General features: G+C 33.7%; 2 protein-coding genes across 30 annotated transcripts; one reads left to right on the top strand and one right to left on the bottom strand.

Annotated features, from left to right (window-relative positions):
• The first annotated feature begins 17,511 nt into the window (after positions 1-17,511).
• On the top strand, positions 17,512-23,063 carry LOC143249568 (dnaJ protein homolog 1-like). Of its 3 annotated transcripts, none has more exons than XM_076499667.1 (4): positions 17,519-17,902; positions 18,871-18,973; positions 19,170-20,033; positions 21,837-23,063. In XM_076499667.1, the coding sequence occupies exons 3-4, from the start codon at positions 19,194-19,196 to the stop codon at positions 22,062-22,064; spliced, it is 1,068 nt and encodes a 355-aa protein (XP_076355782.1). In that variant the 5' UTR covers positions 17,519-17,902; positions 18,871-18,973; positions 19,170-19,193; the 3' UTR covers positions 22,065-23,063. The 3 variants fall into 3 exon arrangements, with proteins under 3 accessions (XP_076355781.1, XP_076355782.1, XP_076355783.1); XM_076499668.1 differs by lacking the exon at positions 18,871-18,973 and adding an exon at positions 18,674-18,739; XM_076499666.1 differs by lacking the exon at positions 18,871-18,973 and having other exon boundaries at positions 17,512-17,902.
• A 27,108-nt stretch (positions 23,064-50,171) lies between these two features.
• On the bottom strand, positions 50,172-118,531 carry LOC143249567 (nuclear factor 1 X-type-like). Of its 27 annotated transcripts, XM_076499640.1 has the most exons (16): positions 118,310-118,530; positions 115,064-115,146; positions 107,785-107,882; positions 99,040-99,195; positions 93,685-93,876; positions 92,925-93,108; positions 89,588-89,644; positions 87,243-87,311; positions 78,300-78,647; positions 75,199-75,405; positions 72,429-72,628; positions 62,121-62,238; positions 61,200-61,343; positions 59,461-59,579; positions 58,206-58,437; positions 50,172-56,701 (listed from the first exon to the last, which is right to left on the bottom strand). In XM_076499640.1, the coding sequence occupies exons 3-16, from the start codon at positions 107,791-107,793 to the stop codon at positions 56,604-56,606; spliced, it is 2,133 nt and encodes a 710-aa protein (XP_076355755.1). In that variant the 5' UTR covers positions 107,794-107,882; positions 115,064-115,146; positions 118,310-118,530; the 3' UTR covers positions 50,172-56,603. The 27 variants fall into 27 exon arrangements, with proteins under 27 accessions (XP_076355755.1, XP_076355754.1, XP_076355760.1 ...); XM_076499639.1 differs by lacking the exon at positions 115,064-115,146 and having other exon boundaries at positions 118,310-118,529; XM_076499645.1 differs by lacking the exon at positions 115,064-115,146 and having other exon boundaries at positions 72,429-72,607; positions 75,214-75,405; positions 107,395-107,882; positions 118,310-118,528.
• Positions 118,532-119,016: the final 485 nt, after the last annotated feature.

Raw genomic sequence — 119,016 nt, 5'->3', positions numbered from 1 at the left:
TGAGAGAGGTATTAGGTATCAATGGGATAAAAGTTAACAATTTGTATTAAGCAGAAGATGTAACATTGCTAGACATTTGCAATCAGAATCTCCAAAACCTGGCTGAAAGAGTGAGGAAGGAGGGCTATATTTAAAAGTAAAGAAGACAAAAATCATAGGAAGTAGAAATAATCAAGATCAAACATTATGTTAATTTTGTAAATGAATGGAGGGACTCAACTTTTTTTAATCTTTTAACCATACAATGGTGGTAGGAGTGGAAAAAGACTGGGAAAAGCAAAGTTAGTATTTGGGTCACTTATCACCACATGGAATGTTCATGGCATCTGAAACTGAATGAAGATACGTTTAGTGAACTTTAGTGTCACCAATAATACTGCATGGATGTGAGACATGGCTAATAAACCCAACAGACAAAATTGTTAATGCAGTTGAGTTGTGGGACCGAAAAATAACCAATGAATACATGCTGTAGCAAATGAGAAACCTAAGTAACTTATGGAGCATACAAAATGCAGTTCAGAGATTAATTCAGTCGTAGGCCTGGCATGGTTAGGTGGTTAAGGCACTTGACTCGTAATCTGAGGGTCGCGGATTCGAATCTCTGTCACACCAAACATGTTCGCCTTTTCAGCCTTTCAGAGTTGGCGGTAGACAGTGATGACTAGCTACCTTCCCTATAGTCTTACACTGGAGATAACCTAGTAAAGGTGGTGATTGATGCAAAGAAGAATTGACAGGAAGCAAACCAGAGGACTTTATGGAACTAGTTAGATTGGCAGTATAAAGTCATTAATTGAAAAAACAAAAAGATTTAGGAATGTGCAATCATGAGAACTGTTTAAAAAACTCAAATAAGCCACTAAAGATTGGTAGTATTTTGAAGATGAGAAAGAATGTACTGTTCGTTAAGGTTTAAAATTATGAAAGGCAGTTACATAAAATTCTCTAATTTTTCTTTGCTTCATATGGGACAAATACACTCAGTGGCCACTATTACGTATACCCATCTAGTACTGAGTAGAATCGCTTTTGCCTCCATAACAGCCTGAATTTTTTGTGGCACGGGTTCAACAAGATGCTGGAAAAATTCCATAGGGATTTTAGTCCATGCTGACTCAATAGCACTGCACAGTTCCTGCATGTTTGTTGGCCACACATGCTGTGCACCTCCCAAAAATTCTCTATTGAATTGCGATCTTGGAACTGTACAGGCCATTGGAGTACACTGAAGTAACTCTCATGTTTGTGGAACCAGTTTGAGTTTATGCATGCATTTTAACGTGGTGCGTTATCCTGCTGGAAGTAGCCATTGAAATATGGGTAGACTGTAGCCATAAAGGTATGCACATAGTCAGCAAAAATGCTCAGGTACACTGTGACATTCAAATGATGCTCAGTTGGTATTAAGGAGCCTAACGTATGCCGAGAACACATCACCCATATCATTACACCACCACCAGTAACTTGTACCATTGACACAAGGAAAGATGGATTCATGCTGTTTATGCCAAATTCTGACCCTACCATCTGCATGTCACAGCAGAAATCGACATTCGTCAGACCAGGCGACGATTTTCCAATCTTTAATTATCCAATTTTGGTGATCCCATAACATACTGTAGCCTCATCTTCCTGTTCTTATCTGACAGAAATGAAACCCGGCACAGTCTTCTGCTGCTGCAAGCCATCCACTTCAAGGTTCGACATATTGTGCATTTTGAAATGCCCTTCTGCACACCAGTGTTGTAAAGAGTAGTTATTTGAGTATTTGTGGCATTCATGTCAGCCTGACAAGTCTGGTCACTTTCCTATGACCTTTTTATTAACAAGGTGTTTTTGCCCACGTAACTGCCGATAACTGGATGTTTATCGCACCATTCTCTGTAAACTCTAGAGACTGTAGTGCATGAAAATCCCAGAAAGTCAGCAGTGTTTGAGATGCTGGAACTACCAAGCCTGGCGCAAACAATCAGTCCACGGTCAAAGTCGCTTAGATCACGCGTCTTTTCCTTTCTAATATTTGGTCGAACAACAACTGAGCTTCTTGACCATGTCTGCATGCTTTACATATTGAGTTGCTGCCACATAATTCGCTGTTTGGCTATTTGCTTTGAACAGCAGGTGTAGCTAATAAAGTGGTCTCTGAGTGTAAATTAAGATGTAAAAACTTAGTTTTTTAAGTAACAAAATTAATTGAAGATATAAACCAAGACAGAATTTTACACAAAAATGGGTCATTTTATTATTAGAATTTGAATTGTGTATATTTTGTTTTTGACAAAGTGAATCTTATGCCTTACAGACTGGGGAATGTTGCAGTGTCCACTGGTGGACATATCTGATGAACAAATATACCAGAAAAATATGTTTAACCTTCTTGGCAGGATTTGGCAGTTCCAAAAATTTTAGCATTGCTTCTAATAAAAACGTTTCTCGAATTCTCATTGGTAATGAACTTTGAAGTTTTTAAGAATAAATTAATTGTGTCTGTGCATCTAACGTGTATTTGTACATTAAATGCAGTCTTTAGACAGTTAACCCTCAGGTTCTGTGATATTCATGTAGCAAATTGTTGGTTTCCTCAATTTCTCTTATACTATTTCCTTCTTTTTAAATATCTAATGGCTCTAAGGAAGTTCTCCGCAGTGTGGGATCTAATAATCATACCACCACCATTTTGTAATATTTCATCTATCTCCAAAGTTCTTTGCAACATGGAATCCATTTAACTGCACCACCTCATTTCCATACGTTATGAAACGTTTACTTCCCTTTTTTTTTTAACAGATTGTCAATAAGGCAATGCATAAGAACATTTTTATGTTTAACTTCTAGTACACTGTGTGTATAATTTAAATTAGTTACTTTTCTGTATCTTTTTTTCTTTTTCATCATCTTCTGTCTGTCTCAGTTCCAGCATCTTTCAACTCATTTAAATTTCTGCAACCTCGATCAGTTTTTAGACATCTTTTCATAAACTGTCAGTCCACTTGAATGATAGATAATATACAGTCTATTCCTAACCTCATATTGTCGTTTCTTAGTATTATTTTGAAAAATAACTAATTCTCTTTCACTTAGGTTGTTGAGTTGTTAATTGGATGTGCCTGATTGCCAGCTTATACACTTTGTAACTTTTGTTTCGGTAATATTTTTGTAAATAAAAATAAAATGCTGGTTTCATGTTATCTTTAGATGTCTGTGTAGATCTGAAAAAATAAAGAAAACATTATATAATGTTTAGTAGCATCTAAAACTAATCCTCTCCTAAATTGTGTGTTCAATACCTATTTCATCAGCAGTTTATCATATGTATTGAATGCTGGTTGGCCCTGTAGTAAAGCTCTGTGTTTCAAAACAGTCGAGCCGTACTTTAAACTATGGGTGCGATATGAGTGACAGTCAATACCTTAGCGTGCATGGTGGGTGCTGCTGACTCGTCGCTCTCCTTTTGGTCGACAGTTCAAAATTAAATTAATAAACGACCGTTTATCGCATGTTGAAATTATTTAGCTATTAGTTTTTAGGCCTACAGTCTTTCGAGCGCGTTTCTTTCTAAATATTTTGTCAAAGCCAGTGGTGCACAAAGTCCGGCCCGCGACGAGTCCCCTAGTGGCCCACGATGTCCAACGGGAAAGTCAAAGATAGAGAGTTCGCTCCTGCGCCAAGATTAAGTGCTATAGAAGAATATGTATTAGATTAGATACTGGATGGTTCCATATTTGTGTCGAGCAATAAAGAAAATTTAATAAGCAAATCTCGTCAATGCAATAAGCGCATTGACGTAATATTTCCGTAATTACAAAATCTCACGCGTTCCAATTGTTCTTCGAGATTTATTTACGAGCCCTATTTTGATATTATTTCGTAACAAAAATGGCAGCTAATCGTAAAAGAAAAGTTGACGACGAAAACCGGCAGTTTCATAATGATTGGACTGCGCAATACTGTTTTGTTCAACAACAGAAGAACGTGATTTGTCTGCTGTGTCATTCCACAGTACCAGTGGCAAAGGTATCCAATATAAAGCGTCATTATGAGTCGAAACATAAAGATTTCCACAACGTTGTCGGTGATGAATGAACAGCTGGAATTGAATCTCTGCGGCAGTCGCTGAAACACCACCAGAACGTTTTCTCAAAGCAGTCAGCAGATTTAGGTGCAGCATGTAAGGTCAGTTACGATATTTTGTTGATGATAGCGAAATCTGGCCGACCGTTCACTGATGGTGATTTTGTCAAACAATATATGATTACTACATCGGAAACGTTGTGTCCGGAAGCAGTTTGCAAGCTACAGAAGGAGGCTTTGAATCATATGACAGTTCAACGAAGAATTTCACACCTCTCAGCAGACGTGACAAGGCAGCTTACAAATAAAGCAGCCAACTTTGTCTACTTCTCTTTGGCAGCAGACGAGTCGACTGACATCAGTTCAACAGCACAGCTACTAGTTTTTGTTCATGGTGTGTCGTCATCGTTTGATATCAGAGGAACTAATCGGCATGGGTTCCATGAAGGGTCAGACAACTGGGTCTGCTCTATTCGAGGAGAGAGTACGACTGCGTAGTAGTGTTTCATTGCTTTTCACGAAACTGGTAAGTGTGACAACTGATGGAGCTCCAGCCATGACCGGAAAAAGTAGCAGGCTGGTAGCACTGTTGATGAAGCATCGAGGAAAGCAGAACAGACAGTTGGTGAAGTTGCATTGGTATTATTCACCAACAGAACCTGTGCAGTAAAGAACTTGGTTTTCAGGCACTGATGGCATTAGTGACGAAAACCATTAATTTCATCAAATCACGAGGGTTCAATCACCGTCAGTTTCGAGTATTCTTGAAGAAATTGATTCAGACTATGGTGACCTTGTGTATCACTGTGAAGTACGCTGGCTGAGTCGAGAGAAGATGCTCAGAAGATTCTGGGAGTTGATTGATGAGGTGATAGAATTCCTCAGAAGCAAGAACAAAGACACAGAAGTGAGTTCCATGACTGATCCAGCATGGCAAGCTGATTTGACCTTTCTGGTCGACATGACACAACACTTGAATGATCTGAATTTGAAGTTGCAAGGCAAAAAATCAGCTTGTCTATCAGCTTTCAGGACAAAGTTGCAGTTGTTCCGGCAGCAAGCAGCATCAGGCAACTTCGTGCACTTTCCCACTTTTTAGTCATAGCTACAGAAGAATCAGGACATTGACACACAAGTTTATGTTGGGAAGCTTGATACCTTGATTCAATCCTTCAACTCACGATTTCATAACTTTGACCAATGCAGATTGTTCATGAAACTTTTTGCTGATCCGTTCAGTGTGTCAGTGGATGACTTGTCAGCATAATATCAGCTCGAACTTACTGATCTCCAGGCATCTGATGAACTGCGAACCATTTACCGAGAAAACAGTCTGCTTGACTTCTACAAAACGTTGCCTGATTCATTTGCTAATCTGAAAGAGAACGCACTTGTCCACACCAGCATGTTTGGCAGCACGTACTGCTGCGAACAGGCTTTCTCGCATATGAAACTGAACAAAAACAACACTCGCAATCAGCTGACTGATGATCATCTGGAAATAGTCTTGCGTCTTTTAACGTCAAACATCAAGCCGGACATTTTTAAGCTCGTAGATGATATGCAGCACCTTCCATTGCACTGACTTTGTGACAGTTGATGTGTCATAATATTTATTAGAATAATGTGCAAACTCTTTGATGTAATCCTTATTTGTGTGTCTTAAATGTGATGTCCGTCTTGTGTGAAACAACTGTGGAACGATTTTAATCTTCACTTTTTTTTGTGGCCCCCAACGGTTACGAGAAGTCTGTTTGTGGCCTCTGACTCAAAATGTTTGTGCACATCTGGTCTAAACAATCTATCAAAGGAAGTAAGTGAATAGTTCATTAATGAATAAGCGAAGTACTACGTATTGAATGTTCAGACTTGTATAACGTACTGTATAGTTTTGGAATAAAGCAGTAGAACTTTGTAAGGTGGCACAAGTACATATAGATATATTTAAATAATCAAATCTTGCGTATTTGTACAATGTACAATCGTGATGAAACATTCAGTTTGTAACGCAAACATATTTAAATTACGTCACACTTTCTGTAAACCATAACTAAAATAGTCATTGTTCTTTCATAACGTGTTTAAGTAAGAGAGGATTCGTTTCAGTTTACTTATGGATAATAAGAGTGTTTTACAAATTACAGTAAGAAAGGATATTTTACACAAAATTCAACATATATACAATTTCTAGTTGCAAATAATTACCCAATAGTTTTTAATTTTAAAATCATACGAGCTCCCTTATAAAAAGGCAGCGGAAGTTGCACAAACTGGTTTTCTTATCCGTCAGAAATTAGATATTTTAAAAACCTCCTAAATTTAGAATACGCTACAGAAAAACGCGAAGTTACTCACTTAAATCGATACTTATTAGGCTAATGCAGTTCCCAATCACAGTACTTATACAAACTAACAATGAATTAAAAAAAAAAAACGCGTGAAATGTTTGTTTGTTTTGAATTTCGCACAAAGCTACTCGAGGGCTAGCCGTCCCTAATTTAGCAGTGTAAGACCGGAGGGAAGGCAGCTAGTCATCACCACTCACCGCCAACTCTTGGGCTACTCTTTTACCAACGAATAGTGGGACTGACCGTTACATTATAACGCCCCCAAGGCTGAAAGGGCGAGCACGTTTGGCGCGACGGAGATGCGAACCCGCGACCCTTAGATTACGACTCGCACGGCTTAACACGCTTGGCCATACCGGGCCCAATTTTAGGCAGGATTAGAGAAGTTTGGCAGAGCCAGGTGGTTAGGACGCTTGACTTGCAATTTGCGAGTGGTGTGTTCGAATCCCCGTTCCATTAATCAAACTCGCCCTTTCAGGCATGGAGACGTTATAATGTAATGGTCAGTCACATTATTCGTTGGTAAGAGTATCCCAAGTTTTGGCAAATGGATAGTGATGACTAGTTGTCTTTCTTCTAATCTTTCTCTGCTAAGTTAGGGATGGCTAACACAAATTACCGTCGTGTAGGTTTGCGTGAAACTTAAAAACAAATAAAAATGAATAGGAGCAAATTAATCGATAAGAACTTAGGTGTCGACAAACGCATCAATCGAAAGGGTATGACCTTCTGAGTCTAAAATTGGTTGTTTGTTTTTTGAATTCCGCGTAAAGCTACACCAAGGCTATCTGCGCTAGTCGTCCCTAATTTAGTAGTCTAAGACTAGAGGGATGCAGCTTGTCATCACCATCCACAGCCAACTCTTGGACTACTGTTTTACCAACGAATAGTAGGATTGACCGTCACATTGTAACGCCCCACGGCTGAAATGGCGAGCATGTTTGGTGTCACGGGGATTCAAACCCGCAACTATCGGATTACGAGTTGAGGACCTTAACCACCTTACCATCCCAAGCCACGAGTCCAGAACTGTAATTAAATCTCAAATCGGTCAATCTAGTTCTGATACCCATGGATACAACACAGCTTATTGGTTAACACTATTCTTCTTTATCTTCATGTAGGTATTTTATTTATCTTGTAATGTGAATACTCAAAGTTCACATACAATGTTTCATACCTTTCGTATATGTGGGCTGAAAAAAAATGAAAATTGCTCAAGGAATACACCTAAGTTCTTTCGTGCCCGAGTTAACTGCTGTTTTGGACCACGCCCTCATCGTATTCTCGTGAGAAAGAATGTTGTAAAGTAGAATTCGCTACCTAAAGGTAGCCATTAATCTTTTCCACCGTTATTTTTGTATCGGGTAATACGGTGACACTTGGGCCTTGAAGTAATACATTTTAGAAGTGTTTATAAAATTCTGTTTTCTTTATCTTGAGCAACTTTTACAAACACTTGTAGATATTACTGAAAATCTCGAACATCTAATAAAAGCAGTGACTTTTGTTTGCCCTACATACTTGTTATTTTGTTTACTGCAATTATAATAATGTGTTTAGTCTCTTTCTAACAGTTCACTTACAGTAAAAATAATTCAGCATTTTCTTCCGAAATTATTATTACTCTACAGAACTTTCCCGATTACTTACAATTGAAATCAGTGCATCTGAAAATAGCAGAGCTAAGTATAGAGTCTTAATTATGCCATTCTTAGACACAGTATAGTTGAGTTAGGTATTGCATTACTATGGGGTAAGGTTTGATGACGTCATTCACCGCTTATTTGTTATCGTGGTGTTTTTTGTTTTTTTTTAGGTCTGGTATTGCTTCAATGACGCTATTCTTTATTACTACATAGTCTGATATGATAAGCGTTATGTTTAAAGGTTGTTTGGGATGAGCACGAAACCTTGTATTAAATGTAATTAGCCAGTGTAAAAACATATACAAAAAATCATCCAAAATAACAAACAATAGGTGCCTTAGCCTATACTTATAATAATGTAAACTAAGAATGATGTAATCTAACAGTTTAAATAACTGTTAATGTCACTCTTCTATAACTACTATAAACTTTATATCTGTTGTAAGATGTAATAAAATCATTGTTCTCGTATAAGTGCACTGCATGAAATTAATGACATCTTTATTCACCAGGTGTTAAAAGATCGTAAGCGTGCCCAATCGTTTTCCTTTTATATCGAATGGTTATGGTGTTTTGTTTTGCTTAAAGCTATATAAGCTGTAATCCAACCATTGTGGAGAATCAAACTCTGAATTTTAGTGTTGTAAGTCCTTAAGTGTGTTTTTTTTCATATCTCAAAGGGCAAAATGTTACTACAGTGACTATTTCAGTTTTATGCCGAAGATGGAACATACTTATTTCGAATTTAAAATGCAAATGTAAATAAACATTAGCCATTTGTAAATAAACATGTAATATATGTAGTTATTCCACCTCAGTTGAGAAATTACGCGATAAAATTTCTGAAAGAATACCATATCCTGCAACATTCTTTATATTAAAACACAAATAAAGGAAAAAATGCAAATGTTAGATGTTCGAGGTTCAACTTTATATATACTGTCAAAATTCTTAAGTTTACCAGATAACACTGTAATGAAAATAATTTTAGTTCGACTCTGCCGCTGGCATGGCGCAGATAGTAACTTTGCTCTAACATACAAAATTATTCCATGATCTAGTAGTTTGATAAAATTATTTAATTGCGTTAGTAAATCACTGTTTCTTTAAACACTTGTTTAGGTTTAATTTTGGCTTCAAGCACTAAATTGGAGAAAACATTTTCCACATGATGACGTATTTATCTTGAGTTAAAAGTTATATACAAGGTATTCCAAAAGTCACTTTTGTTGTCCTAACACTGCGTTAGGAACCAGTGTGCGGACCACTTTGATCATGCCAACGACAAAATATACGTTGTAGTGACTTGTACAAAACGGTTTAATTATTATTTCAGATAATGTATTTTATACTCAAAGTTAGCAAGTAGTGCCTCATAAAACAAAAGGCAACGTCCGTTGTTTTTCGCAAGGGCAAATTTGTCTATGCAGTGTGTGTCACCAGATTCTGTCTTCTAATTTCTTAAACAGATGGAAGAAGTTTTGGAAAAACAAGATAAATATAAGCTAACCAGCTAAGTTAATCCAACATTAACTACTTTTCACTATACAAATTACTCAAATTTCAAAATGTTAAACGTTTTATTTAACTGTTACAAACTTAACCTCTTGTTAGCAGTCCTCAGGTGCAAACTGTATGAAACGTAGTTTACCTCATTCCTTCCAAACCACACTTTATACTTCTTAAAATTTAATATGAAAAATAAGAAAATAATAAGTAAATTTAATAAAAAAACCGCAAAGAGATATTCTTATATTTTCACAGTAAGTCCGCAGCAAAACTCGGCTTTTAAAACGATTTCTTTTTTAAATAGAAAGTAAAAAGTTTGCACCTAATACAATACAATATGAAAATATAAATGGTTTTATGCTTTAGGTTTGTAGTCTTGTGGTAAACTCACAATCAAATTTGAGAGTAGCTGTCTGTGCTGTTGATAGTTACAATCCTTTTAGCTTAAACTTTTCCTTCTTTTAAAAAACTCGGCTTAAGCTAAATTTTACCAAAAATCTGTCTGCTAAAAGAAGTTAAATTACAGGGAAGAAACTGTTTTATATACTAGAAAATAAATAATAACAGAGACAGATTGTGCATGGCTACATTTCAATTACAGAGAAGGAAAGCCCCACGTTATTACACTGAAAGTGAAGATTAACCTTCTACTCTGAGACGTTATAAGCTATCCTTCATGCAAAGAAGTGTGATTAATTGCCAGTTAGTGAGTCCAGGTTCTGGCAGAACGAGAATCAGGAAAAGATAAATGTATTTACTCGAGCCAAAAGTGAATTTAAAGTAAACAAATTTCACAACAGTTTACATGATGACTAATGGAGGAGTATTTGTGTGTTTTCTTGTAGCAACACCACATCGGGCTATCTGCTAAGCCCATCGAGGGGAATCAAACCCTGATTTTAGCATTGTAAATCCAGAGACTTACCGCTGTACTAGCGGGGGGCTAAGGGAGGAGGAAACACATTACTGTCCTGTACAATTTAATGATGGACTAACCTAATAAGGAAAGTAAGGAAATTGGATTTAGCCAATTTAAACCATACGTTTTAAATTCTGTGTGTGCGTCTCTGTCTCTCTACCTCTCCATTTGTCTGTGTTGATCCTCCCACTAGTACAGCGGTAAGTCTACGGATTTACAAAGCTAAAATCAGGGGTTCGATTCCTCTCGGTAAGCTCAGCAAATAGCCCGATGTGGCTTCGCTATAAGAAAAGTAAACAATTATTTGTGTTGAATAAATTTAAACTATACATATTTGTTGTAATTTTAACTGGTGTACGTGTATTTCAGGTAATCTTAAAAATAATACTATACAGATTATATAAGTTTAGAACTGCATAACTTTCACTCTTATTTCTTATCTAAAATCTAACACCCATTGTTTTATGATTAGGGTTGTGTTTCGCCAGCAAAAAACGTTCCCACTATAACAGTGTTATGTCATCTAAACTGACTAGCCTTTTTCATATCATTTTGCTCTTGGTGCTGCACAACAAGAAACAAGAGTAAGAATAGTGAAGAGACGAAAGCAAGGAAATACTTGAAGTGAAACAAAGAAAGTCGCCTGTCCCACAAGTCCATAGGTTAAAGACTTCAACAAGTGGTCTGTATTCAAACTTGAGTCAACACGTGTACAAGTTTTTGTATTCTACACGTAAGCTGTTAATAGTTACTTTTTTACTTACCACAGTTTCAAAGAGAGATATTTCCGTTGTTTGCTACGATTTATTGAAACCAAAAGTGTGAAAACAGAACAGTCATCAAAGCATAGTACCGGTTCTATTACACGTTTTCCACTCCTTTTAGCTTAAAGTTAAGTTCCCTAAATATTGTTCTTAATTTCAAAGAATGGAAAGTGGCATTGGTTAAGCAAATTTCTAGCCTCAACTTTCCTCGGGAGTTTAATTGATTAAAGTGGAGAATGGACACTTTTTGTTTGATTTTGTTTAAAGAATAACAACATTATTTTTAATTAGCATGCGAAGACATGATTGTCAGCAAATGTAGCAATCGTTACACCTGGACTCGTCCATGGTCTTTACTGCACATTGATTTAACAGGTAACAGTTACTGTCATATTGTGTCAGGGAATTCGAGGTTTGTTGTCATATTTAAAACGTTTTGTGGTCACATATTTATTTGTGAACATTCTCTTTTACAGGATTGCCGAACTTACGAGGGCAGAGAGAACATGCTTTACCAAAAGGATGCTGTTAATATTCTTCGTTGTTCTTTTAAGTCTCGCACCGAAAAGAGTAACAAATACTAATACACATGGCCTGTATGATGGTGCCTTCTTGCTTACATTGTAAACTAGGATTTAAATTAAATATTTATTTCCTATGTAAACGTATGTCCTATTTTATTCCATGTGGCTCAACTGCTCGACCAATAGGACACACTCACATATCAGTAAATCTCTTGTTTTTGTACGTCCAAACTTCTCTGCTTAGCCAGAAATCGTTAAGATACCAGAAGAGGTATGCCTTGCAGCTGTTACACTGGACTAAGCATGGCATAGCTAGGTTGTACATCGGTGAGTAAAACATAGCTAAAAATTCCAACATATAGTATATATACAGTTCATCACTACGAGAAATCTACTCTCGTTTGTGATGTTTCTTTGTCTTGGATTATTCATGAGGGTGAAATTGCTCGAGTTATGCTGTGGAGAGGTAAAGCTGGGAACTGGACAAATAGAACGAGTTTACCTGAAGTGTGATCGCGTTTTCTCTTGTTATACTAGACAATTGGAAAGAAATACTCATTTTCTGTAACATCATAAGGTAAAGCTGGGAACTGGACAAATAGAACGAGTTTACCTGAAGTGTGATCGCGTTTTCTCTTGTTATACTAGACAATTAGAGAAAAATACTCATTTTCTGTAAGAAAATGTTTTTAGTTTTTTAAAGTAGTCGATCTTATGGAAGAGAAAGCTAAGAGGATAAAGACTATCCCAGTAGGATCAACTGTTTGTGCGGGTAAGCTTGCTGTTATTATTATTTTTAATGATTATGAACAAAAGTAAAAAAGATAACGATATTTATTACCCAATTTTAGAATAATTCAGCATTATCTACATAATTTTATCCCATTATTTCTTGTCTGAGTCTGCGTTTTTTTGCGGAACACACCCTATCTGACACCTGTAGGGAAATCCCGAGAGTCTACCAAATCTAAAAGGTCCATTATATTCTGATGTTTTGATAAAACTTGACTTTCATATAAGTTGCTATGTGCTACGAAATACCATCCTACACTCTGTGGCGCTGGATAAGCTGTGATACTGGAGAATCAATATACGTAACCACTGAAAGTGATTTAATTTTATGACAGTAATTTTTTGCAAAAACATAATTTTTAAAACATCGTACATTTTTTAAACGCTTATGTATAGTAATAATGACACAACTTACTGGTTAAAATTTACCCCACATTTAACTGAGATATACCGGATACATTTTTGGCATTTGGAATCATGAAATAGGCTTTTTATATAATTTATGAAGTTCCTAAACATTCTTTATTCTAATAGCGAATTTATTTTCAATATTTCTACAGAAAATGAACAAATTTATTTCTTCATGTTACTTGAACTAATTAAGTTTTATATTTCAAAATTAGATGAAAAAAAGGGTATTCACACTATTCTAACTACCATGAAATTACAAAATCTTAAATGTGAAGGTAAATGAGCTGATAGAAAGTGGAGTGTAATAAATTATTCACACTATTAGAAAAGCACGTAGGTTTAATAAGTCACGATACAAAACGGTAAAACTCTATAACCCGAGTGCTTTCAAAAGATGGACCTTTCTTCTTAAAGGTTTGGTTTGGTTTGGTTTGTTTTGAAGTTCGCGCAAAGCTACACGAGGGCTATCTGCGCTAGCCGTCCCTAATTTAGCAGTGTAAGACTAGAGGGAAGGCAGCTAGTCATCATCACCCACCACCAACTCTCGGGCTACTCTTTTACCAACGAATAATGGGATTGACCGTGACATTATAACGCCTCCACGACTCAAAGGGCGAGCATGTTTGGTGTGACGGTGATTTGAACCCGCGACCCTCAGATTCTTCTTCAGGGGCAAAGTAGAAATGACGGCGTTTTCAGTAGCTTTCAATATATTGTTTGTCACTGACATAAAAAAGTATAGGGTTTTTATCATTTTGAAATAAATTCAAAAATTAAAACTCTATTAACTCTATCACTACTACATTCAGATGAAGATTATATAGTCAGGTATATTAATAAAAATACTTGAACGTCAAGTTATCTTAAATTATGACACTAATTAAGAAATTGTTAGATAAATATCCTTCAACTCTCTAGATTGATCACTTAAGACACCAGTCCTTCACACCAAAATTATGCAGCGTCCTAAAGCCTGCAAGCAAATCGTGTTTCTACGTTCATCAAATATAACAGCATATCCAGCAAAAGTACATATTATGTATATGTCCTGTGGTAATGTGGTCCTGTGGCACACTAATAATTTTATTTTAACATGAGGTAGAACATTTCTAATTCTGGAGGAACTGACCACTCTCTCGCGCATACACTGGAGAATAGTTATGTTATTCAAATTAAAACTGGAAAAGAACACTGTTGTAGAGCGTTATTTAATTAAACATACTTGATACTTTTAGGCCTAGCAACTATTTCCATATTTGATTTTAAATATTTAATGAGCTAAAAACACCATAGACGAAAATGATAATCTTCTTTACTCAAATATCACGTTCTAAATGTCAAAAATGTTAAAGTTTAGCATTTACTTTATGTATCTGTTTGTTTGTAGTTCGCTTGATCATATACGACATCTTATGCATGTAATGAGCTAAACGACAGGGTAAGAGACTTCAAAATTCAGGTATAATCATATCTAATCTTGATCAGTGTAATAGAGAGAGTGTGATATTTAGGTATAGCGATATCTAACAAATAGACAAAAGTCACGGCAACACAGGAGAAAAGACTAAACTGAGAACCGACAGCATAGGAAAACAAATATACAAGTGAACAATTAAAACAATATTTATTTTCAGGAATTTTTTGTTTATATATTTCACGTTGCGACTTCGCTAGTTGCTGGGACAGGAGAGGTTTTTCTAAATACGTCCTGTCAGGGTAAGAACGGTAGGACAAGAATATGGAAAATAGTGATATATCGCATTTTTAAGTCTGATAAAAGGGCCCTACTATAGCATCTTATAATCCATAGCTTATCTGCATCAAAGGACAAGTGTGGCCTAGTATTTAGTATACTGGACTGTAGATTCGTGTTACGACAAAAAAAAATAAAGTTCCGCCCTTTGAGGTCGTTAGTGCCAGTCAAATCCCACTATTTAATTAGAATAGCTTATGAACTGCAGATACATGATGTTTACTAGCTGTATTTCCTCTTGTTTATCACCTAAAATTAGGGATGACTAGCGCAGATAGCTCTCGAGTGGCTTAGTTTGTCTCTTTGTTTTTGAATTTCACGCAAAGCTACACGAGGACTATCTCTGCTAGCTGTCCCTAATTTAGCAGTGTAAAACTAGAGGAAAGGCAGCTAGTCATCACTACCCACCGCCAACTCTTGGGCTACTCTTTTACCAACGAATAGTGGGATTGACAGTAGCATTATAATGTTAACCACCTGGCTATGCTGGGCCGAGTAGCTTAGTGAAAAAGCAAACAAAAAATAAAAAGCAATAAAAATTTCGTCAACGACGATTTCAAATTACACATTCAAGTGAAAGAACTCTAAATTTGTATTAACTTTTATAACTAATTATGTCACCCCTTTAAATTAACATACTCTGCCCCAGACTGTGGACACTAGCACAGGGCTAAATTGGTATAAATTTTATAAAATAGCTGGTTCTGTTTGTAACTTCTACCTAAACAAAAAAAAATTAACAGATTATTTCGACCTTTCGAAATTCGACTTACAAACATGTTATAACTAAACACACACAAACAAAACACCAAAATGAAAATTCAATAAACTGTTTGAATATTTCATATTATAGGTATATTCTACAAAGGTTATAAAAGGGCACATTTACCAGTTGTTTAAACTGTGATAAAAAGATAACAAATTGATACTTAGACATAATTTTAAGTGTGGAAGATAATAATAATTTACTTTAGTCCATATTGCTTCGAAGCTTAGAAACCTTCAATAAAAATAATCAAAGTTATAATTTTGATATATTAGCACAATAAGGGCTCTAAATGTAAAATGATTGTATTAATATATTCTTCATATATACTTATATAAATAAAACTTTTATACAATCTACAAAATACAACAACACAGAAACGTAGTTTATACATTTATTTAACTTTTATGTTTAAATTTTCGTGTACAGTTTATCTGTATGTGTTGAATACTAAGTTATTCATTTAATGTAAATCCTTATAAGTAGTATAGATTTATAAGAATAATCTGTGGAATTTTAAATTAAGATTATTATTTCACCATTCTGCGTTTTATTTCTTAGTTCAGCAATGTACACAATATTGTATATGTTATTATGTTATTATATATTTGAATATAAGTATCTAGGAGTGCTTGTAGATAAAATAAGAACGTAGAGAAATGTATTCTACTTTATTTCTACGCTATTCTGACAATATTTGTGGCAACCATAGAAATATATATATATATCAAATACTTCCTGAAGTTAGGAGGTCACTAAAGTTTTCTTTTAGTCATTGCATTATTCCAGATATGGATATTTATATTAAATACTTTTTTTATTATTCGAGTAACTTCTTTGGTCTAGTAGGTATTATTGTTTAAGGTGCTGAACTGTGGATGTGCAAGTCCAGCATTCGGACCACATTATACCCAAAAACATAAAAAATCGTACTACAAACATTGGAGCTAGGACTTTATTACAAGGCTGAGAGCCAAATCCTACTATTCTGCTAGACAAAATGTTATATTCTCAGAAAAACTTATTTCTGTGCAAGCATTAGATAGGCCCACTTGATAATGGAAGAATTAAACAGAAATTTACAGAGCACTTTAAATTTGAAAACCTGATTAACTTTTAAGCTATGCGAAAATTAAGAAAATTGTGCACGTGTGATGTTAAATGAAACTATCTTTGTTGCAACATATTAAAAAACAAAAGTAGAAACATTTCTGCAAAGAAACGGGAAAATTGTCTTACTACTGAAGTTGTGAATGCATTGACAGCTTTCTTCCTTAATCACCATGATGACCAAATAGAACTTTGAAAGTACAGAGGTTCTGATTTTGCAAAAAACCTCGTATCCTTTCACTGCAATAATTTCATCATGTGACTGGTCATTTTTTTACAGCATATTTTGGCTGTAAAACACAGATATCAGCCACTTGGTCAGCGAAAGACAATGCATTTGTTTACCCTTTCAACACGGATGTGCAAAGTTGCTGGGACATCCCTTTGGCAGCTAGAACAAAGCAATGTTTAACAGTTTTCAGAACCAAATAGAAATAAACGAAGCGAAAACTTGAAACAAATCCTGAAGTAAAGACGGCTGAAATGTATTATTTGTTCACATATCACAAAGAGTAACCCAATAGTTGTGAGTATGCTTTCTTTCTTCTAATCTATAAGTTCAAAATTAGGGATTGATAGCACAGACAGCTCTTGAGTAGCTTTTTCTCGACTATAAGAAAACAAACACATTTGGTTAAATATTTGAAATATACAATATTTTTAAATATCAGATTTCAATATGTTTCCTAATCGATTTTTCTAAATATTCAAATAGATTATTTAATTTTAATTCTGATATTACTTATTTTACTAAAGTTAAGTCGTATTTTACATTGAAATGATTTTGTGGTCCTTAACTCTTTAAAACCAAATTCAATATTTGTGTTCCGTAAATGGTACAATGTTAGGTTTTACTTAATACTATAAATTGACAATGATTCCTTTCGACAAGTTTGTCTTACGTTGTTGCAACGTAAGCTGTCTGAACATTTACACAGTGTGTGGTTGTAACGATCTCCCTGTGAGATTATAAAGTTAATGTAACTCGGCTACTGTATTTATTTAACTTGTAGGAAAGAATAGACGAAGGATCACTGAATGCTGAATAGCTTATTTGTATATTTTATATTAAACATATTATGCATATTTTTCAGTGTTAGCGATATAATCAAGGTTTTGAATCATACACAAGGTTGTGACTCGTGTGAGAGTCATAAGTTTTTTAAACCTTATGCAAAGAACAACCGTGTTGTGTGGGCAGCACCGCAGCTAGGCCTACACTGGTACCACTACTATTAGTGTTGCGCTACAGCATTAGTATTACAGCTTGGTTTTGTCAAACTGTAAGTTATTTTACATTAATTATTACCCATGTGTGTATATATAGTTAATGCCATTTTGTAGTGGACTTAAGTCTGACATAGTGATGTCTTTCAAATTATTTTGTAGATTAAATTCATAAGCCATTAACTTGAGGCAGTATAAGTTATAATTTAAAGTAGATGAAGGCGGCATATTCTTTTCTTACAGTATAGGTTAATTTTGAATTAGACTAAATATAGTAAAATAATTACAATGTTAAACTAAAAATTTAAAATTTGGAACGTTTAGTGGAGAGTTATACGTGAAGATAAATTTTGATCAGCTACTTGTCATTAGTTACCATACTTCCATGGTAAAACTGGGACTTGTATATTGCCATAAAGAGTGATACTGTAATAGATCTGAAACAGTTTCATAAACTTTAAATAACATATTTTTAACCACTTGCTAAATGAGTAGATGTTTATTGCATTGTGCTTTAAAACTACAGATATGATTTTTTGAAAACCATATTTAAAGCATAATAAAAATGCATCTAATTTGTCTTGAATCAACTGAAAAGAAAACTTTTCATTTATTTTATTATGGTTAGGCAGGTGTTCAAATTTCAATTTCTACAACAGAAAAGGTTAGGTTAAGGAAACATAGCAAAGAGGGAGGAAACAGTATTATGTGACCTGTTTTTCTCTTGGTAAAATTAAAAGAAGTTGCATGTAGTGACAAACTGTATATATCAAACTCGCACTGAGATAGAGAGAAACTGTGACAATTGAATACTTTAACTGTTTTAGAAGGACACAAAATAAGGCTAAAACCTGGAAAGTCTGGTAACTACTTATCATTGGAATCTTACCAAAGTAAGTTATCTAAGTAATAGAATATAACATGAAACAAACAAAAACAGTAATTTTTTCATTTAATGCTGAATTGAAACACTGACTAAAGTGTTTCTTTGAAGTTAATACATAACATAGATTGTTTTGGACAGTTTTAGATTGTCACAGTTACAGATGTTTTAAAAACTTGAAGTGGTTATTCCAAGAGGTTACAAGTTGAATTGAAAAAACAAGTTCCTTTGCATATTCTTTCTGGTAAGGCCAAATTTGGGAAATGTTTTTTTTAAGTAAGATAGTAGCATATAACACTATCATATTAAATCACTTAAATTATATAAAATCAATAGTGTGTATGTGTAAAAAATGTAAAATTAAAGCTTTATTATTTGACTGTCCATGTGTGTTTTAAGATTTAAAGTTATATTTAATTTGAAAATTGTTTTTATTACAGATTTAGATTTTTTGGTTGAACACAATGGGGAAGGACTACTATAAAATTTTAGGTTTGAAAAGAAATGCTAGTGATGATGAGATAAAAAAAGCTTATCGTAAGTTAGCTTTAAAGTTCCATCCTGATAAGAATAAGAGTCCTGAAGCTGAAGAAAAATTCAAAGAAGTAGCAGAAGCTTATGAAGTACTGAGTGATAAGAAGAAGAAAGAAATATATGATCAGTATGGTGAAGAAGGGCTGAAAGGAAGTTGTGGAGGAGGAAGTGGTGGTGGTGGCTCAGGGCCTCAGTTCACCTACACCTTTCATGGAGACCCTAGAGCCACATTTACCCAGTTCTTTGGAACTGACAACCCATTTGAAAACTTTTTCACCATGGGTGGTCTTGGTGGACATGGAGGAGGGCCAAATCTCTTCTTTATGGATGATGATATGGATGTTGAATCAGATTTATTCACTTCATCTTTTGGCAGTAGTAGCCGTAATAATCCCTTCCGGTCACAGAGTTTTACTGCAGGGAGCCCACACATGGGAACATCAAAGCCACACAAACAGGATCCACCAATTGAGTATGACCTTTACCTCTCCTTAGAAGAAGCCTTTAAAGGCTGTACTAAGAAAATGAAGATCAGTAGGAAAGTGTTGAATCCAGATGGTCGTTCAACTCGTCGGGAAGAAAAGGTATTGACAATTAACATTAAACCTGGCTGGAAAGCTGGAACCAAGATTACTTTTCAAAGAGAGGGAGACCAAGGAGTTGGCACCATTCCTGCAGATATTGTATTTGTGGTTAAGGACAAACCTCATTCATTGTTCAAACGAGAAGGCAGTGATATTAAGTATGTGGCTAAAATCTCTTTAAAAGAAGTAAGTTCTTTGTTTTTCTGGAAGTTAGTTTTCATGATTAAAAAATTAACTAATTACAGGAAATGTTTAGAAGTGAAAGTAAGAAAAATAATAGGAGAGAACTAATGGTTATAAAACTCTGGTTACATTAAAATTCAACTGGTTGGTGAAAGGGAGTAACTTAAGAACATGAGAAAGTGACAGATGGCCATTAAGCTCATCATGGTCATCAGAAAAACAAACCAACACAACATAATTGTAAATACTTAAATCCACAAAAGTATCCAACAAAATCTTAAGAGTTTAAACTACCTGTGCACCCCACATTCTACAAGTGAGCAACTTTTAACACACACACACACACACACACACACACACACACAAAGCACCCAACAACCAGACTATACCTAGTCTTTCATATATTACTCTTATTTCTGCTTATGTTTAGGATTATAATTCTAACTTTATCCTTTCACCATTCCAAAGAACTTCACATGAGCATTTCCCCAAGTCTTTAGCAATTTTAAGCAACTGAATCAGGTCACACCTAGTTGCTTCTATGCTCCTGACAAAGCAAATCGGGGAGTCTTTTCATAACTTAAATTTTTCTTACCAGAAACCATTTTTAGAAGCTTACTCTTAACACTTTTAAGTAAATCAGTTTTTGTATTGTAGTTAGGAGAAACAAAACTAAACATATACCATTCATGAAGTTTCACTAAACTTCTATACAATTCATTGATAACTTCTCTACTTCTAAACTCAACATATGAGATCTAGAACCCTGTTTGCTCTTTACATCACTTTCAAACATTCGGTTGAAATCAGTCGTCACAACAAAATTCTTTTTTGCTTTCAACAACTAATTTCTCTCAGGCAGAAAAAAAGTTTCCAAACTTTTAAGTGCATCACTTTACACTTTCATTGTTGAAGTTAATTTCATACAGATTAGTCCTGTCAGAAAGACTACCCAACTCTTGCATTTAAAGAATTTATTCTAAAGAATTGGCCTTTCCTATCAGTTTAATATCACCAGCAAATCTTGCTGCTTATATGATAATCCATATCAATGGTATAGAAGATAAACAACAATCCCAAAATACTCTTCTAGTCACATTTTCACAATGAGAATGGTATTACAGTCCCGTTTTGTTTCTACTTTCAAACCAATTTTTATTCTACTTAAATGTTTCCCAAGTTCCTTAAGAATCTAATATAGCAGTGTATTACAAGGAACTTTACTAACCATAAGTAATTCTCACAACAAGGAATAAAGGTCAATAAATGTTTAATATATGAAAAACTATTATAGTTAGCATCTTATATAAAGGTACATTAAGCCTGAAAATACAACACTCATAAGTCATTTCATTGCAAAAATGCATTTTTAGTGTATTATCTTCATCTTTCATGGAACCTCGACAGAGTTCATGCACTATATTAAACAACTGTTCAAGCATTTTTTTTTATAGGTAGAATTGTTTTTGTTTTTCACTACAAAGTGTTTTATTAATAATCTTCACTTTATTAACATTTTCGTGGATAAACTGACAATTTATTAAAGGGAATGGTTTTATAAATTATATGCCTGAAATGGTAACCATTTTAGGCCCAGTAATGTTTTCTCTAAGCTTATTTCCCTATTCTGCTCTTGAACATTGTCTTTTCAGTGGAATTTTTAAAACAAATAGCAGTTGAAATTTGTTTTATAAACCCTGTTTCTAGTTTTGTAGAATATCATGTTTAAGGATATAAATAGTTTTTTACTTGGTTAATCTTACTACTGTACTTATAAGAATTTCTTAGAGTAAATTTTGTTTACAGGCATTGTGTGGAACTAATGTCGATATACCAACCTTGAGTGGAGAAAAACTGACTCTTCAGATCAAAGATATAATTAAGCCAAATGTGATACGTCGTATTGCAGGACAAGGTCTTCCCTATCCTAAGGAGCCAAATCGAAGAGGTGACCTAAATGTGGTTTTTGATATTAAGTTTCCAGACACCTTAAATGAAACTACAAAACAAATATTATGGGATTGTTTACCTTAAATTCCATAGTCTTAGGTACATATCCTACAAGGATGTTTGTTTGGGTCAGAAAATTGTATCATATAAAATAGATATGTGACATTTTGAAATGTTTGCTGCTAAAATTATAAAGTGTATACAAGAACTTTGAACCAATATGTAATGGTTTTTAATGAGCAGTACAAAAAAAAAGGTGCTAAACCCAAATTGGTAATGTTTGATACATTAGCCTGTTATGTGTTAAATTACTTGGTATTTTTTCATATTAGAGTAAATGATATTAGCTTTAAAGAAGATAACTAATATTGCTTCATGAAGGCTGTATATGTATATAGATAACATTTTCATAATGTTTTTACTGAATGTGCTATAAATTTTGAAATGTCAATATTTGACAGCAGAATGTAAGAGACTCGAAAAACATTTTAAATGATTCTCAAATTTCCGAGAACTTTTAAGGAATTTCTGTAGGAATTGCTTTATAAACACTAAATGGTTATTGTATTTCTTGAGGATTGGCTACATTCATAAAAAATCTTTAAATACTCTTGATGTATATCTGATCAAACATTTTTTTAACCTAGTGAAGGATATCACTGATGTGCTAGGTTCCTTGAATGATGTTTCAAGCTGTAGTAAATATCAGGTTACCATTGGTTCTTTGTGCATATGATAAGATTGGGTCTTATCTCAGTGTACTTAAAACAGGTTGTTTTTCGTGATACTGTGGTGCTTATATACAGTATATTTTATACCATACAGCCTCAAATATAAAGATGTCATTGTTTTAATAGTATAATTTCTTAATATAGTTACAAATATTTGTTAATTCATAACATATTAACTCAGTGTTTGTGTAGAAGTGGTAATCTTGTTCCTAGCACATTCTGTTTATATACGTGTTTAAAACATTTTAGAAGTGTAAATAAAGAAACAGATTTTATTTGTTGTAAATAGTCACTGTTAATAATTTCTAGTAAACTGAAAGATAAAAGGAAATTACGCAATTACAGTAAGAAAGAGTAAGTCTGATTATTTTGAAAAGTCTTGGTGATTTAGGTTTAATATACAAAACGTTAAAAATTGGAAACTTCAAATGCAGTTCAACATCATTAACAGATCGTCAGATATGCACAGTATGAAAGTCATTTATTCTTAATGCAGGGTTACATGGCATGGCCATGATGCAATAGTTGAATTAGTGTGTCCCATAAAAGCCTGGATATAAAGGAGTAACTGTAGATATTATGATTCTTGTATAGGGCGTGTGGTGCCCTTGTGTGTAACCCGTAATTTTATTGCATTTTAGTGGTTAATTCCTTTGAAATATCTAAGAAAACTCGCTTCTACAAAGTTCAAACGTTAGTGCTTCTTTATGGACTAACAAAAAATTTAGAAGTATTTTTTGTATACTATAAAAAGAACAATAACGGCTACGATTATTTAGACCAATCGCAGTAGATATTGAGAGTTGGAATAACTTAACATAAACTTGATGACAATTTGTTATCGGTGTGATTTGTTTAAACATAAATGCAAATTATTTAAATATTTCATATAGATGTAAAATTATTTTTAAAAAAACGATACAATTTCAAATTGGTATATATAGGTGTTAGATATTCTATCTTTGTCGTGTTGGGAACTAATCACCCATGTAGTCTCACTGTAGAAATGAGTCATACAGCTCCAGAATGAGAACAAACAATTCCCATGGGCCCCGGATGTCTAGGCTAAGCAGTGAAAGTTTGGTCACGGGACCACTGCGTAACGATCACGACCAGAATAGGCAGGCCCTACTTTGCAGCCGGCTTTCTCTTCTGTTGTGTGGTCTAGCACTTTTTTTCTTTTCTTTTGATATTTACTTTCACTTCTACTGTACCCTCACCTCTACCACACGTACTTTGTTCTTATTTCGCGTTGTAGTTGGATTTGATAGCCCACGTAAGCAAATATCTCGGATCATCGCTTTAAACTCGTGGGTGAAGTGGAAACAATTATCTTTTAAAGATTTAGGGAATTGTACATCTGAATAATTGGTTATTAACTTCATATTTGCAGTTCTTTGTATTCGTTTTTGTCACTGTTCGATAGCAATAAAATCGTGTTTATTATTCTTGTATTCAATACTTGTGAAAACTCATCAGCTGAAGCTCGCTTTAACTTCCAGTTAAACATTATGCTGAATGCACATTTCTTCCACTAGTTCTTGATGTTTGTTTTATTATTTATCAGATGTTGTCCATATTGGTGAAGTTTGTTAGCTATTCAAATAAACTATTAACTGGGTATCGAGTAATTTTAGTATCTATTGACATTTGTGTTGATTTTTTTTTTTTACATAAAAATGTCCAGTATAGTTTCTACATCGTTTGAAGTGAGCATGTCAGAGTTTAAAGTGCCCGAACTGTAAATATGAAGGTTTAAGATTTTCAACCAGTTGTCTGGTATCGTGGGTATGCTATTAACGCTCTCAAGTCTCAACATTCAGTCAAACAAGAGTAGAGTTAGGTACTGTTGACTAGCTGCATTTACAATTGAAGATGGTTGGGGACCTGGCCTTCCAAGTGTTTGCAGCTAGGTTTAACTTTTGTTTACTGTTGTTGCTGTTCCCTTCCCCCGTTTTTATCTCGGATAAATATGAAACATTTTCTTATATTAATAACAAATCTCGAATTATGACAAACAGGATATTGAAATTTCAAACTTTTATAATGCCAATGAGAGATGATAATGGTGAGAAATAGCTTAGAAATCTAATTATCACCAACCTCTGACTAAAACAAGCCATTAGAACTAAAAGTTAACCCACTAACATGATGTGCCGTTTTTGCTCATAATTATTAGAGCATATTAACACATATTTTGGATACACTTTCCGTTAACAGTATCTTTCTGCTTTATTTACATATTTGTATCAGATCTGTATTAGCATGAGCAAATATATTTCGAATTTCCAAGTTCTCTGTATTTTGGTGTAATAAGATTTATTTTCCAGCATAAGACGAATCTGTAATGTCTCTTTTAGCTCATTCAAACTAAATTATCTATTTATTTATGGCAATGAAAATACGTCATTATGTTGTAGTTCGCAGCTTTGATCTTTTAATGGTATGAGTAGACTTATTCTCTGGAATTACCAATTTAATGAAGATGTAAAACGTCCAGTTATGACGTCACCTGTTCATCACTGTTGTAGGGCTGATTTGGAGGTGGTTAGATAACAGACTATATTGGTAAATAGTTATTCACAAAAAGTAATATATATATATTTAAAAAATCAATAATTTTATTTCATAATGTCAAAAGTGCAGTGAATGACAAAACACCATGAGTATTAATGGTATAAATCTAGAAACAAACAGTGTTTATTGATTGAAGAATGCACTTGAGAGTGTTTTTGAATAAACTTCCTGTTCGCTTAGACGCCTTCGTCAGATAAATCGTGAGAATGTATTTACTATCGGGTCGTGCTGTGAAATATCTTAAATGGTTACATGGGTGCCAAGGCGGAAGGACCTTTAAGAATAGCCTTGCTTTACTTATATCATGAATTACCCAATTAACAAAACTTGTACACGAAAACGGATCACTAAGCTTGAAATTCACACCGCACTTTACTATTTCTATCATAAGTACGAAATTAACATATCCAAATGAAAGGTTAGCACAGTTATAACCTTCACCACTTTTCACGTTATGTTGACAAATATCCACATATCGTTAAAAAATAACCGAACTTCAAGTAGAACTATATTTGAAGATAAACAAAGTGCTTCTTTATTGTATTCCAAATCTGTGAGTGAGAAGTGCTGAACATAAAAATATGGTAACACAAATCATGACATTATTTATACAATATATTCGAGTTGTCGAGCAGATTGAACCTAAACAAGAATTTTGTTCAATTTGGATAAATAAGTTAAAAAAAAAATAAATTGCCGAAAGTTGCGCAATCAAAATCCTACCTAAATTTCAAGACCTCCCAAGGTCACTTAAGCTAAATAACTTTTGGAATCACGTAGGCGTCGTTGACCAACTTCTGTCAAGAAGATAACGAGTAACTGGCAAGGACGCACGAATGTGGTAAAACTAGTTTCTCCTATGTCGGGACTTCCGATCGTTTGTTTTGCATGATGTTCTTCACCAACCACGCTACTATTCAAATCAGACGACCACGGTTCGACTTTACAACGCGAGTTTGTGGACTTTGTGGTGATAAAAGAAATGAGAGATCAGTGTATTGGCATACTAGTGAACATAACGTGGAATTTGTTGGTGATTGAGCCCCCACATCAAGTATATTTTAAGACATTTGCCCCCTTGTCTTGCACAGTCGTAGGTCTTAAAGGCTGTTGTAATTTTAAGCACTTGTTAATTTACATGTGTTTATTTAAACACGACGGTAGGGAGTGTATTCTTCAAAACGTATGTCTTGTTACGTAACAGAAACAAAGTTTTACGTTTAAAATTTATGATTTATTACTGACCGTTGCATCAATTTTGGACATTTTTAAAAGTACACTTGAATATGTATTTATGTTTTTCCACCAGATATTTGTCGTATTTGTGTATAATATACATTTTAAACGTGAATATGTGTTATAACTGCACGTGGTAGTACAAAAGATAATTAGATATATTGAGTTTTTGATCTCATGGTTCCTTGGAACATTTGTTGGAGTAAGCAATCCTGTGTGTGGGTACGTGAGCGAACTTATTAGGCTGAAACCTGCTTTGGTCGCCTACAAACTGTCAAGTTATTAACCTGCAGAACTGTGACGTCATGGACATGAGTCAGTGAGTAGTTAGATGTTTCGTAAGAGAGCTATGATTACACAAACTCCAGTAATGGCATAACGAACGTCACAGTCTAACGGTACGTAAAACCACGCTACAAATAATAATATAAAAACACGTACAAACCGCTTTTTCATTATTCAGAAGTTGGAATGCGTACAAAATTCAGGTTTATATATAACTCCCATATCCTGCCACTTGCATGTCGTCACATACCAAACTGTGGAAGAAAGGCTGGCTCACAGTTGTCACTGTAATCCCTAACACTTCCAGATGAATTTCCTTCTATCTGGCTAATAGGTTTTTTTGCAAGTCAAATAAGTTACATAAATATTGCACAAAATTTCCATCGGTCTGGATATAGCCTAGTGTTTAGGGTGTCTAGAATTATGGATCTGATGATTCATTTCGCAGCCCATTGCCACAAATTGTTCTCCGCAGTTGCGGCCTGTAAGTGTGCTGTAAGAATCAAAACCACTTTTAACTCAGCCAAAGGTTGGTGATAAGTGCTGTTGACCAGTTGCCTTCCCTCTAGTACACCATTTCAAAGTTAGGGATGGCTATACCCACGTAGCTCTTGTGTAAAAAAATAAAATAGAGTCGTAGTTTTTTCAATCTTAATTAATAACGGAAATCAGATGGCGAATATAACGATAACTTTTTAAGTGGAATTATTGCAAAACTTCGTGTTTTTTGCTTGCATTTTAAATATTCACATTCTCCAAAATATCACTACAGTGAGTTACGTTTCAATGAAGGTAGTTGTACAATGGTTTTGTTTCTTGTGCATGCGCCTTTTAAATGACGCGTGAATTCTATCTCAATATTGGACTCTAGTTTTACCATTAGGCTTATAACTATTCAGAACTATTGATACCAGAAGGGTTTAGGCCAGAGTTGTTGAAAATTTGTTCTCTCCTAGTTTCTCTTAATTTTTAAAATTTTTCCTTAATATTTGAATATCACCCTGTTCAAATATTTATAATTTCTTTCCTTACCTTGATTTTAGATACTAGCTAGAGGGCGCATGAAGTTAAGAGTTAATTTGTTTTGAATTTGCCAAGGCTACAGGAGGGTTATCTGCGCTTGCCTTCCCTAAGTACATTAGTTAGAAGTACAAATAAATACAGTTAGATAGTATCGGAATGGAAATTAGTCAGTCAAATATTCGTTTCAACGGTCAGTGAAAATTTAGAGAACTGAGTGATCGCGCATATTTAGGGTTTGTACTTCATTAAGTTTATCAGTTAGTTAACAAAAAATATTAAAATGAAAACTGTATTTCTTAATATAGGCTTGCAGCTGGGTACAAGTACGAATAACTTGTAGCAAACCTTCGTAAAGAAATAAATTCGTTTTTTATCGTTACGTGAACTGGACTTCCAATTCTGTTTGCCAAATAAGTTAAAATAACTAAAGAAAAAACGTTACAATAATTTGTGTGAGAAGTTGATTATTTTTGTTGAAAATAAAACAGAACATTAACTAAACAGTTTCTGAAATTTTTTATGAGGTAATATCGGTAATTTATTGCAGTTAAAGAGCAATTGAAATAAGAAAAAAATACTTTAAGAGAAGGGTCAAAAGAAAGGGACTTACGATTTAAATAATAACTAAAATCAAAAATAAATATGATTGATAAAGTTATTAAGATAGTCCAGAAAAATTGCAAAAACAAGATTGAAGGAACACAAAAGGACATCATCAAAGTTAAAAGTAAAATACATAAAGATTATAACAACATAATCAATAAAGTAAAAAATATATCAGTAACAAGATAAAACATTTGGGAAATCAAAATGGTAAATGCAAAGATTAAACAAGCCATACCTTTCTTTAAGGCTACCCAACGATTCCAACCTAAAATAACACTTACTGTAAAATTTGGAATAGGATAATTTATTTGGTCTACTTTTGTGTAAACAGGATATTCCTGGATTAGTACACTAATAAATTAATTCCAAAATGTAACTGGCCAGTCCAAAATCATTGGCCAATTGGAACACCAATGACTTACGATGGAAGATACAAATGGAGACATACGAGTTTCGGTTTCAAATAATTTCCAGAGAGAATAGGTGGATTAGTAATGAACGTGATATTTATCTTATTACCAATTTAAAAGGAGCAGCTTTAAGTAACTTTCCACCTGAGATCCATAATAACTTAGAAGCATTAAAAGTCACCTTGTCTGATAGGATTGGGTGGCTCTCGAAAGGAAGTATCCAGAGCAAAATTCTGGAAACAGGTATGGAGGAGGAAAGAGTCATTAACCAAAGTTTATGAAAACTAGGAAAGGCTTTCCCAGTTATCTTACCTAAAAGCTCCACGTGAAATGATGGATTCATTAGCCCATGACTAATTTATAGATGCCTTATAAAATTCTGAAAATTAGGTTTATTGGTGGGGAATTTTGCAGTATGTTCATTAACAATGATTCTACTACTACAATAGCTGGACTCAATTTGTAATGAAAGGTGGGAAACTGTCTTCAGTAATGGGGAAAGAAGATGGAAAGGTGCAAACAGCAAGTGGACAAGGTTCCAGCAAAGAAAAGTTGGTAACTACATTTACTGTATGAATCTTCACTTCATGATGTGTGGGTAATTGAAATTGAGAAAAAGTGAATTTTGAATACTGACTTAATGCAAAAACATGGATACAAGATTTGACTAGTTTCACAGTATATGACCAAGAAATACAGGGACAGTAGTCATTGTACCACCAAGAAGTGAAATACTAATGCCAGGATTTATTAGGAATAAACCTACATCTTGTAACTGAGGCATTGTAGTACTAAATACTCCGACATGTTTTAAGGGACTGATGATTGGAAGAACTCTTGTGGATCTGAATAATAAAATTGTCGTACATAACTTTATCCAGGAAAGTTAGGCAGTCCACATCAAGGATCATTCCACACGATTTTTAAAAATATTATAGTGAGAAAACAGCTGACTGAGTAACTTTAGAGAAGAATTTGTCAAGAAAGGTCAACCTACTGAATAGGCTGGGTTCATTTTGAAACTACTTTCAGAGGATCGTCAAAGATAGAACCACAAACTGATTTGCTACACTACCTACCTAACAACTCCCTCAGTGAATGGACTGAAAGTGGCAACAAAAGGCTTTTTGTTTTATAACATCGGAAAAAAAAATCGTTAAAAACTTTACAAATGGGCATTCTAGTGTATTGTTGTTGTTTTGTTTCCTGTATCAGTATTTTTAAAGAACCTCGTAATCTAGGAAGGGGAAGTGTTGTAAGCTATATTTACAATATTTTAATTTATCATAGATGTATGCTAGAGGGTGCATAAGGCTAAGGCCTAATAAATTCGAATAAGATCTAGAGTAGTACTTTAGTTATAAATACGAGAAAGCAGTGTGTGTCAGATTGACAATCAATCAGTGAAGCATTTATCTGAGTAAGTACCGAACGATAATTCAGAGTAATTGGTTGTATTTCATATCTATAGTCTATTAAGCTAGCCATTCGGTTAACAAAGAAATTGTGTTAAAAGTGAAAATATTATTTGTGAATCTAGACCTTCAACTGTGTACAGTGAACGTAGTTTGTAACAAAGGAAGAAATAATCTGTTACTGTTATGTGAACTAAATTTTGCGTTAGTCCCACCAAGTAATCTAAAATAATCCTTCAAACAAATCACTGCCATACTTGGGTATTTATAGTCAGCTAAATAAAAATCCAAAGACAGTGGTGGATAGAGTCTTTAAGTTACAGAAGAGTTGTTTTATATTTAGAAGCTATGCTTTTAATAGTTAAACACTTTTATCGAGCTGTTATAATAGCAAGCTTTTAACTTTATTAAGATGGATGAGGTTTAAACAAACATTATATGACTATTATTCTCTAAGTATCGTGACATCTTCTAGAAGTTAAAGTAAGGATTACCTCAGACTTGATTTCAACCACGCTGTTTGTAATTTTTAACTTCACGTTCCCAACCCCACGATTTCAACCATATTTTATTACATTTATACTGATTTTAGTTCTGTAATTTTATATTCTTCGAACATAAATTTTCTCTCAATTCCATTATGTTACATGTGAATATTTTGATTGATATTCTTAACTTTTTAAATAGGGTTAGATGGATATTTATGATGATAATTTTGACCTTTTGCAATATTCCATCATAGCAATTTGCAATAATATCAGTACAATATCTCTTTGGTTAGTACCTAGCAAGCGGTTTCCTACAAAACCAGTGGATTTAGTTGTCAGTTTATTTATAATTTTGAATAGTCATATATTATTTTCAACATTAAATTGAGGATCCACATATCATGAAAAGAAGCACTTATATTGAAATTCTTTTTACTTTATTTACTTACATTCGTCTTTCATTCCAAAAAAAGGCGTATAATATTAAGCTAGCATGAGAAAATGAACACAGTTTTCAGTCTTTAATGGGTTTTTAAGTAATTTTAAATTACCAATAAAGTAACAAATTTACAAATAAAATTTATAAATCACGGTTTTAATAGGCTAAACTGTATTTCTTTGATTTGCCATCCCAAGCCCGTGCTGATGAGCCTTTAATAGGCAAAACTACAGTCGACAGCGGTGGGTATGGCCTTTGTTTGTTTTTGTATTTCGCTATCTGCGCTAGCCGTTCCTAATTTTGCAGTGTAAGACTAGAGCAGGGGTCACCAAATTTTTTTCACAGGGGGCCAGATAACTTGGGAAATGAGAAGTGCGGGCCGCATGATCATTATGTTCAATGCTCATAAGCTAGAACGAAAGCTCTCTGTGAAAAACTTAACACTAAGTTTAGGATGCCACATTAGCCATGTGGGAGTAACATGCAATACACACATGTAATAAAAAACAAACAGAATTACAAGCAACAATTTTATTTACCAAAAGGTTATCAAAGAAGGTGACATTAGCAAAAACAATTGCCACATCACACATAGTGAGTACATATCTGACTTTCACTGAGCTGCAAAAAAGTTAGTGAGATTTATGAAATTGGCGTTTGGCTTTAAAAATATCTTCAATGTTCGGTTTTGAATTGCTGCATCCAATCATTAGAATTGCTTTTAACTGTTCATTAGTCAACCTTGATCGATGTACCAACTGCACATACTTTATTTTTAAAAATGCTTGTTCACAAACATAAGTTGTTTCGAACACTGATGTCATACCAGATGCGAACTGCTTCAGCTTTGGAAAATCATCTTCAGGTATGCAGCTGTAAAATTCAGTAAGTCGCCCCTCTCTGTGTTTTGCTCGCAACAAGTCATTTCCTTGCAAGTCGATAACATCCAGCTGAAGTTCCACTGACACGTCATCAATGACACAATCAAAAGGATTCTGAAAAAGAAGAATGTCACTTTCGATTCTGTCGAGATCCGAAAATCTCTATAAAAATGCTTATTTAAATCACCAATAATCTTTTTCTGAAACTCCAGATTGACATCTTCTGTGATTTAAGTATGAAACTCATTGAAACACTGAAAATTAGAGAGGTTTCCTCCTTCCAAATGTGCTTCAAACAATAGCAGCTTTCTCCGAAATCCTTTAATGATTCTATAGAGATCACAGACAAGGTTATTCTTCCTCTGAAGTTTCAAGTTCAATTCATTCATGTGGGATGTGATGTCAACCAAAAATGACAACTTTGACAACCAGGTTGGATCCGACAGAAGTGGATCGGCTCTATATTTCTCGATAAAAAATATGTCTATTTCTCTTCTTAGCTCATAAAAACGAGACAAGACTTTACCGCAGCTGAGCCACCTCACCGCCGTGTGGTAAGGCAAGTCACAGAAATCCGAATCAATTTCTTCAAGAAACGTCTTGAACTGGCGATGATTAAGTGCATGACCCCGAATGAAGTACGCAAGAAATATCTAAGTCTTTTCCACAGAGTGCTTGCTGATGTATGATGCAGTGTGTGAACAGAGCCTTCTTTACTCCAGCCATGTTTTTTCACCCAACAACTGTTACACCTCCGCTGATTCCACTGAAGGTTATAGTCTTGCAAAGTTTTATGCACTTCCATGAAAATGTCTTCTCCAGTTGTTCTTCCGTGCATGCTGCAAACTGATGCCAACTCTTCCGTGATCTGAAAGTCCAAATTAACTCCACGAATGAACACGAGAAGTTGTGACGTACTCGAGAGATCAGTAGACTCATCCAGTGCCAGAGAATACCATAGGAAGTTTCTAGCATTTTGGCGTATCTGTAATGCGATGTTCTATCCAAGTTCTTCTGCTCTCCGTACAACTGAAGTTGCTGAAAGGCTGATACTTTCAAATAAATTGGGTTTTTCAGGACACAGCTCATTTGCTGTGTCATACACTCTTTGATGAAGTTGCCGTCAGTAAAAAGGTTTTCCTCGCTCTGCTATCCGATGCACTATTTTGTAACTTGTACGAGTGACAGATTCATTTTCAGCAAACTTTCTCGTGAGCAGATTCTTTTGAGATTCAAAAACACGTTTCATGGATTCAAATTTCTCAGAACGGAACTTTCCTGAAAATTTCAAATACGTTGATAGATGTTTTGTTTCTTAGTGACGCTGAAGATTGTACTGTTTCAAAATGTCCACTTTTCTTCTTTTAAAAGCAGCCATAACGATGGGTGAAAAAAGACATGATCTGAAAATGAAAATCACAGAACGCTGAGAGCAAAGTATTGTACTGGTCCAAGAACGCACAAACAAAATATATTGAAACGTACGTTTGCCACAACACTTATCTAGGAACTAGTTACGAAAAGCGACTACTAAGAGTAATGAACTTGCTGAAGCGGTAACCCTAGGCCGCTGAATTTACAAGACGAGGGTTAAGTCTGTACTTGATTTCGAAATCCTAATGGTTTCATAGATACGTGCCTCAATGTGAATAAACGGGCAGCTAGGACGAAAGAAGAATTTTCCTATTGCTTAAAAATGCGCGTGACAGCCTTGTTTCTTTTTATCATAACGTCTTGTGTTTGCTAGCTTAAAGCGGCAATTGGTGTGATTTATTTTGTTATGACAGTCGGACATTTGATGAAATGTCACTTTTTATTTCCAAGCGGCTAGCTACTGGCGGGCCGGACAAAATGACCTCGAGGGCCGTAGTTTGGTGCGCCTGGACTAGAGGGAAGGCAGCTAGGGCCTGGGTATGGCCTATCAAGGAAAATTATTAGGCCTTACGTCATAGATTTTCCTTTAAATTTCACCAAAACTAAAAATTGCAATCAAAATCTGTAACATGTATCAGTAAACATCAAATACTTTTCCAGTCTTTATTGTGAAAAAAACGAAGTTAAATGTGTCAGTCATCTTATTTTTCAAGTTTTTTTGGGTCTGTGATAACAGATTTCTAAAAATAAAATATGTCACACTTCACGTAAAAATTAGTGTACGTGTTTCAATTTGTCACCAGCTATGATTAACCAAAGGCTTTATTGATTTACAAAGCCAAAAAATTAGCAGGCGTTAATGACACGTTTGGTAAAAGTAACATCTGTAAAAATTCATCATAATTTTCGTTGCTGTTTAGACAAGGTCTTGTCAACAAATTATATATCTGTACGCAATGGAACGCATAATTTGGAAAATTACTTTATATAGTAAAGTATATCTAAATTTAATAATTGCTTGTGTGACATCTTGTATGTTCATATATAATTAACATGTATGTTACTACATAAACAAAGTGCAGTAGCATATAATATTAATAAAAACCTCGTTTATAATAAAATTCAAGAATCGTGAAACTCATTAACACTTAGTCTTATGAAAATAAAATTCTAATACATCTGAATATGGCTTGAGAACAATATATAGAATATCTACAGTATTGTGCAAAAGTGTTAGAAAAAGACAATATTTTGTCATTCTTTCCATTTTATCACGCTAATTCATTCATGTCATTACAGAATGTAAATCTCAACATTATGGTAATGGTTCCCTGATTCTTGTTAATAACTGGATGAGCCAGGGTGAGAATAGTTATTCTCTAGAATTCCTACGAACTTGTACCAAGAGCATGTCATAAGGATTTTGCTTGAATTAACATACTGATCAAATTTAGGGTCCAAAATAACTATCGTGGTACTCCATGCATTGTCTTAACCATACAGAAAGATGACGACAAGGAGCCAGTATATGATACCAGTACACTGATGGCCATGATCTTAAGGCCAATGAACATAAAGAAAAAAATATGCATTTTGCGTTGTTAGACTCAACCACTTATTTTAGTAAAGCTTCGAAAGATGAAAATAAGAAAATGGAAAACAAAAATGGAAAAATTTTTTAGCATTTAATAGGGAAAATGTGAACACCATGAAATTAGCCTAAATACTAGCTGGTCAAAAGTTGAAGACCATACTGAAACGAAGCGTTAATCGGTAAACACGTAACAAAAGTTAGTCATTTGTGTTCAAGCATTAGCGTTGTCAACATCTCCCACTGACGGCCGTGCAACTCAGTAGTACTACTGAGACCTCTTATTTGGTATTTCATACCCTGTTTAGGACTTCTTTTTGGTGTGGTCGTAAACTTTTGACCAGCTGGTATTTAGGCTAATTTCATAGTGTTCACATTTTTCCTATTAAATGCTAACAAAGTTTTTTATTTTTATTTTCTCTTTTATTATTTTTATCTTTGGAAGTTCAACTCAAATAAGTGGTTGAGTCCAATACCGCAAAATGCATATTTTTTCTTTATGTTCATTGCCCTTAAGATTTTGGCCAGCAGTGTTTTTACTAGAAAAAAATCAATTTAATAGCACTCCACAAATAAACCTTGATAAAAATATTGTGTAACATTATGTATTACATTAAATTTTGTGTTATGTCACAGCCCAAAAAGTGTAGAGAATTGTCAGGAGCAGAAAGTTCGCGTAAAAGTTTTACGCGATGCTGGTTGGACTCTTCAACAAATTGTTTCAGAGTTTAAATGCTTCCCAAACACTGTAAAGTACACCCAAAAGATCATGAAACTGAAACAGACAAATTTGAAAACAGGAAAGGAAGAGTCAAAACACCTAAACTCAATGATGCTGCTGTTATGTATTTTCGTTTATGTGGCCTTCGGGGCAGAAGAACGACTGCCACTGATCTCAAGCATGAGATAAACAGCCGTGTACCAAATGACAGAAAAGTGTACAGATCTACTGTATCAAGAAGACTCACCAAAGATGAAACGTGGTTGTGTAGCAATTTAAAAACATTTACTTCGATCTCTAAAATATTGTCAAAAAGACTAAAATTTGCTAAAAGTACAAAAACTGAACAGTTGATAGTTGAAAAAGGGTGTTGTTGATAGATGATTTCAAGTTTGAAATATTTGGTTCAAAGCGTAGGCTGTACGTCCGGCGGAAGAAAAGTGGAAGATACTTACCTCAATGCATAGCACCAACCATAAAACACGGGGAGAATGTAGTGCTTTGGGGGTATTTTTCTGCTGAGGGGCAGGAGATATTTGCAAAATAGATGGAAAAATGGAACAGCACAAGTACTATCAGTTACTTTGTGGTTTGAGTATTATTGGTAAATAATTCTACTACCAAGAAGACAATGGCCCTAAGTACTTATCCAACCTATTCAGAAAATATTTAACTCAGAAGGAAACTGTTATTCAAATGATGCAATGGCTCCCACATAGTCCCGATCTCAACCCAATTAAGCAGATCTGGAATTTGATAGATTAAAAACTTGACAAATCAAAACTTACTTGCAAAGAAATTTTATTGGAGTGTATTAGAGACATTGGAGTAAAATACCAAAGGACACTTTGCTTAAATATGTTACAACAATTCCTGAAAGACTGTCTGCAGTTATTAAAGAAAAAGAAAGACACACAAAATATATAACTGTTTGTTGAACTCAAGTACTTTCACAGAGTTTCTGTTTCGTAACAATGTTACGATCATTAATTAAACACTGTCGTTTCTCCTGTGATTTACCTTTCTTTGTTTTTTAAAAAGCCCATAATCTAATTTTTGATTTTGTCCAAACACTTTATGCACAAAGAAAAATTTCCTACCTTAATGTGTACTTCAAATTGTATTTGTTTTATTAATTCTACACTGCACTTATGTCTATTTTATATTGGCATCTGCAAGTCTGATTTCAGTGGACTATGCACGATAGTTGAATGCCAAGGCTGCTGTATATTCCCTTCTCGTGCTTCTATAAGCATTTCATATGGCTAAAAAAAATTTAAGACTGTAGGTGTCTGGCGCCACAAATTTCGTGTTTGAAATTAATGCAAAACACATAATATTATTTCTCCTTAAAGAATAATTTAGTCAGAGATCACGTTGGGTAATGTGCATAACAGTTTACAATACTCTGTCTTGTCTAAGATGTGAAACATAATTGTAATAGCATTGTTAACCTTAGACAATATGTAAATCAAATCTATTTTTTGGCCAGGTGATTAAGGCACTCGACTTGTAATCCGAGGGTCGCGGGTTCGAATTCCCGTCACACCAAACATGCTCGCCCTTTCAGCTGTGGGGGCGTTATAATGTTACGGTCAGTCCCATTCGTTGGTAAAAGAGTAACCCAAGAGTTGGCGGTGATGACTGCCTGCCTTCCCTCCAGTCTTACACTGCTAAATTAGGGACGGCTAGCACAGGTATCCTTCGAGTAGCTTTGTGCGAAATTCAAAACAAACAAACAAAATATATTTTTAAAACTCCGAAATTAATATAGTATGATTAAGAGATATGTCTTCTATTCTACCTTACATGGCAAACAGTTCAAAGTTTTCACGTGGACTAAATTCATTAAAATCTATGCCATAGTATCCTATTTTATTATACAGGGTAGACGCATCAGAGTTTGAATTTGAGTTCAGTGTCACATTAACCTGCTTTACTATATAAATAGATACAGCAAAAAATTATTTGGTCTATACTAGATAGGATAAAAAAATACGAGTGAATTGGGTTCATGGCGTGTTGTGCGTGTGCTTTTCTTATAATAAAACCACATCGGGCCACCTGCTGAGTCCACAGAGGGAAATAGAACCCCTGATTTTAGCGTTGTAAATCCATAGACTTACCGCTGTACTAGCGAAGGGAGGAACATTGGTTTTTAGTAACATTTCGTCTACTGCAGTAATCAAAGTAGTCATTTATTATTTCATGGTGACACATTATGTTGGTTTACCCTAGATTAGAGCAGGTTGGGTTTGGAACAGTTTTATCTTACCGGATGAGTTGTATTCATGTTTAGATCGATTACATAATGTTTATGAAACAACAAAAGTCTTAGTGGATGAAAAGCTTTGTTACTTAGTTAAACTTCTACACATGTACCTTGGTGAAGAATCGTTTCACAAATCCATGAAATACTGACTGAACATATAGAACGCAATGCGAGTTATTTTTGGACGACAAACTCACTGTGAAAACATCCACAACGTGAAGTTGAAGATAAAAGTTTTTTTTTAATTCTTTTTTTCGATATGTTACGCAAATAAAATGCCAGTAAAAAAAATATATATGCTATAAACAACGAATGTTTTGAGATTATTACTACCATACATAAAACAAATGTTTTAGTTGATGTTGTATTCTATAAGAAGAATACTTTATTGATTATATTAACCAGTAATTATAAATATTTCAAACATAAAACACTACTAATATATTACCGAAAATCAATAACACTATGTAACACAAATTTTATTCCTGGATAGTATGTTATTTCTTAATTGCTTATGTTGTAAAAGTACAGAAAATGGCCATTATTCCCTTAAAACTTTGCTTTTGTGACCCGGATAATGAAATTTAGAAATTGACCTATTTTCTTTGTAAAAACGGGCAAATTTGCATATTTTCATCTACATAAGGTCTGAATAAAACAGCATGTGAATCAAGTTTTACATGTATTTATACTAAAGTTATACAAAAATGTTTAGAAGTGAGTAGTTTTTTGAGATTTGCGACTGAATGTAAATCACTTTCACATATCAGCCCCCAAATATAGTTCCCCATCATGTTTTCGTTATACGCTCCTTGGTAGCAGAGTTCAAAGTCCAGTATATCTTAGTGGAAGCGCTCGTCTTGCTCCTCTGAGTATGCTCCCATGTTCTCCTTGAATTTCTCAAGATTAGCGTCAAGAATATGAACTTTCAGGGACATCCTGCAGCCCATTTTGCCGTAGTTCTTCACCAGAGCCTCAAAAAGTTCCACATAATTTTCGGCCTTGTGATTGCCCAAGAAGCCCCGAACCACTGCGACAAAGCTGCCCCAAGCTTTTTTCCCTTCCTACTGAGCTTTTCGGGGATTTCTGTGCACTCCAGGATCTTCTTTATTTGTGGTCCAATGAAGACACCAGCTTTGACCTATGCCTCAGACAGCTCAGGGAAGATGTCTCGAAGGTACTTGAAGGCTGCAGACTCCTTATCAAGAGCTGTGACTCGGTCCGTTGTGGCCAGTGCTTCCTGTTGTAGTGCGATGCGGTTTTCCTGCTGCCCCAAAGGTAAATATAACAGGGAAACTTGGTAAAGCCTCCTTGGAGACCCATCAGGAATGCCACCATTTTGAAGTCTCCGATAATCTCCCAGCCATTCTCATCGCACTTCAAGACTTCTAGTAAGGTCTTGACGCCGTTGTATTTCTCTTTGAGGTGCACCGAAAGATATTTAAATTTTAAAGGGTCTAAAATTTGTATAATATAAAATCTTACTATTCAAGCAAGAAGAATTGTTCGTCTTACGTTCTAGAGTGTTTTTTTTTTGCAGTGCTCGCAGGTAAAATGAGGTGCCCAGGGTTTGTCTTGATCCCCGACAGGCATGCCAAAATATCCTTTGTAGGTTTCACATATCTTAGCAGATGCTGTCACAGAGAACCTTTTTGCTCTTGTCTTGATAACTTGGCCACGTACATAGCAGAATGCGTCTAGAGAATGCTTGCAGCTTCTTGATGCTGTGATAAAATCAGATAGATCTATGTGCTCACTTAGGCAGCTAGAACTAAATTGAAGTGGTGAGCCCTGTATATATATTACTATGGAAAATTCTAAAGGTTCTTGTAAGTTTGAAAATATTCTCTAAAAGCTACTCAGCAATGAATCTACCCGTAATGTTCTGGAAAATAGGTAAATTTGAAAATTTCATTACCCAGGTCACAAAAGCAAAGTTTGAAGGGAAAAACAGGTTTTTTTACATTTACTTTAAGCATAAGCAGTTGGGAAATAACACTTTTTGCTCAGAAATAAGAAAACGTAAACATTTTATTACATAGTGTAATCAACACATAATTGTATTAGTCAGGCTTGTTTACTTAACGAGTTAGATTAAAGGCTGCATTTGTATGTTTTCGTTCAAAAATAATAGATAAATAAGAAAGTCAAAAACGATTGATAGAGAAGGCATAATTTTTAAAGAAAATACTTAAATACATACACACAGTGACTCTTCTAAGATTTCTTATCTGCGGGTGAGGAACGTAAGGTGGCAAAGAGTGAATTTTATCAATTTTTCATTCCGTCAAGAATTTAAATGTTTTAAAAGAAAGTGTCTCAGATATGGGAAAGCAAAGCTCTCTAGTGGAGATTTTCTGCCCCTTTCCTAAACAAAAGTGGACACGACCCCACATACACACAATTAAGACAATGAGACAGTTGTTAAAAAACTACGATACAACTGAAACGCTTTTTGGTTAGATTTAGTGGTATATAAGTACGCTACGAATTTTTACTTTCTTGCGTAAATATATTATTAGGAGAACTCGGGCTTGGCATATTTAACATTTTTGGGATATTTTGTATTTGATTGCACAAAGGCAGTGGTAAGTACTTAAAAGTAATTAAAACAGCTACGTATGACGTTAGGTACACAGTTATAAATGAAACTGAAGACAGTGCGGGACGTCTCAAAAACTGAGTTTAAATCTATTCCACAGCACGCGATACCTATCAAACACCTTTAATATAAAATATACCTGGAGCCGAATAATCTGATCAAAAATGGCAAACTGATTTACATAATCTTGTAAGACACCAGATCTAGGCGACGCTTTCAAAACCTAGATATCAGAGGCAAGTATTGAACTCGGCAGGAGAATAGCACAAATAGTCTTAATGTCCACAAACAAGTGAAGAAATTCACACACAAAACCTTAACAGAAGCATTGTTTTTTGATATGGGATTCTGATGGATGACAGATACATTCCCCAATTACCTTTCCCTTTTTAGTGCATAGTCTTATCTGCATCCACCCATTCTTCACGCATATAGTGATATCATACGTACTTCCCTATTTCTATTTCATTTTTGAGGTAGTTTAATAAATGAAACTTAAAAAGCTTTCCACGTACGTACATACGCTGCTCTTTTAATTATATAGGATATTCTAAACTTTAATTATTTGGATACGCATTTTTACACTATAGGATGAGCTTGTGATTAGGGCACTCGACTCGTAATCTGTGGGTTGCGAGTTCGAATCCACGTCACTGAAAATGCTTGCTTTTTCAGCTGTAGGGACGTTAATGTAACGATCAATTACTATTCATTAATAAAATAGAAACTCACAAGTTGGTGGTATGTAGTGTTTACGTTTTACTTGTATGTATGATAAAAAAACTGTATTAACTGGATATTTTAGGTTGAGTTCAATCTCTCAGAATCGGACAATTCAGAATTAGTTCGTAATAAATATTTTGTCGAACTTCTGTTATTCTTGCTTTTTTTATGTAAATTAGTTTTAGCTCACATCACCACAATTTTATACATTTACTTGAAACAGGTTTAGGGTTACCGTTTTGAATAGCCAGCAATACTCATATTATTTACAATGGTATTTAAAATAAAACAGACTAGAATGTAACAGCTAAATAACACTACTCAATTACTGCACAAACAAGTTTATTTTTACAATTACGCACTTTTTAAACTACTTGTATAGCTCTAGCGAAACGTCAATAAAAAGGAATTTTTAAGATTGTTAAATTTTTGTAGCTTAACAAATAATATGTGTTTATTCAATAAGGTTCTGAAACATTCACGTCACAAAACTTGTACATTACATCAATAGTTTAGTTAGGTCCTTGACCATTTTTCTTTACTTCGCATACGTAAATTGTATAAAGTATTTTGACCACTTTATATTTTGCGAGAAAAGCATTGAGATGTTTATTTATACTTTTATGGCACAACTGGGTAGCGAAATCTTAGATTAACTCTGTTATAAATCTCGTTTCAGATAAATACAGGTTTACGTAATATCTGAATATACAAATAACTAAGTATTACTTAACCTTTGATTTATCCATGGAGGATATAATGACAATGTCAGCTTTTCAAACGTTTTCCTTACATTATGCATCGAACTATTCGCGAGTCAATTTGAGGCTGTTCGTCATACGGTCATTAATGAGTCAGTCTCTCTCTCTCTCTCTCTCTCACACACACACACACACACACACACACAAAGAACTGTCAATATTTCAATTAATTTCACTAATCGATGCATATTATATATTGCGTAGAAAATAAACCATTTCATTCTTCAAACTGACTGTTTTAACATACGCAACACGATACAACAGGTGAAGCCCACGGATAGTAAATAGCATACCAAGTCAGTAATTTAAGTCAAATGTCACCAACAGCTAAAAGTTCGTAAACTGTGCTAGTTATAAAACAGGTTACTGTAATGATACGTGCTAAAAACTTACCCATTCTGAAGTCTTATTAAAGGTTAATCAACATTAAACGTTCTTATACACCGATATAAATTAGTATGGACGTGAAAAGTAATAACAACAGAGTGATCAGGAAGATGGCCGTCGTTTTTGTGTTTATCGAAGAGATTTAAATCCCGCATATTTGTGTTTAAGTCTTAAAACGTACCGCTATCCCACTGGGAGACCCAACAGGAAATCGTTAACAATTTACCTTGATTTGTCTAAAACGTTTTGCTTCCAACTCGCAACGTGTTTTGTTTATTTATAGTTAACCATAAAGCTATGCAAGGGGTTACCTGTGCTCTACCCATCACGGGTATAGAAACTGGCACAGCGATATATCTGTGCCACTGAGAAGTAATGGTGTTTTTCTTCATTTTGACTAACAATTTGCAAGTATCTGTTTTCTTACCTAATGTTTTCTTAAATTTACCTCCACACCATTATATGTTCATTCTAATTATTCCAGCACAATCTCTGCCTTTTCCTTATCAATTTTTGTTTTACAATGCAAACACGTTTACTGTCCAGAACAACAGAATACCTTTGGGGTATTCTAACTTACATTTGGCAACAAGTAAGCTAATTAAAACTGTAACAACAGAAATTTCTACAGATACTAAACAAATGGAAAGTCTGACTTTACTACTTGTGAATGAAGATAACACTATTATTTCACAACAGAATAACTCTTTCTTGATATGGCACATAGGCCTTTAGGTTACCAAAGGTTTATACCTTAACAAAGATTGTCTGAACAGTTCCGATAGGTTTGAAATTAAACAGTTTTACGGGAAGTTAATATCTGCTAGTTTGTTCTCATGAACATTTGATGAAATTTCCCTGATTGTCATATTATCCAACTAAAGTAATACCATTAAGAAAAAGGGAAACCAGGGCTTTACAAATACACCATTGGCCAATTGTATTAATAGTTCTCCGAGTTCTCATCAAGACTAAGTACAGTCTTTGATCTGTAACTTCCAGTTTATGATAATTGTGTAATTTGCTTCCAGATGTGCTGCAGGTGGAGTAACACTGGCAATAAAGCTAACATCAACCAATTCTTGCTCAATCACCAGGACAACCTTTCCAGCTAAAAGTTGAATAGCCACTTGTCCAATAATTACAGACCAGAACAAATACAAAGCTGTTACCAGAGAGAGAAATGTAAATCAAATTAAATTTGTTTTATGAATAGTAAACATTGTTTCATGTATCATTTTTACCATTGCAGCATATGATGGCAACATACCATACTGAGTTTGAAGTACATCTCAAAAACATTTGTATATTTGGAAGAATTCTGACTTGTCAGTTGTTCTACTCTTGTGGTTCATCATCAATGCATGCTTACAGGTGGGTGAGCTTGGATGTTGAACTCACGTGTATAATAGGTTTTGCTGTTTTATTACTTCTGTAGCAGGTTCATCCCTGAGATATCAAAGCTCAAACGAGGATTACAGACATTAATTTTTATTCTACAAGAAATCATATTAATGACAAAGCAGTCTTACTTCTCAGTTTCTTTTAGTTGGAATAAAATTGGTATTAATGAGTAGTGGTTGTACTTAAAAGCATCTGAAACACTGTAAAGCCCAAATAAGTTATGGAATTTCAAGTGTATCCACCAAAAACTCAACTTCATATTCAGAAATTTAACAGCCAGCTATAGCCAGTCTTAGATGAATGCAAACTGCTATCACATCTTTAGTCCTCTGTAATCCCCCCCCAAATTACAGTTTATTCCTATATGTACTTTTCTACATATTACTAGGTGATTGTTTTTTTTTGTCATTACGATGTAAAATGACAGTCAATCCCTCGTATTTGGTTGCAGAAGTAAGACAAAGCCATTGTAGTAGAAAGTACTGCTGATTGGGTATCCAGTGGTTAAAAATTAGGAACAGCTATGTTCGAGTCCTAGTGATTTCTTTTCAAACCATTTAGCCCATATGTGCACTAGCTGTTAACAGTACCAAATACCATAACATCACAAATCTTTAATCACTAATAATTATTTAATTGCATGATATTTAAGCTCTCTTTACATCTAAGAAATATATTTTAAAATTAAATTACCAATTTCAGTTCATATTATTTATTACAATAGTTTTCTTTTAACAAACAAATTTCAAGTTAGTGTGTTTTTATTCATAATAAAGAAGCTTTGTTTGAAAACTTTGGTAAAGTTAACTGAAGAAAATCTTTTCCTGCTGCCCCAAAGGTAAAGATAACAGGGAAACTTGGTAAAGCCTCCTTGGAGACCCATCAGGAATGCCACCATTTTGAAGTCTCCGATAATCTCCCAGCCATTCTCATCGCACTTCAAGACTTCTAGTAAGGTCTTGACGCCGTTGTATTTCTCTTTGAGGTGCACCGAAAGATATTTAAATTTTAAAGGGTCTAAAATTTGTATAATATAAAATCTTACTATTCAAGCAAGAAGAATTGTTCGTCTTACGTTCTAGAGTGTTTTTTTTTTTGCAGTGCTCGCAGGTAAAATGAGGTGCCCAGGGTTTGTCTTGATCCCCGACAGGCATGCCAAAATATCCTTTGTAGGTTTCACATATCTTAGCAGATGCTGTCACAGAGAACCTTTTTGCTCTTGTCTTGATAACTTGGCCACGTACATAGCAGAATGCGTCTAGAGAATGCTTGCAGCTTCTTGATGCTGTGATAAAATCAGATAGATCTATGTGCTCACTCAGGCAGCTAGAACTAAATTGAAGTGGTGAGCCCCTGTATATATATTACTATGGAAAATTCTAAAAGGTTCTTGTAAGTTTGAAAATATTCTCTAAAAGCTACTCAGCAATGAATCTACCCGTAATGTTCTGGAAAATAGGTAAATTTGAAAATTTCATTACCCAGGTCACAAAAGCAAAGTTTGAAGGGAAAAACAGGTTTTTTTTACATTTACTTTAAGCATAAGCAGTTGGGAAATAACACTTTTTGCTCAGAAATAAGAAAACGTAAACATTTTATTACATAGTGTAATCAACACATAATTGTATTAGTCAGGCTTGTTTACTTAACGAGTTAGATTAAAGGCTGCATTTGTATGTTTTCGTTCAAAAATAATAGATAAATAAGAAAGTCAAAAACGATTGATAGAGAAGGCATAATTTTTAAAGAAAATACTTAAATACATACACACAGTGACTCTTCTAAGATTTCTTATCTGCGGGTGAGGAACGTAAGGTGGGCAAAGAGTGAATTTTATCAATTTTTCATTCCGTCAAGAATTTAAATGTTTTAAAAGAAAGTGTCTCAGATATGGGAAAGCAAAGCTCTCTAGTGGAGATTTTCTGCCCCTTTCCTAAACAAAAGTGGACACGACCCCACATACACACAATTAAGACAATGAGACAGTTGTTAAAAAACTACGATACAACTGAAACGCTTTTTTGGTTAGATTTAGTGGTATATAAGTACGCTACGAATTTTTACTTTCTTGCGTAGATATATTATTAGGAGAACTCGGGCTTGGCATATTTAACATTTTTGGGATATTTTGTATTTGATTGCACAAAGGCAGTGCTAAGTACTTAAAAGTAATTAAAACAGCTACGTATGACGTTAGGTACACAGTTATAAATGAAACTGAAGACAGTGCGGGACGTCTCAAAAAACTGAGTTTAAATCTATTCCACAGCACGTGATACCTATCAAACACCTTTAATATAAAATATACCTGGAGCCGAATAATCTGATCAAAAATGGCAAACTGATTTACTTAATCTTGTAAGACACCAGATCTAGGCGACGCTTTCAAAACCTAGATATCAGAGGCAAGTATTGAACTCGGCAGGAGAATAGCACAAATAGTCTTAATGTCCACAAACAAGTGAAGAAATTCACACACAAAACCTTAACAGAAGCATTGTTTTTTGATATGGGATTCTGATGGATGACAGATACATTCCCCAATTACCTTTCCCTTTTTAGTGCATAGTCTTATCTGCATCCACCCATTCTTCACGCATATAGTGATATCATACGTACTTCCCTATTTCTATTTCATTTTTGAGGTAGTTTAATAAATGAAACTTAAAAAGCTTTCCACGTACGTACATACGCTGCTCTTTTAATTATATAGGATATTCTAAACTTTAATTATTTGGATACGCATTTTTACACTATAGGATGAGCTTGTGATTAGGGTACTCGACTCGTAATCTGTGGGTTGCGAGTTCGAATCCACGTCACTGAAAATGCTTGCTTTTTCAGCTGTAGGGACGTTAATGTAACGATCAATTACTATTCATTAATAAAATAGAAACTCACAAGTTGGTGGTATGTAGTGTTTACGTTTTACTTGTATGTATGATAAAAAAACTGTATTAACTGGATATTTTAGGTTGAGTTCAATCTCTCAGAATCGGACAATTCAGAATTAGTTCGTAATAAATATTTTGTCGAACTTCTGTTATTCTTGCTTTTTTTATGTAAATTAGTTTTAGCTCACATCACCACAATTTTATACATTTACTTGAAACAGGTTTAGGGTTACCGTTTTGAATAGCCAGCAATACTCATATTATTTACAATGGTATTTAAAATAAAACAGACTAGAATGTAACAGCTAAATAACACTACTCAATTACTGCACAAACAAGTTTATTTTTACAATTACGCACTTTTTAAACTACTTGTATAGCTCTAGCGAAACGTCAATAAAAAGGAATTTTTAAGATTGTTAAATTTTTGTAGCTTAACAAAAAATGTGTTTATTCAATAAGGTTCTGAAACATTCACGTCACAAAACTTGTACATTACATCAATAGTTTAGTTAGGTCCTTGACCATTTTTCTTTACTTCGCATACGTAAATTGTATAAAGTATTTTGACCACTTTATATTTTGCGAGAAAAGCATTGAGATGTTTATTTATACTTTTATGGCACAACTGGGTAGCGAAATCTTAGATTAACTCTGTTATAAATCTCGTTTCAGATAAATACAGGTTTACGTAATATCTGAATATACAAATAACTAAGTATTACTTAACCTTTGATTTATCCATGGAGGATATAATGACAATGTCAGCTTTTCAAACGTTTTCCTTACATTATGCATCGAACTATTCGCGAGTCAATTTGAGGCTGTTCGTCATACGGTCATTAATGAGTCAGTCTCTCTCTCTCTCTCTCTCTCACACACACACACACACAAAAGAACTGTCAATATTTCAATTAATTTCACTAATCGATGCATATTATATATTGCGTAGAAAATAAACCATTTCATTCTTCAAACTGACTGTTTTAACATACGCAACACGATACAACAGGTGAAGCCCACGGATAGTAAATAGCATACCAAGTCAGTAATTTAAGTCAAATGTCACCAACAGCTAAAAGTTCGTAAACTGTGCTAGTTATAAAACAGGTTACTGCTAAAAACTTACCCATTCTAAAGTCTTATTAAAGGTTAATCAACATTAAACGTTCTTATACACCGATATAAATTAGTATGGACGTGAAAAGTAATAACAACAGAGTGATCAGGAAGATGGCCGTCGTTTTTGTGTTTATCGAAGAGATTTAAATCCCGCATATTTGTGTTTAAGTCTTAAAACGTACCGCTATCCCACTGGGAGACCCAACAGGAAATCGTTAACAATTTACCTTGATTTGTCTAAAACGTTTTGCTTCCAACTCGCAACGTGTTTTGTTTATTTATAGTTAACCATAAAGCTATGCAAGGGGTTACCTGTGCTCTACCCATCACGGGTATAGAAACTGGCACAGCGATATATCTGTGCCACTGAGAAGTAATGGTGTTTTTCTTCATTTTGACTAACAATTTGCAAGTATCTGTTTTCTTACCTAATGTTTTCTTAAATTTACCTCCACACCATTATATGTTCATTCTAATTATTCCAGCACAATCTCTGCCTTTTCCTTATCCAATTTTTGTTTTACAATGCAAACCCGTTTACTGTCCAGAACAACAGAATACCTTTGGGGTATTCTAACTTACACATTTGGCAACAAGTAAGCTAATTAAAACTGTAACAACAGAAATTTCTACAGATACTAAACAAATGGAAAGTCTGACTTTACTACTTGTGAATGAAGATAACACTATTATTTCACAACAGAATAACTCTTTCTTGATATGGCACATAGGCCTTTAGGTTACCAAAGGTTTATACCTTAACAAAGATTGTCTGAACAGTTCCGATAGGTTTGAAATTAAACAGTTTTACGGGAAGTTAATATCTGCTAGTTTGTTCTCATGAACATTTGATGAAATTTCCCTGATTGTCATATTATCCAACTAAAGTAATACCATTAAGAAAAAGGGAAACCAGGGCTTTACAAATACACCATTGGCCAATTGTATTAATAGTTCTCCGAGTTCTCATCAAGACTAAGTACAGTCTTTGATCTGTAACTTCCAGTTTATGATAATTGTGTAATTTGCTTCCAGATGTGCTGCAGGTGGAGTAACACTAGCAATAAAGCTAACATCAATCAATTCTTGCTCAATCACCAGGACAACCTTTCCAGCTAAAAGTTGAATAGCCACTTGTCCAATAATTACAGACCAGAACAAATACAAAGCTGTTACCAGAGAGAGAAATGTAAATCAAATTAAATTTGTTTTATGAATAGTAAACATTGTTTCATGTATCATTTTTACCATTGCAGCATATGATGGCAACATACCATACTGAGTTTGAAGTACATCTCAAAAACATTTGTATATTTGGAAGAATTCTGACTTGTCAGTTGTTCTACTCTTGTGGTTCATCATCAATGCATGCTTACAGGTGGGTGAGCTTGGATGTTGAACTCACGTGTATAATAGGTTTTGCTGTTTTATTACTTCTGCAGCAGGTTCATCCCTGAGATATCAAAGCTCAAACGAGGATTACAGACATTAATTTTTATTCTACAAGAAATCATATTAATGACAAAGCAGTCTTACTTCTCAGTTTCTTTTAGTTGGAATAAAATTGGTATTAATGAGTAGTGGTTGTACTTAAAAGCATCTGAAACACTGTAAAGCCCAAATAAGTTATGGAATTTCAAGTGTATCCACCAAAAACTCAACTTCATATTCAGAAATTTAACAGCCAGCTATAGCCAGTCTTAGATGAATGCAAACTGCTATCACATCTTTAGTCCTCTGTAATCCCCCAAATTACAGTTTATTCCTATATGTACTTTTCTACATATTACTAGGTGATTGTTTTTTTTTGTCATTACGATGTAAAATGACAGTCAATCCCTCGTATTTGGTTGCAGAAGTAAGACAAAGCCATTGTAGTAGAAAGTACTGCTGATTGGGTATCCAGTGGTTAAAAATTAGGAACAGCTATGTTCGAGTCCTAGTGATTTCTTTTCAAACCATTTAGCCCATATGTGCACTAGCTGTTAACAGTACCAAATACCATAACATCACAAATCTTTAATCACTAATAATTATTTAATTGCATGATATTTAAGCTCTCTTTACATCTAAGAAATATATTTTAAAATTAAATTACCAATTTCAGTTCATATTATTTATTACAATAGTTTTCTTTTAACAAACAAATTTCAAGTTAGTGTGTTTTTATTCATAATAAAGAAGCTTTGTTTGAAAACTTTGGTAAAGTTAACTGAAGAAAATCTTGACTTACACAAACAGAGTGAAAATAATATTATTAAATGTCTTTATTTCTTTTGTACAATTAAAACAATCACTGTCTGCTCAGATATCACAAAACTAAGTTTTGATGACTGGAAATAACTGCTTGTTCACACAACAGAAATTAAAAGTGATATTTCTAATATCCTTTTAGAGTTGTTAGTAGCTATGAAAAATAAATTGATAATTATTAAATGTACACTGCTTAACAGAAGAAAAAATGCATTAAGATGATTCAAACATTGGCAAGTATCTAATTTAAGTCATCATTCAGATTAACTACTAACTAAAATGACATCTACAAGGGCTTAAAACAAACATTTCATATGACTAATATTTAATTCAATGTGTGATAATGGCAAACTACACCACCGAAAGTGCTCTTTTAAAAAGATTATTACACTTTATTTGATAATTTAAAATTATCATTCCACCAATTAAACATGACATACCTTATTAATATCAGAATTAGTCCATGATGCTACAAGCTTGTTACTATAATGAGATTTAATGTTACAAATAGAAAATGGGCTTAGAAGAAGAATCTACTTAAGAGTTTGTTCCAGGAAGAAGTCTAAATATCACTCCATTTTTGTGTTTCCAGTATTTTGTGGATACACTTTATGCAACACATTGTGTAATTCTGTTCAATATTTTACCACTGTTTCCAGTATTCTTTGGATACAATAATACTTTCTGCAACAAACTTCCTGTCATTCTGTCACTCTGTTTAACATTTTACCATTGTTTCCAGTGCTTAAAACTTTCTGCAAATGTTGTTGTTTTCTTAACAAAAAGCTATACAACAGGCTATCCGTACTCCATCTGATGCAAGGAACTGAACCCTTAATTTTAACATTGCAAATCTGTAAACATACCACTAACTCACTAGTAAGACTATTTGTTTCCCTTTTGTTGTGGTTCAAACTTGTCACTATGTTCAATATCCTGTTGCTGTTTCAAGTATTTTTGGTAACATTTACCAATCTAAGCAATAAATAAATAAAATTTGTTTAAATTCATATCTTGGTTACCCTTATTACTTTATGTATTATTCTACATTTCAGTCACAAATTTTTAGAGATTACACCTATCATTCTATATTTAGTTTAATTTTGCAGTTGTACACACCAATCTATTTTAATGTTTCAAATATTGCAATTAGACAATAACACTCCAGCCACAAAATAAAAATAAAGCAAAAAAATCATAATTTAGAAATAAATTAAAAAGATATGTTCAACCAATTAAAGGGAGTGTAGTAAAAACAAACATGTGAATAAAAATACAATTTTGAATTTGACCACATGAGCTGAAGCTATCCATACCAACTAGTCTATAAACCTATCTGCAGATATAATTACCACTACATATGCTTTCAGGTGAATATTTAAGCATGTACGTATTGAAAGGTTTTTAAAATAATCACATTTTCAAACATAATAGACAGTTAGAATACAAAACATGGAAGTCACCTTACCAAAATGAAGTGTAACAAATAGTAAAAAAATAAGTGCAAGAAAAATACCTCCAAATTTTTTGTGTATATGGAAATTGTATCTTGGCAAGTCATTTTAATAAGGTTTAACTGAACTCACATAAACCTATGAAAAATGTTAGACTCCACAATGTGGAAGAGGGTTTTTTTTCTTACTTTTTTAACATTTTAGGGAAAAATATTATTGAAGATTTTCACTTACTTCGTTAAGATTAAGGGGACAAAATACTGATATTCTTTCACTTCCTTCAATATGACCTTGCAAAAAAATGTTTTCTTTCTTTCTTTGTTACCATCACAAAAACTTTGAACATCTTTCAATTTTGATCTAACATGATAACATGAAAGAAGTTTCTCCTCTTTTGTTACAGCCAGCAAAAATAATGTCATAAATCTTTCAATTCTTAAATTAAAAAAAACAAGCCTGTCAAATAATATAAAACTACAGTGGAACTCCTCTAAAGCAGCCATCTTCGAAACTGACACAAACTGGCCTGATTAGAGAGGTTCCACTGTATGTAATTAGGAATTATGTAAACAAAAAAAGGGACTGTGATTGATTGACTGCTTTCAAGGGGTGGCAAAATCTGTGGGGTGGCCGCTTAGAGGGTTTCCACTGTAATTTGTTTGTTTTTCCATTTTTGAATTTTGCAAAGCTATCCGAGGGCTATCTGTGCTAACCGTCCCTAATTTAGCAGTGTAAGACTAGAGGAAAGGCAGTTATTCATCACCACCAACTCTTGGGCTACTCTTTTATCAATGAATTGTGGGATTGACCACAACTTATAAGGCCCCCACAGCTGAAAGGGCAAGCATGTTTGGTGCGACAGGAAAACTAATTCAACTCTTTCATTAAGATAAAATGGAATAGTGAAGTGGTCTCAACTTCTTCAATCATCTTAGTAAAACTTCTGACAGTTAATTTTTAATGATGTTAAGTGTGCTTCAGTATATATCATTACAATGTGAGAGTTAGTGGCAGAAAAAACATACAAAGATATACAATTAAAATGGGTGTGACAATGATATCACAATGGGCTATTTTTAACAAGTTTCAGTTTACCTCCTATATATCTGCAAAAAATCTCAACCTGATGTAAATTTCTGAATACCTTCTCAGATCAAAACATGCTTAGGCATCATTTATTCCTTTTTACTGGTATGTTCTGCAAGAAGCAATCATTCACAAAATTCAGTTGTAACCAGATACAGCACGTAAGAATGAAACACCAATGAATACACTATGATAAATGTTTATTTCTAAACAAATGTTTCAAATGATACTTTATCATACTCTTTATTCTTATAGATATCAGTAAACAACAACCACTTGATCTACTTATAAGTTTTCAATAGCAAAACTAACTGGAAGTTCTGGTTTTTAACATAACAATTTTATAGTTGTGTGTGTTAGGTTAACTAAAGAACTTTGTAATACCTCAGCTTGACTGCAGACATTTGGTGTGAAATTTTGAAAGTAAAAGACATATATATATATATATATATATATCTAATGAAATAATCTTAACATATAATGAAGTCAATCTAACTATGTACATGTTAATATGCTTACAATTCATAAAATAAACTTGCTAGTTGCATATTAAATCATTACAAGATAAGATTTGTTGCTAAAGTGGAACCTCTTCAAAAAAACAACAACAGTACTCCAATTTATTTGTACTCTGACTTTTCTTTCTCATAGGTAAACTAAATGGAGTTTTCTGATAAGTACAAACATTTTCTAAGAAATTACATTCCAGTCAAAATATCATCTTTTAAAAAGAACAGACTTTATTTCACAGACTGACATAGAAAAAAAAGCCTAACCAAAGATGTCTGATTTCTGTTAGCACTAAATCACACTATGTTTAATTCAATATAGAGCACGAGTGTGTGTGTTTGTGTGTGTAGCAGTTTCAGTCTTTGTGTCTAATGGATTACAAGTTACAACACCACTTAGCAACAAAACTACTAACTGACATTGTAGTTAGGCCAACTTTAGGCTTAATAACAAAACAGAGTATTTTAGGATCTCATATCACATAGTGATAAGTTAAAGAAGATTTTATTTATATTTGTTCAGTTTAATGAATATCTAACTTTTTTAACACCGAGTTGTAAACAAAAGCAAAATAAAAATTACCAAAGATTTCAATGAAGTAGTGTTTGAGCTAAGCCTTACAGTATGTTTATGTACTAGGCCTTATGTTTAAATTATAGTGCAAATAAACCTACTACTACTAATGTTACTCAGATAACATTTAGTTACATGTGCATAACTGTGAGTGCACAGTATTTCAAAAATGCAGTTAGAGAAAAATGTATGGTAAAAAATTATGATTCACAGTTCTAAAAGAAATTTGAAAATACTGATGATATTTTCACTGTTAATGTTGTGTATATAAGAAATATTATGAAACAAAATGTGAATAATGTTGTTAGTTAATTCATAGCAATCTTTAAAGTTTTCTTAACACCTGTTTTTGGCATGCTATACACTAGCATCATACCTAATTGTTAAATTCTATAACTCATCATAAAACATATTGCATAAAACTGAAGCTAAAATATATACTGTGATACAGCTTAGTTTAGTAACTTAATTTCAAATTTCACAAGTTTACTGTTTTCGTTACACATCATCTACCTTTGTTTATTATTTGTAATGTCAATTTTTTCTGGAGAAGTAATCATGTAAAATAAAAAAGTAATAACTATCAAGTTAAAAAAATAAAATTACTTCAGTAGCTATTATTCAAGCAAGAATTATAAAGTTTAATCATTCTGATTATTCAATACCTACAATGTTAAGGCACTGCAACATAGTCAAACTTCAAATAAAGAGTTCAAAGTAAATAACAGTTTTTCTTACCCTGTTTTCAAGCAACTAAAGGAACAAGTTTCTTGAAAATTTTCAGTTTGATCTTAAGATATTTGAGTTTGCACTATGCATTCATGAACTTGCAGTTCCCTGTATACCAACAAAGTAGAATTGTAGAATTATAAATCTACACTGTAGCACTGAAATTATTCTTGACTTGCTGCAGACATAAGCCTAATTCCTAGCAGAGCTTTAACAACTTTATGAAGAAATCCACTTTAGCACAAAATCTAATTACTATGACAAGAAAATCCCTTGAAGGAGCTTAAGATTACATCCAATCTTTTAATGTATATATATATATATATATATATATTAAAATTATTTGTTTTTGTAAAGCTGTACAAAGCACGTTATATACAAAGACAACTCCTTAAATAAACACACAAAACTGTCTCATAGTTGTTCTCTGTACGAGGAAGACTGCCAATTTTCTAATTAACTCTTCCACACAAATCCAAGGTGAAGAGAAAAGGATAATAACTTCTACACAAATCTGTTGAAAATTTTTTCTCTACATTTATCAACTTGCATAGCTTTGTATAGTCTGTGAATGAGATGAGTTCTAATATTAACTAATGAATAATGGTTATAGAACTATAAAATGTAGTATATTATGAACCTCTGTCACTAGGCAAAATTTCTAGGTTATTTGATTTTCTGTCTCTCTCTCTATAAATATGTATATTACAGTGGTGATAATATAAAGTAACATCATCACAATAAGATACCTAGACTCTTGTATTTTCTGTCATGTTTCTTCCTCATTGTTTGGCAGGTCATAGTTCCAGCACTGTACTCTTCACTGACATTGTGACTAGCACTACAACTGTGATTTTTCAACATATAATACAAAAAAACAAACACTCCAACAGGTGTCTAAAGGTCAGACACATTGTTTCTCTATCCAATATTAATCCACAAAGACAAAAAAAAAATCTAGTCCTATAAAAGAATGAAACCTTGGGTCTATATTATAAAATATTATAGCTTCATTCAATATCCTAAAGTTACTGACCATTATATTCAAAGCAATTCATAATCACTTCAGAATTCTTCAGTTGTACAACTTTCTCTGTCAAGAGCACATTTCAGTAGCTTCTGTTACTGTATCAATATTACTTATTTTATTAAAACAACAACAACAACAACAAAATAATAATCAAGTATATAGTCTCAGTAAATATTCATTATCACCAATCATTATTCCCTACTCTTTTGGAGTCTTGCTCTTCTGGACTGTTTGTTTTTCATTCTTCAGTATTTGTTGGACAAAACCATTTCACAAACATTACTTGATTTACTAATAACAAACAGCACTCTTCTTTAAAATGTCAGATGTGAAGTATTCAAAAATAGAAAGTAATAACCTTTAACTTTCCTCCTTCAACATAACTACTCAATCAAGTAAAAACTATTAAAATTGAATGTGCAAGTCATACACATAACTAAAAACACATTCTTAGCCTTGTAACAAACAGCATAGATAAACCTATGAAACAAAAGAAAAGTAGGATTGAAGTTAAAAAGGAAATGAAATGGTTCAACAGGAGAAGATGATGTACAGAATAATTATGTTCATATTCGCTCAATATATTTTACATAAATCATCATATTAGTCATGTTAAAAATTCTGATAAGAAACCTATTCACTATATATAAAAGTAACAAAAAGAAACTACTGGCTACAAATTATACACCCAACTATCTATTCAGACATGTCTGAGCAAGTAGTTACTGGAAATAAATGCTATAGTTAGAGTATCAATCTTGCAAAAGTGTAGTTGGGTTATGTTTTCTCAGAGGTAGTTAAACTAGTCCATATTTTCACCTTTTCCAACATTTCAAGGCCCCCAGCATACTTACAAAACCTTTCACATATTCTGCTGTGCATCACAACCAAAAATACTCTAGTTGTTTTGCCAGCAGTAGTATCTTTGGCCTTCTGAAAAATTTGCCTATTATTGCTGTTGGTACTGATGTTCCTACACAGAAGCACCAATGAGGTTCTTATTTTGTCATTATCAAGAACTTTTCTTGAGCAAGTAGTGTACATTCCTAAGAAGGCTGATTCTTGGTGGGAGTAGATGAGGCACTAGCCGTCTGACTGCTTGCATCCACTGCGTCACTACTGTGAACTTCAGGGAAAAACCGCTCTAGAATACATAATAACCAGTCAAGTTCTACTGAATAAAAATGGAGAAAGCAAGTTGTGTTATACTGCAATAAGTCAGCCTACTTTTAAGAATTCTACTGCTAGAATATATTTTTAAAATATTCTTTCAAAATGTATAAAAAAGAAAATGTTCATAGATCCTTCATACCACTGCATAACAAAAACTATTGTTTCTCCTATATTCAAAAATTGAAGTACATGTTCAGAAGAAATACTTGGTCCTACATTTTTAGGGAAAATTTTGAATTTAAAATTATCTATCTAAAAACATATTTTAGCCTAAGGTTTATTGAATATGAAAAGAATGCCAAATGAAATTTTTTTTATACTACTAATATTGAAAACAATTGCAAAATGTATTTTCATAACCTAATAACATTGATTAATATTATTTTTTTTGTTTTCAGAATAAGTAATAAAGAGTTCAGTTCTATAAAACAGTAGATCTGTACTTTGATACATAATACATTTTAAAACTGAATAAAAAAAATAATGAGCAAGTTAAGCAATCTTAAAATATGTTACATCAGGAATAAAATCAAATTTATTTCAGAGGTTAGTCTTAGCTACATCAAATGTGAATACTACTATGAAGTCAAACATATCACTTCTCATTTGGGTAAAAACAGAGAGTAAGTTTGAGTCCACAAAATCTAGGAAGTGAATATAAGAACTAGTCAAAACTATATTAGAAGAGAAAAAGATCTCACATAGAAAGTAATTCACAAGAAACTTTTGTTACAAAAGTAAATACAATGTAAATGCAAATACAACTCAAAACATTTTAGAATTTGATTCCTTCAAGATTCAAATGGCAACATTACTCAGTTTATATAAAAAAAGCCATTACAATACATACAAGATGCAAGTTGGCTCAAGTATTCATATCATTTAAAAGATTGTTGATTTCCCATGTAATTTGTTTCTACAAGAAACAATGAGCTTAAAGAATGAAAACCAGACAAACATTAGTTGCATTTCATCCATTACTTCGGTGCATAACAAATTTAAATGTGCTTAAAAAGAGAGCAATCTCAATGACAAGGATAAACTGTATCACCAAACTCAAGATTAATGTTTAATCAAATCATCAAAACACAATACACGAAAATGATATACATACGTGCTTTATATACCATCATATTTGAGCCAAAAATAATTTATTATTCATTGCTAATAGTGGAAATAGCCCTACTACAGTAAAACTGCCAAACCTTCACTGACAGTTTCAATATACAATTTTCAATATCTAGATTACATAAGCAACTTCATCATTAATTACACAAAGCTATTCACAGAAGATTAAATAGTTTTGACATTTGTCTATCTGCTTTGTGTTTAAATATTATAAAGCACAGTGATATTACATATGACAGGTTAATCCTAGAATGATCAATTCCCAAGTTCCCTTTCAACAAATAAGATACACGTGTAGCATAATGTGTGTATGTGTTAATGTTTCACTGACAGCACAACCAACCTACCTTCAGCACCAATAATATGTGGAGGATCAGCCTCAGGATTTGTTCCAGGCATCAAACCTGTGATCATGTTGTAATCCATATTATCGTCTAAAGCTATAAATGAATTATTCCATCGAGGTACTGGAGTGGTCCGTGGAGTGCTACGAGGTGTGGTCACTGGCGATGTAAACATAATGAAATTTGTGGGACTGATAACCCCACTAACTGGACTAATGCTTGGGTAAGAGAACAGCTGAAAAGTAAATAAAATCATTTAAATAAAACTTCACCACATTTTTGCCTTTTTCATTCTGTCATTTACTGTGTAAATTTCATGGTTGAGAGACTTAACTGTTTGGATTTATTGTTGACAGGAAAAATACAATTAGCTTATGGTGGATATAAATTGCACAGGGTTTATATAATCACATATTTAGATAATGATAGTATAACACAGAATATTATATTGATAGAGAAAGTTAACATTACACACAGAGTTTATAATTTTGTTCATGAATAATCTTTCTAATAAACTTGGTTGATGATCCAAACTATCACTTCATTTTAATGTTGGTGACTGAACTGTTTGATACTTTTGACTCATGTCATAAATGATTACTAAACTTCAATGTTAATGATTATAAGTTACAATAAACTAACTAGCATTTCCCAAAGTGTGATGTGTGCCTCCCCCCTGAGGAAGCAAATATTACTTCTTTGGGGGGGATGGAGATGGAGTCAATAGTATAATAATAAGAATTAACCATCTTTAAAGTGTATCTGTGTATTACATCCTATCACCTAAATCAGTTTTTCACTAATTACAAAAAAAGAGAGAGTATACAAGATACCACATTGATTAATGAGCGGAGAAGATGACAGAAGTTTGGAAAATACTGGACTAATTCACGATAACCTAAACATTTAGTGTCAGATGTTGAAGGTTTTTCCAAATAATAAGGATAGCAAAAACAGTACTCACAGTACCAAACAAACTGTACATTAGCTCTACAGCATGTTTAGTAAATACATAAAACTGGTACTTTATTGTCAGATGCTTCTGCTACATAAACCATAAACACACTCCCTTTTCACATTGTTACTTAACATCTGCAGATAAGTGAGTCGTGAAGTCTTTTTTCATGGCACTTTCATTTCACCTTTGTACAATAAAGAAATCTTATAACACAACTGAGAAAAAAAAAAAAAAGAGTCAAGAGCTCTTCATATGTTATTTTTCTTTACACTACAACCTTGTAAATGAATTTTTACATACCTGAGGCTGAGGATGTATATGAGCAAAGCTATGCTCTGGTCTTGCTAACGTAGTAAAAGGGCTGCTCATTACAGATCGGTTCACAGGAGATGAATCTTCAGAATTAGAGGACAGTTCTACTGTTTACAGTTGAAGAAAATAAAATCTCATATTCAATATTCTACAAAAGAACTATTACACAATTGTAACATACAAAAACTGAAGAAATATTAACACTTCTACGAAAAGTGGGGCCTAATAGGCCCCAGAGCAACTGGAAAGGTTATTAATATTAGGCTAATAATTTTGTTTAATTTCATTTCATTAAATGAAATGGCAATTTCATTTAAATACAAAATTATTAGCCTAATATTAATAACCTTTCAAGTTGCTCTGGGGCCTATTAGGCCCCACTTTTCGTAGGAGTGTTAAGTTATGAAGCATACTTACAGAGTTCTTTATAGTTTTTCAAATTTCCTATATAATTGAATTAAGTTTAATTCATACCATGAATAAAAATATTAGAAACTCAAGAGAAATGAACACATGCACACACAAAATCACATGAACAAAAACCACCCCAGAGCAAAACAAAAATCATATTATCAAATATCCTACACAAATCAAGGGGATCCCCAGGTTATAGACATACACTATCCCCCCCTCTCTCTGTCTAAATATATTAATACTTTTAACCTGTAATATTTTGCACATTCGTCTAAATTATTTTTGTGATTTACTAAAAATTATCTCCACACCTTATAAAATTTCAATTTTCTTACGTGAAAATGGTTTGCATTAATTTCAAGCTAGAGATACAAATGTTATGGGATGTTGTCACAATCCAATGTGTAAATCAATATTTTCAGCTTCACAGAGATAGCAAACTTGGGTTTAAGAAGTTAATCAATCATGAGAGCAGCATATACATATGATGAAAGATACATAATACACAATTTTATACTTTTATCTATCAAACATTTACGAAAATACTCAAGTTTCTGACAGCCTTGTTTACAGACAAATAACTCTTCTATTGCCAGATTTAACTTAAGATATAAACATAAAAAATAAATGCAGTTTAATAACATGTTGCTTATCTGAAATTTGAAACAGCTAAATGCCATGAAGTTTGAACAAGTATACTCTTTCTTCATGGTATTACATAATTCAAAACTTCCATGGCAGTGCTTACAAAGGGGGACATACATATATATCCCAATGGCAATGAAATAATTAGTTTATAGTACCAAAAAAAGCACAGGAAATGTTTTACTTAATATCCTTGTGAATTTTATTATTAACCTTATATTAATGTTACTACTTCAAGTAATTTCCTAAGCCAGACAAACTATTTTATTCCCTTTTTGGGCAAGTGAGCACTTTTCATTTAGTGTGTACATCACAGGTTTACAAAGGTAAAAGTAACAATGTTTGAAAAGTCAGGTCCTAGTTGTGTTTTTTTTATGACTTACTGCTGCAAGACAAAAGAAAAGTGTTTTTGTTTCATCAGTGTGTCTCAGAAAAATGTTTTTTTGATGTTTCACAACTTAAAAAATATAGAAACACTAAATCAATATGTACAATATCTTAAAATAAGATTTAAATAATAGTGAATAGTTTATTGAATTTTGTTAAGCATTCCCACATGTTAAGAAAAATAAATCAAGAGATATAAGTAACACCATACTGTCTGAACAATTTTATTTGTTTAGATCTTGTACATAGTTTAGAGCACAAGTATAATTAAAGAAACTTACCCACTGATGTCGTAGGTGGTGGAGACATCTGGTCTCTATTGTCTCTATCTTCTGTACTACTGGGTCCTGGAGCTTCTGGATCTGGTGTAACACAACTTCTACTAGCAGATGTAGCAGGTGGGCTTGGAGTGGTTGAACCCAAATCTTTGATGACAATATTAATAATAATAAATAAATAAAAACTTCATAAATCTATTACACAATGTAGAGGTTTGTTTAATGTAAAACTAACTTATTACACCTTTATGAAAAATCCGTACAAAAGGATTTAATTAAAAAGAACATGGTGTAGGTATGTATATCATGATTCGTACTGAATTGTTCAGATCACTTTCAAAGGACTTTCTAAGTACTCTCAGAATGTTCTTCACGCACTTTTTGAATGTTAAGAATCTACATCAAAATCAATCAGATTTCACACATTTTTATAAAATTTCTATTCATTTTTTCCATATATGAAAGCAGACTAAAAATAAAAGAAATAATATTTATTGTGCTCAAATCTGCAACATGCATTAAAATTAGATGTAAATATATTTTGTCATTACAATATTTTCAATTACTTTTACAAAAAGTCCTCTTTTCAAGCACTTTCAAGCTTTTGAAATTCCATTCTAAATTTCAAAGACATTGAAGGATGCATATGCACCTGGTATATATATATAACATACTGAGAAGAAAGTCCTGAAGAACACATGTAGTCATTTTTTTAATACAATAACTGGGCATAGAGGTTTCCCAGGTGGGAACTTTACACTTATATGTGTGTGTTGTATTTTATGGAAGATACAGATATATTGTGTTTGATTATAGATGATTCTTTTTAGATTCCTTCAATAACTTTAATCTGTAAGGAGTAACACTGAGCTTTCATTTACACACAAATATCATAATGGTACTTTTAAAACAGAGATGTTTTACCTGTACATCTAATGATGGCAACTGGTCTAGCCATTGGGGCTGGGGGTGGAGGAGGTAACATAGCACTGGTATAGAAGTGAAGCTTGGAGGGGCTTCTGCTCTCATGGTCAGCTGTGGACTGGTATAACAAATGACAAATACCATTATCAAATATATATATTAAAAACACAAATGTATATTAATGTGAATGAATTATTGATCAGATTTAACCTCCATTTTGACCATTTATCAGGAATTTTTTCCTCTTTCTTAAAAACTACACTTCATTCTTATTAAACATATAAAAACATAACAGCTCAATTAAGACACTTGTTACAACAGTTTGGTAACAATGATTTTCTTCACTGGAAGGAAATGTGTAATCTCTGTTATTTCTCGGTGGTTGATTGATTGATTGATTGATTTAGTGTTTTATGGCACAAAGCAGCTAGGCTATCTACGCCAAACATCTGGTAAAAAGGTAAAAATAAACTAAATGTAGTAAAATACAGAAAAGAAAATGAAGGTAAAACAAAACATCATTGAAAAACAGAAAAAGCATAAAACCAATTTTGACACCTAGTTTACAATGGTAAGAGAGAAAGCAGAGTAAAAGAAGTTGTAAAGTACTTACTCTAGCAAAACAGTAATGATCATAACCCACCAGGAAGACTAACAGGTAAGTTCAAGAACCACCGTCGGTCACCTGAAGTTGGCCTTTCCAGTCCTGGTTCCGGGTTATGTGTCATAGCAGCCATTATCAAAATGTAAAATAATAGAAGTTTTAAAAGACATATAGCAAAATCGTAATAATGAGTAGCCAAATGTCCAGTAAAAAGGTAAAATAAAGTAAATGTAGTAAAATTTGTAAAAGTAAACAAAGGTAAAAACAAAACAGCAATTAAAAACAGAAAATTGCATAAAACTGATGTTGACATCCAGTCTATAAAGTTGTAAAGGACCTCCTGTAGCAGAATGGTAATGATCATAACCCGCCAGGAAAACTAACAGGCAAGTACCAGAACCACCGTCAGTCACCTGAAGTTGGTCTTTCCAGTCCTGGTTCTGGGTTATATGTCATTATGGCCAGTACCAAAGGGTAAAGTAATAAAAGTTTAAAAGACATTCAGCAAAATTGGAATAACAACTCACCAGGACGACTAACAGGTAGTTCAAACAGATAGTTCAAACAGCAGTGTTAGTCACCTGAAGTTGGCCTTTCCAGTCCTAGTGGCGAGTTATTTAATGTTCTGGCCATTTTTCAATGTCAAATTGAACTAGAGAGAATGAAATTGTGAAAAGGGAACCACAATTAAAAAGGTGTAATGAATAAATATCTAACACTTAAATGAGATTAAAAGATTAATGGCCATTAAAAAACTAAAAACCTTATCAAGGTGGACAGAGTCACCATCACCAATAACACTGTCCAATGTTACAGATAAACCCTGGGAAAAAACATGCTTAAAATAGTGCCGTCGTTGAGAGTCGTAACAATGGCAAGAAAGTAAAATGTGGCTTACAGTGACTTGAGTGTTACACAAACTACACACTGGTGCATCAGTTCCAGATAAAAGAAAATGATGAGTTAAAAAACTGTGACCAATGCGTGGTCCAGTGAGAACAACTTCCTCCTTCCGAACTTTACAAAAGCTAGATGGCCAAAGTCCAATATAGGGTTTATTTGAAAAAGCTTGTTGTCAAGTTGCTCACTCCAAGTGAACTGCCAGCTGGCACGGAGCCGAGCCTTGAATACAAGACCATAGTCCATGTACGGAATAGGCACAGTGGTGATAGTGCCCGGAGCAGATAGATTTAGCTGCCGTGTCTGCAAGCTCGTTCCCGCGAATACCAACATGGCCTGGTATCCAGAAAAACTGGATAGAAGTAGCTGTTAATGAGAAATGGGCCAGTCGGTTTTGAATATCAGCGAGAACAGGGTGTGAGCCAACGTGAAGTGATTCCAGGGCCAGTCTAGAACTAAGCGAGTCAGTATAAATAGTGCAGTTGGAGTACTGCTCAGCTTCAATATGATCCAGGGCAAGAGATATAACATACAGTTCAGCGGTGAACACAGAAGCTGTAGAGGGGATTCTGCGTGCAACCACCAAACTGCAACAAAACATAGCAGAGCCCACTGAATTACCTGATTTGGAACCATCTGCATAAATGGGAACGGAATGATTGTTTGAAAGATGTTCATTAAATAAATGATGGTACTTCCAATCTGGAGTATCTGCCTTTTCCAGATGACTGAAAGAAAGGTCACATTTGGGGGCTGTAATAAGCCATGGTGGGATGGGCTGACCTGTGGAATCTGCAATGTTATCCAAGGACAGACCCAAGTCATCCAATTGCACCTGGATGCGAAGGCCAAACGGAGCAATGGCAGATTGTCTGTTCTGAAAAAAGTACAGCCCACTGAGGAAGGAAAACACATCCCCAGGTGGGATGCTTTGTTAAGGAACGAAGTTTTGAAGAATATAGTAAAGATAGTTGCAAACGGCGAAGGTGCAGAGAAGGTTCATGAGATTCAACGTATAAGCTTTGAACTGGAGAGGTGCGGAAAGCCCCAGTGCAGAGTCGAAGTCCTTGGTGATGAATGGGGTCTAGCATCTTTAAGGCCCGAGGGTCTGGCAGAGCCATAGACCATTAATCCATAGTCGAGTTTTGATCAAATAAGAGCACAATATACCTTTAACATAGAACATCAATCTGCTCCCCAACTGGTAGTAGAGAGGACATGAAGGATGTTCAGTGCTCTTGTGCATTTGACCCGTAGCTGCTTTAGCTGTGGTATAAAGGTCAGCTTATGGTCAAAGATAAGCCCCAAGAACTTGGTCTCAGGGACCACTGGCAGCAAAATTTCACCAATATGAAGTTCAGGATCAGGGTGAATACCCCGTTGGCCTCAAAAGTGCATGCAAACGGTTTTAGAGAGAGAGAAATTAAAACCGTTCACCATAGTCCACTTCAGTACACGATTGAGGGCAGTTTGTAGTTGCCGCTCAATATATCTCATGTTCGACAACTGACATGAGATGTGAAAGTCGTCGACATACCGCCCATTCACAATAGTGAGAGGGAGTTGTTTAGTGATGGCATTTATCTTTATACTGAAAAGTGCGACACTCAAAACACAGCCCTGAGGGACTCCAAGTTCCTGTACAAAAGAACGAGAAAGTGTCAAACCCACACGAATTTGGAATCTCCTGTCCATTAAAAAATGTTTAATAAACATGGGTAAATGACCACGTAACCCATATGTATGGAGGTCTCGCAAAACGCCATACCTCCATGTTATATCATAAGCCTTCTCAATGTCAAAGAATATTGATACAAGATGTTGGCGTTTGAGAAAGGCTTCTCTGATTGACGTTTCAAGTCGAATTAGGTGGTCTGTGGTGGAGTGCTGTCGACGGAACCCACACTGGGTGGGCGAGAGGAGGTTGTTTGATTCAAGGAACCAAACAAGATGAGCATTAACCATCCTTTCTAAGGTCTTACAGAGACAGCAATTGGACGGTAGTTTGAAGGAATCTTGGGATCTTTCCCTGGCTTAGAGAAAGGTAAAATAATAGCCTGGCACCAGGCATCAGGAAAAACATTCTCCTGGCAGATCTGGTTGAAGACAATCAGAAGGACATCAAGAGAAGCAGGAGATAGATGGTGCACCATGTCATAATGAGTATCATCAGGTCCAACAGACGTACTGGCAGACCGATAAAGGGCCATTTTCAGTTCCACCAGTGTAAAGGGATAATTATAGTCAAAGAGACAGTCAGTTCGAAAGGAAAGAGGTGATTGCTCTGAATGAGTCTTGATGGCCAGGAGGGTAAAGGAACAAGCAGAAGTGCTAGATACCCGGCAAAAGCTTTCACCTAGAGTGTCAGCGATGGTCCGGACACCAGTTACCTCCTGACCATCAGAGTCAGAGACGGGGACAGAATTGTAGTGCCCACTGACCTTTCGATTCCCATATGACCTTGGAACTGGTGGTATAAGATATGCTAGTTGTGAACTTAATCCAAGATTCCTTCTGGCTTTGACGTCTTACCCACCTAGCATGTGCACGGGCCCGTTGAAAGGCGACATGGTTCGAAAGTGTGGGATATCTACTAAAAGTATCCCAGGCCGGTTTTTGAGCCTTCCGTGCTAAGTGGCAAGCAGGATTCCACCACGGACGAGGATATCATGGAAGACGTGTCGAGGTTTTAGGAATAAACTGAGCAGCTGCTTGTATAATACAGCCAGTTACCGCTGCCACAGAGTCGTCTATTGATGGTTGATTCACAATGGCAGGATCAAGTTCTGCGAGAGCAGTGAAAGTGGACCAATCTGCCTGATCCAGCTTCCACCGGGGCACGCGGGTAGGGTGGCATCGACCACGGCCAATCTCTCTCAAAAGTATAGGAAAATGATCACTGCCTAGCGGATAATTGTCAACCCTCCATGAAAACTGGGAGAATAATGAAGGGGAGCAAACTGAGAGATCAATAGAGGTAAAGGACTGACTAGGTGCATGAAAATAAGTTGAAGAACCAGCATTGAAAAGAGAAAGATTGTGATCAGAGAGCATATGCTCTACAGATCAAACCCTCCAATCAATAACAGCACTTCCCCAGAGGGGATGATGTCCATTAAAGTCCCCCAGGAGTAGAAAGGGAGACGGCAACTGTTCAATGAGAGCAGCAAGGTCTGATTGATCATATGCCTCTCCCAGGGGATAGGTAGAGAGAACAAATAGTGATGGTATGACCCAAGGAAACACAGATGGCTACAACCTCCAAAGGTGTGTTGAGTGACAAAGACAGGGTGGGCACATGCTGATCAACCAATAGTGCCACCCCTCTATGTTCTCGTCCATCACACAGCCTGTCATTTCTGTACAGAGAAAACTGCCGAATGGTGACTGTATCAGTAGGTTTTAGAAAGGTTTCTTGTAAGGAAAGACACATGGGATGGTAAGAAGCAATCAGTGTTTTGACATCATCCAGATTAGAACGTAAACCTCAACAGTTCTATTGTATCAAGGTGGCCATTTTTAATGACGGGTAGGCGAAGTAGGTGGAGAGCCCTTCTGTGTACGACCACGTCTTTTTTCCTTACTGTCCTTAGTCGGAGGAGGTCTATCAACCTCCATGGATCCTGCCCTGGGTCGATTGGGCAGGTCTTTGTTATTGGAAGGAGATTCCAGTCACTGAGGACGTGAACGAATGATAGTTTTGCCTCTTGGGCTGAGAGAAAAAGATGTATCAGAAGAAATGCCTGTATTTGAAAATGAAGGATGTGGATCTTGAGGTTTGTTGAAATGTATGGGAGGAACAGAGATGGGTGTGGAAGTCGATTCATCAACCTTTTTAACCATGGAGGTCAAAAGGCTTTTCATTTGTTTTGAAAACGATTCTCTTGGAGGCACAGAGAGATCTGTCTGAACTCCCACTGTAGTTGTGGAATGAAGTGCAGCAGCATATGTCCGAGATGGAGTGGCGGGCAGCAATTTCCGAGCCTCAGGATAACTGATGTATGAGTCGTTTTCAAACGCTGCACCTCTTTTTCCTCCAACCATTATGAGCAAGAACGAAAGTAGGAAGGGTGAGAACCAATGCAGTTGACGCAATGTGGGTCCATGTCACATTCATAGGCATTGTGGTCCTTGCCACCTCAACGAGCACATGTCAGGTAACCACGACATGATGTCTTTGAGTGGCCAAACCTCTGACATTGGAAACATCGGAGAGGGTTTGGAATGTATGGCCATACCCTGCAAATTAGATAACCTGCCTTGATGGTGGCAGGTGCACGTGATGATGTAAATGTCAAAACGAGGGTATTTGTTGGCAGTGTAACTCCACCTTTGCGAGTGGAAATGCGCCTCACTGCAGAAACTCCTTGAGTGGAGAGACCAGCGAGAATATCTGACTTGGGGACATTCTTCAAATCCCTCTCAACAATAACTCCTCGTGATGAATTCAAGGTAGCATGAGGAGTAACCTCAATAGGTATATCCCCAATTGCCATTGAATTCAAGAGGAGTTCACTGTGGTGGGTTGTGTATGTTTCAACTAATATGTCTCCAGATTGAAGTTTTTTTACTGACTTTGGAGAGCCAGCAAGACCCTCTAGTCCAGTGGTTCCCAAACTGGGGGTAATGGAGGGTTGACAGAAAAAAAATTTAAATTCTGAAAATCAAGAAAACATTGAGGTAGCTGGTATTAGGATTAATGTTAACTTAGTCTTAGTATGTAAAGTTGTAAATTAAACCTATTTTAAGTATGTAATAAAGTTAAACCAAATAACAATAAACATGAAAAACTAATATACAGTAGTAGAAAAGAAAAAATATGTATCTAAGTGTGTGGTAACCTAAAAGTATTTTGACAAGTATGCTTCAGAACACAAGTCACTCAGTAACCCTGATGACTCATCGACATGTCCAGTATGCGTCACTCACTGCCTGAGGTTGCCTCTATTTCACACTGTCAGTTTCTATGTGAGCATCAGCCGAGGTAGACAAAACCTGGTATGTATGTGTACTGCCCTGTGCAGTATAGTTAGTATTTACCTACTATTACATCATTCCTATACTGAATAAGCTCTTTTAATGCTATCTAGAATGCCATGAAAAAATAAACAAGTTCACATTGTTCACACATTTTTATGGAGTTTTTCTTTTCCTTTTTCTGCAGATTAAACAATAAAATGTCTAAAAAGCACACCTACTCTGACGCCTCTCTTCGCTATGGCTTTGTGAATTTACCTTCTGGTGGAGAGGATCGGCCACAATGTGTAGTATGTCACAAAGTGTTGACAAATGAAAGCCTCAAGCCATCAAAACTCTCAGCTCACCTCCAGAAGTGCCATCCAAATCTTCAAAATGAGGATCAGGCTTATTTTCAGCACCGTGCTGTAGCACTGAAGAATATCCCGTTCGGTTCATCTGGAATTCAAGCCCAAAAGCTTCAAGCTGCGGTCGAAGCATCTTACTTTGTTGCATATAAAGTTGCCGAACAACAAAAATGCCACACCATTGCAGAGAATCTGATTATGCCTTGTGCATACGAGATGGTAAGCAAGGTATGTGGGGAGGATCAAGCGAAGAAACCGAGTGTCATATCTCTATCAAACAACACAATCCGCCGACGAGTCGATGACATGACATCAGATATTCTGTCCCAAGTTACAACAGAGATCAAGGAAAGCTCATATAGTAAATTCTCCTCGCAATTTGATGAATCGTGTGACATAGCCAGTTGTGCTGTTCTCCTTGGGTTCGTTCGTTACGTCCACCAGGACAAGATCAAAGAAGAGTTCCTATTATGCGAAGATCTGCTGACAACCACAAAGGGAGAAGATATCTTCAATATCATCAACAGTTTCTTTACCACGAATGGATTGGATTGGAACAGCATTCAACAGGTAGGAAGAGATGTTTATATAAAGTCTAGATTAGTATAAATACAATGAATTACATGGCATATAGTCATATAGTTTTATTTATTGTACAAGTAGCTGTAGTGTAGCTAATATTTTATACATAATTCACAAAAAAGTATAGTGCCTGTCGTACTGAAATACTAAAGTACCAAAATAAATTAAATTAAAACCATATAATTATAGCATAAAGATAAGTAAGAATGACTAACTGGCGCAATCTATAATAGTTTTTCTTTTTTAATCTAGGTCTCCGTCGATGGAGCACCGTCGATGATGGGTCATAATCGTGGATTACGGGGCCTCATACAAGCTGTGAATCCAGAAATTTCTGTAGATCATTGCATCATTCATCGGTACTCTCTTGGATCAAAAAGCCTGCCTGGTAATCTGAAATTAGTGTTTGAAGATGTGTTGAAAATCGTCAATTTCATCAAGTCTAGGGATGTGAATTCGCACATATTCAGGGAGCTGTGCAAGGAAATGGGAGAGCAGTATCAAGTTCTGCTCTACCACACCGATGTTCGCTGGTTGTCACGAGGCAAGGTTGTACGTCGAGTCATTGAGCTCCGAATGGCTCTTCAGGAAGTTCTGAAACAAGAAGAATCTCCTTTTGCTACCAAGTTCACTGATAAGGAGTGGCTTGCTCGACTTTGTTACTTGGCTGACATATTTGCAGAGCTGAACAGTGATAATCTGCAACTCCAGGGCCAAAACACGACTGTCATTGATGCCCATCACACTGTGACTGCATTTCTGGGAAAACTGAGACTCTGGATTCGACGCTTGGAGAAAGGAGTGATCGCTCAGTTTCCCATCCTAGACCAGTTTGTTGAGGATAATAGTTATGATACTGGATCACTTTTACAGACCATCAACAAAGAGATGAGCAACCATTTGAAGGGGCTTGAAACAAGCATGCAGCACTACTTTCCAGAGAGTGACCTAAAAACAGCCAGTCTTCAGTGGATCATTCATCCCTTTTCTGTACCTGATTAGGCCATTCATGATGATGATTTCCCTGCAAAGGAGGAGTGGATCACAATGCGAGCAAATGAAGCCTTGAAAGTCAAATTCCAAAACCAAAATGCAGATTCCTTTTGGATTTCACAACTAGCTGACTCGCCAACTCTGTCCAAGAGAGCCTTGAAGTTGTTGGTATCATTCTCAACAACGTATCTGTGCGAGAAGGGGTTCTCAAACGTGCTGGGGATGAAAACAAAAAAGAGGACTTGCTTGAATGTTGCAAACAGTGCCAGGCTAGCACTTTCAACCACAAAGCCAAGAATTCCTAAACTAGCTTCAAGTATGCAACTCCATCCATCCCACTGATGTTCTTGACATCTTTGGCAATATTCATTAGAAATGCACAATGATCAAATACAATAATTAAAAGTGTAATTCAGTGTAAGTAAATTATATAAATAAATTGTAAGTAAATAAAGTGTAATAAATAAAGTGCAACATATCTCTAGTTTAATTTAGCCATATATATCAATGTTGAAAACATTTTGTGAAAGGGGTAGCATGCTTAATGTGGCATGTTAAATTGGGTAACAAGCTGAAAAAGTTTGGGAACCACTGCTCTAGTCCCTTTTGAATAAAAAAGGGGGATAATTGCCCTAAAGGTTTTTCTGAAAGAGAATGTAATATAAAAAAATGAGGTACATGTGTTACAGATGTCGAAGATTGCTGCTCAGAGTCTTGAAGACATGGTCACTTACTTATTGACTGTTTGTTCACTATTTTATTTAATTTTTTTAAAGGAGGATCCATAGGAAAAAAAGAAAAATTTCAGTACTCACTGACCCCACCCACCATGGAGCCCTACGAGTGGACGCACTACAATGTCATGCAAGGACAATGCAGCAACGCCAGGGTTTCGTGAGCACTATACCCAAACACCAGCATCAGGCACAATGTCCACAACACCCGTTGAAAACTTCCAACACTGGTACTTGGTTGACTCTAGCCCAAGTGGACCAGCCGATTGACCCAAGGGGGCCCACCCAAAGGCTGCCCATCTACAGGAATTCAAGGCCAAAGTGGTGTGTTAGGGTTGGACCCCTCAACCACCAGGATCCTCTCCTCCCCTTCAGGTAAATTCTGAAAAAGGAGAAACTACTTTTAGGAACCCTTTATGGTAGCCATCATGTCCACCTCCTATACAGTACATCCTTGACATTAAGGGCACCTTTCTAAATGTATCCAGATGTCCTTTATAGCAAGGTGCTCTTAATATAAAAAATGAGCCACATAAAGTTGGATTCCATAGTGACCATACTAAGTTTCTTAATTTTAAACCCTCCCCCCATTTTGGTTGGTGCATGCAGGACACCAGAGTTTATGAGTTAGATGTTGCCATGACAATGAGTGTTGCCAACAGGAGGTCTCAAGGGGTAAATCAGCTGTGCCATTTTCTCTCTATTATTGGGCACAAAGTTTCAAAGTGGTTCTCTCCATAGTTTGAACCACTAAACATTTCACTTTTTTTTTCCATATTTATTTTACTGTTAATGACTAAAGTAAAAAATATACTGTAAATAAAGCAACAAATCACAGCTTGTACTATCAGACTGTTCACATGTCACCATAACACAATACTCTCGAGAGTAACAAAATATGCACATAGAAATAAGCCAACCTGCCTTAATTAGGTTGGATATTCTGATGTTTGACCTATCATAAACACAGTGCTTTAAAAAATATGAAAATAACATTATTCAGATTTATCCCACATATTCTCCTTGTTGGTTAGCAGCTGTGATCGCAGATGAACTACTGTTACTCTGGCTTTCCTTCCACAGATATATAATGGGTAAGTATATATATCCTCAGGGATAAGTTACTACTGTTTTGGATTTTTATATACATTGTTTGAGCATGCATACTTACTTGTGGAGATGGCCCACTGCTGCTCTGGGTTTCCTGACACACTAAATTCACAAAGTCTGATAGAGTATCCCCATTCTCTTGATATTTCTGGCCCATGAAATAAGCTGAAGATGGTGCCAGTCCTCCAAGGTTGTGAGTTGGAGATGCAAGATGTAATGTGCTATGGTGGGGAGCCAGAGCTAATGAAATGAAAAAAAGACCTACAAATCTCTCAGCATACTAAATAATGTAAATATTATGTATGTATATATAAAACAAGTAATAATACTCCTGTGTCAATAGCCATGAATAAAATGTAATTTCCAACCTAAAAACATTACTTTTGGTTGGATCGTGTATTAACCCTATTGAAAGAGGCTTGTGTGTTTTATATGACCTTGTAACCACCATGTAATCATAGTGATATACATACTACAACTCTGAAAGTATTTAATATATCTTCACAAAATTTAGCAGACGTAGTAAACATTAAGTTGTTTGTACAAAGAAAAATCAACAATTTTAATCGTGTTTTTACTAAAACTTTGTCCATAATTATATGGTGATAGTGTTGATTGCTTCATGTGCAAAGTACTTTTCATGTTAAGATTACAAACACTTTTCTTTATCTGAAAATCTGTATACATAATTCCTAACCCCTCCCAAATCCCCCCCAAAGCTTTATTTTATCTATCATTTTATAAACTGTGACTTAATAAGAATTGGTTGATTTGACCAGCCTCATAACCACCACAAGAAAGAAGAGAGAGAGAAATAATACTCAGTTACCCTTTTTCCCTTCTGGAGATATTGCAATTTGTAATACAAAACCAACAAAAGTTTATCCTAAATAGTTTAAAGCTTGCAACAGTATACATTTATATATACTTAATTATATTGCTTTTTGAATCAGGTCTAATTAATAAATCACTTGAACATTACCCTAACAAATTGTGTAACTTACAAGATATTTGCAAGCATAGCCCAAAAAGAATTTTTATTATTCTTTATCTTAACTAAACTAACAAGGTTCTTATTTTTACATTTTAGTTACTTTTATAACGATAATAAAAAATAATATGAAAAACAAGAAATACAGTACTTATGTGGGTATTTTTTTTCTTTGCTGTGGGCTGTTGATGAAACTTCAGCCTACTTTTTTATTTTATTATAATAATGGTACTACCATACTAATTTTGTTTTTTATTTAAATATTGCACTAAGAACACAGAATACTAACACATAAAAATCAGACAATGTCCTACAACTATTATAATTTTTCTGGCTTTCTAACAAAGTGACAAAGTTCTCTCTGTCTTTTCTGTAAGAACAACAACTGAATTGGAAGAGAAATGGACAATTTTCCATACAAGAAATGTAATATAAAACATCAGTTGATAGAAAAACTTTGGCTTTCTATTGGTTATAAATAATATGGTATTAAATGTCAGATAGAACTACTGGCAGTTTGTGAAAAAGATGCAACAGTGTGGCAAGAGGGGGTTTTACTTTCTAATTTAAAGCTCTGTAACAAAATAATATTGTAGGCTCATGGTGACGAGAAACCCATTTGAAGTAAAAATGTATCTCGGGTTAACCTGAAGATTACCTAAGAAGGTTGAAACATTGTTCTCTGCTTTATCAGTGAAAGTGTTAATACCCATACCAGCAGTCCTGAGATACAAGACTGAATCCTATAAAAAAGTATGCTTTGCCCGAGTAATAATGATATTATAGTAAATAACCTCCTCTAAATTCCATACTTCTTGGAGGTGTACTTAATAAATTAAAGAGGGAGATCTAAAAGCAGAAGTCACAGTTTTCACACTAGAAGATATTAAGCCATATCAACCAAAGTAACTGCTTAAAAAGTCAAGGAAAATTGTTTGAATGTAATATATATAAATTAATATAAAATGGGCTTTCACTCATTATATATTGAAACTGAAAATTTACAATTAAAACTTATAAAAAGTTTGCTTGCTTAGAATTTTGCATACACTGTTCTTCAAATCAAAGTAAAGATAAAATTTGTAGTTTTGTAAAATAAAAAGTGAGCATGTGTTTATCACACCTGGTAACAAAACTTTCAAAAGAAAGTTTTAAAAATTTTAAGAATACAATAAAGAAAGACTGTATTCAAACCTACAAAAAAGTTAATATTTTTAAACATTTCTTAAAAACCACATCACAATGAAATCTTCAAAATTTTAAAGCTGCAAATCTATAAAATATAACAGATAAAAAATATTTTATTTCCACAGGCTACATTACCTGTAAAGGTAACTATGAAGTTTCAAAATATTTCATCTTGTAGTTTCTTTTATGCAATGCAATAAAACAAACTGTACAACAGATGAATCAAGCTTATGCATAGAGTTGAATTGATCTTAGTTTTTAAAACACAACTTCATAGTCTATAATATTCTAATACTGCAAGTATGTTGTATAGCTTAAAACCAACAGAAAATTAAGGTAATAATAAAAACTGGACTTATTTAAATTATCCTACACCTATTAATTATAATTATGATACTTTATACAATCTAATATTACATGTAATAATAAGGTTTTACTTCAATATTTTTATATTTTTGGCTATTACTATAAAGAAAGGGTACTTTTGCATTTTTAGTTTTTATACATAAATAAACATAATGAAATATTTACAAACCAACTTTTCAAGGTTAACAAAATTAGAATGGATACCACACCTGTATATGTAATTTATAAATTAAATTTTAAGTTTCTGTACTTGTACACATGTAGTTCACAACACAAGTTCATTCACCTATTTTTATGTTACCTTCTCTTGACTGTGGGGAAGTAATTGCCTTATCTGGCCTGACATCTTGACGCTGGATAACAACATCTTCTGGAGGAGTATGAGGAGTAAGTGGTTCCCCACTGACTGATACAAAACTACTAGAAGCCTCAGATTTTACCTTATTATGATGTGAACCATGAGGTGAGTGGATTGGGGGAGGATTGCCCGTTCCTAAAATAATAATTCCAAATAAACCCATCAACATTCTAAACAAGAATACAGTAAAAAAAATTACAAATATTAACTTTATGCAATAAAAATAAACAGCTCAAAAGAAAATCCAAGCAATTAATCAACTTAAAAAGAGTAGACAAATGTAATGCACAGATATTACTGGTTTGCAGAATATTAATCAAACTGCTATAAAAAAAATAAAAGATACAGAGAGAATAAGAATGACTGTCACACCTGATTTTCTTTAACAACCCATAAAGATTATATAGCTAACAAATATCAACCAGATAAACTTCTGCATATGAAAACTAAAGATATTAACAGCATAACAATACCAAAAACATACACAGTTGATTGTTTTGGATATTCCCACAAAGGCTAGAGTGAAGGCAACTAGTCAAAAGAAAACACCACCAACATTTGAGCTACTGGAATTAAATAGCAAGATTTCACTGCCACTCTTATAATGTGCCAATGGCCCAATAATGCAGAATGTGGTATTGTGATTTACAGTGCAACATTACTAACATAAAAAGAAGACAAACAGAAAGGAACTCGGTTGCTTATATTTTGTTTTTATTAATTTCATGTATTTGCATAAAGATATACAAGAGCTACTTGCACCAGCCATCCCTAAATTCAAACTGGTAAAACTATGTAAAAGACTGCTATTCAACAGCACATAATGCCAACTCTCAGGTAACATTTGTTTGACCAAATAAAGGGATTGAACAGTCACCTTTATAGTATATCCATGGCCCTAAAAACTTAGAACATGAAATTTTATTAATAAACAGAATACAAACCATGGTCTTCAGTACCAGAATACAAGACATTTACTACTGAACCATACATGTCCTTCAATTGCTTATGCAAGATGTTTTTCTGAAACAAATCAAACAAATTCCCAAATGCAAATCTATGACACATATTAACATATCTGTACTACTTTAAGGATCTTAAGAGTTTGTGAGTAACTTGCATAACATAATATAAAACCACCAATAAGTTATTAAGCTGCATAGTATCATGATTAAACATTCTCATGACTCCAATACTATAAGCACAGGTAAAAAATTTAAAAATAAATTTGGGAAGGATTAAAAAATATATTAATTTTTTTTAAATTTTAATTAGCACATTTTTTATTCAGTTTTAAATATTTATTCATACTTATAATAATCACAAACATGTAGAGTTTTAATCAAATTTCTCTCATTTGTCAGGTTAAAGAATCTATTACAATAGAAAATAAATATTGATATTTTGACACAACACAATGATTTTTTATATATATTTACACATACTCATATCAGGAATTTTTTAAAATATAAAACACAAAAATTGAGTATGACACAAGAAGAGGTATCTATTTCAACCCTTTTGGAGCTGAATAAAAAATTTTAATATTTGGCATGGTGCTGAATATATATTTTTGATACTTCAACTAATTACAGTATCAGTACTAAAAGCATGATATCTCGACAATAACTCAACAAAAGTCCATGAAATGTTCAGTGATTGTACCCAATACTATATATGTTAAATTCAATACATAAGAATAACAGGAATAAAAGAAAACACCATGATACACAACGAAGAAGAGCCATGTAAAGCACAATAATTTAATGTAAATTGTATACAATTTGTACAGCAGCTTGTCGATAGTCTTTGTGGTTATGACATATCTCACGGCATGGTAAAAAGCACAATGGGAGATTACACTGTTTGCAGAAATAATTAGTCTGCTTTCTTTTCCATTCAGCTGTGTATCCATCGCTGCAAACAGTATAATCAGGTTTGTGTTTTTTTGTCCTCATACTGTCCAATATTATGTCTTTCCACCAAACGCTGACTTTATCAGTACTTGGTCTTCCTTTTCGTTTGGCTTTGCTGACATATCCCACCAGCAAATTTTGAATAATCTGCTCTCTGAATAGTCTTGGAGATACCGGGTTTTCACCATTGCTCTTGCAGTCTGCACAATATATTATATATCCATTAACAAGAACTAGCCTTGGTCTGTCACTTTATGCAATAAGTTACATGACCCTAACTACACCATGCGCTTACCTAAAGCGGGAGCAGATTCCAGGCTATGAATGTCTTCATATCACTCTCGTCCGTTACAAGTAAGCTTTTATTATCATCTAACTCAAACTCTTTGTCACTCTTTTCATCGTTAAAAATAATATTGATTACTTCTTTAGTGGTATAAGCTTTTCCTTTCGGCATTGTAACAATGTCGCAAGTATCAACAGAATATGCAAGGAAGGGGTCTTCTAAAACAATGAACATTATGTCTACACAGGCTAGAAAACAAAGAAATCACGTGAACTCTGGTTTAAATATCTGCTGGAAATCCCAAGCAATACAATGAATACACATGGTTCTAGCCTCAAGTGGGTCTACAGGACTGTGTGATTATGATAATTAGCCAGGAGGATATGTTGTTTACATCTTGTCGATGAAGATCGCCTGCTACGCTGAGCCTTCAAGTCGATTGGGGTCGCCAACCGTGCCAAAAGTGTTAATTTCATTATTATTCTAAGCTTTAGGACTTTAATGTGCTATTCACTTTTACATATAGAAACAGATTCATGCAGACTACTGGGTGGAATCTAGAGAACACATGGGGCTCCTGAATCAGCCAATAAGAAATTATTTCAACATACCTCAACTAAGCTTGTGTCCAACTCTCAACATCTTTTCACATCATCTTTAGAGTAATATATCTATTATACTGCAAAAAGAAATTACTTAAAATCATATGATAAAAATTACAAATAAACATTCTGTAGCAAAACTTCACATTTCATGCTGTACTAAAGCTTCACAATTTAAAATAATACATGAAAAAGTAAAAAGAGGCAAAATAAATAGACACTTACTGACAATATGGATATTACTAGGGTCAATATCACTTCCCCATGAAGTCTGACTGCTTAAACTGGCTGGACTATGACCATAAAATCCACCAACATCTCCAGCACCAGATTTTTCAATCTCTTCTTCATTGGACGAAATTCTTCGAAGACGTTTATTCCTTGGTTCGAATGGTGGACTACCTGGGTGAGTAGTTACCTCAGGGTTGACCATGCTCAGTGGTTGATGTCCTCCAACTCCAAGGCCTCTGTAGTCTGTAGAGGATGAATAGTTGTTGGAATAATAAAAAGATGATTCCATCTTGACAATGTTGAGAGGAAGTTGTATATCATTTGTAGGTTGCATTATGGAATCTATACAAACAAGCAAATAAAAACAAGAAAACCAAGTAAAAAATAATCTTAGTGATTTTTTTAATGTGTGGGTGTGGGTGTGTGGTGGGGTGTCATGCTATTAACATATGTTTTTATCGGTGTAAGACTGATTCACTCCAAGATAGATGTATACCTCATTGTTGTATAAAAGATAGTGCAACAAATGTAACACAGATTTACTCACTCAAAAATCTATTTACCAAACATGTTTGCATCTATCTAATATTAAATGTCTACAAAACAGAGTGATGTGTATCTATTGAATTGGTGTATTTCGTTATTTGTTTATACTTTAGTATAAGTGGATGTATTCATTTCATAAAAGATGTATTTGTGCCTTATACTTTAAAACACTTCACAGGTTAATGAGAAGTGTATTCACTTAAACATACAGATCCATCTGTTAAGGGAAATAAATGAAGTCGGCAATGCCATCAATGAACAGATAATGTTGACAATTGTCTCCATTCTTGGATACTAATGAAAATGTCAAAACAACAAAAATTATGCCAAATTTCACCAGCCAATCTTGTAATAAAGTACAAATTAACAACAAGTTATGAAATCTTGACATCATCCTACATACACAGGGTAGTGACTTGAATACCAAGCCAATGAAGAAAGTACTGGATCTAAGTAGATTTAAAACAACCAACAAACATTTAGGAACACTATTGTCAATAATCGTGATATTATGAGAACACACAGGTTCAAAAAATCAATTTCACTTAAAAATACACCATCCGATAACCTGAGCACTTTCAAAAGGTGGACCTTTCTTCATCAGATGCAAACAAGGAATAACCACGTAAAGCAAAGTATGAAAGAAAGTGAAAGTTAAGTGACTTCATGCCTGCTACCATGGAAACCCACTGTTTTCAGTAGCTTTTGATGTATTGTTCATGATGTTAGAAAAACACATGTTCGAGCAGTCTTGATAGAAATGTATAAAAACTTGATAACCCATGTTTTCAAAAGGTAGATCATTCTTCTACAGGATCAACCATTCCAGTTTGCCTCTTAAGAAGAAAGGTCCCCCTTTCAAACTTGCTTGGGTTATAGGGTTTTTATTCATTTCTTTCAATGCATTAGTATACATTTCTTATTCCTGGTAAGGTACTACCATAAATATGAATGTCAGGTATAGAGTAATTAAAGATATTGTTTAAATAAATAAATAAGTAATATAAAGTATTAAAATTCATTAAAAAAAAAGAATGTGAAACATAATTTTTAAAAATTCCAAAAGTTATTATAGATAAATAATAAGTATTAAAAAATTAAGTAATGTCTGAAAATTTAATACAGAAAGTGCATCACCATTTCTGCCTTTGTAGAAAGCTTTAATGAATAAAATATGTAGCAGGATGTGTGTAAAAAGGTTCAGACAAGAAAAAGAAACTAATCCAATTCCACTTTCTCAGATCATTAATCAAATAAACTCTTATGAAGGTGGATGTGTCTGAGGAGCACATTAGGCACATAATGCTTTATGAGTTTAAAAAAGGCAAAAGTGCAGTAGAAACTATATGAAACATTCAGGATGTTTATAGTGTAGAGTCTCTCAATGAAAGAAAATGTCAAATGTGGTTTCAGAAGTTCAGATCAGGTGACTACAGCCTAAGTGATGTGCCACATTCAGGTTGTCCTGTTGAGTTTAATGATGACTTGTTGCTTGCTGCACTTGATGAAGATTGTGTTGTAGCAGTTGAAGAACTAGCACAGAAGCTTAATTCAACCCATTCAACAGTTCACTGTCATCTGCAACAGCTTACAAAGGTGTCAAAACTTGGAAAATGGGTCCCCCATGATCTGACAAAAGCTAACCTTAGAACAAGAGTGGACATTTGCACTTCTCTGCATTCTTGTGAATGTAACTTACCTTATTTTGGACAGGTTAGTGAATGGAGATGAAAAATGAATATTTTATAAAAATGTTAAGTGCTTCAAACAATGGCTCAATGCAGGTAAACTGGCTAAAGCATAGCCAAAAATGGACCTGCACCCTAGGAAAGCCTTGTTAATCGTTTGGTGGGATATTGTTAGCATGATCCACTTTCAGTTGCTACCACGCAATGTAACGATTACATCAGACTTCTATTGTCAACAATTAGAAAGCTTGAATGTTGCACTGAAAGAAAAAGAGGCCTGCTTTGATCAATCTTAAAGGTGTTGGATAATGCATGGCCCCATACAGTAAGAATCACATCTGCCAAGATTGAAGAGCTAGACTAGGGAAAACTTCTACATTCTCCTTATTCTCCAGACCGTGCCCTATCTGATTACCATCTATTCTGAAGTTTGCAGAACTATCTTGATGAAAAAGAGCTTGGAACACAAGAAGATGTGAAAACTACCCTCTCTACATTTTTTTCCTCCAAATGCCAAAAATTTTATAGAAGTGGTGCATGTTTTCTTATAGCAAAGCCACATTGGGCTATCTGCTTAGCCCACCAAGGGGAATCGAACCCCTGTTTTAGCATTGTAAATCTGGAGACTTACCACTATAATAGCAGGGGGTGATATAGAAGTGGCATTCACAAGCTTGTGAATCATTGGCAGGAAGTAATTAATAATAATGGAACATACATTACTGATGAAATAACATTAAAACAATTTGTAATCCTTTCTATTTTTCTGAACCTAAAATTGGACATTACTTGAGGAATAACTTGATATAAGAAAACAAATAACCAATTTTCTGACAAAGACCAAACCAATGATCAAAAATCATAACTTCCAAAAAATTGAACAGTATTTAGTTTCAATTCAACAGGCTTCTCTTATGTGTCTTATAGCTTTAGTTTTGAAATCAGTTTCAACATAAATGAGTTGCATCATCAATAGAATAACCAGGTTCATTAAAGTGTTGAACTACCAACTGTTAGTTCATTCTCTATAGAAAAAAAAAGTGTTTTTTGTTGTTCATGTAACATTAATTCTGAATTTTGAGTAATAATCTTTTTAATTTTTATTATTTATCACTAGATTTTTTTTTAATTTCGCACAAAGCTACACAAGTGTTATCTGCACTAGCCATCCCTAATTTAGTAGTGTAAGACTATAGGGAAGGCAGCTAGTAATCACCACCCACTGCCAACTCTTGGGCTACTACTCTTTTACCAACAAATAGTGGGAGTGGCCATCACATTATAATGCCTCCACGGCTGAAAGGACGAGCATGTTTGGTGTAACAGGGATTCAAACCCATCACCTTCAGAATACAAGTCGAATGCCTTAACCCACCTTACCATTATTATTTATCAATAATAATTTTTGGGTTATTTTTTTTTAAAAATACCTATTTAACATTCCTTTTTTTAATTAATATATTTTCTCTTAAATTGTTTTAAACAATATATCTCCGACTTCTTTACACCTAACATTCTTATTTCAGGTAGTATTTCACCAAAAATAAGAAATGTTTATAATAAGACACTGAAAACTACTCAAAGCACTTCCAGATTTCCACAGTAGTATGCATGACATCACTTAAACTGCACATTATCTCGCATCTTGTTTTGCACAGCCACTCCATGCTTGCCTATGAAGAATAAATGTCTACTTTTCAACAGCTCTTTGGTTATATGGTATTCTATTTTTGAGATACATTGTCAATAACTATGAACTGTCATCAATAATCAAGGAAAGTGGGAAATGACAAAAATGGCTGGACTTCACTCAGAGATCAGAACAAATTTACAAAACAAGCTGATGTATTTTTTGCAAGGTGAGTTTATTCATCTAACACTACCTACAGAAAGATTTTGTATGCCTTGTACACAGGTTTTTCTATACTTAATGCATGAAGCATTTTATTAGTTTATTGACAAGCATGATAAGAACCAGAAAGGGTTTTTAAATTGTCAATAAATGATGACTATTTAAATAACCTTTGTAATTTATTGTAAAATAATTTTATTTAAGTGCTTGATTTTTTTAAATAATTAGAAATATGTACACTTGAAAACATTATATTTTATGTTTTTATAATTATAGCCTGGATATTTCAAAACAAATTAACAACATAGGGACATAATTATGGAAAAATGTATAGTACTGTTAAGAAAGAAAATGTCAGAATATCCGATACAGCTTAAACAGAGTTAAAAAACAAAAGCCACTCTGAAAGAATTAAAACTACAATAAACTAAACCTTTGTAGTTAGTAGCACATCATTTATGCTCTGTGATGATGTATTCAGGTACTGTGCAGGTTGAGGTGCTTGGTCAACTTTTTTGTATGTAAAATTATTAAATAAATAAGCTCTTAATTCCTACAAGGAAAAACTTCAGCACGTTACTTGGTTAAATTGTGGAACATACAAAAAATTATTTTCTAATTCTGGTAAAAAGATAACAAGTAACAGAAGTCTAACGATGATTAACACGGCCTCCCATAAGTGACAAATTTAAAATAGTTTAAATTACTCCTCAAGGTGTTCAAATTACAGGTACAATTTTTTGTGTCTACCATAAAATGGACAAAGCATGAATCAGTAAAATCATCTTAACAGACAACACCTTCTAACACTGTACAAGCTAATAATGCACTGGTTTAATTATGAATTTATTTACACTGTGCAAGGCAGTTCTGAATAGGAAATGGGAAGATAAAACATATTGCAAAGAACAGTTACATTTTATTTTAGCCAGAATGATCCAATTGAAAGCACTGTCATTATTGCTGTACACTTTGATACTGAGGTTATTTTGGATATAAAGAAATAACATTTATACCAAAATGGAGAGTTATAATTGGTGCCCAGCCTTTTGCTCTTGCCATGAAAGAAAGCTCCACAAGAAAGATGTAGTTGTAACAATTAAAATAGTGCAGTATTAGAAGGCCAATAGAAAGAGAACTAAATATCATCTAATGCTCACCACCACAGTCAAATGTTGGTTATCGCTATACTGAAGCACAAGAATTGGCAGTAAAAGAAGTTTGTCACAACAGGAAGTACCAGTGGAACTTAAATTTGATCAAGGATAGATATTCTGACCAGCAATATTCACTGATATATATAACAAGTTGATAATTAGAAGACAAGGACAACACTTCTCCATCTTTCTTTCAATGCAATTGTAAAATGATTTTAAAATATTGTTTTGAACCAAATGTTTAACTGTGAAAATAAACAATTAAAGGCAGGGGAACAAGATATGTTCTTGCTACTCCTGAGCAATAAGTCTGCAATAATTGGAGAAATTTGCTTCATTCTACTGTCTCTTATATTTGATATATTTGGAAATCAAAAGCATCACTGAACCTCCTATAGGGGTTGTCCTGATAACGATGATGCATTTCCAAGAGAACAAGTACACCATTAAATGTTGTTCATTACGACTAGCTTAAATGCTGTGGTAAAAGGACAGTTTATTGATTGTCTATTAAAATGGCCAAATTAAACAAGTATTTTTGATATATAATAACAAAAAGGAAGAATAAATCCCAGATGTCATGTCTAACACCAAATAAAATTCAGATCCTCCAAATCTTCTGGATTAGGAAGAAAAACTTTAAACACAGAACAGAAAAGACTGCTCAGAATCAGAACTTTGAAGAAAGTGTACAGAGTTTGCCTCACAATGAAAATAATTCATCAAAAGATTTCACATTACTGATAAATGAAGAAAGATACCCCATTCGCAGATTTGATTTCTGGACAACTTAAAAAGAATGTATGGAGTAATGATTGCAAAAACTCAAAGGACTCCTCAATTTACCTTATTTAAGAGAAAATAATTATGATTGTTAAGAGAACAACTTTAAAAAAGGCAATATTCTTGGACTAAAAGTCTTTGTTAAAAAATACATAAGGAGTTATTGGTTGTGTTCTAGTAGATTGAAGAGTTTTTAAAATCTATTTAAACTTAAGTTAGTCTGTTGCTTTAAGTATTTTTGAAGTACAGATGCTGCTAAGTGAATCAGTCTAATGTTCCAGACTTTGAATATCTGTTCAGTTCAGCTGTTTGAGTTACTCTATTGTTTTAGGCTTAAAGTACTGTCACGTCAGAATTAAAAACTTATCAACTAGATGTATTAATAAATAAGGAGTATTTTGTTATTTTTCAAAATATGCTGTGCATTCAAGAGGGATTCAGACATTTTGGTAGTGAAGTTAGAAAAAATGACGTTTCTCACTCTCCAAATGATAAGTAGAAACTACATAAACCTACCTTTCATCATTGCAGCTTCAGCCACATCAGAGAAAGGCAAGTAGAAATTGTTTTTCATTATTATCATAATCATCTGGAGAGTAAAAGGTCATGTTTTCAATTTTATTGCCTAAATGAGTAGTCAGATTTGTGAATATTCCAAGATACAAAACAAGTTTGAATTTCTAGAAGTAAAACTTCAATATACTGTAGATCATAATTTTGAAAAGTAGAATTATGAAATGATTTGTCATCAATTAACAATTTTATTATTTCTGAGTAAATTTGAGAGTTGTCTGTCAGTGCCAAAGAATCGTAGCCTTTTTTCTACAGGGTGGCCCGTAAGTTCCTACCCATCCATATGTTATTATGTTATATTCAATTACACATGTATTATAAATTTGTTTCTTTTTTCTCAGAGAAATATGGCCGATGTAAGCCCATTTACACTTGAAGAGCATATTGTGACATAATATTATGCAGCAAGAATAAGGGACAGCACACAGATACACTGGATACACAAGATATATGGATGGGTAGGGACTTACGGGCCACCCTATACAATGCTAGAAAACCTGTGGGCCTAAGGCCCACATTTACAGGGTCCCTATAATGCAAATTTAATGCTTGAATTATTATTTTATACTTTTTCAATTTAATCATCATTGCTGCTATAATGTAAGTTTAATTTCTTTAACCAAACTATGAACGGTAATTAGTAGATATACTTCCAGGGAATCTTCGTAGAAACATTTTAGTGAAATAACCACGTTCCCTAAAGGGTTGGGTGAAAAGTGTAACCTTCATACAAACCTTGGTACCTTGGCAATTTGTTTAGCAATATTCAGAAGTTAGCAAGTCCAGCAGTTTAGAAGCAGGGTTTTTTTGAAAATTCTTGGTTCTCCAATAGGTGGAATGACATTTTACTTTTGTAGAGATTGGGACCGAGATGATTTATTTGGTACCATTTAGAAAAGTTGGTGTGGCCAATAGTTTAGAAGAAATTATGTGACACACACACACAGGTACTGAATTTTATTATATAGATTTTCTAACTTCATTGTTACAGATTTTACAAGATTACTATAAATATTCCTATTTTACTTTAATATAGCAATGTACCATAAATACATAGTTACTTTATTATTTCAATACAATTATAATTGATCACTGGATGATTATTTGAATATGATTTTGGAAAATTCATTTTAATTTACTATTGCTTTAATTTTTACTAATAACATTTCAATATACTTTAAGGACATCTATCCAAAATCCTAATACAGGCACTTAATACATAAAGACAACACTGAGCATATCATGAATGTAAAGTCAGCTTAAGCCCAGTAATTAACCATAAAATATCTAATAGTAATGAAATAAAGTGATTTGGATGACATAACTGCATGACTGAGACAACATTTGTCAGAACAATAAAGTTACTGAAACAACTATCTTTGAAATACCCTTATCTTTTTGAGCAATATGACCAAAGCTTAGAAAACAACATTATCTACAAAGCCCTAATCCTCCCTCAGAACAAAATAATAATTTACAAAGTTGAAAATGATCCTATGAAAAACAATAGTCTTTACCACCACCACCACAACAATTATTAAATAGTAGTGTTATTCTGAAAACATGTTGACAACTATACTTAAGCAATATCAAAACAGATGTTTTGTCAGATAGAAAATAATTGATAAAAACTACAATATTTAACACCATTACAATACCTTCATGAATTAGTTTATTATTTGACAATATTGCTTTAAATAATGTGAAATATTCTAAGACAAAAACTTAACACCCTGAAAAAAAACATTTTCAGAATAGCACTGACATTTTATACTTGTTTTATTATGCAGCAAGAATTCAAATTTACCAACAGATATAGCAAAAACACTAAATGTGCTTTCTTTTTATTACTAGTGACTGAAATAATGATGAGATTACATATTTTAAGTCCCTATAAAATTATACAAGTTGCAATTCTATGATTGTCTAATGGTGTTAAAATATGTATATTATTCATTCATTCAAACCTTTCTCAGCAAATTGCATAATAAGGACCGAGAGCTCTGACATCCCACAACCATATTAATTTATCTGTATAAACCCTGATAAGATATGAATTTGACGGTAGATTTTCCCTCCCCTACAGTAAATCATCATTACAGAAAGTGTTAACTTGTTCAATTTATATGTTGCCTATCATACCCAACTCTTACTAAACCAGTCAATACAAGAATGTACAGCAAGATAAAATGAACAAATTTGATAAAAAGTTAGATTCCAAATAAATTAATACACAAAAAACATGCTTCAAGTAATTTTAAGTCACATAGACAAAGCAAGACATGCATAACGTAGAAGTATTCAGTGTATGTGCACAACAATAATTTACTAAACTTGCCTTTGGACAATCTGTATAGTTCAGCTGAAGTAAACACTCCTGTTGCAACGATTGTATTCCTACACATTTCTGGGTAGAAAAACAATTGCATTCCATTAGCATTATTACTTTTCATTCGTCTGAAGTAAATCTTCCATTCCAATGTCTTTTACTTATTCTACAACAAAAAGGAGCTTATTTCATTTTGAACATGCTTAAATTTTCTTGATTACAAATAACTAAGGTTGAGGCATCATGCCCACTCTGACAGGAACTCAAAAAGCCATAACAAATACAAGCTTTAATCTACTTAAAACAACACAAATCTACAGTTAAGGTAAAAATTCACAGCAAGATATTATGTTTGAGCACAAAAGGAGCCATGGAGTACAGTTTAGTAACAATTTTAAATTTATTAGAATATAAGAAGGATACAGAATAGCTCTAATAAACTAAAGTTTCACTATAAACTACCAGTAGAAAGAACCTTTTCTTTGGTTTATTATTAGACATGGAATGACTGTTACCTTAGGGATTTGAGCAACAAATATGCTGCACAAAGTAGCAGTAAACACAAATATGTTAAACTTATAATGACTTTCAAAACAGAAGTACCAGTCTTTGAATATCTTAAGCAAAGTGCATACCCCAACACTATCTCACTCTATACTTGCCAATCAAGAACTGGTTTATTCTTTCAAGGCTTTCCAGTTTTCTTCAGCACAAGCTAGCAAGATGTTCCACAATGTTATGTTAGCTCACATTTCCTCACTGTTTATAACATAACAGATACAAAACAAGACAAATGGTTTCTGTGCCAAAATCTCTCACCCTACCCATCTCAAAAAACACTATTAAAGTTACTTTGCAGTAACTGTAAATGATGAAATACAAAATAAATCTAAGAAAACTAACCTCAATATAATTATATGAATCACCAGTTCAAATCTAGTTCGACCATAGCGTGTTAAACATACAGTGACTGTGAATCAGAAATCACAAAACATGTCAAAAACATTTTCTTGTTTATATTTTAATGTTGCTATTCAAAACAACAGAAAAGTGTTTGTCATGGTAGGATCTAAATCCTTATGCAACTGTGAAAAAAACAGACAAAACTTGAAAGTAATTTATGCTTTGAAAACAGAAAACAACGTTTCTTAGATTACATGCCCATTTTCTTTTTACTACAATATACATTAGTATAATCAACATTCAAACTTGAAATTGTATTCTCCTTTACTTAACTAAAAACAACTATGTAATACTTGGGCAGTTACCTTGAATCTGTGTTTGATTAAATAAAGAACAGATACATCTATTTGTTCTTGTTTTCACCAAGAAATGTCAAAAAAGAATCTAATGTTTACAAGGGTTTCAAACATTTATGAATTGCATTTTCTCCAACAGATGGCTTTAAGAACAGCAAGCAACCAATTACCTTGCAACACAAGTACAGTGTTTTGTAGGTGTAGCTACAATATAATATACTCTTAAATAATTTTCATTTACATTCACTTATGTGCATTTTTAATGCTATTTTAAGGACTAATTTTTAATCTGCACAGTTATCAACAGCTTATCATGATGATTAATACATCCCAATTCTATTTACATTGACCACAATATTTGTTATGTCAAAGCTTTAGATTTAACATTTAGTTGTTTTTTTGAGTTCCATAATAATTAGATACCAACTAAAGTATTCAACATATATTACTAAATAAAAAGACATAAAGTTCATTACTTTCCAATACAATCAAATGTTTAATTTAGGTAATGTAAACATGTTATTAGGCTCCCCACTTGCAACAGTGCCAGAATCAGTGGCAACAACCTGAGTGTGGTCATGACCTCCATGGCTCAGACAAGAAGACAAAACATTGATTAAAAAACTAGTGAGCTTAAGGGCTAAAATTTTGGCTTCTTGCCTGAGTAGTTACAGCCACATGCAGTTAGAATGAACAGCCACAGCAGAGGTATTAGCCTTATAAAACACAACCACTAACTCTGGAATCAATTTGGCCAAAGGTAAATTAACATACATTTTGGAAAAATTAAAAAAATAATGAAATAACTTTTCAGCACAACAAATTAATTGACATAAAAGCAACTCAGGTTAGTGGTATTTATACATTGTATTAAAATTACCTAATCCAAATATGTTAAAGAAAATGTACAATATTAACAAATCCAATAGTTTCAATTAATTTTTCAGTTAGTAATCCTGTCTTGTTCTGTCAAACTAACTTTCACACTTCAGTTTCAGTATTAGTTAATCAGAACACTATCACTCAAAAGACAAAAAGGAAGTAGGATTTACACAAAGCTCTTTTATATTTTTAAAATAAAAAAGGGTCACATACCTCTGTCTTCAACAGCTTCGCTATCACATACACTTTCTCGTAAACCACTTAAAGTTTCTAAAAGCAAGGAAATACAATCTATTACAATCACAAGTGACTATGTTGTTCTCTTGTAAATGTTATTATTAACTCCAAAATTTATTACTTAACAAAGCAATGTTATCGAGCAAAATCAGTAAGATTTCTATTTGTGTTTCTGATGAAAATAAATCATCTCTTCTTTAACTCAAAATTAATACATATTTTCCTGGGCAAAACATCTCTACTCACAAACAGATGTTTCTTCTGACTGAATATTATGATAAATTTCTTCTGATTAAAATTAATAATTTCTTTATGCCAAAAATTAATAACTTTTCTTCCTCTTAACAAAGCTAATAAGTACATTTTACTTTGTTTATAATAATTAACATTGACAAACAGAAACTTTACTCAATCATTCAAACTAAATGCAAAACCTATAAATAAATGTCATAATATTCAGTTTTTCTCATGAGAATAAATTTGACATTCCAATACATATTCCATTTTATTCATTTACAATGTTTGTTTTTAAATAAAGGACAAGATCACTTTATCTTTAATAAAACTAAACATAAACTGAAGGTTAATCCAAAAGAGATGATTATACAAAACACTACATTTTCTAGTTAGTTCAGAACTATGTAATATTCTTTGAATAATTCAAAACTGATATTGTAACTTTACATAAAACTACACTGTTATGAACAAAAACTTCTAGCATTTTTAGTTATTTAAGTGTTTTTAGTAATATCCACTAAATTTATACTCTAATGTATAAAGAAAAACAAATGTGTGCAACAGCTCATTGCTAAACTGATTTTTGCCCTGAAACATTCAACAGTTATAACTTACCATTTAAAATTTATTGCTAAATCAATACTTCATAGACTTAAGTAAAAATATCAACTAGACAATTAGGTCTACTAAAAACTCTTGACAGCTGGCTTACATTCAAATCCATTAAACAGTCAGTGGGCTGTTTGTTCAGTCATAAAAAAAGAAATACTGCCATTCAATGGATAACTGCATAAGATTATAACAGAAGAGAAACAAGCCACCTTTAAAAGCTCCCCAGTCCTTGTTAATACACTAGAGACACTGCTGTTATCTGCACCCATTTCACTAACTGCTTCTACACCAGGATGTGTAACAGCTTTTATACAGAAATGCTGATTAAGAACTTCTTGGTACATGAGCTGAGTGACCAACTGTCTATAACTACATGCTATCAACCTAGATTTATAACACTAGTAAGAAGAGGTAGAATGTGTGATAGACACAATAAATTGTTTTATGACAGTTGATAAAAGCATGGATATAGTAAAAACTTGGTGGACAGTGTAATCAACAACTTTCATAGGATACCAGTGATACTGAAGAATTCATAAAAAGGAAGAACTTGTACATTAAAAAAGGTATTTCATTTGAAAACAGAATAGAAAATATTGTAAAAATATCAAAAATTCAGCCAAATACCTACACTTCCTTTTGCTGGATTGAGAAAAATCAGACCAATGTAGTTCAGATATTATAATTAACATTGTATATCCTTCTAATCCGATTAGATAAATAATAAATAATGTCCTGTCTTCTAAAAATCAAAGTCTGCATATAACTAAGTAAACATTGATTGTTGAATGGATTAGGTTTTTAAACCAAAATATAATTTATCAGTAAATTAAAAAAATGTAACACATGAAAATTAATGCCTATAAAACAGACCAGATTTTTGAATGCATTAAGTTATCAGTTAATTACATTCATTATGTGTAAATATCCAACTATCAATACCATTAGATTTCGGAAAAGACAATTTTCCAATAAATCTATATTTACCATACTTAAATACACAACTATGAACATGTACAGCCAACAGTGTTTATACGATCTTTGGCTAGTTACATGTCCACCACCCCTTTTCATTTAAAATAATTAGCTAGAATACAGCTTTATTCAATTTTCCTGGTTACTATTATAGAATAGTTTATACAAGTAACCTATAGAGTGTAATGCCCTTAAGATGAACTTTAAGACAAACTAAAAAAAACAAACAAACACACACACACACTCATATGTAACCAAAGTAGGAAGTCTATTATTAGCCCAAGTTGTCCTTGCTGTGCTAGATGCTTTTCATGCTTGCTGTTTAAAAATAGTTCGAGATTTGTTTTTTCCTGAAGATATTTAATAAAGTTTTCAGAAAATTAGATTTACAAAGAAAACACTCACAGTTCCATCACATTTAACTGAATTTGTGATAATATTCTGTTCTTAATGTACAACCATCACAAATAAATACTAACACTTCCAACACTAGAGTATATTTTTCTCTCACCATAATGTGGCATTAGTAACAAGCAGACATCTTTATACTATTTGACTTTAATGGTACTACCAATCAGTTTTACACAGAATGTACCATTATTAAGTATAAACATTTCAACACCCACCAAAATAATGCTCTCTTTTAACCATAACATGTCAATAAAGTAATGATGTCAAATTCCAGATTTTATACATAATGTGTCACTATGTAGAAAAAAATATTAACACTTTATATCACAATGAAGTTAACAATGGTTATCAGTACATGACAATGAAAGATGGGAAAGACATTCCTATAACCCAATAATCTTCTATTACTATACCAAAATAATTTATTATAATTAGCTATAATGATGTTAAAGAACTATCTTTAATGTTTAAGTAAAGTGGAGTTTTGTGCTAGGTTAATATAAGAAAATTGTAACATTTAAAATATTATTTGTAGATACAGTTAAATTAATATCAGAAGTTTTATTTAGATTAAAGCTTGATTATACAAGTGATTGTTACAGTGTTGTTTCTGTTTATGTCTAATTAAGTGGAGTTAAACAAATATTACTTACTTTCAAATTTTACATTCACTAACCGTATTATAGTTACAACATTTGTTGTATTAATAACTCAGTAAAGATAAACATAAAACAGAATTTTTTCTAGATAACAGTTTTACAAATAACTGTACAAGAGCTACTATTAACAAAACAACCATAAGCATATAATTTTATAAATCAACTTTTTAAACATATGGTATGTTGAAACAGAATTATGGAAATATGAAGTCAACAAATTAGTTACTTTTAAACATACTTTATATCCAGGGAAGTGAGTAAAGCTTCTTTTCAAGAAGTACCATTTATCAGTTTTACAATTAATAAATTGTAAACAAATAAGTTACTCTGAAGTTTATACTGTGTAAAAGGTTTTTATTAACAAAGTATCAAATCTGCTAAACATTTAATAATGTAGCATATCAACAATTTTAACTCACCGTGGCTAAATATGAAGTTGGCCAAGTAGAGGTCAAGCTCACGGACGGAAACATTGATGTGGAAGGGGTTAACACATAAACTTGGGTGGAGGCACTCTGCAGATTTTTCTAACCTTTCACCATCAGTGCTTTCTAAGGGAATGGCTTTGAAAAGGATCACCATTACAAGATCCAATCGCCAAACCTTCAAACACCAAGGGGTATTAATATTACATGTTGCTTCTTCTACATTAGCATTCTTCTTCTACAAGGTGTTTGGAAAGTCACTGTGCAGTTTTGTCTGTTAATAAATATACAAGTGCACAGTGACTTTCCAAACACCCTGTACATTTGTACTAATCAGAGATATAAACTTTAAGAGCTACCAGTTATTCCTAGATCCCTACATGTCAAAACTGTATGTTAAATCTAACCAATCAGCACTATCAGTAACTACGAGCTAAAATTACACTTTGAAAAATTAACACTTAAAACTGTGAACTAAATCTAAGCTTGAGTAGTCAGCATTTCCAGAACTATAAACTAGAACCAAGTCTTGAATAATCAGAATCTCCAGAAACATATGCTAAGTCCTAATTAAATACTACTTCCAAAAACTATAAATCTCCTTATTTTAAAGACTCGTACATAATTTTAAGTTCATAACTGAATTTCACACTAGCTGAATGAACACATATACACATTAAATTATTGCTAAATATTAGTACATAAGAAACAATATTATTTTCTATCTTAAATTCAATGTGGTTATTCTATTTACCTTGTCTGCCTGTCTTAAACAGTCTATCCTCCTCATCTTTCCCTTCTGGTCTGGATTGCTCAAGACACACGTTGCTCGTTTCTTCCCAGTTATGCCTAGAACAAAGTCTTCCCTGCAATCCTGAGCTATGTCTTTCCTGAGTTTGCCCAACAAACGTGATGCCCATCTCTGCTTCACTTCTAAACTTTCACACTGGAACAAAGTAAAATCCCAACAAAAATTCCTTAGTTTCTATTTCAAACACTCTCAACATAACAGTTTAAAAATAAATATATCCTTAACATGAATTCACATTGTTCCATTCTAATTTATCAATTAAAAGAAAAAATAAACTTGTAAAACTTTTCAAAATGATTTCGTCTATTAATTTTCCATTTGTTAGACTGCAGAAAAAGTCCAATGAATTTAAAATCTACACAAACATTGTGTCTTCATTTCAACTTCAATACTGAAACGATATTTAACAATTTCCAAAAGTGCAAAGCAAACAACTTTATATTCTTTGATTATTTTGAAATTTCAAAGACAAATCTGGTTAAAAATGATTAATTAATTCCTACCACTAAGGCATAAGGAGAATAATTTAATTAATAGAAAAAACATTTATTCAGTAAATCGCACTTCGAATTTTTGCAAGTCTTTCAGTCAAGACAAAAATTTCTGCAAGTCTAGTAGCTTAAATACTTACAATTTGCATTGCCACGGTGTTTATATTTCATAGCAAAGCTACTAAGGTCATCTGTAACAATCTCTAATTTTTAACTACTAACCAGAGGGAGAAGGTAGATAACCAGAAGCAACCTATCACCCATTATCTGAGCTAAGGGAATTGTCACTCTTAAATGTACACACAGCTTAAGGTGTGGAGAATATTTTGTGGTTTCACATGGATTCAGATATGGATCACCAGCTCTGAAATTCTGTACAACACCACAGAATCAAGCCCTGTCCTAAAAACTAAATTATTTTACAGTTAGAAAACATCAGTGGTTGTAAATCCTGTTACCAAAAGTTATACTGTGAGCTTCCATTTAGAAAAAATATATCCAGAAGAACAATCTCCAGGAGAGAGAGTGTGTGTGTGCGCGCATGTGTGTATTACAATTTCATAATGATTCCGTTCTAAAATGTGTTCATTTGAAATCACCATGACAGAACACGCAATTATTTAATGCATATGAAAACAAGTTATGTATATTTAAGCAAATACATCAGCCTTGATATTCAGTACATCAACTGCTAATAAAATTTTATATCATAAACTCCAGCTTTCTATTCAGCCTATACTGAGTATGTACACAACAGTACGGGCAACCTCTGTAACTTGTATTCATTTACAGAACTGTAAGATATCTAGATTTTAGAGTATTTAAATTATAGCAACATCTGTTATTTCTATTCCACGTTTCTTCAACAGACTTTACGAATTTACATATATATTATATATTTTAGCCATCTTTAATTGTACTTTATCATACTCCACATACACACACACACACGTTCATTGATATCTGCATTAATAAGAATGATGTATGCATCCTGCCTTAAACAAGAGGATCTACTGAATATGTCAGAAAGTGAAAGTACACGTCCATATCACACCCCACCACTTCGGCCACGCGAGGATAACTCTTACTTTCAGAAAATCAGCACATAAATGGCTCTTTTTTCCTTCCCCCCATTCCCCTACTTTGAGATTTCTATCTTTATAGTCACAGTTCCCTACAACACTGATTGCTAATGTTTGGCCTAGTTTCACAACTCTCAACCGTGCTCCTTCCCCGCGGCACATGACGTAATGACTTTGATAACTATAGTTTATATTACGCTTCATGAAGTCAAAAAATAAGTCGTCCGTCTTTTTCCCCGTCAACTATGCCTGAGGAGTGACGAGCTTGCAGCCTACGCTATCTGTACGTGTAAGTTAAAAGTAACATACATGGTCTGGGTATAGTCATGAACGCGTTTCGATTACACAGCTCGTGCGGTCACGGTCTGTATTAAAACAGTTTTACGCAACTCCGTCTAAAACTTACGCACATTGGAACAAGTCTTGTTTCAACGCGACGCATCCCCGATGAAAAAAAATGTCCCGGCCTTTCACGGTTAAAGAAACAACTATATTTGTTTGTCAAACATTAAGGTAAATTTATAAATTAAATTTATGTTTCTAATCAATACAATATTTTAAAAACTGTATGAAGTGAACATAGAATATGCTTATACTGCAAAAAAAATTTAATTACAAACAACTAAATCGATATGACGATAGTACAGGAATGTCTACTACGTGAAACAATGTTCAATAATAAAGAAAGACGGAATACAATCAACACCGAATTAGAACCACTACACACGGCATTCAATAAATGAGGTTGCAAGTTCGAATCCCGCCAGGTCTCAGTTTTCACTCTACAGTATTACAGAAATGGGCAGTTGCACTAGTTCGACGTCACCACAACTGTCAGATCTAATTTATCATACCAGGTATTGTCGCTACGTTCAGCAAAATTTACTACATTAAATAAAAATCAATACAGGTAGCAAAAGTGTACTGAAATAAATGCATTTTGAAAATTAAAATAAATTATTAATACAAATATTGAAAGAACAATCGTTTCACAATGACAACATGAAACACATAAAATGAGATAGCTTCGCACCTATCATTCCTCCAAAGTGTATATTAAGTTAGTAGCACTGAAAGGTGCGTGGATGGTCTTATTTAATTGGACTTAAGTATTGTATGTTTACACCAAAACTATGTTTAATGTAAATTTTACATTTATTAAAAGTAGAAATGTCCACACCTGCAAAATGTTTAACTCACTTGGGCATTCAAAACGACTAACATAATTAGATTTTACTGATAAATTTGCCCACAAAAATTCCAATGTTCCTGGCGATCACGAATTCACAACTGAAGTAACTTTATCATACACTGAAACCCGGAGAGAACGGTTTTACGATTTTATTAACAAACGTTAAGGACTCTTACGATGTGATGTAAACCGTATCGAAACATTCCTACCTTAGGAGTATTTGTATGATTTTGAAATTCGGGCAAAGCTATACCAGGGCTATCTGCGTTAGCCGTCCCTAACTTAGCAGCGTAACACTAGAGGGAAGGTAGCTAATCATCACCACCGACCACCAACTCTTGGGCTACTCTTTTACCAGCGGATAATAGATTGACTGTCACATTATAATAGCCCTACGGTCGAATGGATGAAGTTTAGTGTGAAGATGATTCGAACCCACGACCCTAAGATTACGAGTCGAGCGCCCTAACCACCTGGCCATACCGAGCCCTTAGCAATGAAAGACAGCAGTGAAAATCCATAAGAGAAAGAGACTCGGGAAACAGTGAAAAGTATGGTTTAACAACTACTTTCAGACGAGTCTCTGTAAGCATGCTACAGTACATTCCTCTGTTAACAAAACGTACAACAACAATGCGATAAAGGCAAACTTGGATTTTCAATTCCGTTTGTGCAATAAATAAATGTGTGCAACTCACAATATTTTAATAAATCATGAACTAATACAATATCAGTAAACATTCAAGAACTAAAGCCAAAATAACAATCACCGTTATTTAACAGATTTAACGATATTACTGTTACTTTTCATATCACCTACGCCTATACAACATGATATACGATAGGGACTAATTCAATGGGTTAGTTGAAACGTTTACAGATTTGGTAAACTGGTGGATACACACGTTTTCCTATAGTCAAAGTAGCGTCAGGATAAAATACAAATAATCGTTGTACATAATATATTTTTATTATATATAATGCACACACGTCAGCTACCCACTTCGACTTGCTTATTTAGTCCAAGAAAAACGTAAATAACACTCGTCTATAGAAGCTAGTTTCATGCAGCTGATAATGGTTACTATACGCTCGAATATTCTGCCTGCCCCGAGTAACTTCAAGAATATTGAGTCTCTTTGTTCTTGCGTGTAGAGATAAAGCTTTTTTATTACTCTTACGCGTAGTGGTGGTGGTTGTGGTCGTTCGACTGATTCCACATACTACAACTACAGGCTATGTTTCAAATAATTCTATTAGCTTCGTTTAGTTCTAAAGCTTTCTCATTCTTTAACAAATGAACGTTATTGGCATTACATAAAAGGAACCTGTAATGTGTAGCATCTATTATTATAGTCATAACGATTTTATCTACAGTTTAAACATGCTTGTAAGCCACAAGGAAACCTTGTAAAACTAGAGTGAACGCAAAGATTATTAAATAGGCCCACGCCCGTCTAGTTCATACAAAACTACAAAACGACATTAAGAACGGTTTTTTTGCGTGATCCTGAATGAATAATAAAAAACAAGAAGCCCCTCTCTACCTGGTTTGCCGTGATGGCAAAGTGTTCAGTTCGATGATAATGTGTGATAGAACTGGAATTAAGTGTTCTGTCTTAAAGGGGAAGATAATATGGGAAAACTGTTGAAAAAATAACAAACATCTTCATTTGCAACATTTTTGAAAAGTCTTATTTTCGAGTTTCACACCTTATCGTTTTTTAATATACATATTCCATGGCTCTAACCTTCAGCTTCTGCATAATTTCCTACGCTGTTTCCAGTTTTCGTTTCTGTAATATTAACCATTTCAACACACAGAACTTTTGAAGCCCTAAGCTTCCACCTCCCCAGCAAAGTTTCCTACACTGTGTCTACATATCTTCTACGCATCTTAAGTTATTTCAGCATAGCAACACCAGCATAGGGACAAAAGAACGTACACTGCTCAAACATAAACTACATCACAAGCAAAAACGTTTAATTATTTTTATAATGTAGACATTTAAGCACAAGCTTCCTAAATCTCAGCTCAGTACTATATTCATTGTAACTGCAAAATATAAATGAATAGTAATTACCTTCTGATCTACTGTTACATAGATAGATTCCATTACGTTTCAATTTTATGTCTTTTCATTAACATCTGAATTAAACAAATGACTTTTTCTTACATTTATTTATTAACTTCCAAATCGCTAGTGTTATGTCCAATCTCAATCAACAATTTCTTTTAAATGCTATTTATTAACATACACATCTACCTTTCTACCTGTACAAGGTTCACATTTTTTAAAGAAGTTAAAATGACAGGGCTATTTTTCCAAAGAAATGTTAATCAGTCTCAAGGCCTACCTTCCACTGAAGAAAACAGTGCAAGTTTCTAATAGTTTGAACTTGTAGTGGTTAATAAGATATAGAGAACTGAAACACATAATAACAACTGTGCGCTTTCAGTTTAAAATATTACCAACAGCTACAAGTGATTCTGTACACGTGTATCTTCATATTAAAATGAAACGGTCTTTACCTGTAATTCCTCCTTACACCTTCTCTCCTCTTCCAGAGTCATCCGCTTCTCATGTTTTTTGTAATATTTTCTCTTAGCTGCCTGCAAGTTGAACCAGGTGTACGAGAAAGCCTTGACGTGAGGCAGGAGAGCCTCAATAAATGGATGAAATTCATCCTGAAAAACATATGGCGAACTATATAAGTAAACCACGTTACCCTCGAAAGACGTTAGTAACAAACGTGGTTTATGGTACACTCAACAAACATCTTTAATAACCAGTGCTAATCTTCACGGATAGCAAGTAATATAATACTTAACATATAGAATAATTACAATGAAAAATTTACACTACTATAGAAGCAACATTACAAAATAAAACGTTTTTCTTTTTTGAAAAACCAAAAAAATAACTTTACAATGAAGGGAAATTCATTCTACATAGCAAAAAAAAAAAAATCATTAAGCACAAAGTTATTTAAGCTACTTATTTTGTGTTCATCAAAATATACAACAGACCTTAAAATTAACATTTGTAACAAACTACGTCAACTACAACATGTGGACTCTCCTTTAAAAGAGCATGTTTCTTGATGGCGAGAAACCCACTTGAAATAAAAATGTATCTCGAAACGGCTGGCATGGATATTAACACTTTTATTGATAAGGAGAGAACAACGTTTCGACCTTCCTAGGTCATCTTCAGGTTAAGATTTTAACCAGTGGACCCAATTGTGCGCGTGTTACAGTTTCGCTAACTGGTTGATTGTTGTTAAGATCTTCTCAACCTGAAGATGACTTAAGAAGGTCGAAACGTTGTTCTCTCTTTATCAATAAAAGTATTAATATCCATTCCAGCCGTTCTGAGAGCATGCTTCTATGCAATCAATGGACGACGGTATGGGAATGCCATTTCATCCTTCAACCAGTGGAACCAATTGTGTGTGTATTACAGTTTTGCTAATTGGTTGGAGGTTGTTAAGCGCGCGGTTACACCACAACGGACTACCACTACATGTACAGAAACCTCAATTTTAGCGTTGTAAGCCTACAAACTGCTGAGCCACTGGCACGATCGTGTTTTGTTGGCGCGTACATCTATAATAAAAATGCATTTACACACAACTCATACACTACAGAAAGATGCTGTGTACATGCATGCTCTGATTTCCGTTCGCTGAATTTTTTTGTTTGTTTAAGAAAAGAGCCACAGTGGGCTATCTGCTGTGAGCACCGCGTGGATCTAACTCTGATTTTAGCGTTGAAGTCCGTAAATACACCGCTGTACCACTGAGGGACACTGAATACCGCTCGTTAAAAAGTAAGCACAAAACAATACACTGTCAAGAAAAATCGCATATCATTAGTCCTTTTGACTTGTTAATCTAATTAAAATAACTGACACATAAAACTGTAGATGAGATGTGTTTTTTGTTGCTGTTTTATCCCTTTGGTCTGTCTATCAATTAAATTTTCAATACTGTTATTTAGGTTTATTATAATATTTCTAGATAATGTTTTTATCGACTACCACAACTTTTTTTGGAAAATATACGAATGCTGCGAGTAAAGAAATTTAAAATTTGTTTATTTTGTACTGATTTTATCAACAGTAATATGTGCACAACGTAAAACGCAATTGTTTCTAGGTGGTATAGTCTGGCCTTGGTTACTAATGAAAGTCTAGCATATGTAAATAAGTTGCTAGCCTTGATTTGAGTGACCTAATTCTCAGTTCTTGCTGAACCGGTAGTACAAAGCAAGTGGTAATAACTGGTAATATGATTTTACTATGTACATGTATAATTGTGATCAGAAACTATTTCTAAACGGTTAAACTATTACAGGAAGTTTTTCATGGTCAGCAAAATAACATCGGAATAATGCGACTCAACGTTTACCTATTATAAAATACTTTTTTTTTTTCGGCTATCGTAGATCAAAGACGTGAAACCACAACACTGCGTCTTCTGTCAAAGGCAGCCTTGAGGTCTGTTAGCGCTGATAAACACGCAGCAAACCATACCATCAAGTTTCTTTGGAACATTATTTATTTTACTGTATTTTTATTTTATTGCTAGAGCTCCTATATTACGCTCAAATGACAAAAAAGAAAAAAAAGTTATCGATGAAATAAGATACGGGAAGGAAAAGTCATCGTTAATTGAACATTCCTTTTACGGAAGAGTATCATTGTGTGTAAGCAAGTAAACTGTAATTATTAACAGTTATTTATTTACAAATCAGAATTTATTTTAGAAATGAAGTAATTATTGATACTCATTGTACACACTATTTATGAAGTCAGAATACATTTAGCGCATAGCCGTCCCTAATTTTAAACTGACAGACTAGGGTTGAAGACAACAAACTTGTCAATAATGGCGTTTTTGAGGCAAAAGGACGTAAGCACGAACCCTTAGAATAATAGATACTACTGACACACACACACATTTAAGGTAAAAGTTATTATTGGGTCAGAACAGAATAATACTTAGTGATCAGGCTATTAACTTGGTCATCAAGTGCGGTACAATTTATCGGAGCAGGCAATATTTATGGTAACATTAAATAAAAGGTGTTAGTACTCAAAAACAGAATATATAGATATATACAGTTTGGGATTTATGATATAAAGAGTAGCGTACATAAATTTGAATTAAATATTTATCACATATATAAACGTTCTCCAAACATGACCAACAACAAAATAGCATAACCGTATACCTATATGTGAAAACAGAAAGTAACTTACCGAAGCTTATTATAGAGTTAATTACACTTTATCAAGGATGCTGAGAATTAAGTTAAACACAGCCACTCAAGTCAGGCGGCTGGTTGTCAGTAGCACCCTCAGTGTTCTAGATGAATTATTTACAGCATCTTAACAAATGTCACTACCAGTCTCGCGTTCACAAATTCATAACAACATGCTCGAAGTTTCTGTGACACAATAAATTAAGCATTTTGCTTAAACAGCCATGCTAGGGTATCAGAGATATTCCAAACACAATAGTAATGCTTTGAAATACTTGAAACCACGATGTTTAAACGTGTGACTACGGATTCGACAATGTGTACTTGAAGTGAAAAAGAAGGGGGAAGAGAAACATACAGGGGTTTTGTCTAGGATGAACTTATGAAATACTAGTACTTGTAATGAAGATAAATGCGCTAAAATTTCAAAGTATAAAGTATTTACTATTGTATTTTAACACTAAGTGAAACTGTTAATTCACAAAATCTTAAATAACAAACTTAGATAATTTCACTACTTATAAAGGCATTTAATTATACTGAACATTTCAGTAATTTTGACTACAAGACAGCACGATGGAAATGACAAAATATCCATAAAACCTTCCAGATTCCAAACAAAAAAAAATCGCAATATTATATCCAAGCATCGATTATTCTTCACTACTACCAAAAGAAGAACAAATATTCAAACATGAGATCACATGCGACGTTAGTAAATAAAGTCTGAGAGACGTTGCCATTCTCACCACAATGTAGGCTGGTTTTCTGCAACTTCATCTCTTACTAGTTCTACTGTTTCTAGTTTGTATACGTGAATTCTGAGACACGTTGCCATTCTCACCACCGTGTAAGTTAGTTTTCTGCAACTTCATCTCTTACTAGTTCTACCGTTTCTAATTTGTATGCATACATCTTCTGTTTCACACGTCTACCCTGTACGCGTGAAGCTGTAGATTTTTAGTCTACTTGTTTAATTATACACAGATAAGAAGTGTAACGAGTAATTAGACTAATCTGCAAAACACGTGGTGAAAAAGGGAGAAGAACCAGTAATATTTACATGTTAAGCTTTATATATATATATACTCCACAAATCTCATCTTTCTATAAGTACATTACTCCAAATAAGCCCTTTTATCAGAGTTTATTCCACCCGTTGTTATGTTGATTGCGTTAAACCAACTTAGCTTGCGCAATGTGAAGGAACGTCAAATGTTAGTTCTCAGTGGATTTTATATATTATTGAAATAAATATCTCAAATACCATCTTTCTAAATGACTATACCAGCCCATACAATTATCCCTTCCATTAGAGTAACAATTTTTCATACCCCACTTCAACAATACGATTTTTAAAGTGCTTATTGTTATGCGAGAGGCTATACAAAATATTATCCACGTTATATAAACTGCGCAAAAATCATACCCCGGATTTCAGTATCACCACTCAAGCTTACAGTTTAGACACTGTTGCACTCTTTAAAATTAGCAGCAGGTCTATATTGCTGATGTATAATAATATTAATACTTTTGCTATAACCTCTTCAATATATATTATTTCTCATTTTAACAAGATTAGCTGGGGTACCCGTATCCTGGACGGAAGTTATGTAAATTCATGATTAAGAAAAGGTTTGTCTTGTAATATGAAAACTTGTTTTTCTTTATACGTAGTTAAAAAAAAAAACGCCCATAGAAGTAGCAAAACCGTAAATTTGCATGCATCTCTGATGGACCCAATAAACCTTTATGCCAAATTCGGCGAAGATCCATCAACAGGGGCGAAGAAGTGGTTAAAACAACCACAAAAACACTCATAAGTCACGGACTTAATGAATTTCCGTTCTAATTTTGGTGAAGATCCATCCACACCCTGCGAAGTATTTACATGGACATACAACAGACAGTATTCTTATATTTATACAGATGGCGCCAGTGCATTAGATCCATGTGATGTGTTCATAACATCATGTCTGCACCCTGAGAATGGAGAAAAATAAAGTTCTCCGTGACAGGAAACGGAGACAAAACGGGAAAGTCGTGGCCCCTATTGCAAATTACATGCACACAGGATAAAAATTTCGCGAAGTTAGAGGTTGCACATCGCGTAATAAAAAAGTGTTTCCAGTATCATATAAGCAAGTTTCATTATAGTATGATTCCAAAAATGTAGCCATTTTAAATTATTGTGAAGACAATGCTGCGACTTTCTTTTTCATTATTTAACTTTACGGAGCAAAATCAGTAGACGTGTACGCGTGGCTTTCATAATTTTATTTAAACAAAAGTTAGTCTAGTTGTGAGCCTGAATATAAGATTCAATAAGCAATGCTAGCACACGTTGACAACGAGATATTTGTACAGTTACCTATAGTATTTGTTTTGCATATTAATATTTGATTGTTCGACGAATTTGTCCATCTAAAGGCGTGGTAAGTTTATCAGAGTTGAGATACAGTGATGTTAAGCTGTTTATTCAGCTTTGGTTTCAAATAATACTATGACACTTTCCATCATGACAGCAAGATCTTCCTATACAATCATCTTTTTAAGTGTGTCTTTCTGTATACATGTACACATACTACGAATACACTGGTACCTTATGTAATTAAAATATAGTCTATAAATACTTAGTGTTTCAGTTTTAAAACTGTCGTAATGAGGGAACATTCAGTCTTACATTTGAAGTAATCAGATATATATGCGCATAATATATCGTAACCAATATTTTGAATGGTCCGTTTTCGCTTAGGAATTCGATAGGACTGTTTTTCGGCGAATAAATAATGTGGAATTCTTGTCGGTCTCTACTATTAAGCACTGATGTACATAAAATAAAGCAGAGCACTTAACTAACGTATTTAGCTGCTACGATGATACTCGACTCAAACCATAGGATTCACATACTCAAGTCAATATGACAAGACAACTGAATATGACGTTCTTAAAATACAATCCATGACAATATGGGAACACATAGGTGTAATGTATTCAACCCATAAAAAATACAGAAACACCCGAATCTCAGGCCCGGCACAGCCAGATAGTAAAGGCATTCGACTCGTAATCAGAGGGTCGCGAGTTCGAATCTCCGTCACACCAAACATGCTCGCCCTTTCAGCCGTCGGGACGTTATATATGTTTCAGTCAATCCCACTATTCATTGGTAAAAGAATAGCCCAAAAGTTGGCGGTGGGTTGTGATAACTAGTTGCCTTCCTTCTAAATTAGGGACGACTAGCCCAGAAAGCCTTCGTGTATCTTTGCGCGAAATTCAAAACAAAACAAACCCGAGTCTTAACATATTTAACTATATAGCAGTACGGGAGAACACATGTCTAACGTGTTTAAGCAATACGGAAACACTTCATTCTAACGTGTTTAAAAAAATAGTTCTGGTACAGTTGAGTCAAACATACTTAAACTATAAAGTACCACAACACCTGAGTAACATTTAACTACACAGTAATATAAGGATGTTTCAGCGTAATGTATTTAGACTATTCAATAATACGAATACATTCGAATCTAACGTGTTAAGGTACACATTTGTATCGAATTACTCGAGTCTGACGTATGTAATCTATAAAGTAATACCGAAACACTGGTGTCTAATATTTTTAACTATACAATAATACAAAGACATTTCAATCTAACGTACTTAAGCTACACGGTAATATGGAAACAGTTAAGTATAACGTTTAATTATACGGTACATAAACAATTCAGTGTAACTTATTTAAACTAAACATTTAAATTTGAGTAGATAAATTACTTAGTCTAAATATTTTACTTTACCTAGTTTAAATATACATATAAATGAACACTTAATTACTATTTTTTTTTTAATTTTACACAATTAAATCGGAAAATACCAGAAAATGTTTACGTTATTTATATGATAGTTATTGCATGGACCATCACAGCATGCTGATGTCCAAACGCTATGTTCAGACACACTTTTAAATATAAATAAAAAAACCTATTATCCAATATATATTACTATTATTGCGTAAAATAACTTTTTAATCGTGAGTCCGACTTTCCAATCGAACGAGCGAAAAACACCAGTTTTTATTTAGTAATCTTACTCGCTATGACAAAGTTAAACTATTCAAGCATTAAACAAGCTTGTGCAAAAGAATAGTTATTTAATCCAGTTGTAATGAGATATTGCTGTTAGACCTATTATATTTTTTTTTAATATTACGTTCCTTTTCATTCCCTTCCTTTTTTCAAGAAGTGTATAATAATATTTCAACCATATGTCCACCCTAACAATTGCCGACAAAACAACTGTATTGTATGAAACGGCTTAAATAAAAATGTCCAGACGACAGCCGTAGCTGTTGTATCCTAGCTAGCTTTATGAGCTCTGTATTGAGCGAAACGCGTCGTAGAAATAAATACGGAGGACACAGCGCAGTTGTACACTATTATACACGTTTCTTCTACAAAATTCCAAAGGGCCGAATAAATAATGTAGTGTTAAAAATACAATAGGCATATCGTTAGTGCTTTATAAAAGTATATAATTCATTATAATCATCTTCACCGACTTAAAAAAGGAATAACACCATAACAAGTTTACTTTCTTTTCTACGAGCTTTTAAACACATTTCAGCCAAGATGATATTTGCAATGCTGACACAAATCTAACACTTGTAAATACAGCGTTTATAATCCTAACTGAGATACCTATAACGGGCTTGTATAAAACATTCATTTGTCTCTTTTAGTTATGTAACAAACTTACGATAAATTACACACCAAACAACAGATGCGTGTAAAAAACTTATAACCAACTTTTGTTACTTTATGAACGCGTAGAAAAACAGCACATGTAATAAATCTATTTTTATAAAATATTCACAAGGCTACTTTTACAGCTTAACAACAGTCTTGTGGTCCTGACAAAAAACAAGAAAAAAGCAATACATATAAAGATCTTCCCCCTCGTTCAACAGCAGGCATGTGGAAGCAACTGCATTCCTAAAAAAAACTTCTATAAACATTAAATAGGCCCACTTTTGTCACCTCGCAAAGATATAGTAATTACTCTCTTAATAGCCGCCGTACATAAATTAAAATACTTATTACCCAGTCAAATTACACTAAAGGTGTGTATAAAACTAGCATGAAACAGTGTATTTTTATCAAAAGGCTTGTAAAAAATATTTCTTTGCTGTAATAACAACACATTTTTATAAACTATTCGATTACGTAACAATAGAAATCTGATAAGAATACAACTGTTTCGTAACATTAGCTTAAACGAACTGCATAAATTAAACTTGTTTAAAGTAAAAAAAAATATGATATGCGACATATTCCTAATTATTTTCTAACACATGAAAGAGGGCATCTTAAATGCATATCCAACAGTTCTTAAAACGTATTATAAATATATCGGTTTGGCATCTATGGGTAATCTTTGGATTATGTTTATAAATTTACTCTAGCGATTATCTATACATACTAAAGCGTTAGGGTATTAAAAAGTTTTAGAGTTTCTATACATACGTGTGTACACTGGCATATACTTCGGAAATATTAAAAGTTTATTTCTTCCTCAACACGCACTTAATCCATGAATTCACTGAAATAATGTACTTACTCCCCAGAATTTTGCGTCAATCATCCCCTTTCTCAAGATCTTCGGATGCTCACAGTGGACCAGGTACTGGCATACATAAGACGGAATACACTGTTACACTGGCAACATTCCCAAAATAAAACGTTTACTCTCTCGAGAAATACGCACAATCTTCAGTGTGTGTGTGCTCTCGCTCCTCTTCACACCCATACACGCGCACATCTCCTTCCCCCACGCAGCTTAGTTCTAGTTTCTAATTTAACTTTCTGAACAGTTGTAAATTAAACATAAAAAAAAATGGTTGACAACTCCACAAAGTGTTATTTTTCTACTTAGTTTCTCAAGCCAGAAGGGAATATTTCTGAACGTCTGGTGTGAAACAGTAAGTGTATTTAAAAAGCCTTAACTTACCAGAGGCATACAGTCCTAGAAGGTGATCGTTACTGTTTACGATGGCCCCGCAGGTTACCATGAGAATCGAAAGCACTCAGCGATTCTTTCAGCGCCGTCTAGGGGACAAAATACGGAAACAAATGAGTAGAAGTGTAATGCTCGAAAAACGTAATTAACTCAGCGGATAGTGGAAAGTCCATCTAACACGTTTATATATACTGTTAAAGGTTTGCTATATTTATAAATTTCAGAGAATTATGGCGCATGCACTAAACGAACCAATGTCATAATACCATTTGTAATTGATTGTAAATAGCCGAAAATTATTTATGCATTCTTACGAGTCGAAAGTTCACAAAGCTTAAACTAACATGTAGATGTTAACAACGTATAACTTGTACACACTATAACTCAAACCGAAACTTTACTTCTGACATTGTGATGTTTAAACTATACTGTTTAGAATATACGTTTAAGATACCAAATTGAACACTATTTCAATTTAAAATACCAGTTGTTATAAAAGAGATGATCCATCGTTAACATTAGCAACCAATAATTCAATGAAACTATCTAAGCAGCCAATAAGCGATTAGTTTAAGCATTCACTCAAACGATCATGCAAATATACCAGACTATGTTGTTCACGAAAACGTTTACCCTAAATGACTAACTTTACCGTGAATAACTTAACGTCACATAAATCGATTCAAATTTTTAAAACAAATTATTTTGTTTATAATTAAGTAATTATCACTTAAAGAAGTAGCAATGTTTTTGGGTTTTTTTACTTTATTTGTATTATAAATGTGTTATTCTTAAACCAGCGTAAGACAAGAGAGACACTTACAATTCTTTAACTGGGGCAAGACAAGTTTAATATAAGACTATGACCCATTTCTTTTCCAAGTTAGATGCTTTATCTCAAATAACAAACAAAAACACCATCTCAGCGGACTTGCAATTCTGTGTAAAGGCTCTCCGAGTTTACTACAATTTTTTAAACTGCCGACTTATACGATCAAAGTATAAATTTCACCTCTTATTAATTGTTAACGACCTTCGTGCTACTGTACTAAACGAAATAATCTCCTATTGCTATTGTAAGAATTAAGTTGTACAATGTTAAGTACTGCTAATTATTGTGCACAAACCAGAAACGAAATACGATACGATATTGCAAGTTTCACAACCGTTTGACATTACTGTATAGGTTAATTCTCCCGTTAACAGCCTTACGAATTATCTTTACATTGCGCCTGCATCAAAAGTTGATCCGATGTTACTCAGTCGAAGAAGGTACCTCAATATTTAATAACTTAGGTCAACCCTACATTTAATGTTTATGTTGGTCAACTTTACAATACATGTAATAAACATCTAAAATTATAAAGGTGACTTTATTTAAAGAATATCATGCTAATTGTAAATTTACTGTAACTATGAATAAAACCTTCGCCAAGAGGAAGGAGTCTTAATGACAAATACAGATCATGTTAGTTATTTACATTGCATGGTGTTTGACCCATGTAACAACGAATTTTCATATAATAACATGACGAGTCGCCGCAAATGAAAAATAAAATGCTAGCTCTCGCAGATTTTGTTTACAGCAATGCCCAACCATTTTGTAAAATATGAAGCCACAAATAAACTTACGACTGATTTTTATTTCACATCTTATTCTAAGAAGAGCTTCTGTACAGTGTTGGCACAAACATGCAATGCATCAATTTCATAAATAGACTATCAATAAGCCGGTAAACAGTACCGACAAGGGTTTTGGTTTGGTTTGTTTGGGAATTTCGCACAAAGCTACTCGAGGGCTATCTGTGCTAGCCGTCCCTAATTTAGCAGTGTAAGACTAGAGGGAAGGCAGCTAGTCATCACCACCCACCGCCAACTCTTGGGCTACTCTTTTACCAACGAATAGTGGGATTGACCGTCACATTATACACCCCCACGGCTGGGAGGGCGAGCATGTTTAGCGCGACGCGGGCGCGAACCCGCGACCCTCGGATTACGAGTCGCACGCCTTACGCGCTAGGCCATGCCGGGCCAACCGACAAGGGAAGATGATGACTACAAAGGGACGTGAAATCAACTAATAACCTCTCTAAACACAAGACCGCCACTAACATTTCGAAAATTCACAAAACTGGTCATCCAGGAACATCACATATAGCCAAAAAATTATTTCTGGAAAGTGTCACATACTGTTAATCAATTTTGCATATGACAATTCACAAAGTTCTTATATTACCTTAGTAAAAAAAAAAAAAGTGTACAAACGGTGTTCTAAAGACCGACATAGTTGAAGTTTTGCTTCAACTCACGAAAGTAAAACAAAACGGAACAATGTTCTGAAAATAAAATGTGCAGATGAAATATGGAAACTTGTAGCAACAATGGATCAGCCCTGAGTATGCTTGAACGACTGCAACAGGAATCAGGTGGTTTGACCACATAAGGACTTTCCAATACGATCAGAGAATGGAACGATTACGTGCGAGATTTTTCTCGTATCATGGAAAATTTACATTTAGCGAAATACTTAAAAGGTAATTAGTGACGATCAAATTATTCTGATACTACACAGGTTAAATTTTGTTCTGCGAAGTAACGTCTTGAGCTTTAGATTTTTTTTTTCACTACTAGTAATCCTAAAAATCACATATCAAAAACTTCAGTGAAGTTAGTCCGATTAACTCAAGAGTATGTTTGTTTTGAATTTCGCGCAAAGCTACTCGAGGGCTATCTGCGCTAGCCGTCCCTAATTTAGCAGTGTAAGACTAGAGGGAAGGCAGCTAGTCATCACCACCCACTGCCAACTTTTGGGCTACTCTTTTACCAACGAATAGTGGGATTGACCGTCACATTATAACGTCCCCACGGCTAAAAGGGGCGAGCATGTTTGGTGCGACCGGGATTTGAACCCGCCACCCTCTGATTACAAGTCGAACTAACTCAAGAATCATTCACTAGTAGTATTTTCTAAGCAACTCATTATGGACACAGAGGGGATTTCTTTACTACGTTTCCTGGGTCATTATTCCATTAAAGACATGCGCAAAAAGTGAAGCACACCACCCTTGAAATATTGTTTCAATGTTTGCTTTATATATACAAGTATAGTTGTGAGACAATGTGTATTGTTTCGTAACTTACCCACGCTTTGACTTACGATTATATACAGATGTACGCCAACAACACGCCTCAAAACAAAAGTTAACGTGATAACTGCCGAAATCTTTTTCAATCAATCTAAAAACGGAAGATAAGTTTTACTAGTAATAAACTATTGTTTTCCGGTGGTACAGGAATCAAAACAATACAAATTCACTACTCTTGTGCAGTTGCTTTGATATAATACTTATGCATACCAATATAACACACTACTTGCTGTTATGCTTTTGATATGATACTACAAGTAAAACTTGATGCAACTTTCACTTTTATACGTAATTGTTAAGCTGCTGCTCTGGCATAGCAGGTGCACAACACTGACGTGACGTCCACTACTTTCTGCAGCTGCTGCTCTGACGCAGCCGATGTACAACACTGACGTGACGTCCACTACTTTCTGCAGCTGCTGCTCTGACGCAGCAGATGTACAACACTGACGTGACGTCCACTACTTTCTGCAGCTGCTGCTCTGACGCAGCAGATGTACAACACTGACGTGACGTCCACTACTTTCTGCAGCTGCTGCTCTGACGCAGCAGATGTACAACACTGACGTGACGTCCACTACTTTATGCAGCTGCTTCTCTGAGAAAGTGCACGTACCAAATGCTGAAGTGCACAACTTGCTGTTACGTTGCTGCTCTGACACAACAGAAGTGTCAAACCGAAGCAATATTTTTACTTATATGGAAATCTTAATCTACTACTCATTCCACTAAGTATCAAGTTGAAGTAATATTAAACCTGACCCTAAGATGTCGCTATAATAATAATGATACGCATCCACTTTGTCACTTTACATCGATTCTGAATACATACTAATAATCACTAATGACACTAATAAGTGTTAATTTATAGAAAAATTTTACATTCATAACCTTACGTACATAAATCACCCAACACCACAATCTTAATTCTATAACTATCACATACAGAAAATTTTGCGACTTGTTACAATATAAGAATTTCAATTTCACCAAACACTCAATACATAACAGTTTACATCACTGACTTCACAACATGTAAAATATGTTACAGCTATCAAACCTTACATACACCACGTTTGCCAAACACTTAACTCTACAACATGTAAAAAGGAATATAATATTCATTAAAACCAGAGTTTACATATACAACAATGATAGTAAAACATTTAACTCAAAAATTATTCTTATAGAAACTCATAGAAGAAAAAAATAAAGTTTGGAGTTTACCAATTCTTAACTAGAAATACAGAAATGAAAGCAACTTGCACTGTTACAATTTACACTAATATTTCTCACAAAAATCTGTAGACCCATACATATTATTAGGAAAATTCACTGCTTTCTTAATACAAAATCTATACTATTATCAAAATTTTAACCACTATTGGAAATTTAAAGTTTCATATTTTACTGTTGTGACTTAACTTCCAATCTGTTTTGTTATAATAAAATGTTGACTTCTTTAGCTATAACATATAAACACTTAAATTTATTTAAGATGATTACTTTCTTAATGCAGCTGCATTTCCATTTATTCTATGCTCTGCAATGTTACAAAAAAAAACAACTAATCTCTACAGAACAGTTTGTACAACAAAATTAACATTTCACTTGTAATTAGGTCAATTAATGCAAGAATATATCATAATTATAGTCTTCTTAATTGTTAGATTTATCTTTTAGTAAACTTATAAGTTAACAAGTTAAAAAGATGAATAACTATCCATTTTCACAAAAACATCATAATTACAAATGAACTGACTGGAAATGAGACCTCTTTCTTATATACAATTCTCAAAATCTGTCAATGACATATGCCAAACAAATTCATTTTTTGCCATTATTAATAGTTTCACTGTTGTGAGCTCAGGATTTTAAATATTAAAAGTTCTTGTTGTTCTTTTTTGAAGTGGTGAAATTTAATTATTTACAAATAACCCAAGACTTAAAATTACTTTTACAAAAATAAGATTAGAAAAATAACACTGCACAACAAAGTTTTTGCTTCTTGAACATTGTTGGGTGTTCCTTATAGATTTTTGGCTACTGATCATGAAAATCATATCCAAATTTGCCCATCACGTACAGTTTCATCAAAATATTTAGTTTCACCAGGACATTGCTACAATGGAAAAATGATATCGGGGCAACTGGAATCCGTCAATGCTTGCTGACTACTGTTGGACACTGCAACGTGATGCACCAGACATTGAATACAAACGAAAATCAGGAGTAAAACACTTTTATGTATGTTGAACTTAATAGCATATTAGAAACATAAATGCAATTAAATACCTTATTGCTGGTAAACAGTTAACTGTCTATTTCTCAGAGTGCCTACGTGATGAGGCAAAACCAAAACTATATTTGTGCATACCCACCAGATATCTGTCACAATCAGCAAAAACTTTTCAGGAAGCAAAACGTTTCAAAAAATTGTTGTGCAGTGTAATTAGCATGACATTTAAAAAAACAATTAAAACAAGAACTAATCACCTCCTTTAAAGCAATCCATTAGCACTTGACTACTTGAAAGGTAAGGAAAAATTTCCTTTAGAAGACACAATATTGAAAAAAAAAAGTAAAAGGCCACAAATGCATGTGTCAGAATGTAAATTAGATTAGTGATAGCTGTTAACACAAAGGGTATTTCTTCAAACAGCCAATGCAAATAATTACACTAACACATTTCTACATTCATAATTCTTTATCCATATGATTGTTTTTAAATGTGGATGGCAGATTTCCATGCATAAAAATGTTATTCGATGTGCTAAATCATTAAGTAAAAACACAGAAAAAATAAAACTGAAAGAAGGAAATTCTGTCTTTCAAAGTTACCTTTTACCTACAACAAAAGCAACTAAGTAATCAAATTTAAAGTAGTAACATGCCTCACACCATCAGGCAAATCATTTAACAAGTTTATAACAACAAAAAAGTGTACATCTAAGCTTACAGAGCTTAAAGTTATTACATAATAAATACAAGTTTGTATTTCCAACTTAATTTAGTCCAGTCCATCATTCAAACAGATCAGCCATAAAAAAGATTGCCTTAGCTCAAAATAATGTCAAACACCTCTAGTTCTTGTATGCTTCAAAAACAAAAAATCATTCTGTGGTACTATTAAATGGGCCCAAATTATTACCTCAATAATAAAACAAGACACAATGCACACATTTTGGCAACTTTAAAACTGTTTGAACAATTTCGGACAATGGCTTTTATACCCACATATCATATAATGTGACCATGATGTCATCATAACATACGACTGTATTTATTGTCTTTCAAATAAACTGCTCTACACAACAATATTCATAACACTATGTGCATCAGTTTATTAAAAGATGAAATACCTGCATATCACAATTCTAGAACCTATTTTCAGTATGTTTGTCATTCTTGTAAAGAAGTGGCCTCAAATTGCACACACACAACTTTCATACCCAATACCAACAACGTTCTATTTCTAAAATAAAAATATTTTTCTTTTTTCATTACACCTAAACACAAGGTGTAACATCTTAACATCTTTAGTGTTTCATCAACAATCCTATATTCTCCACTTCTAGTAATAGTAATCCACAACTGATTTTAATCTAGTTAAAAGTTTAAAGATCTGGAAATACTAATTCAGTAAAAAACACCAATTCTATCCTTGAATGTTAATTTCATTTCTTCCATTTTAACAGCATATACAGAAATACAAGTTTATATGGCATACTGATACAAGTCTTTATCATCACATTTTTTCCCTTTGCTTACACGACTTAGCGTACAACTGATACTATTTTTACCCTTCAAAAATCACAACAATGTACCAAAACAATTAATCAACAGAAATATTCATTCTCAAAAACTGAAATACTCATTTTACACATTCATCCAAGTTTAATTTGTAAAAATATAAATGATCCACAAAAAAAAGCATACATCCTATTCACAGACATTTCAAGGTTTTACCATTACAGCAAAGAGAATAAGCAAGCTACGATAGTCTGGTTTAATATTTGTAATGTTAGTTCATGCCATACTTTAGACTTCCAGGTATGAAGACAAACACACATAAACACTCACACCATTTCACGGGACATTTGATAACAATATACCAATATTACCGACAGGTAGCAACATCTTGGCTCTGCTCACACTGTCAGAGCTTGGGAAATGTTGGCAAGACAACTTCAATCTTTTTGATAACCTGAGTGAGAAGTGTCATGTACAATATCTAAGAAGCCACCATGGTAACAGCATTTTTCAATATTTAGCAACAGGGCAGGCATCTAGATTTTAAATAAAACAGCTGATGGACCTGACAACACTTATTAGAATTGAGAATGAAGTGTAATAAGTAGTGTGAATAAAACCTTTTAAGTTCATATAATGAATAAATAAAAAAATATGTTTCTCATTTTAATGGGGGGGGGACAACAAGTTCACTGGTATTATATCACAACATAGGAAACAACAGTGGACCACTTAGTTCTTTAAAGCTGTTTTGTACAACCATTCACAAGTAAAAATTTAAACACATTTTATTATTTAGGAAATCTAGATGCCAGTCATAATGTGCTGGTTTCCAATGTTGACAGCAGGCAAATCACATACAATAACACGTGATTTAGTTTTACTTTCTCAAAATATGCATTACTTTCAATAATATACAAGTATAGCTACACAGACATTTATGCATACAACAAACTTATAACAGGTCAATTCTTACAGCTTAATTATGTTTAAACTAATTTCAATTGGGTTTTATAATAAATATGTTACTGCTCATGTCCAAATATTGTTTAGTAACAGCTCCCACTCTATGGTTTATTCACTATAATATCATAACAAGAAATACACAAAGTACAAATGAGCTTTTTTTTTTTAAAGTAAATAAATCCCTTTGTAGTTCCAGAGCAATTTGGTTCCCTACTTGAAAAAACTCGAAAGTAGGTTATCCTACATTTCATGTGTAATTTTGACACACAAGCCTATTTAACTGTTTCACTGCAATGTTCACATAATGTCCCCCACTATGAGACTAATACTAACACGTCCTTTTTTACAGCACTGCAATGAATAAAAATATGGGACATCATATAAGAATTTTTCAACCTCAAAAAATGGGATATTAACCTTTTGCAAATTAATTATGCATCAGCATGCTAACAATAATTTTAGCAATCTTTAGCTTTTAAACAATGGCAAGTACAATTTTTATGCAAGATTTCTGTGAGGCGAGATATTAAGTTAAATTGCAAAATGATTACAAGTTTGAAGACCACTAATACATTAATAACTTCTTTGATTATTCAGGTAAGCAGAAAGCAGAATATAAACATTTTGATTGTAAGCTGCTTGGATGAAAAAAATAAAAGATTGTAATTAATTGGATCTAATAACCCATGTTAGTAGTAAAGTATCCCAAGGGACAGTGCTTGGGTCTTTGATTTTTCTTACTTACATTAATGATAGCAATAGGGCATGATTAACAACTTAATAATGCTTTCCAAGACATGAAACTTATAATTTCTGGCTTGATAAATATTTGAATGATATCAGATATAGGTTATAGAAGAACATGACACAATAAGTGGCAGAGATTTAGAAAACCAACATTAATTATAGATTTTGGATCACAAGTTTCAAATAGATAAAGCACCAGTAGAATTTTGTGACTGAAGAAATGAATTTTAGCTATCAAAGCATTACTCTGTTGCTAATAATAAAGGTGACAGAATTTGTGTACTTATGGACATACTAATAAAAAAGGTAAAAAAGAAGTAACTACTTTTCTGTACAAATGCTAATTAGGCTTCACTTGCAATAGTATGTACAGTTTTGGTCTCCTTAACAAATTACTGGAAAATGCTCAGAACTAGTAAAATGAATGCTGGTATGAACAGGTTATCTTATAGATCTCACAATTTATTTTCTCTGAAAGAGGGTAAGAGGTGATCTTACTGTAGTTTACAAGACTATCTAACAGATCAGTATGATAAAGCCTTTTCTCTTTTTATCTGTGCTACACTCTGAAGATAATAGGAACAAGTTTGAGCTTTGTGAAAATAACAGACTAGGCTAAATTAAGAGTTTTATTTTTCTAAAATAGGGTGATTAACCTGTGAATTGAATTGCATTTGGCAGTAATGGACAAAAGTAGAGCCCAGCATGGCCAGGTGGGTGAAGGCGTATGACTCGTAATCTGAGGGTCGCGGGTTTGCACCCCCGTCGCACCAAATATGCTCACCTTTTCAGCTGTGGGGGCATTATAATGTGATGGCCAATCCCACTATTCATTGGTAAAAGAGTAGCCCAAGAGTTGGAAGTGGGTGATGATGATTAGCTGCCTTCCCTCTAGTCTTACACTTCTAAATTAGGGACAGCTAGTGCAGATAGCCCTCAAGTAGCTTTGTGTAAAATTCAAAAACAAGCAAAGAGAAAAAAGTAGTTTACTAGAGGAAATTGATGTTTCTTGAAGAGTAAAAGCCTAGTTTATTTTTTCCTTTTTTCTTAAATTCCTCAAGATTGGGTATGAAAGGACAGCATTTAAGCTGAAAGAGCAAAAGGCTCCTACATGTCTATAAAATATGTTACAGTTTAAATCACAAATATTAGGCTTAGGTGTCAATGCATTAATTGCAATCAACTAATTCTTTATGCATATTTGGTGCAAATTTTCTGCAATGTTTTACTTTTCACTCAGAAAAATACTTGTTTTTAGACTTTTCTTTTTCCATGCTTTTAACTTTCTAATTTTACATCAAAGTTATCAGTTTCTGCCATATACTATAAATCAGTATGATAATTAATTTAGCCTACTTTCAGTTAAAATTTATGATACGGTTTGAAATATACATAAATCCAAATTACAGATCAACACGGCTACTACCCGTTATCATTATTAACTAATATTACGGTAAGATAATTTAAAGTATTTATTATGTTTAGTTTAATATATTTATACGTGGTAGGCCTGTGTTTACCGCATGTAGGCGATTTATTACTATTATGGTAAAGTAAAACGTTTACCGTTAACTTTGGTAATTAATGCTGATAAAGAATCTAATTATAAAGATGACAAAAACTAAAGTAATGGGCCTAGGCCATAGATAGCCTTACACTTTACAGTTACATCTTAGACTTACAGGAACAACAAACTACATTAGGCTTATCACTCTGGATACACATATATATCATTATCTGTACATCAACAAAATGGACCAATGTAACTTGTAAGCGGTCACAATACAGATTTCGTCATGCATGAATCATGAAAATGATAAACTATATATGTTACTATTAGTATACTAGTATTAATAACTTAACTAGCAAACGTAAACTTGCTAGGCCTAATTAAAATCACTTACCATGCCCGCTTTAGGTATTTTAATTTTATGGTGGTCTGCATAATATACATCAACTAATAAAACACCCTGGTATAATAAGATACTATCCTCAAAAGGACGACAGCACAAGTATTGATCGTAATCACAGTCGACTAGCCCCAACCATTAGTATTATCCAAATGTCGCCAAACCTAGTAGCAATACCAGTAATATGATGAAACGTAGTATAGTGTTTTGCTGCTATAGCAGTCCTTATCAGTAATTTCGAGCGTTTGTCAGTCAACTAAGATTTGACCAATAATAGTAAAGTATTCCTGGCGCCAGTGTCTACCGACTAATCACGAAAAAGTGGTATGTGTGACACTAACATAAAGATGAAAACTTGTGCACGTGCCTTTCTTATTCCATGCGCTCAAAGTTGCTCTATAAGAACAAAATATAACAATTTAATTACCATTTATAGTTTAAATGTAATATACTGGCGAAGCATTAGAAAACAATAGGTTTACAATTTGTGATCAAAATTACGTAAAGTCAAGATGCCCCCGCATAGTAACTTGTAAAAAATAAATGAAATGCTATATTTACACGTTTCTGATATTGAATCTCAAATACACAAATTCTGAGGTATGAGCGTTTACATGTAGCAGAGCCACATTGCGTGTCCACCGGTGGGACAGCGATGAATCTTCGGATTTACAACGCTAGAATCTAGGATTCGATTCCTC

This window comes from Tachypleus tridentatus, chromosome 4, assembly GCF_004210375.1.
Source record: "Tachypleus tridentatus isolate NWPU-2018 chromosome 4, ASM421037v1, whole genome shotgun sequence".
Lineage (NCBI taxonomy): Eukaryota > Metazoa > Arthropoda > Merostomata > Xiphosura > Limulidae > Tachypleus > Tachypleus tridentatus.
This window is presented reverse-complemented; position numbering and strand designations above follow the sequence as displayed.

What these genes read in the sequence shown, in the direction of transcription:
- LOC143249568 (XM_076499666.1), top strand. Translation starts at nt 19,194, where the DNA reads ATGGGGAAGGACTACTATAAAATTTTAGGTTTGAAAAGAAATGCTAGT. An exon ending in CTAAAATCTCTTTAAAAGAA is followed by an intron (nt 20,034 to 21,836) that starts GTAAGTTCTTTG and finishes TTTTGTTTACAG; the next exon opens with GCATTGTGTGGAACTAATGT.
- LOC143249567 (XM_076499637.1), bottom strand. Translation starts at nt 107,418, where the DNA reads ATGATTGACGCAAAATTCTGGGGA. An exon ending in CGAAGCTGTTGAAGACAGAG is followed by an intron (nt 87,312 to 89,587) that starts GTATGTGACCCT and finishes TTTTCTACCCAG; the next exon opens with AAATGTGTAGGAATACAATC. An exon ending in ACTATACAGATTGTCCAAAG is followed by an intron (nt 78,648 to 87,242) that starts GCAAGTTTAGTA and finishes TTGTTTGTATAG; the next exon opens with ATTCCATAATGCAACCTACA.